The following is a 111,269-nucleotide window of genomic DNA, read 5'->3' as shown; positions in this document are numbered from 1 at the left end:
AACCACGCAGATATGCTTTAGGACTCACCTTGCTGGTGTCTGTCAAGCTGTTTTATAAAAGCCATTTTAGATGCAACTAAAGAAGAGGGGACATGTTGTGCCTCTGCTACTAACAAAGTGCCTGAATATACCATTTAAAATTGGCTCTTTGCTAAGTTGTCTGTTATGTGCAGACACAACACCAGTTCAGCTCTTGAGTTTGGTGCTTTCGCACTTGAATGCTTTGGTTAATGTGGAGTGGCTTTGGGGGGGAAAAAACACATTCCTCTGAAAATGCTCAGGTACAAGGACTGAACTGAAAATGGGTGAAACAGCAGCCAATGTCCAAAAGGAAAACATTGAAAGACCTTCAGAAAGCCTGTAGAACTGTTGCTGAAGACCACTTAAAGAGATCACAAAAAGTGGGTCTCCTTGAATGTAAAATATAAAGATAATGAGGAGTTGCTCCAAACTTTTTAAACACTGCTGTACGATTCCACCTTTCATTGAATATATTATTTTCAATTTCCATTTCAAACTCCGTTCCAATTCAGTTAATGGCTGTGCAGCTTCATGAAGGTGAGTTCAATCTGTATGGCAGTGCTGAATGTTACTTGGGAACGTAGAAAGAAGAGGTTCCATGTATCAGGCCTGCAACGTTTAAGTGAGAGAAAACAGATCTTTGTGTTATGCTAAAGTGTACAGGTGCTACATTTCACAGCACCCTCTTTTCTCCTCGCTTATTTCCATACTAAAGGCAAAAAGGTATAATTCAAGTGTGTTGAATATGAAGTGTTGCTATAAAGGGCTCCCACACAGGTTTGAAAAGCCTTGTGTAGGAATACTTTCAGGTTTCTGCACTGCGATATGTCAACGTGAGCGCATGTGTGTGAGGGGAAGATTTAACGGCAACATAAATCTAAATAGATTTTAACTCATTAGCCATTAAAGAGGTAATGATGTAAGTCTGCCACTAATGAGCTTAAGCTCTTAATTGAATAGGAGGGGGGGTGGAAGAACACGCACGCACACACACACACACACACGTACATATATTATTATATATCTGTATACAGTAGGCAGACGCAGCATGGGCAACCACGTAGGGCACAAAAAAAGGATGAACACATCTACAGATAAAGTCCCGCATCCTTTGTTGGATATTTTTTTTCCTCCTCTCTCTCTGTCTGGGGTCATTTCAGAAGGGTGGGGGGGTGGGGAAGAGGGGTGAGTCACATGACCAGCTAAATTTCAACCCCAACGCCTGCAGACTTCAGTGTCGGCCCTCTTCCATTCACCACTACTTTGTGTGTTTGCTTGTTCCCCCTCAATACAGATCTGAAAAACAATCCCCAAAAAAAGCAAAGAAATTAAATTTCCTATTTTCTGAAATCACCACTTCAAGTGTAGTACAAGGCATGCTCTTCAATACCAGGCAAACGTATGGCGCCTAATCCCTGAGCAGCACTAATCAAACCTCTACATACTCCATATGGGAGGGAAAACATGCGACGAAACCCATCACTTTGATGTCACCTCTTCTCATTTTGTATTTTCATTCATCTTTTCTATTCATCCTCCAAATAATTATCAGCACTTAACCTGCCATGTCTGCCAAGACGTAAAAATGCCAGACTCCATTTGGAAGAAGAGAAAAGCTTATAGGATAAAATGTGTATTCTCCACATTTCATTTGAAATAGACTGTGTTCCCTTGGTAATACAGGCAATGAAAATGATGATATCCAATTTCATAGTGTCTTCTATCAAATATACCCTGATGTAAACAAAGCCCCAGTGAATGGGAGACAATGGAGGAGGACTCTCAAAGCCAGGAAATCCATGGGGAGAAAAAAAAGGAGAGATTAGAAAAAGCCCAGACAGTGTTTCCAGTGGCTCAGATAAAGAGCAGAGAGGGAATAATGTAGGAAAATAGAAGAGGGGATGAGTCGTCTGTGCTCAGGGGCTCGAGTGTGGCCAATCCTCTTTTATGAGCCCAGACTAGCGCCCTGATGGGACACGGCGTAGATTTGAGCAGAGCCTATTGAGCATAAGCTGCTAAATTTGGCAATGAAGGGAATGTGATTTACTGTAAGCTCCAGCAGGCCAAGAGCAACGCAGCCGCCGGCGTCTATACACACACACACACCTTGAGAGCATAAAAACACACACTAACAATAATTCACTCACTCTGTTACTGTCTCCTGCTCTCTCCCTCATTCTCCCTGACACGCAGTGTGCACGGCTGGCCAGCTCGCCTCTCAGCCCCACACGCACTCACGCAGCCACTCATGCGGCTCAGCAGCACTGACTTTGACAAATAACCAGGAAGTCCTGGTGTTGGCTTAAAAACTCCAACTTGTTCAGTCGCAATTCTGCATTTGTCCTGCTTTAATGGCCGTGGAAGTGGCTTTGGAGGTAATCTGTCAGTGATTGATTAGGGTCTGGACAAATCCCTCCTCACTGAATGCATTGGTAGGCTGCGGGCCCGCCCGCCTCTGCTGCTGCTGCTGTGCAAAGCAGGAAGAGACACAGAGAGATGGGAAAAGACGGAGCGGCAGCCACAGACAGTCATTTAGCATGTGAATATGTCTGTGTATCAACTGTGCAAAAGTTCGCTCTTGTCGATGAGAATTTCATAATTTACACTTGAAATTCCGCTTTGAAAGGTGACAAAACGAAGGCAAATAAGGAAATATTGTTTTTTTTATTGGTATCTACTTGCCGAAAAAGAAAGAAATGATCAGTATGTTATCAGAAATATTCCAATGAAATATCCACACAAAAGACTCGAAAGCAGATGTGATGTGTTGCAGCTATGAAGGATGAAGCTGATATAATAGTGTTTTAAGAGGGCCATACATCCTCAGTGATGAACTATTTTTCAGCCCTTTTTGGAGAATGAAAAATACTTTACATAATACAGAATATTTGAAAATTAAAATAAACAAATGAAATCAAGCCGAGCTTAGTGATATTCAAGCTTATACTTGTCTTATTTTCAGCCGAGATTTTCTAAATTCCTTAAAGAAAATAGAAAGTGCTCTCCTGTTTAAAGGTCATTTTCTGTGGCTTAGAAATAAAAAGAAGAAGACTCTAAGACTTCCGAGGATGTCCTCGGAGCTAAATGTTTGCTTGAAACATTCGGGCAAGTTTTTGCGCCATTCATTTAGGAACAAAGGACTGACTAATGACACTTGATGCGCTGATGAAATGCACTGTCACCAGACTGTGACATGAGTAAGGACCGTGAGTGGTAAAGCTAACATCATGTGTTCATAAATAATCCTTTCCCACAGGATTCTTCTGACAGATCCTCCAAGTCTCTTTGCCGCTAAAAGGCCATATCGTCTTCTTTTATGGCTGCACAGATTTAATCAATTGTTATATTTCACTTGCTGTAAATTAATTAGTCCGCTGATGATTACATCCCCAGTGATGTAATCCTCAGCTTTGTTCAAAGTGAAATATTCAGACTGTGAATTTGTGTGTGATATTCACAAATTTAAAGTGATCTGCTGGCTTACTGCAAAAGTTCTAATCAGTGGCTACTCTTTTTGCCACCTTTTATAAAAAGCGAGTCTTTTTTGGCCACACGCTCGCAGGCTCCGTCTATGAAAATGTTCAGCATGAATCTTAATATCACTTAAGTGATAATTATTCCGCTCGCTACAAACCTGACTAACAAAATAGATTTCAATCAGAGCCTGTGCATAATGACAGTCATTATGAAAATAATGAACAAAAAAGTAATAATGACATCCCTGCCTGCATTCATACCTCTTTTTCTCACACATCTCCATGGTGATCTGGATTCTTCTTTTCTTTTTTTTTTGTCCAGCAACTCAACATTCTGGCTTGCCCGTGCTGCTTTAATCACATTGTTTATGGTAAACCAAGTGTAGTGTGCTAGCTCTGTGCGTGGACTCATTTAATTAACCACTTGAGAGGTGTAGCCAAGCCTACGGTAGCCCAGCGTTGTGTCCTGCAGTGGGGAGTGCAGGGTTATTCTTGCTGACCAGTCCATCTCTCAGCAGCTCTCTGCATCCCCCTGTTAGCTCTTTGAAATGAGACAAATCTCTCTCGGAGCAGGAGTACGCCTTTCCAAGACTAATGCCAATCAACATCTGACAATCAAGAAGAATCTAATTATCATAAACGCATCTCGCCAGGTTTGTGGAGGAACAGATTATGCATGCTGGGATTAAATGAGGAATCACTTGTTGTCTTGCTCCATTATGACTTTAAGGTAAAAAAAGTTGTATTTTGAGATGTAGAATGTGCATATTTAACTTTCTGTTCAAAAGATTCAGAACTCAAATAACATGACTGCCTGGGTTTTTGACCAGTTTAATGCAGGTACTGACTTGTAGCACATCTTTAATCTTTGTTAGAATCTACAATGTGCTTTAAAAACGTGAAAATGGGAGAAAGTTTAGGTTCCTCAAAAGGAGGGGATGGGAACTCAGCTGATCACCCTCCAATTAGTTGCCTAACAATCTATTACTTAAGGAAGAGCCAATGTAACAGATCGACTTTTAAGTGTATGTATGTGTAGCTATACCCATAACACAGGGTCTTTTTGGGGGTCTCATTTGCATGAGTGAGAATTTTCCCCAGCTTGCAGTGCTCTCAGTGAATGTGTGGGTGTGTGTGTGTGTGTGTGTGTTTGTGTGCTGGACCATGTCCTTGAGGTTTACTCTTTTGATTCAATAGTGCTCCACATGGACGGACTCAATCAGATACCTCAAATTCAGTGAAGGGTGATGTTCAGTGGAGCTGAAGTTACACTACAGCAGCTCCTCGGAGAAAAGACGGCCTGGTTCTCAGACAATGTTTACATGTAAAGACACAGCAGGAACCTGACTTTTAAGCGCATAAGAAAAGCTATTTTTATTTGACATGAAACAGCACCTCTAATTTTGCTTCATTGTTGTGTCGGCACTGAAAAGTGTTTTATGTCCGTGAGCGTTCGAAGAAAAAAAAAAAAAAAAACTGCATCTAACCAAAAAACATGGAAATTGATCTTTTTGTTACAGAAAGATTACATCATTTGGCCCTTAAATCACATGAACAGCCCAAAAGAATCTCAGGGTTGTTGGCTGATACAGATGCAGTTAGCCTCACCGTCCCAGCTCTCCAAACACTTGGAGTAGTGAACAATAACTTTGAACGTCTGGCCAAAGAACTTGAAATGGCCCATAGGTCTGTACCCCCTTGAAGCCATTACTCCTTGAATACCTTGAGGATAATGAAAGTGGGCCAGAGGAGAGCGGAGATGGAAAATTGTGCTGTTGGAGTGCACTGAGCCATTGCAAATTTCTGTTTGAACCCATAACACTGTGCCCATGTGACAAATGATGGCAAACACAGAGCTTGAGCCATTCGAGGAAGATTGTATTCAGCTGGACTCAAACTGAACCCCCTATAAATGTGCCTTTTTCCCAGTTTGAGGTTTTCACTGTTCATGTTTGCAATTACTTTCAAGCCTCTGTTCAGTTGACCAGAGCCCATTTGTATCTCTGAAACAACCTATCAAGTCAGACAACCTTCAAGGATAATTTCAGTTTATCTTAACCTGATGTATTTTCCATCAGTAGGCATGAATGATGTTTCTGTGATGGGTTTAAATGAGGATTTTCTCTGAATGAAGTATAGCCTAGAGGTTTGAACCATTTGTCTCTGAGAGTAAACGCAAAGTATCTTCACGCTGTTAAAGAAAAAATTACTTGAAAATGTCCTTGTGATATTTTGTCTATCATAGCTTTTTGTGTTTTGAGAAAAACCGATAAATAGTTAAACTGATACTTAGTGTGAAATAGACACTAGTTTCTAAACCAAAGAGCTATTTAATAAGTCTGACAGACTCAACTGATCAGCGGCAATTACGGTGCGCAAGACGAACGTTTATCAGAAAATGGTGACACAGTTATTAATTATCTGATGCAAAAGTGACACTGTGTTAAAAAGCCTTTGCTTGAATGACTATTTGAGCTGTTTTAAAAGGCAAAAGTGTATTATTGAAGGCCTTGTTCTGAGGAACTGTTAGCTTAGCTTCCCCATCAGAATGCCTTTCTGCTTCTCGTAACAAAGGCAGCACCGATTGCAGCTTCCTGCCGGTAATTCACCAACTACTACAATAGAATCAGATATATATTACAATTTGTGATATACATTTTACAAATCTGTTAGACAGATTTGACCGAGAAGATAATCTTTCACTAAATCTAGTTTTAAAAGTTTCTGCCATACCATGCCACAGTAAAATCCTAGTATCGATTTCCTGGGTTAAGAGGAATACATTCTGTTGCACTAATAGCTTGAAGAACTGCCCAGTCTATATCTGCTGTGAGTCACATGTCAATTTGTACCAGTTCTTTCTGAGATATAAACATTGTCTGGGAGCACACTTCCTGATTGGTCATTTTGAAGCAGGGAAGTACGTCTGCATGTCCTGACCTCTGCCCGTTGTTTCTTCATGCTCTGCTGTATAACAAGACCATCACACAGCACCGACGGGAGACAGGTCTCAGCTGCTCACATTCTTATCAGAATGGGCTGCGCAGAGTGAAACGCCTCAAGGAAGTATCGGAAAACAACGCTATAGGGTTCCAGTTGCTATATGCTCAGACGCTCATGCAAAATTCAGCACCTTCATATGTACACTGAGAGGGAGCCAAGGCAGAAGGCAGGGGTTATGCTTGAACTAGTAAACCCTCAGAATTCAACAATTTCCCATCTAAGTCTGACAGAAATGTTGGCAAAGTTGACCTGAGAGCGAGAAACAGAAATATTAATTGCTGCACTTAAACATGAAGACATTTCAAACATCTGCTTTTGTTGCTGAGCCCCAGCTCTAACCAGTTATCTCTGTCTGTCTTCCTCCCTGGTCCTTTAATGGTGTGATCGCCCTTAACTCCACTGTAAATCTCTCCCCAATGGCTTATGGTTCAAATTAATGGCCCTGCCATAAGTGTTTGAATTTCATGAATTGTAATAATACTTACATCACAAGACACATGAAGTCATGTCTCCCTCTCCACAGTGGAGATATGATACATTTTAGAGGGATGCACAAAGTGGTCCCCTGGTAGTGTAGTGATGTATTCTAATAGACTGTGCTGGCCAACCTCCGGGTGCAGATATTCATGATTCATTTTTGAAGGCTGCAGAACGTTTAAATGGGACATTAAGTGGCAAAGAAGATTAAAACACTGTTGGCTTTGTGGAATAACTTGGACATTCACTGGTGGAGTTATCTCTCTTTCCCCCCCTTTTTCTGCCTGTTCTGAGCAATCAAAATATATTAAAGTCAACCTGGAACTGTAATTTTCCACCCTTTTTATGTAAGGAGATATAAGCTATGATAATGCTATTCAGCTATTGTGTTTTTTTTCTCTCCAGTTTTTAAGCTTTGAAGCACTGGGGAATGCTCAGCTGTCAACAAGCTGTCAACCCACATGCTAAAGAACTGGAGGACATCATAACACTTTGCCTACAGATATTGATACATGGGTCCTTATAGTAGGTTTAAGTAACTGAAGTCATCCATCTCTTCAAAATGTTCATGATTTCGAAAAATATATCATTGCTAATTTTGACTAAAAAAATTACCTTGCACGCTATGCTAAAAGGCTCATTTCCACTAGCCCTCAATTTTCCATTTATGTTATCCTCCAAATAAATCAAAAGAAAGGGGTGTAGTAGTGAAATGAAGTGACTACATTTTCACAGGATAGTTCTGAAAGAAAGCACCTACTATGTGACTGAAAGCATGACAGGAAAACAAACTTTCACAGAGTAACGCAGAAAGTACTGAGCTGATAAATAAGATTAAGTCGTGTCAAAGAACCCACATGATGTTCATTTGTGGGTTCGTGAATTTCTTTTGAGGGCAATGTGCAAGAAGAAAAACAACAACTTTTCCTTTCCTCATTCTTTTGATTGATGCAGCACCTCCTGTCACTTTCTCTCCGAGCAGACTCCCCTTCCCATCAGGTCAGTCTGCTCCTAGTGGCCCAGGCAGAGCAGCCACAGCGAAGAGAATAAATCCGATAATATGGATTGTGGGGTTTTGTTTCTGCACACCTTTTTAAACACACAAAGAGCTCTGAAACACACTGAAGGTACAAAGTACTTGACTTCCAAACATACCTTCATGATTTACTAGTTGTAAAAGTCCCTCAGTGAGGTATCCAAATGTTTGACTCACTTGTACTAATTTAGGCCCTTAGTTCTTCTAGACCTTCCAAATATTGCTGGATTAGATGAATCAGCTTCTTATTATGAAGTCATTTAGAAAACGTAGCAATATTTAGACTAATGTCTTCAATCTTTTTAGGGTTGCTCCTTTTCAGTTCAGGGTGTTTGGGGCTACCCATTGGACCACTGGGATAAACAAAAGTTACTCTAACATGATTTGGCCAGCATGCTTAAACCTATGCATTGTTCCTGTGAGGTTGATTTAGTGGCACAAGGGCCATCCATCCCGTAATGCGGATGTCAGGTACGTGCAAATGGGGCGCAATTATGCGCCAGTGTCACTGGTGCAAGGTGGAGCAAGGACCCCAAACTATTGCACCAAGTCAATTCAGTAAGTTTGAGGGTCGAGGAGATTAAGGAGGTCTCGAGCCTGTCAGCTATGTTATGGCTAAAATTGCTCTGTTTTGCTTTCCAAGCACATATAATTTTCATTGCAGTTCAAATTCAAGCTTTTAGAGTCAGCATGGAATTATGGCAACTGAAGGCTCAAATAGGGATATAACATAAGCCTATAGACTAGAGATACTCATTGCACAGCTCGCGAGCCACGTGCGGCTCCTCAAGCTTTAATTGGTGGCTCGCACTCGCATAGTAGCTTATAACAATATGGTAACAATAACAGTAGATTTTTTCAAATAACCTACAGCGAATATTGCACAGTATTAAGTATTCCTATTAAGTTTGCGTTTTTGTAGTATTATGTATTTTTATTAAGTATTAATTAAGGCTTAATGGTGTTTCCTAAAGGGGGCATTGTTAAACCTGGCAACGCAGCCCGCTTAAACCACCGTCACACTGGACCCCAGAGCACGCTAGCTCCTTTAGCCCGCGCAAGATGCAGGCACAATGGATCGGTTTTTAATTAAAAAAAGGGCAAAAACCAGCACAAAAACCATGCTCATCTTGAATGTCTCACTATGATTAAAACGACAAACTACAAATACAACATGAAGAAATTCAAGGACATGCATGCCAGCTTCCGCTCATCCCAGTATTAAGGTAAATATGGTCTTAATTGAAAATGTAGTGGCTGTGTTGTTTCTTTTTTTGTGGGATGTTTTATATGTAGAAATGCATATTTGCAAAAGGGGACTTCGTATGTTGTCGTAAAAGTGGCTCTTCCCTTGATTTTGCTCTGCCAATGTGGCTCTTGTGAAAAAAATAGTGAGTATCACTGCTATAGATGCTTGTCCGTCATAATGATCTTGCAACTTTATCTAGACATCGTTATTATAGGTGCATGTTGTGTGTTTGTGACAGCGAATGCATGAACACGGATGTGTATGAGTGTGGCAGAGCAGGAGGACAGATTTGATGATCTGCTGTCTCCTGGTGACTGTGGAGCCAGCCAGCCGTGGTGAAGCTGCCATAACTACCAGTTGAGCTCTGTCAGGGAGATGACCCACTCTCTTTTCAACAAGACCTGCCACGCTGACAGACAGACAGACAGACAGACAGTGAGACAGGCAGGAGGGAAGACAAAAGATACAGCATGTGAATATTTTAACTCTCGCTGAATCCGAGGAATCAGCGTCTCGCTCCAAACAGCTAAATACAAGAAAAAGCCGTAGGTGTAATTGGACTGCTGCAGCACAGGTCAAAAGTTAATGCTCTTATTTGAGGGCTTACACCATTTAAGACTAATTTGAGACTATGTGTTATTGCGCCTTTAACTAAGTTTCTAACCTGATCTGTACAGAGGTTCATTGTGCTTTTAAAAGAGACCTGCTGCCCTGCAAAAGGCCATCTAATGGTTTTTCAAACCATCAGTATTACTTTAATGTACTGTGGATCAAAGGATAAAACATCCACTTCTGCAGATGAGGAGAAAAAAACTGAAGTGCAGCAAAGATTTTAGATGTTCTTTATGAGAAGTCCATTTGGGTTCTTACCGTTACGAATGATTACAGTCTCACAAACTATTAAAAGGCACTTAAGCAGAAATCAAAGATCATTCCTGATGTATCGTAGCTCTAACATTTCCACAATTAAAAACACAACATATTCCTCACGAATATAATGTGAAATAGTTTGATTATCGATATGTGTGGAGCTCTTTGTTTATATTAATGTAAAAAAAAAGAAATGGGGAGACAACAGTTGGATGGGCTTACGTATGTAGTGGTATTTCACCCATTTCCACTCCCAACTTATTACATATCAGAAGCAATGCATCACCAATGCATCGGTTTCAAATGCATAGGGTACAACCAACATGTTCCTTTTGGACGGGCAGGGTTTTCTGAGGTGATGGGTCACGCATCACTATGGCACCATGGAAAATGTTGGCAAAGCTTTCTGCGGTAAAATGTTTTTTTCATTGTTTATTTTGTCATGAGGTTTTACCAACTGTAACCAAGTATTTACAGTGCTTAACCTTGACCTCAAGAAACATCCCTTTCTGAAAAAAAATGATTGTTTCAAGAAAGCTTAAAATCTTCCTAAATTGTCAGATTGGATTGGGCTTCTCGTTATAAATGGGAAAACACCCAGGTACGGTACATACAAATAGTTGTATTTATGTGTATTAAGGCGCTGCTTCAGAATTTATGCGAGAGGCTGTGTGAATTAGTGCGTTCGTGTCATCATTGTTGTTTGTGTGTGAGTAGCGAGGTCAGGACCCGGGCTCGAGGCTCGTCCCCAGAGAGCTCGCCTCCAGCGTGGCCAACTAACACTACAAACAATTAAAACCCGCGGCTGCCTCCCCCAAGGGCTTTTGGCTTTATCCCGCTCAGGTCGGAGAAATTGCTGCTCTGTGCTGCACAAGATTCCAAACTAAAGCCTCAGTATCTGGTCTATAACGATGCCGGGCAATGCTGAAGATGGAGAGGCAGAATCGATATGGCTACAGCCTGTGGACCAGTGTGAAGACAGGGGGCTATTATTAGGACGTCCTTTCTTAACCACCTGAGCCACTTACAGACTTAGGAAAGTCACTCTCTCACCCATACAAACACACAGCCACACACACACATCAATCTTTTCTTCAGTAAAAAAAGGGTTTTCATTTGAGAGCAAATTCTACTTTTAGTAGTATTTTTGTCCAAATAAACAGCAAGCTGCCTGTGTGTTGCTCTGAATTCACTTGAGTAGAAGTGAAACTGTTGCAAAATTAATCTCAACTTTAAGATCAACCAAATAATTCAGACTTGTGTCTTTGCCTGGCCTGGCCTTGTATCAAGGAATAAGTCTGTCTGAATCAAATGATTTGGATTTATTGGTGGGCACAGTTAGCGTAGCAGCCAGTCTGTAACATAACCAGTCAGCCAACCAGTTATCTCCTTGGACATATGCTGTGTCCACTGCTCCAGAGCACTGCTGTCAAAGCCATTGTGAATCCTAATGATCACAGTGCATTTCAACTCAGCAACACTCGCACGCAAATGCACATAGACACACACGCGCACACACACTCCCCAGTCTTCGCTCCAGGGGTCCTGACAAAATAGGAGACGGCGGGGACTCGTCAGAAGACAGCACTGCCAGTCCGCTCCACCTGCTCACTGATTCTTACGCCTGGAGGAGCCTGAAGGCACTGCCATCACACAGCCTCCCTGCCCATGGCACACACTCAAATACACGAATCAATAGAAGCACACAGATGCCCACACACTCACACATACATCCACAATGCACATATACAACCCTCATCTCCAGCTCACCTCCCACCTCATTTCTTCCTAGTATCCTTTCCCTCTCGCCCCCTCGGATTCGACCCTATCCATATCCTGATGTGTGTCCTCCCTTCCTCCCTCAACCCCAGCCCTCCTCATTCATGCCCTCAACTGCAGAATGCATGAAACATCCACACACAAACACACCTCCACACACATCCTAACCTGTCAGGTAACATCAGAGAAAGGAAGAGCTGAGGAGATGTGACAGTGTGCTGAAGGAATCATGTGCCAGGAACACAGACCTCTCTCCGTTCGTCTCTGCTGTGCTGGAACACAACAAGCTCTCGTCCCTCACCTTTGTTAAGGATCAGACCTCTTTGGAGAGTGCTGGAGAACCTCCAACAGTCAAAGCGGGGAGGACATGCTGTGAAGAGGAGGAATTAGAGAGGAAGTTGTTTAGAGGAAGTTCTGATAATCAATAGGCGCATAGGGTGAGTCGCAGAGCGAGAAACAAATGCAGAGAGGAGGAAAGAAAGCATGATGTAGGGAGGGCCAAAACATGCTGCCCAAAGGCCTTTTCACTATCCATCAAATTCAACAAGTTGGCCCAAAAACTTGCAGCTGCCATATGTGGTGAACCATTTCCACATTGAAGTCCACCAAGTCAGCAACAGCCCCTGGAGATGATTTTTTTTTTTTGTTTTTAGAGAGAACACACAACACAAAATGAAACTAGCGGAGCCACGTTTTTCATTTTTGGACTGAGGTTATGTCATGTTGCTTTGTTTCCGGCCACTGAGATTCCCTTTTTTCAAGACATTACTCACGAGGAATCAAAAAGCAATCTGGATTCTTAAGCTCTTATTGAAACAATAATCGCCGTCACACTAAAATCTATTTCGGAGCTGTTTTGTATCATTCAGTATTAACCTTGTAGCACCCACAGTTGCAGATATGCAACAAGCTTTTTATTTATTTACATTATTTATTTAAATTATATTTGTATTTATATTTTTATTTACATTACATTATTACATTTATTTATTTACATTACATTATTTAAATTCATGTGTTCGTTTTTATTTACATTAAATTTTTTGCATTTTATATGTGCTTCACTTTTTCACAACAAAGATCTGTGAAATCTGTTTGATTTGTTGTTGAATGGAAAGTTTATGATGATTGTGTTCTGCACTTTGTATTAAGAATGTTCAATAAAGGTCTATTATATACATTTTATTGTGGTAGCAGCAGTTACTGGTGAACTTTCACTATACCTTTTTTGCCAAACGATCTGCAGAGAATGACTTGGTTTTGTGAACAAAATTAATCAGGTAAGCCCACAGTTGCAAATACAGGTATGCAACATTGCCTAAAATGATCAAAAATAGCCCAATTCCAAAAATTCCAAAAATATTGGTTTATTCCCACCCAAAAAGATGCAAGAAGAGCCAAAATGATTTTTTTCAATGATTATTCATATGCTTGGGTGCCACAATTTAAACAGTCTGAAGCTAAAGCTACAACACTGTAAACAGTTCAAATCAATGTCCCAGCAATGCTAGCACTATTGCAGCTGGCTGTCTTTAACAGTAACCTTTTTTTAGCAAGAGGAATACAGTATAGACAGAGCAACACACATAAAGTGTGAGTTTACACACGTGCACAAGGTGTGAACTGGCCTTAAGGCACCCTCTTTGCAAAGTCGGCTAACTTACGGTGAGGAACTTGCCTGCACTGCTATTAAGACGGTTCTGTTTCTTCATCGAGCCTTTTCTCTATAATTCCAGTGTTTATCATAAAGGACTTTTAATCGTGTCTTAAAACTGAATGTGCAATTCATTATGTAGGCATTCTTAATAGTTTTATGGGGGGGGGGCAATTAGTTATCAGCTAACATCAGTGGTTAGCAGTTTGGATCGGTAATCAGTGTTAATTGAGCTCTTTATTCACTTGGCAAAAGAAAAAGAAAAACATTCCTGAGAAATCCATCATATGTTTGGTTAAGTTAGACCCTTTTCTGCAACCAAAGATCAAACCTGGAATTTACATTCTATGTGTATTTCTTGTGTATTTCTTCTTTTGCTACCAGATATGTTTTAGTCAAAAGTGTTTTAAAACACTGCAGAAACAAACATCATTACAGTGAATCATTTAATGTATGTACATATGAACACACAAAACATATTCGTGAACCTGCCTTTCTCACTCCAAAGACAAGCTTTCCATTCGAATTTACGAGTGAACAAATTTATTGGGCCTGTCTCCCGCAAAGGGATTGTCAAGCAGTCCCATTGGCTGCCAGGCACATTCATCAAGCCATACATCCAAACACCAAATTTTGAGGACTAATATTTATCATTAGCGATTCCAAAAGCAGACACTGATCTGAATGAAACTTTCTAATGACACCATAATGGCTGACTTCATATGTCTTGTGAGGTTTCAGCTTTTGAGTGGGGATCTGCGGGTGCCAAAACTTATGGAGTCTGCTTGTAGCTGCCATCTGCCATCAGGCACTTGCATCTGCTTCACCTTTTAGATGACCACATCCATCTTCTATATGTTGCCTATGGTTTTTACAGGAACCACTTAAATATGTGACCAAAACCATATAAACATAAAGGAATAAACTCAGTGACTTTTCTGTCAGTTTTAATAACAGATTTATAGAGCAGAATCAGGGCGGAGATGTAACCTGGTGAATCAGAATGTTTTCATTCCCTCTATTACACTGGCTTGCTACTGATGTATCATTTTTCTTTTTCATGTTCCTATTAGAATGCAGGTTTTAGGTTATTTAATGTCTTGTTTGGGTTTTCATGGTGGCTATGTTTGGCTTTTGTTGCCAATGGTATCTTTAAGGTTGAGGTTAGGTAATAATGTCTTGACTCTGTGGGTCAGAATTGTTTTGAACATTAAGTCGAGTTGTCATATGACTGAGCCTTCAGTGATTTGGATCTTGTGGCAGGCACTCACAAGAACTACACTGTGTGCACATGGGCTCCTTCACACATGCCTTTCAAGCTGGGACTGACACGCCTTCATTGCGCATTGGTCATATGTGAAATGTGTTGTATGTGAAAGTACAGAGGTGGCATGGGGGTCAAAGTTGGTCCACCACGGATGCACCTCTGAGCCTGCAACGAAGGGAGTAATAGAGGCGAAACAGACTGTTTGAGTAGAGGCAAACCAGCATCACAGAATAAGTCACTTTTAAACTGTTGTCTGCGTTGTGTGTGCGTGAGCACACACAGATCTCCCTCTGTTTAATATGTGTGAATTACCAAGGAGGAACAGGGTTATCAAGGACTTTTTTTTTTTTTAACTGATGAGCCTTGACCAATATGTGAAAAGGGCTGCACATTCTACACAGTCAGTCTGTTACAATAGCCAGCAGTTGCTACTGACAAAACCACACCCTTATATCCCTAAAATTAATAAAATGAAATCCCAAACTAGATCTTTGGATTCATTCCATGGACTTTCGGGCAGCAAATACTCAAATTATGCTCACAGTTCATGGTAGCACATGGGAACAGCATGCAGCGTAAAGACTTGTTAATATCAACGGGGTTGGCTCGGGTTATTTTCAAAATCATTTGAACCACTTGCAAAAGATCACTGGAATAAATAGACTTTCTATTGACCCCTTGACTGATCGGTGACCTGCCTTGTGGACAAAGGATGCCAGTGAGTACCACAGCCTTCGATCAGCCAAGAGACCGATGAATAGAAAAAGTACAAATATTAAAGCCAGAGTCTATCAATTTTTTTCCCCAATGTTAAATATTTTTTTCTTGTCTGGTCATCAGTACGAAAAAGTGCAGCTACACATGCATGTAAACCACATTGGATGCGGAACTTAATGAATTCATGGTGTGAAAATGAATTAGTAATATGTCTGCATGCGTTGGCCTTGGGAAAACATCCCCTCTTTATAATTAAGCCTATGGCAGACTCAAGGAAGCCTTAACGCAAACCTCTGGGTCTCATTCTGATTAGGGGGAAATGTTAAAAGCCATCGCAGCTAATTGGTTCCCTTGCCTCCTGTTTGTCATGGGAGCAACACAACAATCAACGCCCTCCATCAACTTGCTGAGGGAAACAACGGGGTGGTTGTGTCAAGTCACACCACACAGACTGACTGTCAGCCAGGCATTAGTGAAGACTGATGTTGTGTGTCAGTCTCTTATAGAGGGAGGTCCACTTCTGTCTGTTGCCTTGACTCCCTCTTCTTCTTTGTTTGGGTTTTAGCCATGGCCTCAGATATTACAGAACAAAATAAAAAATCTGACATTTACCTGTTGTTTCTGCCTCCTGCAAGTGTTGGATTAACTTCTCACACTCACAAATGCTTCTATGGTCTAATGTTGCTTCAAAATTCTTTTATTAATTTATTTTGAGGTAGCACTTCTGGGTTTATATTCAAGAAACAGCCCTCCACACAGATTCAAGGGTTTTTTTGCAAGTTAGTGAATGCCACTTGAACAATTACTACCCATCTCTAGTGTTAGTTATCCTCTGTATTCACAAGAGCCATTTTCACTGAAGGGGAAGAATGATTTTGCTTCATCAAGAAGAAGTGGATCTTCTAAAAACAGTCATTTTGTTTCCCTGCGTCTTCCCCCACCCTGAAGCCCTTACACCTCGTGAGATGGTGCAGGCTCATTCACTCCATGAAGTGCCACTCGACGCTCTCAAAACTTACATCATGCATTGTTTCGCCGGCTGGCATGGTTTACGGGTGCCGGATTGAGTGTGTGCAGGTTAGTGGGTGGGCAGCAGGAGTGGGTTCTCTGCGAGGGGCAGTAAATGCTGGAATTTCTAATAGAAGGTAATTGAAAATGACCACTTAGAAGCCGTTGGCTGGTGTTTTCCTCATGCACAATGAAGAGCTGCAGTAATCATGTGCTCTGTTGTACTCAACATGCAATGGCAGAGCTCATTAGTGGTTGCTAAGTATTGCATAGGTGTACATTCACATAGCAGTAAAAAGAAACTGAACGTGTGCTCACTCAGATAACTTTCTCAAAACTTCTTTTAGATATTGCACTCAACTTTTTGTTGCTGCAGGACAGAAAGCAACAACCTTGAAAAGTTTCGCTGGAATGTGTCAAATTGTGACAACTAGGCTGCTTAAGCACTTGAAGTGGATGACTTACAAAAAGAACCTCCACTTCAGCTCTTCCACTCTTTCTGTCTGTCCCGCTTACCTTTTACTTTAGCCATTTTTGCCAAGACAGACTTGAGCAGTACAGACTTTCATCAGACCCTTCACATGAGACGAGGCCTTGTTCCATTTGTTCACGGTCAAAAGATGGATAATAAACATGTTTTAGCATTGAGTATAAGGTATTGTTACTACACTACATGTTGTCAGGAGGCTTGAAGATAGTGAAAAAAATTGTGATCAATTTGAAAAATTATTCTTCCGTTGTGTTGTGCAAGGGCGTGTGGACACTGGGGTAACCTTGGGATGAGAACAGCTTCATTTAAGAAAGAGAGCCAGATAAAGGAGCTGCCTGAGAAGCAGACTGTGTAGACAGAGGTTACATGATCCACATCTGATAATCCACACACTGAAATGGCTAGACAGCGACGAACCTGGAATTCTATAACCACGCACCTCACTCAATCAGTCACAATATCTTGCTCCAGCAAACAGAAGCTGTGGTGCTGCTGCTTAGCACCAGGATAATGATCAGATTAAAAGCTTTGACTGGTGAGAGTTGAACTAATGCCAGGTCACGGGAGCAATTTGCCGCCCAATCAACAGCGAACGAAGGAGGGAAAAGTGCACCATTGGCTACTGATGGCAGCGGGAAGGGGCAGAGGGAGGTTTGGAGAGAGGGTTGGAAGCATCCCAGCCACAGAAACCAGCTGGTGATTCAACAGTTCCTATTGTTAAATTCCATTACACCCCCACTCCTCCCTGTCTTTGTCTTTGTCTTTGCCTGCCTGTTCCTCTGTCCTCCATTCCTTCTAATCAAGTGCTCTTTCTATCTTCCTCATTATCACTGAAAATAAATATATGGTCAACAAAAGACTTTCGTGCTCAAGAAAATTGCTGTTTGGCCTTCAATATAAAATGCACACACACTAGCACAAATACACACACCAAAGCCAATGCAATCAAGAAAGAAATAAACAGAGTGAAGTGAGGATTAAGAAAAAAGAAAAAAAAAAACTAGCAGAGACTCAGGAGATGTCTTTGTCAGCGGGAGGAAGACATGAGTGGGCCGGCGCGCTAATCATCGATCGGATGATTAAGGCAGATGAGGAGGGCTTTTTCCCCCAGTGAAAGATCTGATTGTCGGTCTTCTCCTGCCTGGTGTCCAGGGAGCACGCCGGCGGCAGCAGCTCAGGATCAATATACTCAATCACTGCTGAGAGGGGCAGCGTCAGTCACGCTGTGCCAGACTATTAGAACCAAGTAGGCAGACAGTGAATAACTCCATGCTTCCCTGGTCCCACCTCACACCACAGGGGAAGCGATGAACTAACTGGCTGGTTGGCTGGCTGGAATGTGTGTGTGTAAGAATGTCACACATGCTTTTGTAAAGGGAATGGTACAACATTTTAAACAATATGCCCCGAAGAATTAGATGAGAAGATTGATACCACATTTAGCTACCTCTCGGTTTCATGGGGAGATAGACAGTTATCAACCTCAAGTTTATAGTCTGTCAGTGTTAAAGGTTGCAAATTTTACATTACAGCACCCCTGAAGCTCCAATTAACACATTAAATCTTCTTTTTAATCCTGAGATATAGAAAAAACAGCTCGAACACATGATATGAATATTAAGCAAACAAAATCCTAGTAATAGCTTCAAATTTGATCAACCTTTGTCATAATTTCATATGAATTTATGTCTGTTCTGCCTGTGCCATGCCAGTGATGAGTGTGCTGATCAGTCTCCAAGGTATCAAGTACATTCCAATGTGTCAATACTGATAAACCTGGGCTGGTAACACATCGGAATCTGATTTAGTTAAACTGCCACCCCGGTGCCGTGAATGCATATTCCAATTCTGTATTTGATTTGGACGTCTCCTCATCAACTCACTGAGAAATGCTGTGGTTGTGTGGAAAGGACCATTTTAAATCATTTGACATCTCATTGATATTTCAACTGGACAGGTACACTCTTCTTGATATGCTATATTCAGACTTCATTCGGTCATCTTTTTCTAACACTTGTGTCTGACAACCTCAGTCTGTATTTCCCTGAATAAGCAATTCATGCCAACCTTTGCTGAATGGTCAATAGTCTGAGCTCCCAAGCTAGCTGGCAAGCATGGATATCACTCATTTATCCAGGAGCAGAAAGAAGCATTTATTATTTCTGTTGTACTGTAGCATGGCTTACTTGAACTAACTTTAATACATTTTGATTTCTTTGTATAATTAGAAATTAAGAAGCTCAGTCTCTGTCTTGGCTAAGAAGACTGCCATCTGATTTTCCAAATGGTGATTCAAACACCACGTTCTGAGCATGGCTGCCCTCAGGGTTGTAGCACTGTATTATGGTTCAAATAAACACAATCTAGGACAAGCCTTTTATCTAACCCCAAAATTACCTGCAAACTAAGCTTAGAGGACAATTATTGCAATCCAACTGTCTAGGAATGACAAGCATGGCTACTTGCTTTTTCTGCAGCGATCACCAACTTTGCACATGTAAGGAAATCAATGTTTAGCTAATTTCATTAGCTGGCCAGTTGCTTTGTAATTTGATTACTATGCAGCCCAGCTAACACCAAAAAATGCTTTGTCTATCCAACTTAGATATAAGCATTTGATATGATTTATGCAGAAATTTGTTAAATAGTTTTTAGCAATACAGACAGTTGTGAGAAAGAGGCTCAAGCTAAAATAATCTACACAGGCATCCTGTAGAAAAGGACACTCGCACATCAACTTGAAGTAAACACGTACCTGCACTTGTACTCATATGTAGATCATGAATTCAAACAATTGTCATTTTTATTATCGTTATCTACACCTCATCCCTGCCCTTGTATGATAAAAGTACATCCGTCAACATCTTGCCAGTTTCACTGACTTTGGAAGTTAACATCTCTAATATCAATTTATTTTTCACAATATTCCTTTTTAAACCGTCAACACCTATACAGCACATAGTTTTCCTCTTTGCAGACAAAAAAAGAAATGAAATACCGCAGATTTTTCTGCTCTGACAGGATGTCAGAAACCTAAAAGGGCACATCTTCATTTCGAAAAACCTTGTACACTGACAGAAAAAGCTGCCTGCCCCTATGGCTTCATCATATGTAGCGAGTGAAAGACTCGTTAGCGCCATAAGAAAGGAGAAGAGGGGAGGAAAACACTTCTCAGACAGCTGTGTCCCTGACAGACAATAGATGGCCCAGGTCCATCTGGATGCAGCAGCCCTGGACCAACATGATGTATACATCTTCACTAGGCAATGGCTGCCATCAATCCCCTCCTCACCATGGTGACCGACAGTGACAGCTAACCAAGGACCATAGCCTCAATCTATCCACTAAAGACTGAAAAAAATAGAAATGCATTATTCTGGATAAGAGCAGATAATAGGATCTGAAATGATTCAATTTTTGTCCAGTGATATTTGCTTTTACCTGAACACTGATTTCTTCTCCCATCACTCTAATATGTTAAATAGAAATGCACCCTGACACACATGGGTGAATGAGGATGAATTGAAAGAGAATATAAAGAAAATGAGCTCATGTCCCTTAATTCGAGAGCTGAAGTAAGGGACGCATAATCATATTGCCACAGTATCATTTAAATACATCAGAACTTTTTCTATAAACAAAGCCTCAAGCCTCTAAAGAAAAATCATGCGAAATGAACAAATGAATCAAAAAAAATGTTTTAAATATTTGCAACGATCAATGTGCAATATAGAATGTATCTGACGTGTTACTTTTACTTCACTCACTATAATACAACACAGCATTTTCTTCACTCCATTACCTCGTAGTGAATGTATAGTAGCAGGATCTATCAGGATCTATCCACAATCAAAATCATCAGAACTTGCTGAATTTTCAAGCTGTTTGGTTTGTAACAAATGCCTGATGTTTATTTATGATACACAGCACTTGGGTAAATTGAAGTTGTTTTCTTATTCCAAAAATACTTGTGTTGATAGTAAATTAGAGCATTGTTTCTACCAGTGTTCAACGTAGGTCTGTACCTGACCTGAATCAGCATATATCTGCATATGTCTTGTACAGTACATAACAATTCACTGCATATTATGATAAATATTCATTATGTATGCTTGTAAATGGGCGTACGTGAACACTACTTATTGGATACTATTGATATAGCAATTTGACACTCAGATCATGATAAACTTGAAACCAATGTACATAGTCTTCTTATCCCACTAACCCATATTTCATGTTTAATCATGTTTTAACTTGAGAACTCTTAAAAAGGCTCTTGGTTTTCAGTGCGTTCTTGAATCCTTCTTTCAATGTCCACAGAAGTATATTTTCCACTCCTTTAGAAATTACATATTGACTTTACATTCATCCATTTGAGCAATTTATAATCAACTATATATAATTGTGTGTGTGTGCGTGTACTAGATAGAGGGTTTTTAATACATACATTTTTTCACTCTGCTTTCGTTCACAGTTGATTGCAAAACTGAGGAAATGCTGAAATTTTTGTCACTATTTCCTCTTTTTTTCTTTCATTCTCAGTCTTTGTCGTAAAGTTCACATTCACATAATCCCTTTAATTATCGCTGGTTTTAAGCAAATCTGTAAAAATATACAAAACTTCACACTTTATCTACCTATTCACCTCAGTATTATCCTTTCACTGGACCCTGCTTTTAAGTTGAGGGTTTGAAGCATTCCTCTCTAATCTTCTTTTAAAAAAAATATATCACAGGCAACCTTGTCAGTGGAGAAGTGGAGATGCAAAGAGGAATTGGAGGAACGGCCTTGCTGCAGCGCCATTCTGAATATGTTAACGGCGCCGCTTCCCTTGAACTGTCACAACTTGAAAATCCACTGTGTTAAGAGCTTCACATGCAGGCAGCCATGAATATCTGCCGTTGCCACAGACTTGGGCACAGAGGCTCTTAAAAAGCACTTGTTGTAATACATGACCAATTTCCCAGCAGCGAGTGCAGGGGAGTATTAACATCTCCTCAGCCTGGTCCGGCTTTAATGTGATGGAGATGTTATTAGAGCCATCACAGGCCCAAATGAATGGCCAGTGGAAGCACCACAGCAGGAGAGAGAGGAGGGAACACATCGACCTTCGCCTTACCAAGGACAAGGACACTCGTGCTCATAAAAAGGGGTGGTCCAATTGTTCACACCAGCCATGGCTGCTGAACCAAGCCTTGAAGTCAGACTTACATGTCTGTATTACGCCCAGTTAGTTAGCCCATATTTCACAGCTTCTACTTTCCGCCGCCAGGTTTAAGATGCCACTGAAGACACTCATAATTTAGACTTTTATTCCTTAGTCCAGTATTTGTGATGTTATCTTTCTCGTATAAAAGCATTATTAAACATCATCAATCGGCAAAAACTCTGGGATGAAATCAAAAGTTTATCTGATAATGATTGAAGATAACAAAGAATCTCTCTGTGCTAAACTTCAGTCATGATGTAAGATCATGATCGTTGTGCCGTATAGTTTACTTGAACATCTCTGTGGTCTCGCAGTTTGCTTTGTGTAATAAATAGCCTTTAAAATCTCTGGCAACCCATGTGATTAATTTTGCTGTCCTGCGCGGTTGTGGCAAGCAATTCTCCCCATGACGAGGTGCTCTCGTCTTTGAACAGTTATCCTGTCTCCCCGCTCCTTTGAAGTATAATTATTTCACTTTAATTAGAAGCGAATCATGCTTAGTAAACACAAAAACACGGTCTCTTCAGATTAATAAGCCAGGGTAATGCGTTAGGCACGGGGAGTTGCTTTGAATGGGCTTTGGCTCCGCTCCAATTCGGGCATAATTCTCATTGTGCAGCAGCTCCCAGCCTTGACGGAACTGACCGGAGAGTAGCAGTTACAGAAGGGGGAGGGGGGGGGATACAGCAGAAAAGCAGCTCAGGCCTGTGTACAACACCAAATTCTGCTATTGTTTCAGCACAAAACATGTTGTTCTTTGTTGTCCGTTCGGATTAATAATACATAGGCCAAATTCTGCAAGTCAAATATCACATGACTGGAGACACTTTTCTACCATCCAACTGAGGGATCTTTAATTAAAATTGCATGCAAATTTGAAAATGTCAACCTTTTACCGCCAGTATAAAATCGAATTAGAATACAAAATAGCACCTCCTCGATGCAGTTTGGTTAATTTCTTAAGAATACTTTCTAGTTTGAATAAACCTGGTAACTTTAGCCAAGACATTTACTGAAATGTACTTTTATCAAACGATCTTAAGACGAATTTTGATTACAAGAAGTCCAACAACCTTTCCTTAATGCATTCAATTATATTATCAAACTGAAAAGATAAAATACTCCAATATTTACTTGCCAGATTCAGCTGTTAAGCATAGGGAGGGGAGAGGAATTGGGAAGGTGGTGGTGGTGGTGGGGTGTCTCACTCTCCCAGCAACTAATTACTTAAGCAGTTGTCAAAGGTTTGAAGCTCGCTCTTGAATTCCAATGAACACTGTCCATGGACGGCGGTGGTTTTGCATATATTATGAATATTTCAGCTTCTCCCAGTAACCTTGGTGTCGTTTGGCAGATAGGGGCTGGCAGAGAGCCATTTAAAAGCTTCTCTGTTGCAGAAGGGAGGAGACGGGGTATTAAGCTTTATCTATACTTGACATTTCCGAGCATTTGTAATTAATTCATATAGAAAATCTTTCTCTAAATGACTGGCCACGAACTGTCCCTATCAAAAAGGTAACTATTTATTCCCTGTTGGCTATTGTTGCGGCAAAAGGACACCTGGCACAAACCTGACTGGTGCATGTCAAAATTTCACCTCACATTGAGCATAAAATCAAGTCAAAGAGTTTTTCTTTATTTCCGAAGGCAGCATATATTCTAATGAAAGTCTTAGAGCTTTCTCTGTCTTCTTGTGTTGTTCAAGGTTCAAGGTACAAGCTCATGCAGGTAGCCTCGTTATAAATGCAATCATAGACGTATACGGCTCTGGAATGGAATAAAGATGCAGATGTAAAGTCATATGTGAGAGCACAGCCAGATGGACCAAACTTTACTGTCTCTGCATGTCACCGCCTCTGGCAGGGGGCCAAAAACACAGGTGTGTGTTGGTGTTTGTCAGACATCCTATCCATTTTAATTCAGAAAACACTCCCTAAATGTATCTTGAAATATAGGCCTGAATATATGATCCAATGTGTGGTTTATTTATAAATCCTGAAGCGTGCTGCTTCCCTTTTTTTTTTCCTTTTCCCATTAAATTCTCGCAGGTATCACACGAAGAAAAGACAGTCATTACATCTTCTGTGCACTCGCTGCTTTTTGTTTTGAAATACTGAGGCGAAAGTCATGGTCTGAACTATCTGGCCTTGTGTACCATTTCTTCAGCTCTTCCTCAAATCCACAAAGAAGGGCCACCAGCGACCACTCGCATCCCTTAAAAGAATGTTACAGCCACCAGGATGGAGATGATGTATACCAACAGCTTTCTGTTACTGGTTCTGTTACTGTTTGAATAGATTTAGATAGAAAATTTGACCAGTTTATTGATCTTTTTCATCCACTGTGCCGGAAGTCCATCGATTCCTTTGGGAATTACATTGTATTTATTTCTAAACACGCAACAATATCAGACAAAAAAATACATTGAGGTTGAACAAGAGCTATTAGAACAATGTGAATTTTACCTCACTTCATCAAGTGGACATAAACTCTGTTGCTCCACGGTTGGATGTACTGGGGAAAATAACATATTCTAGGCTTCTGTGGCTTCTGAGGGGATGGCAATCAGTGTGAGTCACAGGAAGGGTCAGAAAGCAACTCAAAATGAGGCAGAGCTTCTGAGGAAACTGACATGAAAAGTTGCTTTCCAGCCCAAAACTCCACAAATCACCGAAAGTTATGACTGGAAAATGTTCATTACTTCAAAGAAGGCAAACATCCCGTTAGTCCAAAGGGCAGAAATGGCTATTAGCTCCTGTGATCTCACCAGAACTATGGATTTTTGAGGCATATGAATGATGGACTAAAACTGCTGGGATAAATGGCTGTTGCTGTGTTCGTGGCAGCTGGGCAGTTATCATTGACATTTATAGGGCTCAGCAGTTTTGGAGCTGGTGACAGTTGATAGAGGATCAAACTCATGACTTGCAACCTGAAATGCATCACTTCATTATAATACGGGGATGACGGTGTGAGTGATCAATGATATTGATTAAACGGTGCCTGTTTACACTGCATTCCTTTGAGTTTTCCACTAACTTAGCATATCTGGCATATGGATGCGACATCACCTGTTTCCTTGTAATTGTTACTGTAACTTAAGTTAAAATTATATGAGCTGAATGGGCACTGAGATTTATTATTATGATATCTCCACTAAATGCTGATGTCAAATCATTTCAAGGCAAGGTAAGGCAATTTTATTTACAGAGCACAATTCGTACACAAGGTAATTCAAAGTGCTTTACAGCTACATAAAATCACAAGAAGGCAATAAAATCATTAAAAAGAAATAAAAAATAAAAAAAACCATTAAAAATAATCATTGATTAATTAATTTAAAAGTGAAGAGTGCAGATAAAATACTTTCAGGTGTCATATGCACAGCTAAATAGAACTGTTTTCAGCCTGGATTTAAACATTGTCAGAGTTGAGGCCTGTCTCACATCTTCTGGAAGGCTGTTCCAGATTTTAGGAGCATAAAACTGAAACGCAGCCTCACCTTGTTTAGTCCTGACTCTGGGCCCCAGCAGGAGACCCCTCCCTGAGGTTCTCAGAGCCCGAGTTGGTTCATATGGCTCTAACATGTCAGAGATGTACTTTGGTGCTTGACCATGAAGAGACTTGTACACAAGCAGAGCTGTTTTAAAGTCCATTCTCTGAGCGACAGGAAGCCAGTGCAGAGACCTGAGCACTGGACTAATATGGTCGTATTTCCTGGTTCTAGTCAGGACTCAAGCAGCAGCGTTCTGGATGTACTGCAGCTGTCTTACAGCCCGTTTAGAGAGCCCAGTGAGCAGGCCGTTACAGCAGTCTAACCTGCTGGAGACAAACGCATGGATCAGTCTTTCTAAGTCTGGTTTAGACACTATTCCTTTGATTCTGGCAATGTTTTTTAGATGGTAAAAAGCTGCTGATGTTATTGATTTAATGTGGCTGTTAAAGTTCAGGTCTGAGTCCAATATTACCCCAAGATTTCTAACTTGATAATTAGGTTTTAGAGTGAGAGTCTCAAGGTGACTGATAACACTTTCTCTTTGTTTCTGTGGGCCACAGACAATGATTTAAGTTTTGTCTGAGTTTAGCTGGAGAAAATTGTTTGGCATCCACACACTGATCTGTTCGATGCAGTGACACAATGTAACTACAGGCCCATGTTCTCCTGCCGTCAGTGACACGTAGATCTGAATGTCATCTGCATAGTTGTGGTAGGACACATTATAGCTGCGTATTAGCTGGCCTAATGGAAGCATGTACTGATTGAACAATACGGGTCCCAGGATTGACCCCTGGGGAACCCCACAGGTCATAGCCATTTGGTCTGAGACACAGTTACCAATTTCAACAAAATATTTCCTGTCCTCCAGATAGGACTTGAATCAGTTTAAAGCACGACCAGAGATTCCCACCCAGTCTTCTAAGCTCTGTAATAAGATCGCATGGTCAACTGTGTCAAAGGCAGCACTCAGGTCCAGCAGAACTAAGAGTGTGACTTTACTTGCATCTGTGTTCAGGCGGATGTCATTTGTCACCTTGATCAGAGCTGTCTCAGTGCTGTGGTGGGGCCTAAAGCCTGATTGAAAAGTATTAAAAGCATTGTTAGACAGGAGAAAGTCACTAAGCTGTTGATATACAACTTTTTCTAGGACTTTGCCTAAGAATGGCAAGTTTGATATGGGCCGGTAGTTGTTCAGTACTGTGGCATCAAGATTGCTCTTCTTTAAGGGCGGTTTATGGTCAGAAACCAGGTCGTCTGCGTGTGTGTCGCAGTTAACGCAGACATGCCCCCCCCCCACCTTACGCAGACACTCACTGCAGACAGTGCCGCAGATATCGTCGCAGGGAGGAGAGAAAGGAGGCCTCTGATTGGTCAACTCTACATCCGCTCTACACTATGCGTATTTCCGGTTTGCTAACCAGCTAATGGTGACGCTAACCATGCTAACCGTGACGATTCTTTCGCCTCTCTGCCAGCTCCAGTAGTAGCAATATTTCTTCTATTTCTAGATCGATCAGCTGCATCTCAATCAAAGTGTGCATTCGTCCAGTCGCCATTGTTGTTGAATGACCTCCGTAACCGGAAGAGAAACACGCCACCCACCACACCCACAATCCTAGCTTGTTCGTGATTGTCCCTCTTGCGTTGTGGCGTGGAATTAACATAGCGCAGACCGTGTTTCAAAATTGGGCATAAATAAAAAATAACTGCGTCATGTCTGCGACAAGCTCACTGCGACACACTGCTGCGAGAGTATACACGGCCCCTTAGGGGGTTCTTAATGACAGCGGTTTTTAAGGCCTTTGGAAATGTTCCAGTCTGGAGTGAGATGTTGACTAGATGAGCGATTTGTGGTAACAAACTGCTCAGCACAGACTTTAGGAATCTAGTGGGCAACTCATCAAGGCAGCACGTTGATGAACTCAGACTGCAGATGATCTCTTCGACTGTTTTTTCAGTAACAGGTGTGAAATGTGTCAGCTCTAGGTGTCTAGCTGGCTGCAGAGTAGTTATTTGTGTTGTTGGAAATTATTTTATTATATTTTATTTTATTATAAATTTATTTATTTAATTATTATCATTTTAAATGCCTTGAACTTTGTCATTAAAGAATGTTGCAAACTCATTACACTTGGATGTAGACATGAGTTCTAAAGGCAGTGAAACTGGAGGGTTTGTTAATCAGTTTACTGTAGCAAACAGGACACGAGAGTTGTTACTGCAGTTTTTGATGATTTCAGAAAAATAACTCTCCCTTGTTCTACGCAAAGTCTGATTGAACACACATAGCTTTTCTTTGTAAGTCTCATAATGAACCTGGAGCTTTGACTTGAGACATTTCCGTTCGGCTCTCCGGCACTCCCTTTTCTGTGCCCTGACCGACTCTTCTTTCCTCCATGGCGCCCTTTGCCTACTTTTAACCATTCTAACCTTGACAGGAGCAATGGTATCCGAAACATTTAAGAGACTTGATGTGTAAGAGTTCAACAGATCATCAACATTAGAACACAGGGTGTTCTCAAACCTAATCATTTCCATAAACTGTGTCCCTGTTCTGTCATTTATGAGTCTTCCCCGAACAACTGCAGACCCAGCTGCTGGTTTAGGTATAACAGACAGGTCGAAGAAAACACAGAAATGATCAGATAAAGCAACATCGACGACATCCACGTTTGAAATAACAACACCCCTTGAAATGAGCACATCTAGAGTGTGCCCTCTGCTGTGGGTGGGCTCAGTCACATGCTGAGTTAGACCAAACATTTCAAGGACAGCAGTGAGCTCTTTAGCTTGCTTGTAATGGGCTACATCCACATGCACATTCAAGTCCCCTGTTATGACTAAACAGTCAAAAGCAGTGCACACAATCGAAAGTAGTTCAGTAAAATCATCAATAAAACAATTCTGTGGTGGTTTGTAAATGGTGATATAAAGTATGGAAGATTGTTTTATCTCCATTTTGAATGACACATTCTCAAATGTTGAAAAAACCCCAAATGACAACTTGTGGGTGGGTATATTGTCCCTGAACATGGCACAAACACCCCCACCCTTCTGGTTTTCTGGTTTCAGACACAAAATTGAAGTGAGGTGGACTAGACTCAATCAGGACTGCATTTGCTGTGTTTTTGTTCAGCCATGTCTCAGTTAAAAACATAAAATCAAGATTGTGAGAGGAAATAAAACTATTTATCAGGAATGATTTGTTACTTAAAGATCTGACATTGAGAACTGCGTGGCCCCGGCCCCGGCCCCGGCCCCTTCTGATGCCTCAGAGCGTGGAGGAGATTATCTGTCAGTCGTCTCACTCCACCTCTGTTCAGGTGTGGGATTTTTCTGTGAAACAGATCATCTCTTTGGCAGAAAAGATTAAAGTTCTCAATGAAATGCAGTCCTCTGGACTCACAGACTTTGGACAGCCATGTGTTCAACTGAAGCAACCGGCTGAATTTGTTGATCCTCCTGTCGATGTTTGGGAGAGGTCCACTTATGAATGTTGGTATCGTCACTTTATCAAGACTCAAATAGTTTCTCAAAGTCTTTTTTTAAGATTTCAGACTGATTTTCTCTGATGTCCACTGCACCAACGTGCACAATCAGCTGTTTCACCCCTTGGTGTTTTGCCAGTACCTCAGGTAGTAATCTTGTGATGTCAGAGACAGTGGCACTTGGATAGCTGCATGTAACCATTCTGTTTATGTTTATATGAGATATGGCTCCGTCTCCAAGCACAAAAGTATCTTTGACCTTGACACTTGGCACAGTTTCTCTGTCCATGTGCTGTTTTGTACCGTCTCTCTGTCCACACTCAGTCACATTTGGCTCTGACAGTGGTACAAATCTGTTTGTTAACTTTATTCCGGGTGATGTTACATATCCTCTGTTGATACCAACAGTTTGACGATTCTTCGGCTTAGCACCAAGTCCATTATAAGTGTCTTTACAGAGTCTTGGAAAAGACACAGTATCATTTAGCTTTAAGTTGGAGGTAGCAGTTTTTTCACCCTTTCCTTTGGAAGTAAATGTGGACTTCTTACCACTGGATTCCATTGGGAGCGTTTCATGAAGTCCCATTTCAGTTTCTAAGGCAAAAATCCTTTCTTGTAGCACCCAAATGTCTTGTTGATGTATCCGACAGCTTTCACAGGGCATGTTGAAAGGATTGTAGTCGCTGGCTCGTCAGATAAGTTGTTAAAAGAATAAAAATGATTAAAAAAAAGTCTTGGTTCACTTAGAAGAAAAAGAAGAAAATTACATCCAAGACTTGTGGAAAGAAGTAAAATGATTTAAAAGCAAATAAAGCGATAAGCAGCAGGAGGAAGCAGAGACACGTCTGCACTCTTCAGAAGCAGGAAGCAATAAGAAGCAGGAAGCAATCATCTCAGAACAAATGCTAATCGAATTAAAAACATTTTCAAGGTTGTAAAGAAATCCTTTTTTTCATCCAAACTAAAACAGAGCTTCAGAAATAGGACTTATTACGAGCAAGAACGAAAATATAGAGAACACAAGGTCGTCGCCTCTCTCAGTTTTAAAGGCCCTGTTTAGAGCTGGTGTTAACCTGCATCCTGGGTGTTCGATCACCAGACAGTGCTAAATACATGCATGAACGGACTCTGATCCAGTTGCTCAGGCCACATTCGAAGGTGGTCTGGTACACTTGTGGCAACATTCTCGTAACAGTGAGAATTTAAATATGTCTTAAGCCACATTTGAGGGACAACTTACTCACCTGCCGTGGCTACATGCCAGCTGTGGAGTCTCAAACAAACTGAATATATCATTCACAGAAAAAAAAAAAACCTCCTGATTGTCTTTAATATCAATTTCTGCAGCAACAGTGAGCAATGCCGGTCCAGAGCTCCAAACTATATTGTTGGTCCTGGGGATTTTCTGCCCTGAAAACAGGTGTCTTAATGAAACAGAGTGCGGGGAATTTGCTTTTGATCATTAAACACAGCCTATGGATGTATTTCAAGCTGTGAAATTGTTGTTTATTGTGAGCAGATGTCATTTTTCAGGATTTCTTCACGTACTAGTTAAGGGCAAAACCTGTTTCAAAGCTTCAGTCTGTGTAGCTTCAGTCAGCTGAGGTGTGCTGACACTGAGCTCTGTGACATCACAAATCAGTTATTTTGGTCTCCTTTTTCTTATCACATATAATATTTGATCTTATTGAAAAAGAAATCCACAATACAAACCCCAATTAGGACCCATTTAATCTCATAGAGTTCAGATCACTGAGGGTGTCTGTTTTCAGATGACTGTGTGACGCGGGACACGTGCTTATTTCCATTATGAGCAGGAAACCGAGATTTGATCACAAGTGGGCACTCAAGGATGTGTTTTAATGTCAGTGATCAGCATCTGTGAATTCTTCTTTGTCTCACATATAATCTTTCTGCAAAGTGTTATGAAGTCCAGCCGGCTAGTTTTTGAGTAATTTCTCTGAAAGACAAACACAAAAAAAAAAAAAAACGACAAAGGAGTGAAAACATGCTTCCACCTTGGGAAAAGAGGGACCCCTGAATGAATTCTTTGTATGGAAATCAGAAAGCCACAAAATAAAATGTTTAATTCATTTTAGTTTTGGGAATTCTTGCTCTGGTGACAGCACATCCAGTGTTCCTTGGTTGAGGGTTAGCTCCTCGGCAGCTCGCATACTTGCTGAAGCTCAGCCTCTTCCCTGGAGGTGATGTCAATCTGGCGAGATTATTACACAAGAGTAAAGGCTTCAGTCTGCAGCTTTGCCTCATTTTAAACCATCCACACCATTGTGTCCACATTCTGAAAGAGTGAGTGATTTAGAGCAGGGTGGGGGTGGCGAGTGTGTTTGTGAGTGTGTCTCGCAAAGGTGCCTGTCCAAGAGGTTGCCAACCGAGATTAGGGGAATGTGAATCAGTGTGGGGACCACCAGGGTGGTATCCAGTGGCGCTGAGAGTGCGTCACCCCCCTCCCCAACCACCTTCACCACCTCCACCCCTCTGTTCTCTTTCACAGCCCTCCTCACCCCCACATCTTTGTCCCTTGTTTCTGCCTGCAGCTTTAGCACTTCCGTGTTTAGTTCTGCCTGAGTACAGAGCGGTTCTCTCTCCAGTTTAGTGAGTGGCAGGGAAGATGCGGACTGACACTGTACTGAATCGGTGGAGTCAGTGTGTGTATGTGTGTGTGTGTGTGTGTGTGTGTGTGAGAGATAGAGACAGAGAGACAAAGAGGAGGCATGGGGTGTTAATTTAGCAGGGGATGAACTTCAGAGAGAGAAAGAGGTTCAAGAAGCGAACAGTTAAAGGTGTGTACAGGATGGGTGTGAGGATGAGAGAAACAAGCAAGTTAGGAGGGTTGAAATATTTCAATTCAAGTCATTTCTAATTAGTCATCAATTCATGTAAGAGGATAAAGGGGACAAAGAGGGGCTTTAGAAAAAGAAGAAACCATATCTTTTATCAGCTGCAAAGCCATCTCTCTAAATCCTCTCTTTTCATAGTGGAGACTGGTGTTTGCACAAGAGCAGATTCCATGGGAAGCCTCTATGTGTAGAAAGCTATAGCTCTCTATGAGAAGGCCAGCTCTCAGTCTTCAGGGTGCCATCCCGTGGCAACATCAGAAGAAATGTCAAAGATTTTGAAGGCTTGGTTAAATACGACTGGATTTCTTTGCCTTAAACCTTCAATGACATTTTTGGCTGTTGGAAAGGTCAGCATGCAGCTCCTGTGAAATGCTAGCTCTTTTGGGGTGAACTTCAATACAGGATAATAAATCCCTCTCTATTTTTCCCTCCATACTTCCAGCTCTGTCTGTGCCACAATAGAGCCTCAACAAGTAGAAAAACGTACACAATCTGGATACTTCTGTGTGTTCTGGAATCAGTTTGATTAATCTTTTAATCCTACAGGAAGTGCTACATTTGACTGAAATTCCTCCACCTGATAGTGAAGTGCAGAGTGCTCTGCCTTTGAATTTTTTTTTTCAACAGGGAACAATGATTTTTTTTTAAATGAATAACATGCTGAATAATGAGTGGTTTCCAATTTTTTAAGTGTATGGGCAGTGTCTATTCAACACAGCCAAGACGTGGAACGAGCTTGAGTTGTACTGACCATTTTCCTTTCAATTATCAGACTAAAGGAAAAAAATGTGTCAGTATTGATTGAAGGCTGGATATTTTTTGTCAACACTTTCAACTCAACAGGTCTCTATTGAGAAAGAGACCTTGTGTCTCAATGGGATTACCTGTATATATCTGTGTACATAAAATAGTGTTCACCACTGACTTTGGAAACAACTGTTTCTGTAGCTATTAACCCCATTTCCTGGACTGCCTCAACAAAAGAAGGGCCTCATTTGTCGTTTAGTTTACTGTATTTTCATCTTCAGAAGAAAATTATATAAAATACAAGTTTTGAGAATCCCCAACCAAAGAAACTATCTTTAAGATGCAGCAAATGTTGACAGACGGGACTAGAGCTTAAAAATGTTCCTTCAGTTATTACATTATTATCATTATTACTAATAGTAATGCCTTCATTAATTGAGTAAAGACGGCTAGCTTTAAAAGAACAGCTTACTCTGTGATCTCTTTTTGTTCAGTGGCTGCAATGCTAAACATCAGCAAGCTGGTCCTTCACTAACTTATGGTTGTATTTTACTGAAGATATATTCTTACGCATTACATCAGATTACAAAATGACACCTTGTTGTCAATTAATATCTAGGTTATTTCGTTTAATTGTAGCGTAGTCTTAGTGACAGAAACCTAGTCAGGGGGTGCACAGGTAGCTGTATGCAGGCGATCTTGTATCTGACAATTGTTTGTGAGCTCATGGACTCATCTGCTGACTTGATTCTTTGTTTGCTGTCAAACCCAGTTTATAGTCCTCCTTTCAGTCACCATAACAGGAAAAACTAACGGTCCAAGTTGTGCTCGGTTGTCTGTGTGTGTATGTCTGCGACTGAGTATAAAGGTGAGCTCACACTTGACAGGTTTAGCTTGATTAATAGCAACGCTGGTGTGATTGTTCTGTTCAGTTCAGATGATTTGAAGAAGTGTGAGTGCTGTCATCCCAATTTGGCGCGCAAATACACCAGAAAAAACGGATCCCCTTCAAACAAAGTTCTCTGCCTCCAAACATAATCTGATGGGGTTCAGCTGAATATGAGTGCAGTTAGGGCCTGAGACTTTAGTTCATTATTCTTTGATTTCAAGCTTACCGAGTTCCTCTAAGCATTTTGTTGCTAAGTACAATTTGGGGTCAGAACCACCATTTTTCTAGCAGCGTATGCAACACAGGAGCTTCTGCTGTTGTATTTACCTCTCTATAAATTTGAAGAAGTTCTTCGTGACATCTCCACTGGTTAAAAACACAATTATATAAGCTGTGGCTTAGTCAAGCTGTCCAATCATGGTGTGACCAATATCCATCAGTCTTATCGTGCGTGTGTTGGTTCAACACCTAATAAGTCAGTCTGAACAGCTAAGTAAACCAGGACTAAGCTTCTGCTTTGGTCTGGTGCAGAAAACTAAAGTGCAAGTGTAAACACACCTTAAACAAGACCTTAGCTGGGCTGACCTTGGCTAGTGGGCTGAATATGTAGGAGGTTGGTTTATTGTGAGCAAACAGTTATCAAGCCAGTCCCTCTGTGATATAATTCACCTACATGTAGTTCACTGTGTGCAATATGTACTTCAGCTTTTTGAAACTCACAGTGTTCTGTATAGTAGGCTTCTTGTCTGTGTGGGGGTGCAACATGTTGGTTTCAAGGCTAAAGAGTTGTTGGACTCGAGGGAGCTTGTGTGTAATGAGTTTTGTCAGAAGGGTAAATCAAATAATTCAAGTGACTTTCTCCAAACTTCAATCATGTGACAAAATTCCATATCTAAATGATTTGACAACAAGTAACTAATTTCAGTCACAATGGAGCAAAATGTTTCTTCTGCGGAAGGCCATGGAATGTCGTATTGATGTCCCATCCACTTCTGTGTGAAAAAAACATGCCGTTGGTAAAGGGGGAACATTCCACTAGGAAATAATTAAATTATCGATTATATAGCCAGGTATCGCTTTACTGTCACATTTCATTAGTTGCACTTGTTTTCACTGCTCTGACTGCTGTCAATGAGTCCCTTTTCCTGAAAAAGAAAATAATCAGAATATTGTAAAGGGTAATACAGCGCTTAGAAATGTCTCATTTAACAAGGACTCATCCGCAACAGTACTGCATCATCAGGCTACATTTACCCTAAAATACTTTCTTTTTGTAGCGTTCAACTGCCCAGTTGTAATCTTTCCCCTGGCTTTACCAGAGGATGTTGCACTCCTCCATCCACAGTGATGCACAATTACTCCTTCAATATGATGCCACAGAAAGACGATTTAGAAAGATGGAGAATCTGATGAAAAGCATTGAACAGGAATTAAATCATGTTTTCCACACCATAGGTTCAGAAAATGGTGCTTGAGACACTGGAGAGCCCAGTGGCAGATTCCAATCTACGGGCTGAAATTGGAAATGAACAGCGGTGCCGTCTCCATTCTGACAGCCTCGTGTCAATAAAAGTCAGTTTCCCTCCACTGCTTCCCATCGCTGACCACAAAAGGGACTTTTGTCAGCCTCCAGTCAGATCACTGCACGGCTATCATTGTGCTCACATGCAGAAAAGGATGATTGCATTATGAGCGGTGAGGTTTCAGCAATTAATCTGAACGCACAGGTAGGCAGTAAGTGGCCCAAAGAAGAAAACAAAGTCTTTAAAATCTCCACTTGAGCCGGTAAGAACCATAATTCACATCAGTGAGTCAGTTGTTTTCTGCATTCATGAGCAGCACATGTAAGCTCATTGTTGCAGAGGAGAGATCATATAATGTGATTTATGGTTCTGGGGAAAATTATGGAAACACTGACCTTCCACTTACATCCCATCAAACAGATAACTGGGCAGTAAGTTGCTGTTATGATAGGAGGAGGGGGTGAGAACACTGTCATCCCTGTTTGCATGTTGTACTGCAGGCGAATGGCAAACACGACAAGATCTATATCGAATGCTGCCTTTGATACATGAGCAGGAGTCAGACGTTTGGCTGTGGCTTTTCAGGGTATGGTATTCTCTATCATGCCCACGCATTTGCAATAATGCTATGAGCACTGGCCTTGGTCGCACAAAATGCCATTAGAGGTGGTATCTCACACTTTTCTGCTCCAGCAAGATGTCATGACAATACCATCTCTGAGATTTTTTTTTTCTTCTTCTTTTTATTGCAAAAAAAAAAAGAAGAAGAAAACCTTCATCTCCTCCACCTTTGTTTGCACTTTCAATTTGCATATCAAAGAAATCCCATCGGGACCTGCTTTGCATATTTACATCTGATTAGTAACTTTAAATGAACATGTCAAAAATGGTCGAGCTTTCTTTTTTGAATGTGCGAGGACTACCTAGCTTGTATAATTAGTGCCAGCACATGTAACATAGCCAAAAAACAAAACAAGCTGATTTCAAACAACACAAGAGGCACCTTTTATATTGCCTTTCATTAGGCATACTCAAATAATCCTGTCTCACCTTGGACCCTGAAGCTTGCTAAATGATAACTCCCTTCGAATGATAAAGACAAAAATATGTACTGTATGTTTGTGGTAATATTTCTTTGCAATGACATTAGGTCTTGTAAATTTTATCAGTTTGCTTCTGATGGGAATATTTTTAGATGTACGGCGGATGAGTTTGAAAAGAGAACAGTTGGGTTCAAGGTCAGTTAGTTCTGTGACAAAAACAATCTGTCTGCTTACCGTCATATAGTTCAAAGTCACAATAGGGTAAAGTGATTTTCTGTCTTCTTACTTGACAGCAGAGTATGTCTCAATGCTGACATGTTATTCCTCTCATTCTAGAGACCAGAAGTGAGATCTAAAACCAAATTTAAACATTTTATTTTGCCTGTGTTTTTGTCACATGTGGGGATGGGAAGGACAGACTCGGGGGCCTGTGCCTTCTTTTTTGCACCAAGTGTAAATTTGACATGTTTGACGCTTTATGCGTGCACACGTGTGTGTGTGTGTGTGTGTTTGTTGCAGCACACTGAGAAACTGGAACTAAACTTTTTCTTTGCTGAAACTTCCGGAAAGATGAGCTCTTGTACGGGCCCCAGTATGCATACAGGGAGCTTTAAAATGAACTAACTATGTGATTATTAATTGGGAGTCTATTTTGATTCAGTATTCCACGCTGCATATCGTCACGGGTCCTCAGTGGGATTGTGTCTGCGTAGTTAGTGTGTTGAATTGTAGGCGGCGGGGGTGGGGGGGCAGCAGTCTGGAAGGATCTGCCGTTTGGAGCACGGCTCGCTACCCGCACATCGGCATACCAATGAGTGGGGTTAAGAAGGCACGGCTCCTCGTGGAGACACCGTTCCTTCAGCAGACCCAATCCGCCAACTCTCCACGGACCCATTTCCAAAAGCTGCTCCTAATGTGGGCCTGTGTCAATCACCCCCACAGACAGCTCCCCCCTCAACCACCCCCACCCCCCTCCTGTCCATATGAAATAGTCATACATTGGGAACCAGGGGAGAGCACCTCGCTGTCTAGGAGTCCTCATGTATTCTAATGCAATTCAAAAGCTATGGGTAGTTAAGTGGAAGACAGCTGCTGGTTGTTACACCCGCTCACTCGGAAGCTCTTCCTTCTTTTTCGGCTTTTCAAAGAGTCGGATTTCGACATGTAAGAATTGGGCTCGCTTTTGTCTCTGTTTGTTTGTTTGTGAAGAGTCGTACTGTGCCGGCAAGAAGAGGATTTAACAGAGGAGGCGTCGTACTGTCAGCGAGTGGACGGGGGGCTAGATATTGGATCTCACAGTGACATGTTTATGTGACAACATCATTTGACAGCTTTGACACTCCATAGACAAACACCTTCAAAAGAGTCGGCAGTGTAACCCTCTCAAAAAATATAGGGATACCTTTCTGCTGCCAAATGTACACAAAGTTGACGGGCTAATTTTATGGGTTTTTTTTAGTTTTTTTTTAAGAGAGTAGGGCTGGAAGTACATTTCAAACATCATCGTGACTACATTTGCCTCAATTTATAACACTGCTTGACTGACTTTGACAGTAAAATCTTTTAACCAGTTGTAGCCGGTTAAAGCGAAGTTGAAATACTGGCAAAGAATGATTACTTAAATCTTTGCATTTGTTGTTAGAGCACATTAAAAGGCCTGGGCTTTTTTTTTTCCATGATTAACCAATCCCATTGTCAGATTGAAAGGGTTCAAATACGAAAAGCAAAGGGAAAGTAAGGGAAATTAAAGGAGCATAGATTTCTGGCCAAAGTACACACCTATATGGCACGGTTAAGGAGCTCGGCACGCGTGCAAATAAAACTTTTGTGCTTTAATAAAATCTCTGACATCCTGCGATGAGAACAGGCTGATTGATGCAGAAGGTTAATTCAGCGGTGGTGCGCTGAAGCCATGCATCACCTCCTGATACCTGTCATATCGCAGCATGACCAAGTTATGTGCGACTCTTTAAATCTGGCTCTCAGATCTGCTTGTGCCCCCAAAAGATATAGATTGTCACTTTTTTTCAGTGACTTTACTAAATGGCTGGAGCATTATGCAGCAACAGCAGGATCAATATCGTCTCCAAGGCTCGGTGCGCAATTTACACACAAAGCACAGCAGCAATGTTGTATTATTTATGTCTTTTGTCTTGTGATTTCATGCTGCCAAACTAAATGCTGTTCTGCACGGAAAACAACGGAGCTGCCGCACGTTCAGTTCACAAAATTTGCAAATCAGTATCATGTTAAACATTGAATTAGACAGCATTAGAACTCTGTATAATTGGTATATGCTTTTGTAAATTACTTTTTATAAAAGGACTGGCCTGCTATCCTTTGCAGTTACTATTTGCTGTTATCAACTTCATCTTCTGTGTCCTGGCATATTCCATTACTTCAGGACCTAATTCTGAAGAAATGGAAGAAGGAAGCATGCGCAGAGAGCGCTGGCTAGTTTAAATCCAACTGAAAGTATATGCACGCAGGCGTAATTTAACTTCCAAAAGCATTACCTGGTTGTGTTAGTTCCACCTCGAAAGGTTCAGTTGAGTACGATTTCAGTGAGTCTGGCTCACTGATGTCTTTTTATAGTTCTCTGGTTCTCTTTTTGGCTTTGAGTCCACACAGAGCTCATCGTTGGTTACAGAAAAACGTATGGACTCATTCTTTCCTTTGAATGGTGGCAATTCTGGTCTATGACTGATAAATCCACAACACTAAAGCCAGAAAAAAAAGTTGAAAAAGTTAAGAGGATCATCTTCTCTATCCTGTATTGAGTCCTGATTCATCCTGTAGTTTTACACCTCTACAACTAACATATTATCCCACTGTATGGAGTCATACCGTGGTGCCCGAAAGCAACCACCGCTAAGTTCCGCGGCTACCGAGGATCCAATCTCCTCTGGGGTCAAAGTACATATGGCTTCAGTGGCCGGTCCAATAGCACCATGCTTGGCTGAGTGTGGCCCACGCTGGGCCAGAGGTATAGTGGCAAGTCCATGGGCCGTGAGGTAGGATGAGTAAACCACAGGGATCTGAGTGGATTTACTCTCCTGCCAGCTCTCTTTTTGGTCAACAGTGGACCTATTGTACAGGCTCAATATGTTACAAGCAACAATGTGACAAAGAGGAACTACGGGACACAACAAATAAAGACAGGTGGAAGGTGGTGCTTAGAGATAGAATGTAAAAAAGGATTCTCTAACTCCATCAAATCACAAAAAAAAAAAAGAAATCACACAGGACAAATAACACTGTGATCCATCGAGATGATATAATCAAAACTTAAAGAATAGTTTTTGGTTCCTGCTCAATGTTGAACAACTTTGAATAAGAAATTCAGGAAGTGTGCTGTGAAGAGAACGTGGAGTTATTTTAGAAACACTCATTTAATAAAACATTGTAAAGGCCGTTCCTTACAGAAAAAATCATTCTACCCCCGAAATATGCGACCGTAAAAATGTATTGACCTGTTCATGCTTTCTGTCGCCATGAAATTAAGCTTCAGTGCGCTGGCAACAAAGTGAAGCATTGCATTGGTGCTACTTTATTTATGAGAGAGCATGACAAACCCACCTTTCCAACAGGGTATTTAGAACGTTTGCCAAAATAAAAAAAAATTTAAAAAAAAGGGGCACTGAGAGTTTATAAAGAAATGGGATGAAATTAATTTGGAAAGTTGCCTCTTTAAGATGGCAAAACATTAAATGCCACCTAAAAGAGTCAGAATAAACTGAGCTGCAGCTCTTAAGACAGATTTTGTGCCTGCTACTCTTGTCCACACAGCTTTATGGAAAAGTATTCTTTATCGACTCATTTAACAGTAATGCAAGTTATATTCAATTTACCTTATATAACTGTAAATACGTTGCTTGTGTGTGACTTTGTAAGACTCCCCATATAACGGTAGATAAACTTTAGAATAGACTCTTGCAACTTTAGTAGCCCGTCTTCTGCTTTTTCTCCTTTTATAGACCAGTTCTAAGTCAAATACAATGCACTATTCTGCCAGGAGATAAAAAAAAAAAAAAACACACGATTTTATCCCAGATTTCAGTTCTAATTCAGCAGCGTTTTTGGGGGGGACAATTGATGGAAAGCCCACAATTTTTATAATTGTATGAGTCAAGATTCCTAATAAACCCTAAAAAACTAAGTATTAGTACCAGCTGCCTCCACAACCTCAAATAATTATCTTAAGGTCTCTGATCTTTCTTTCAACTAAATCATTTTTCAAATATTCACATATTCCGGAAGTTCATTTCCCTTAATAAGGCCCTCAATTTGTGTGTGTGTGCGTGTGTGTGCATTGGTCACAGTTAGCATATAGGATGAAGACCATTGGAGGAATTTATCATTACTGTGCAAAGCCTGGTGGTATGTGAGCTTTTAAAATTAATGACAGAAGCACTCTGACTTTTAGTCCATCTAAAATTTTCATTAAATTTCATTATTCAGCTGTCTCTGTGGCCCTGAATTAATAAACTCCAGGTATCATACCATGAATTCATATTACATTTGAGACGGATAGAGTCAGGTATGCAGCTTTTTTTTGCTTCTTTACAATATCCTTAAAAACATACAATTAAAAGTAAGTTCAAAGCACTTTATTCAATGCAGAACTTTGATTATTACCTTGAAAATAGATTGTGAGGACAAAGTAAAGACAGCGCTGCTGCTTTGTAACCGCCTCACACACACACGTGCACACACCCACAGTCGGGTGCTATTTTTGTAGAAGCCGAAATCAATGGTTCAAACATATATCACTCAATTGGCTGGGAAAACATCTCTTTTTACTGACACTGACAAATGAAGGGCGCATGAGACAGATTTTCCCTCAGCAGCTGAAATGCTCTAATCTCTAAATGGCACCGTTGTTAGCTATTTTCTTTCTTTTAACATGATTTAGTTTTCTGTTTTCCCGAATCGTACCACACAAAGAGAAAACGTGGCAGTGTACAGAGATGTACAGATGCCAGTAACGCAGCCATTAAATGACACCCGCTGAATTTAAGAGGAAGAAAACAATGCTTTTCTAACATTTAAAAAAGCGTTTTCTGAAAGGAAACATTTCGGGTCAGTAAACTCCTCCTGGAGAAAACAGAGTAATTGGCAGGAGTCACACTCATAAATACGTATTTAACTCCCACCAAACTATTTCTGAGAGACGCGTGGAGCCACTCATTGCTTATTTTGCCACGTTTATGGCCTTTTCGTTCACTTGCTTTTTTTATGTCTTACACAAAACGTGTTTTGTTTGGAAGCTTTTTCCATACTGTGTCATTGCCAGAATCCTAAAAGCATCCTTAGATAATAAAGGACAAATTGCACTGAAGTCCATTTGACTGTGAATAGCAGACGCCTGCTGTGCGTAGGGTTCATGTTTGCTTAGCCTAAGTGTGATGGCACAGAGGTTAAAGCTCCCTTTAGGCTCAATAAAGAGCCGGAGTTGGAAGGCGGCGTGAACACCTGTTAATAGCACTAACCCCCCCCCATAACAGTTTTTCCTTCAACAAACTCTTTAAGAGATTTTTACGTCGCAACATATCTGTGAAGAACAAAAGCAGCCGAGCATTTCAGGCCGTGTCTCTCAGGCACCGAACCTTCAACCTTAAACTCGCGGCAGAGATGAATGTAAAGTTTGAGCATGTGTGTTTCGACTGAAAGGGGATGTTTGTTTTCTGTGGAGGAGGAGGAGAAGGAGGGATGGGAAACAATGCTACGGTTGGGTTTGGGGAGTCAATGAGGTAAACTCAAAGAACAGTTGTCGACACAGACTTTCAGGTGGGAGATGTCAGTGGCTGCATTCAACGAGTCTTTTTATCTTTTTTTCCTGTGGAGGTGCAATAAGCCACCTCTGTGCTCCTGCCGCTTCGGATGGATCCCAGTATTCCTCTCTCATTTGCTTATTCTCTCCCCCCGGGTTTTAATCAAGTAAAATAATTCATTTATGTCACACTGGAAAACAATCCTCTCGCAGATGACACTAAAGAAAAATAATCAGAGCACCAAAAGACGGAAAGTTTTCGTTTTCAGTGGGGTTTTCTGTTAAGAAAGAGGAACAACTTCACCAGTTACATGGCTTATATGCTAAGCAACTTCATTTGCAAGCTGCTGCAACTAACTTCTGAGAATTGTCCTTGATGTACAACCTGCCGCAGTTGCAATTAACTACTGGTTTTGATTTAAGACAATAATTTAATTTTCTATTGCGGTATTTCTCTGTATAAAAGACCGTGGGTTATAATCGCTGCAATAAGAAAATTCCTTTCTGCAGATATACTGCAAAATATCAAAATCCAGCTCGAGAGGCTGTTACAGACAACATGACGGCTAAGATGACATCCGAGACAAATGTAACCAATTGTCGTGTAACCTCAAATTGGAGCCCTGAAAGTGTCTAAATAATGGCAGTTAATTTGCCTTGTATTGTGCTTTCCTGATGGCTTTAAATTGAATGAGTCAGGATCCATTCTGGCGTAATGTGAAAGCCGGGGCGCTGGTTCACACTGGAGACATTCAAGGTCGAGCCACTCCAAATGAAGGGGTGACGGGGGAGTGACGAGATGTAAAGCAAGGCAGCTGAGTCAATGGACAGCCCGGGTGTGGATTTAGCACCGCATACATGTAACCTTGAATTATTAGGGGAGGGGGGTTCCTGGTTTGAAAGCTTTCCTACAAGCCCTTTTAAAAAATAAACTCTTTTTTTTGTCACCCGCATCGATGGCACAATCAACTTGAAAAAACTGCAGTCACAAATTATTCACTGTAATCCTTCTTTTGAGGACTTTAATGCCTCTAATTGGGCTTTTATGACTTACAAACTGTATCTTCCACTCTCTTTTTCCTTTATTTTTTTCCTTTTTTCATCCTTTTTTATTTTTTTCCCCCTCTGGCGTTTGTTTTTCTTCCTTCCCGCCATGCTGCGGAGTGACATTGAGCCTCTCCCTGTCGGGGTGCTCTCTTGTCTCACTCCAGTGCACATTTTTCGCTGTCCCTTCTCCTCCTCCTCCCCCAGACACGGAGCTTTTGACTGAATACATTATCCAAGCTGTTGTTCTGTTTGTTGTTGTTTTAGTATCCAAGAAAAGAGATGAATTATTAATGATGACAGACAAAAAAAAGAAAGAAGAAAAACAAAGAATTACAGTATTTCTTTTCTTTTTTTTTTTAGGAATGCTGCAGAGTGCTGCAGTTGCAGGCTTTCAAACAAGCCGATGAAGGCTCATAACACAGCTTGCGATTTGCAATTGTTGTACAGCACGTGGAGGAGAGGAAAAATTAAGTATTGTATAAAAAAAATACTAATAAATAGATAAAGGCTCATTGCTCCATTAAAGATAGGTCTGAGCTGTTTTTTTTTTTTTTTTTTTTTGAAAGGAAAAAGTTGAGGTCTCAAATATATCTTCCAGTCATGTTCTAGGATTTGAAAATGAAGGAGCAAAAACTGCTAAAACAAATATAACACAAACACAAGTTGCGCCCAGGTAAAAAAAAAAAAATAATAATTTAAAGACCGTCCCGGGCTTGTAGCTCAACAGCATCATTAGAGTCAGTGTGTCTCACCTCCGTCCCAATGTGACTCATCTGAAGCAGGGACTGCTGTGCCCCCTTTTGGTTATAAATCAGCACTGCATTGTCTCTGACAGTTCCATTACAGGCTTCACAGCAAGTTCTCTGGGAAATTAATGATCACACCAGTTGGCCGCAGAGTGATTAGAATCAAAGATACACCGCACTGGGGGCACATCTGAGGAAGAAAATGTATTGTTTTGCATTAAAGCGCTCATTTGTTTCATTGTACTGAATAAGAGGGCAGGGGCTTGTGTTTCGATCAAAGGAACAGCTGTCGGTGACAAATTAACTGCCGTGATTGTGTCAGTTTATCACAGAGGAAAAGCTGTATTTTTTTTTTTTTTGGCCCCCCTCTCTCTCTCTCTCAGGATTCAAGAATAAGGGACGTATGAAGAGAAATTACTGAGAGATGGGGCTCATCCACTTTTCTGTTACAGAGCAACAGGGGCCGAACGCTGCATGCTCAGCCGTCAAAGTCCGGTGCAGCTTTGGTTCCTGATACTTCATTCTTTTTTCTTTTTTTTTTTTACTCTATTTAGCGCTGCCAAGCATCCAGAATCAAGCTGTCTTGACTCTGTGGTATGCGTTAAAAATTGTTGCGTATTACACGCAACATTGCATCATGATTTGAAAGACTTCAGCTCAAGCACAGGACTTCAGATATTTGATTGATTTTAACACCATGCGGCTCTGTTTCGGCTACTACTTTTCTCTGTTTTTTTTGTATTTATAGAACCTTCTTAAGTCCTTCTTGCCTCAACTGGAGGGGAGGGGGGGGGAATAAAGCCCTGCCTGTTTGGAGTTTACAGGATCAAAGAAGAGGTAAATATCATTTCCATAACATTTGAACCAGTTAACCACCAGCACAATACAGAGAAACACTACTGTAAGCGCCTGACAATGCCAATGAGGCAGGAACTCTGTGATTTGCCGCTCTGCCAAAGAGGAGGGAAGCAAGCGAAAACATGGAGGAGGTGAGAGGTCAACTGCGCTCTCTCTGCATCACTTTCCAAGCAGCCCCTCAAGCACTGGTGATGTTTTAGGCAACCGTGCCTCAATTTGGGGGGAGGCCTGCTGGATGCCATTCCCAAGGTGAATGAAAAGAATAGCATTAAGCTGCACCACACTGCCTGGAGAGAGCTCCACTGCTTTGGGTGATTCATCTATTGATTATTTCTACCCAAGCACGGAGGTGCCATGTAAACACACATATATTAGTAGTCTACAATGCACATGTGCGCCCCTCACACACACATCAGACGTAGAGGATCCAGCGCAGCACGCCTCGGGCCCACTCGCCGTTTTATAATCGGATTCCGACTTCTACCAGCTCGTGGGCATCTTCAAACCACCAGGCAGATACTTCAGATGGACAACTAAATAGAGATGAATGAAGAGATGAAGGAATAAATAAATGCTAAATGTGCATTACCTCTATTTGTGTGGGCCAGCCATTATTGTATTGATTTAAGCTGGAGTTTTTAGGGTGTACTCGCAGTAAAGTGTGTGGGCTAAGTCAGAATTTCATACTGATTCCAAATGTGTGGAACTGGAAAAAAAATAATAAACACCCTGAATGACTACTACACTGCTTACAGGGGTTAAGTGCGAGCCACACAATAAATCTTTGGGCTTGGCAGTTCATGAAGTTTGCTTGTCCGTTCCTTCAGACCAACTCAAGCCGCGTCTTCAACCAGCATCCGATGACAAGGGCAACAATTGGAAGAAAAACAGGAACATTTGTTCCATGGTTTGTTTTCAGAGGGCAAATCAGCCCTCATGGTTTCCACTGTGGGCACAAACTCAACACAGCGGACTTGCACAGAGTGCTGCAGCTGGGAGGCGTGTCCTTTAAAACACGAGACAGAGGGAGAGATGTTCTGTTTGTTGTGTGGACAAACCGATTATCCACAGGGACAATAATCCGATTATGAAATTAAGAGTCAGACATCTGCGGAAATATGGACATGTAAACTTTCCCCTTGTCAGATGCACATAATCAGAATTAGAAGCCCAGCTGAAATCTTACTCACTTAAATCAAATCATTTGTCATAATGTGAAACCAGCTCCCGGTGTCTCAACTGTATTTTTTTTTTTTAACTATACTTGCTCCCCTCCAGACTCCAATATGAAATATAAAAACCTCAAGAATAATCTCCCAATTCAGTCAGCCACATGCACTGGATGTTTCACTTTGATATTTGATATGCTCTACTGTAATATTACCCAAGATCGCTCCAAGAAAAAATTCTAGCAGTGCGATGCCTAATGTTAGTGCATTTATGTGAAAACCTGAAATCTACTGTAAAAAAGTTGTGCCATCTTTGTCTTTCTATTAGTTTGTTGCATTTTTCCAAGTTATTCTTCATTTTTCTGTTCGTCTCTTACACTTTTCATTATATTTTGAGGCTATATCATCGAATCTTTCCTCACAGCATCTCTTGAGAATGCGATCGACAAAAACATCCTACTTGGTCACCCTGTGGAATTGTTGCCACGTGTTTAACCGTGAATGTTTGTGGCAGGGTAGAGTTTCATGTTACGCCGCATTAAGAATCAACGTTTTCATTTGTCTGTATAATCACGGACGCTGGCGCTCAGGTTGAGATTCAACCTTTCCCTGCAAAAGAAGGATAATGCCAAAGTTGTCAAATACATTGGATATCACTGCTGTGGTCAGGAAAAGAGCTTCTCTCCAGCATGTGTGTTTCTTTTCCTGAAGACATATATATTTATATATATATATATATATAAAATGTTGGACGTGGCTCTCCCTTAGGGGCGGTAATGGCATTCTCCATGACAACGGCAGTGTGACACGACTGTGCCCTTGAGGGCCAAGCGCCCCCTCTGGGGGGAGCGCCACGGAAACACGACAGGGTCAACGGTCACCTCCCATCATCCACCACCAACCCATCCTCCTCTCTCTCCCCCTCCATCTTCAGGTAGAGCGAGGAGCGTTGCAAAGAGGGAGCGTTGAAGCGAGCCCACTCAGTCCAGGCCTGGCAGACAGGGAGCTTTAGCCACAGGCGGTTCTGGCTAGGTCTCTACCTCACATAGCTCCTTGCTGTTCCTCCAAGGCCAGGGCTGGATCGATACATATAGTAGTGCGGATTCTTTTGGCACCCAAGTATAGCTATGCAGCATCGCCCCGAGGTACGGGTCCGTTAAAGACACAACAGTGTGTGCATGTGAGCAGAGTGGACTGAGTTTATTCGGGAGGGTGATGAGATACTTGGCATAAAAATGATGCTTCCAACAACTTTATTTATTCATGTTTTTATTTTTCCCATTTTTCTTACTGGAAATGGAAGACTGGGGAAAAAAATAAAAGTCAAACCTTCATTAAAGAATACAAATAGTTTAGTTTTCTTTTGTCTTTTAATTCTGAGAGACTGCTCATAGAAAGTATCCTCAGACACTTGAAGAGAACTGACAGCAAGAATAATGTTTCATTTATTTACTAGCATATATACTCGTATATTACTAGCACTGACATATAAAAGAAATGTTTCACTTGTGATACATCCATCAGAATGGATTTTGTGAAAATGACTTGACAAATAAAAGCCGTCTTCGTTTTCAGAAGAAACGCTCTTCTGCCACCTGCTGACTGAAAACCAAACTATCCGAGTTTAACTGGACTGTTAAAGAGTCTCAAATGATTCAAATGTCCATCTGAGATGGACATAAATTCCAGCATAAATGTGTATCATAAATACTTAACTTCTATTGTTTTAAACACACATACACACACAGAAAAAGCTCTCACGTCAGTGTTCTGTCGGTGTTGGCACACATTGAATGAAGATGTATAAGGAAGCAAAGCAAAAACAGGATATCGTCCGTTCAACAAAATGGGTCCTGTACATTTGGCAGTCTCCACAACAGAGAATGTTTGTTCCAACCCATGATCATAAAGTCAAACATAAAACAAAGTACGTTTTTACACAAAACATGTAAAAAAAAATAAATAAAAAGAAGAAAAGAAGTGAAGTCAGAACCAAGTCGTCATCCTTAAAAGGAATGTCCATTTTTAGATGAGTGTGTAGCAGGTCAGGCACCTATGGGAAAAAAAAACAAAAAAAAAAACAGAAATGTTTTAAAATCACTTCCTGTATAGACAAGAGGGCCCAGAGCAAAGATAGATGTGGACATCCTGATATCAAATGTCCACAAATATCATGGATGCCTGCTTATGGTTCAAACAAACATCTTAGAAAGTTAGAGGTCAGGGGGTCCACCTCCAGTTAAAAAGAAAACTGGGTGGCGGGGGGGGATGATTACAGAATAAAAGCCTACAATACCACCAGTTGATTTACAGCTAAAGGACTATAATTCTACGAGATAACATTGGCATCTTATAATACAAATACATCGTTTTATAACGTATAGCTGTAGCCTTACACAGGAATGAATACTCTTAATTTCAAATGAAAAAACACCACCTTAAATTTGTGCACTTTAAGAGCGAGTGAAGACAAATTTAGCACGTGCTAACAAATCGGTTCTGTAAACAGGGATGGTGCCGTTTACAAAGACCCAGCCTTGGAACTTAGAACATAGCAGAACAGAACTCACCATACTGGTATGTGGATCTGGGCGGTGATGGAAGTGGACCATGTGGCCTGCTGGAGACTTGAGGGCTCAGAGCCTTACCAAAGCTGAGGAGGCGAGATCTCTGGATGGCCATGGCCACTGCCTGTGCAAATCTGGATGGGGCCCCATTTGTACTGTCCACAGAATGTTTCGACACAGCTGAGGTCGAGTCATCATTATGAGCTTCACTGAAGGCATTGGTATGCCCATTTGAGGCTGGACTCGCTGGCTGAAAATATGGCAGAGAGGAAGCTGGAGGATCGTCTCTGTCTTTCTCCGGGTCTTCTTTAAAATAGACAGGTGGAGGAGGGGGAGGAAAGCTGACTTCCTCCTCCTCTTCAACAACATCCTCCTCAACTTTCTTCTCATCAGCACATGAACTGCACTGGTCCGTGTCTGCGCTGGGACTTGGGGTAAATTCCTTTTCGGATTCTGCGTTTAAGTGACCCTCAGTGCTAGTTTCTTCATTTCTGCAGTCCGACGGGGCAGCTGGCGTCAACTCCGATGTGACTTCTAGTTCTCCCTCTTCCTTCGGTTTCATTGTGATATCTCCAACTTCAGATAGAGGCGTTTCTGGACAGCTGTGATGGTCTGAATCATGTAAAGGTGGAGGGGAAGTGGGAGCATTGTCCACCTCAATCTGCTGAGAAGCTGGTTCTGGGCTGTGAAAGCTTTTTTCACTCTCTGATCGGTCGGGGGACCTTGGGTCTTCCTCAGTCTCTTGATTATTCCCAGAAGCTTCGCTCACAGCGTTCTCTTCTCCCGATATCTGGTACTGTTCTGGAAAGTCCGTCAGCTCTACATCACAGGAGATGAGTTTATTTGGGGGAACCACTTTGAACGTAATTAGCCCCTTATTTTCTACTGGATCCTCCCACTCATTCTCTGTTGGAAGGTTAGCTTTGAGAACAGACTCAAGCTCTGTACAGAAATCCTCAATATCCGGACACTCGGGATTCACAGACACACAAGAGGGGACGTGAAATTTAGTGAAGGCAGCAGAATTCCTGAAACGCTTGGCCAGCGTTCCTTTGGAAACTGAAGATGTCAGGACTTTGGCAAGAGCAGTGCGGGCGTCGCATAAGTCTTTCCCTCGAAAATGAGGCAGATGGGAATCGGCAGCGCCGTACCGATGAGCCAGTGATGGGCCCGAAAATGACAAGGAAGGCTGTGACTGAGAAGGGTGTGGTGATGAACATGAGGAGTGTGATAGGTTCACAGAGTTTGAGTCATCACTTTCTCTCAGTTCCTCCAGCGTATTCAAGTAGTCTATAGTTCATGGAGATGAAAAGAAAAAAAAAAAAAAGAGCAATGATTCGATTTTGAGTAGATCTTAAGACTTAAAATTACCAAAACTTACAACTCAGCTACAGTACCTACACTTTTTCACAATGAATGCACTCTTGATAACGCAAAACCAGAAGACTAGTGGAAAACCAACATAAGTATTCAGACCCTTCAATGTGTTTGGTAGAGAGGAAGCTGGCCATGTCAGTGTAAAAAAGATCACCAGGATAAAGTTGTTGCACGGCACCGAGCAGGGCAAGGGTTTAAAACCATTTCCAAAGATTTCACAGCAAAAGATGCTTTGGTCAAGGAGGTGATCAAGAACCCAACCACCAGTCCAACTGCCCTTGGTCGGATGAGACGCAAATTCCAATCTCTTGGTTGACCTTAAATCACTGTGTGTATAGAACACCAAGCACTGCTCATCACCTTTTAATACCATCCCTACAGCGAAGCATGGTGGGGGCACCATTATGCTATGGGGGTGCTTCTCAGTGGCATGGACAAAGTTAACAGCCAAGACAACACTAGACTGGCATCAGGGCTGGTTTTAGTCTTGGGTGGCTTAGCTAAAAAAAAAAAAAACCTTTATGAGGTGTGGTTAAATATATTCTCAAATTAAAAAAAAAATAATTATATCAATTAAAGAATTAAAATTCCAGTTTTTATTTTGAATGAGACAAACCCCAATCAGAAACTCAGAAACACTGCACATACATCTAACAGTTAAAAATATAAGGAAATAAATTAATAATAAGAATCAAGATCAAATGATCTCACAAATATATTAAAAACAAGGACGGAAATAATATGCCGTAAAGAGAACAAAGTGAATAAATCTTATTGCTCCTATTGATTTGGCTTTTTGAATAAGAAGGCACCATCATTAGTTTGTAAAACCCAAACCACCAATAGAACGAAAACATAGAAAAGAATACAAATTTGGACAAAAAGGGAAAGATACAGAATTTTCACAAAAAAAAAAAAGACAAAATGTGTGAGCAGAAAACTCAAACAGAACTGGTATGTGGCATGTAATTGCAGAAGGAAAAAAAAAAAGAGACATCCACAAAAGCCACGAAGATGGGAAATAAGGAAGAAAAAGCCATCGCAGGAGGAGGACGGACAGGAGGAATAGGGATGGTGGAGGGAGGAGAGGAAAAGCAGCAGCAGCAGCCCTCAGTCACCCCCTTCAGGTAAGACAGAGTCTGGAAGCAGGAAGGAGAAAAAGCTCAGTCTGTAGGTTCCCAAACTTAAACTTAAAGACTCCTCTCTTACTTAACACAGACAGTTTGGCCAATGAAACTCAGTGAAAAAATGCAGACAACTGAATTTTTTTTAACCTTCACAGAGTGGGAGACCAGGAGTATATTTAGTGACCATCAAGTCTTGGCTGGGAGTTGTTGTTTTTAGTGTCACACCGACGCCGAGTCAGCAGTGTGTCATGTAATGCGTCGCAGAGAAAACAATGGGGGAGTGGAAGGAAAAAACAGACACGAAGCAAACTCCAACGGGCCTCGGAGCTCCACACATGCTCCAAAGTGAAATTTCTTTTGGGTACATTAACACACTCGAATTCCAATGAAGCTGCTCTTCTTCACATATTTTTTTTTTATTTCCTTTTGTTAGACAGCTTAATGCATCAGGAAAAAGTGACGGAAAGGTAGCCCATTCAGACTACATGTTAAGTGGCTTAAATCCTTTCCACACTGTGGCTCAGCTCTAATAAAATCCTGAATTCATAACCGCAATGTCATCTGACAAAACTGCCATTCGAGTTACGATAGAGGCAATGTCTGCGCGGTGAATTCGGCTGTACTTACATGTGCAATGACCTTCGCCAGAGAAAGTTTGAAGAGGCAGAAGGTCTCGAAGGTTTTCACACACATACTTCAGTAAATAACTTGATTTTCGCTCTGGTGCATGCAAACTTTGAGGATGCTGATCGAATGAAAGGCCGAGTCAGGTTGCAACCATAGGTGGACTCAAACGTACATGTAGCCCTGCTGACTGACTGCTTAGGGAACTGCTTTGGTCAGTAATTGGATCACTTACAGAAATCTTCTTAAAATATCTCTAATCAAAATTCTTTCCCATAATATCAGATCCCGAATATCGTGTGTCGAACAACAAAATGCTCACCGTCTGTGAAAGCAATCAATAAAAAAAAGGGCCATGCACACTGAGAAGCTGAACACAGGAGGGAGACGCAACAGACAGCCTAATACAGGGGAAGAAAAGCATGGACAACGGAGGGATTTATCACAGCGCAGGTTGAAGCCAATATGTTTTATGAACAAGGCCGTAGGATCATTGTAATAGCTCTGAATGGAGTTAAAATGTTCGGACTGATAAAAGCTGCATTTTGTACTGTATTTAACAGCTAAATCTCCTATTGGATTCCCTCTGCTGGGGCATTCTAATCTTGATTTAACTTAAATCTCTCTTGACCTCATGTGGCACCAACGGAGGTTGTGAGGATTTGGCAGATAGAAGGATTCAGCTCACTCTAAACCCATTTGATTTCCACCGGAATGCTTTAAAAGGTCAATTGGGATTATCGTGGCGCATTTCATCTGCTCTGCCATTTCTGACAATAACCACTAGATGGCAAAAAAAAAAGAAAAAAGAAAAAAAAGACTATGAAATAAGGCAATACTGATTACCATGTGATGGAACATACCTTAGTCTCACCTTAAAATGGCAATAATGGTTGTTATTTTGATGATTTATGATTTAATCCTTTTAATATCCATGTGAAGGAGATTTAGTATTCATATACGATGATTTTAGTCCAATCTCTATCACAAAGCACAACTGTCGATAAAGATTTTACCTCCAACATTGGTGTTCGCACAGGGAGGAGGTGGGGCCCTCCTCTTGGTACTCGTTAAGGTCGATCCCGCTGACCTCTGCAGACAAAAGACGTTATTTGGGGATGTCGAGTTTCACCCCATTATAAATATATATATGTGGGGAAACAAGACAGACAAGGACACGGGCCTCCTCGCCTTGGCGGGAACAGTAAAAACAGGAAGCCGCTCACCTGTGCTCCTGATACGTGGCAGGTGTCGAGGTTGTTAGGGACACTCTGCGATGCGCACATAGGCGGCTGAGGGGCTCGCCTCTTTTTGGGCATATCTGTAGGCAGGGTGTTCGTAGTGGGAATGTTCTCGGAATTCCCACCGACTCCCAATTGTTTGCGAGGAGAAGGTGGAGGGCTCACTGCCCCGTGCTGACAAAAGCAAAATGTAAATCTGGGTCATCAGCATCCCAAAAAACAAACAAAAAAACAAACAAGTAAACTCAACTTCGTCTTTCCACACATACCGTCTCGTGTTTCTTCGTCTTTCTTCTAAACAAGCTGAAAAATCCTCTGTTATTTTGCTTCTTTTCATTCTTGGGCAGCTCTACAAAATGTAAATAACTCTCATCAGTGAATGTCATTTTGCAGAAACAACACGGTGGACTTGCATCTGTTTGTGTGCGTTACCTCGCAGTGGGGGTGTTGAAACAGCCTCCGTTCGTGTGTCAGCTGCTGCGGAAAGAAATCATTCATTCCCAACTCATATGAACCTCGTCAAAACAAAAGCATACTGTTCTTATACTGCTCATTGATTTTTTTTAAATTTTTTTTATTCGTAAACCAAGCTGTTATGGCTGCAGGGTTTCACGAGGGGACGATAACTATAAGTGTATAAAAAGCGTACGCAGAGAGATCCCAGAGGTCTCATTAAAACAAGAAATTGTGCTCAGACCCCCGAGGTCATCGGCGGTTAGATCCAGCTCATTTTCTTAGAACGCGCCCCAAGAATTCATTAAAACTAAATTCAAAGCAGGTTAAGCATTTCGCAGGATGCGCGAGACGCAGGTCAACGAACTGCAAATTTAGAAAACAGATCGCACACAGTGTCTACAGCATTTAGAAAACACTCAAAGAGGATACAAATTAAACTCACATTCACCACTTCGGATAACATATGCAGCACTTCGTATAATCCCCAGTATCCACCAGCAACGTTGGCTGTTTTCTATGCTTGTTGGCTAATGAATGCCGTCTAATCGGTGACTTGCATAAGACTTATGTATAGAGTGCTTTACTCTCAGAACCCTCGCAGAGAAGCTGCAACCTCAACAACAAAATGCCTGGATAGATTATCTAAAAAGATATTTTGCTCTCAAACAGCACTCTTAGGAATCTAAATAGATTCCGCTAAATATCGGAAGCCTCTCTATGAGACGTTCACCGATTCGTCGACTGCAAACTCATGCTGCCAACAGCACATTCCGCCCCGTCCCGAAGGTTTTCTGCTCTGTTGAAATCTGGGGAATGCTGGAGGCCACCAAGTCCACTGAACTCAGCGACTTTGTGTTGATTCTTGCCATGTGACAAAGTACAACACCCATGATGGTGCTGGAAGAAGCCATTACACGATTGTTAACTTCGGGGAGGGTCATTGATTGGTATTATAGACGAAAGAGTGTAAAGATAGCAGTCCCAACACCATTGCAGCAGTGAGAAATGTTGACACAAGGCCGACGAACTCGATGGATTTATGCTAATCAACATTAGACTGCAAGACTGCAATGTGCAGCCCAGGCAGAGAGGCGATAGCTGCCATTTTACAGAAATCAAGTGTTCAGTTTTGGTGTATCTGAGCTGAGCATCGACTGATTTCAGACGTTACCCCGTCTGACGCGCCGTACATTGTAAAAAAAATAATAAATCCACTAGAGTAAAATGGAGCGAGCGCTTCTTCAGATAGAAAATCTCAGCGATATCACAAGTTCTAAGACATGTACACACAGGCCAGTGGAGCACATTCTTCGGCATCCACGAGTCCTTTAACGTACCTTCTTCAGCTGTCTTGAGCTGGTGGTCCGTGGGGTCCTTAGCTGCTGTGTCTTTGGCGAACACTTCCCGCAGTCCATGATCATTTAAGGTCATCGTCAAGTCGAGAGGCCCTTTGGACTGAGAGTCCCTCAGTAAGATGGTCGTCTCCACGTTAAACCCACACTTGTCGCACACGGCTGGCAGCAGCATCTCAAGAGGCAGTCTGGGATTCACTCGCACCACAGTCTTATTGGACTTATTGTAGCTGATCAACAGACGTACTGTAGCCTGCAAAGAGAAATAACATTTTCTACTAATTTAATGCTACCTTTCTTCTATCCCTTTTCTACTTTTTTTTTTATTTTTATTTTTTTATTACCTCAGGCATGTACGGCCTCTTGAGTTTTTCCTCAGCGCCTTTGGCCTTTAACACCATCTTCTCAGCTTCGAGTAAGCCAATAGGGGAGTTTGGTTTGAAGCTGATGTTGTTCTTGTTTGGCGAGAGAAACTCAACTGTGTAGTCAGAGGGATTCAGGTGGTAACTCGCACACAGCGTCACCAGTAAGTCCATCACGGGTTTGCTAAAAAAAAAAAAAAAAAAAAGAAGAAGAAGAGTAGAAAATTTCATTAAAACAAAATGAAAATATTTAGGATTTTTAGCCGTCAGCAGGCATGTTAAAGTACCTTCCATGCACTGTGGCATTATTCTCTTGTCCCCCTGGGAGAACGACACATAGGGAGTGATCTCTCTCCAGTGGATTCACTTGCTCTTCCATCTCTGGGGACATCAAGGACACTCAGGGGGCCACCGGAGGTCTGGCACCAATGTCAGGTAAGTTTCCTGAGGGATATGGCGCACGCATTCTCCACTATCAAAACTGCTTCATGTTAGTACAAACAGACTTCACATAGCTGAACATAAGGTTAGGAATGAAAGGATTTCAGCATCGATTGAACACCATCCTGCATGGCCGCTGACGTCGGTGTGAAATGTCTTACAACTGCTCTAAAACTCCACAAGAATGAGGATCTCAGTCTCTTTCTACCACACCAGCCAAAACGGGCCTTTATTCACTGTAGGAATGCAGTTAATAACTGCTTTCAATCATTTGAAATGATTTCAGCAGTTTGCAAGATTTATATGTGATCTTCAGAATATCAGAAAGACTGCCTAAAAAGGCTCACCAGACCTTAAATTCACTGTTCACACATCCATACAAATAATCAAAGCCATAAAAGTCTTAATCCCTGGTGTTTATATTTACCCAGAAATGAGCCGTTTTGACGAAGAAAACTTTCGCTTTTGGTGTGTGAAGATACACAGAAGATACCCACCCCCCTCAAAAAAAGTGCTATTTGTTGTATTTTACCTTATAGTGTTCCTCAAACGTTAAAAAAAAGACAGTCCAAACTTTTCCCTGCACACCACAGACGCCAACTTTGATGTGTTCTCCTGGAAATTACGAAGCAACGTCCGACACCAACCGACGGATATTTAAGGAAATTGGAGTCACTCCTCGCCCCTTTTCAGGGTTGTAAAAACTCTCTGTCTTCACCTTTGACCTTGTGTGGTCGCTTGCTCAGGTGCAGCCTCGTCAAACGGTCCGATTAAAGTCGACGCCCTCGTTGTATTTTGAGATAGGAGTTAGCGGAGCGTGTCAACTAAACAGCTGTGCCTCTTTTTCGTCAACACTCGCGTGCCACCGCTCCCTCAGAGCGCGGTCACGGACGCGCGCGCACTCGAACTGGTGCGATGCCAAACTAATCTCAATATTTACCCTCGCTTACACGGGATTTCGTCGGTCTTTTGCAAATTTACATTTATATAAACAAATGTAGCACCGTATTGCTGACCTAGGTTTTGAAATGAACTGATAACATGTCCGACATAGATAAAGTTATTATCGATCAGTTTTTTGTGTGTTTACACTGAAAAATTACTTATATTTCTTTGAGCATTCCTCTCTGCCACATTTATTCTTGTAAAATGTGATAAATAAGTCAATAATCTATTCCAAAAGTACATAATAATAAAAAAACAACAACATATGGATTTAAACGACATATGGACTTAAAGTGAGAGCACATCCACAACAAATGGGCCTTAGCATGTACTGTACAGCATAGGACTACTGAGCCTGACTGTCCTCAGCCATATTGTTCAAGGAGTAATGCTATGTTCCAAATAAGCTTACTCTGTTTCTTCATTAAAGGGGATTAGGGATTGTAGATGGCTGAGTCTCTCCATGCTGCCACACTCGGAAACAGATGATTCATTATACAGACATCAGTAGCCTTTTGCACTTACCTGTGTCCATAGATTGTTCCCATTCTCTTTCAGCTTTGTCTTCTGTATGACCAAGTCGCAGAATAAGAGAAGTAAAGGCAGGGAGAGAGGATGGGAAGTGTGTTCCCGTGTAATCCCAGTTTAGCAGAGAAGCCAGACACACCTATAGGCCCTGCCCAATCATGTGACCACACTTTGCACTGTGCTTCGGCATGTGTGTGTGTGTCTGTCTGTGCCGTATGAGTGCCGTTTAGGGGTGTCTGCTTGGACATGCACCTAGTAATCTGGCAAACCAGTCTGCTAGGTTAAAGCTCTTTCCTATAACTACGTCAACGCTACAAGCATACACCAATCAATTTGCACAGGCCTATAATCCACATAAACTACTGATCCTCTCTATAGGGTCTATAGGATCAATTATCGCTGATCAGCTACAGTACATCGCACTGTAAAGCATGCAAACTCAAAACTAATCTCCACTCACTTAAAAAGATTCAAACTATTATAACTTGAGGGCATTTCCTCTGAGAACACTGGACAAAGACAAATGTTTGAAAATTGAATTTAAGTCATTTCAGCGACAGCAGTGGATCAAGTATAAGAGAGAAAAAGAACGTCAAAAAGGTTGAGATGGCAGTAGCTCAATCTTTTTAACATTACAAGTCCTTCACTATTGTATAAGACAGCTTCAGACAGGAAATTCACACTCTCTTGCTGCTATTGTTTGTGTCTCCACCTTATTGTGTGAAGAGGCAAGTTTATGTTAGTCTTCCTATAGCTGTCTTCTTTTGTCACGTAGCCTATTCATACAGCCGGCTAACTTTGTGAGAACACGCAAAAACAAACCAAGGAATACATTAAACCACTGATTTCTGACCTGTGGGTCAGGATCTTTCAAGGGTTCACGTGGTCACAAGATTAACCAGCAGACTTTGCTCTTGTCTTTGCTTATTGTGTGACCTACTAGATAGACAAGTCCCACGGCAGCAGTAATGAATCCCCTAAAATCTCATCTGTGTTCCTTCCCAAATTGCGAATTTTCAAGTTAGTGCCATGAAAAAAACGTGTTGGTCCCAGCTAACCAGCTCTTGCTTATTCGGCCAGGCAGAGTGGCCGCTTGCCTCCAGCTAATCTCTACTTGTAGCTTGCACTAGTTTCTAATTTCATTGATTCCACACAGAGCAAGCAAACTAGCTATAAATCTCCATCATGTAGGCATGGCTGGCTGCTCCCATGCCTTCGACGTAGAGCATATACAAGCTGTCTAAACTTGCCTTTCCGAGACAATGATGCACAGCAGAAATCCCAAGCTGTCGTGTTGATGGCTGACTTTGAGATGGGTAACACATGAAACCCACTTTATGGACATGAGAACTTTACATCACATGTGTTCATTGTGTCAAGGTTCTTTGATTTCATCATGTTTGTGTCTTTTAGTCTGACCTTGTCCTTTGTATTCCCAGGATCTGTGTCCTGGTCCTCCTCGCTGATGCTACTGTAACATTCATAGTAAACATTGTGCCTGGTAAGCAACGCCTGCATGTTACACTCCAAAAGCAGTGCCTCTCTTAGGTCAGAGGTGAGGTTGGCTGAATAAAGGGGATGCATTTTTATTCAATTATTTTGTACCTTTATAGCGCAGTTTGACTACTTGTGTTACCACATCTTACCTTTCAAACTATACAAGCTGAATAAAGTTTTAACAGTCCCACCCTTGACTGGCTGTGGAAAGCGCTGTGGTCTTGCTACAATAACGCTCGATATAACAAACTCTTTCCATCAAGTATCTTATTTCCCCTAATTAAGAGTATCTCTGGTTATTATAATGGTTCATTTTACTACAGGCTCAAAATGAGTGCTGCTATGAAGCAGGCTCCTGTAGCATAACACAAAGCTCCTAATTCATCTGCTTACAGTATGGGAGCTTTCGAGTGGGAGGTTAAATCAAATCAAGCGCACAGAACACATGTCCACACCTTCCGCAATCTTGTAATCTCATTTTGAAGTCTCTAAGTGGGCCTCTGCAGGATCTGGTGCAGTGAACAGATCGCTGTGTGACGAGTTTGATGAATTTCTTTCGATGACTAAGAGATAAACAGTGAGCTTGTTTAGTCACACCATCCAGTCTGTTGCTCTGTATCATCAGCAAACAGGTTGTGAAATGGTTCTCGGACATTACTCATGCACTGCACAGCAGATCTTTAAAGCCCCTTTGAGATACAAGAAACATGTAAAATATGTCGGCCATCCCTTTTGTTTCCGCCTTGCCGCCTTATAGAAAAGTTAGCGCAGCCTCCCCCTGTATCAGGTGTGTGTTTAGATGAGTAGAACGCCACCGACAAGCTTTATTCTTCCCGTCAAAGGAAATTAAAATGACAACAATGAGCTCATTTCCTTGTGTTTCCTTGGGTTCATGCAAACTCTATTTTTGAACAGCTCCGTGGAAACTAAGGAAGTTTTTTTTCCAGCTGTGCACAGAAAAAGTGCCCCTCAACATGTTCTCATTTTCAATATGAACCTTTACAGAAAGTATTAGTGTATGCACGCATACAAGTCCATGAAACTGTAAGCTCACAGTCTTATGTGAGCTGTCGGCGTGGGTCCAGATTTACTGCAACACAGGCATCTCACAGGGGCATATGAGGCAGCAGGCTCATTTGGAGAGTCACACAGAGTGACATACTCAAATGGAAGACTCTCCTTAAAGCCAAGTGGCATGCTACAACCCAATTCTGACATCTCATAGTCTGAGCAAGGCTCCAAAATGTATCACCCTGCCTCTAATGAAGCATGCAGTAAAGTCACAGAGGGCTACCAAAAAAAGGCATCCTTTGAACTAAGCTTTGGAGACACTGTCGGGACAATCACAAGGGATAAAGTATAGCTGATCCAAGTTGTTATTGTTGCATAATGAGAAATTCCCATTGAGGCTGTATTTCCAAATTTCATTTCCACTTGTGCTTTTGTCAATATATGTTTATAAGAGGGAGCTTATTCGTGAAAAGCCAATGCTGCCAGGACAATGTTTAAAATGTGTTTTAGCTTTTAGAAGAACTACCTCTTTTTCAAAGCCTGCTAATAAGCATGTATTTATAGGAGTTGTCAGTTATGTTCTCATGGTGAAGTGAAACTCCTTGCACCCATGAGAGACTGACATGGTACACTGAGCTCATGGGTTTGTCCACTTCTGCTGCCTGTGACGGTGGGGGACAGAGCCTCTTTCTTATTTCCTAAACAGCATCATCCCTCTCAGTTCAAATAACACAACTCTGAAACGTACATCACCGTGGGCACAATAATTGTTTATTTTTGTGACTATTGTGGTGGTGACAGCATATATATTATTGATGAGCTGCATCATTTGCTTCACAAAGGCTCCATTTTACTCCCAGCTTTATGGAAAATGAACTTTCCATGTGAGTTACATAATAGAGAACCATTGTAGTTACACACTTTGCCCAGCAGGTGGCACGAATTCACAAGATAAGCCAAAGGGAGGAAAGTGCCGTCTTGTGTACACTTATGTGGGGGCAACGTGAGCATGCACGTGTCTGGAAACCTTTTCCCTATCTCCATTTAAACAAAAATGTTAATAATCTATATGTCAATATTTATGTAAGGAAATGGGCATATCTGTCTGCACCCCCTAACCATGCATTCATTATGTCTGATATTAACGGATGTAAGGATCATCTATGCCACCTGTTACTTAAGCCTCTGAATATCGTACAGATCGGGAAAAACAAAACAAGGAAAAAATATATATGCATATATCATTATGGGGATTTATGTGCTGCCAACTCAACAATTCAGCCAACAAAAATGAAAAAGAAAGCAATAGCACGTTGCCAGTTGTGAAAAAGCTAAAAATAAGTCGGTGTGAAAGTGAAAAATCCTTTCATCTTCAGTAATCAGGGGACAAAGTAAAAGCCACGATGTTAACTGGGAAAACAGCTATCGACATAGACTAAATAAATAATATAAAATATTAGATCAATCAATCAAACAACATTCGACCAAAATATGCGGTTTTATACCTACTTGTAGACTCATTTGCACTTAAAATACGAAGAGGTCATTCTGAACGTTTTGTGGTTGTCTTTAACTGGCTGTTAACACGTTGTTCCTAACCGCTGCTCTCCTTCACTTATTCTGACTTTGATCATTTCTGGAGCTGCTGGACATACAGGCCATCTTGTGACACTCAGCTTTAAGGACATTCACTCCCAGACTGCGATGCCTCACTAACCGGAAGCGCGGATTGATTTCTCCGTGGCAGGCAAAGGTGGCCAAAAAAAAAAAAGAAAAGAAAGAAAAAATCAAAGGAGCGCTTATTAAATTAAAACCTATTAACTCTTGAACTGGGTTTTTTCAAAAGGAGGTCCACAGGCGTTTAAATCTGGAACTGGCTGGACATCTTTTTAAATCAAGGATAATCTCTTTTCGGATATGGGATCAGCCTTCAGGATCCCCACCTGCTGGGCACCGTAATGGTGGTAGGTATGAAGATCTTTGGAGAAGAGTGTCTCAATCTTTCTCATAGGATAGTTTAGCTTCACTGTCATATCTGAGATTCTCTCTTTTTTTCCTCCTACCAAATATCATGAGTCTTTTGCAAGAAACGAAAGCAACGTATCATAAATATTGCTTTGTGTATTCAGTTGGCTCTTTTATTTTTATTGTCTATATTTGATATTCCTCCGCTGTTTGATACGCGTATGCAACCGGAGGACAATTATTATACGTATACCAATTTTTAAATGCTTTCCTCTTCTTCGAAAATGCTTTAAAACGTATAAATGTGGACGTGGGAATTGTAGCCCAGTCAACACGCGGTCTTATAAGCATTTATCTTACTTGGTCAAATGAACGAAATTAACCTCCACGTCGTGACAAACAAGACAAGCTGCTAAAACTAGCATCCTCCTCGGCGTGCTGGGAGGGGGTTTGCCTTCATTGCTCCGGGCTCCTTTGCTGTTGAAATGTTTATTCCTAAAAAATGTGACGTGTGAAAGAGGCATCATTGTTAAGCTTTAAAACAGGTTGGCAAAGGCACTGGCTGAGGTGACGGGAGGGGGGGCTCTACTTCTATTTTTGGAATACTTCTCTTTGAGGGGGATTGATTACAAGCAGTGGGCACACATCTGGAAAGGACACGCCCCAGACTCCTTCAAGGGGTTATTATTAACAATTTACATCAGCTTTTACATACCAACCCATTTCTGTTTTGTCTGCTTTTTTTTTTTAAGCATTATATCAGGGCTCTTAAGATTTTGGTTCATGGTAGTTTAAGGACCTCCGGGTGGCGCGCGGACCTCAGTTTGGTAGCAACCGGTTACCAGGAGGGTGTGATGAAGGGTGGCTGCTGCCTGTGATGAAGCCAATAAAAACCCTCAGCCTCGGTTAGTCGCTCACCGGTGTGTAGGTTACACATTTCTATCAATGCACAGACGTGCCTTTCTTGCCATGGCTGTTGGCTCCTGAGGGTGGTCGTGCTGCTGCTATCTGGAGGGGTCGAAGTCAGACGGCGGCTCATTCTCGGGGCTCGCGTTTGCGGGAGCTCCGTTGCTTCAAGTGTCGCTTCTCGGAGTAAAACACGGATACTCCATCAACATGGCGACAGCTGCTGTGGCCCCGCTGGCTCGTTTTGAAACCACGACAACTAAGGTACCGTTTGACACCCGTCGTCGCCTTTTTTTCTGATTTTTCGAATTGGCCTCTCAACTAAGCGGTAAAAAAAAAAACCTTACACGGTATCTGCTACCTAGCCTGCATGGTCCCATGGAGTGTGGAAAACGTCCTCAAGAGTGCTCTAAGGTCACCATAAGCACCCCGCAGAGACGCCACTGTAGTTGAACGTTAAATACATGCTCGTGCAATATGCAAAGCTTGGGTTGTTGTTGTTGTTTTTTTTTTTTTTTTTTGCAGCCTCAACAGGCGCCGTGTAGGTTTCTTTCAAAATGTCTGATTCATTAAGGGAGGCTGCCACTTGTTTGCTTTTGAGGCAGCTGCGTTCCCTCTTCAGCACCATGGACAGTGAACCATCTGTCCGTGGAAAAAACAGCGCAAGCGTTTTGCTTAAGGGCATTTAACAAAGGCTTGACTGTTGTGCAGATGATGAGTGTATGCATACGAGTTTCAGCTCTGTCCTAAAGCAATAGATGTGTCTTAAGTACATAAAGGCCATATTTAATGGAAAGTCTGCTAATCTTCTGCCTTTGTTTCACCACGTTTCACACACCGTAAGGGCTGTGGAGAGTTGTTTGAGGAACAGCCGGATAAAGGTGAGTCTGTCCCCTAAGTGTGAGGCCTGAGAAGGCTTTGAGAAGCTTTGTATCAAGGCCTCTTGAGTCATTTAGAATAGTGCGAGTGTTCTATGAAATTAGTTTGAAACACTTTATAACACTGTATGTGAATCAGATTGGCTCTTCTCTCACAGATTCTGTAATCATTCTGAATGCCAGGATGCATGGACGCAGGAATCTCTCCCGTCGCTGTTTCCTGTCAGACGCTTGCTATATTTGACTTCAGGGGTGACCGCTCTGAAAGCTGAGCTGAGAGGCGGGTGTAGATGTTGGGCTTACGGGGTAGATGATGCTTTAATAACTGACGCCAACACCTCTGAACAGCCCATGCTGGTCCAGCTGTCTGGCCACGCATCAAAATACAAAGTCCTCGGGCAGGTCGTAGGACACAAATAGATGTGTGCCTTCAGACCCCTCAATAGGGGAAGCCAGAATTTATGGACTAAGAATTTCAACACATTTCACTTCAACTGATGCTTGTAATGTACCACTGAGTTAATTTCCTGACTTATTATCCTTGTTCCTCGCCTTGGCCCCACCACTGGCCCTACCCGACTCCTCAAGCTTTCTTTTTTTTCCTGCAGCCTGGATAGTTACCTCTTTATTTTTGGAGATCAAGGATGATCGCCTGGCCATTCGAATTTTTGCTAATGACCCAGTAGAAGGGATAGATGACCATTTGCCATCGACGATTAAAAGAAAAGGGGCACCTTACATCTTAAATCTGGGAATGAAGTTTGGAATCAGTGAGGGTTATTTTCACCTGAGTATGCAGCCAACAATATCACAAGCAAATCTAATCTCTGTTTTCCGAGTCAGTACAATGTCCCTCAAGGATCAGTACCCACCTGTGAGACTGCACAAGAAAGCACCAAGGAGCTGCTGATAATGGCCCACCAGGGTTTTTTTTAGGAAGGTCTTGTTTGTTCCTTCTCACTATTTCCTGAGGGAACAAGATGGGTCTCTGGTTGTAAAGGGTGGTACAGTAGACAGCTGACAGGGGAATCTGGTGTGAGTGCTGATTGAGGCCAAAGAACCAAAAGGAAACAAACAAGACAATAATTACTGTCTACAGCATTTATTTATACTGAAAGCTGTTGTTAAAACGTTACATATTTCCAAAATTGAGGCAATCCACCAGCTAATTAACTGTAAAAAGACAGTCCTTCCTCTGACTCCACAGAGGTCTCTTTCTCCACGAGGCTAAATGCAGAAATAAATAGATTAAGACAGAGCAGTTCATGGGGAAAACGGGCCAAGATTGTGCTCGCTACAGATCAAGTTTAGCCTGTCCTTTTTCAAACTATCCACCTGAGTTACTGCTGGCAACTGACCCCCATTCCCTGCCTCTTTACAGCCTCCATCCTATGTCTCACTGCTTTGGTTAAAGTGATCAAAGAAATTTGACCTTATGCAGATTTTCCGCGTATGTTCTCCTCTGAACTATCTTCAACCAAAATGTTGGCATATATGTGTGAAATTTATGTGTATTCCATGTGATGATTCTCTCGTGGACCTCAGTTGTCGGCTTTTAATTATAAAACCACAAACGTCAGACTATTGTGTTATCCAGAAAGGCACTCAAATTGGTATTAGTCACTCAGAACCATTAGCATGTGAAAAGTGCTCCTTTCAAAGCTTTCTCTCTTCCATCCTTTCAATTGGTCCGTATCTTTATAAATTATATGTCTACCAAAGTTCACATCTGCCAAAATGTAATGGCAAATTAACACGTCAGAATATGAGGTTTTCGGGGTTTTTTTAGTTGTTTTTTTTTTTTAAATGGAAAAGTCATGACAACATATCAACATATGTGATATTTAAAGCTGCCGTCGGCAGGTTTTCAAAATTCCGAGTCTAAAGTCGGAAAATTCGAACTGATACAACTTTCAGGTCCCTCCCCCAACCTCTACCAAGCTCCAAACCCCTCCCCCTCTGTGGACGAGGTTGTGCACGTGAGTTCACACCAGTCTGCGTGCACACAAGCTGGGGGCAGACTCACGCTCAGCATGGAAGGTGGAATGGGAAGATTTGGGTTTTTCGGCTGCTGCCCCATTTTCGCTAAGAAGCCGATATCAATCTGGTCTCTGACCGGGAGAACTTTCGTGCGCGTGAATGGGGGGAGGGGGGCGGGCTCGATAGCAGCGTGTGCACAAGCTGTGATTGACAGGTAGCGATTCCTCCCCCCTAACGTGATTGGTTAAAAACAGCCGGGAGCGCTCGGTTTTTGCAAGCACGATTACAGGCTTCAGAGGGAGCTACAGAATTCGGGATTTTTCCTAAACAGCCTATTTAATATTCTACTTCCAGAATCCCATGACAGTTCAAGCAAATATGACTAAAAAAAAGTTGCCGACGGCACCTTTAACCTGTGATATTTGCTTAATACTTCCAACGCAGCACAAATCTGAAGTGAATCAGATCAACATGAAGGCTGGAGTAGCAGAAGGATTGAATAGATTTAAAATATTGAGTTCACACAATATCTCCTGTGCCAAAAATAAATAAATAAATAAACCTTCTTACTTTTGGTTAAACTTTGAAATCGTTCCTGTGCAGCAAGATACGATTTACAGATGCTCCTTAAAAGCCTCTTGTACTGGCAAAATGGTAGCTGTCAGATGGTACAGGCGGCAGTTTTTCAGCCAACTGTGAAAAGCATTGCTATGAACCTTAGTATTCTCCGCTGCGCTGTCCACCAGCAATGAACCTGCCAAAGTTGAAGTGGGTTGGGTAAACATTTGTTGGGGAAAAAAGCAACAAGTGGTCTGCTCTAGCCTCAGTTTGTTTTTACTTCTTTTCTCGAAGGGAACGAAGGGAAGGATTCTACCATTTTATGTAATGATATAGCATGATCCAGGTAGATGGGTTGACCCCCCCAAGGTGCAGACTATTTTCTGGCCATGACTCCTCATTTCCCCCTCATTGTCTTCCTGCTGCAGCTCCCATCCCAAGCTGAGCCCCTCGCTGCCCTCTGAAGGAACAGGATGACAAGATGGCACAGCTGCTTGTACCGCCCGGACCTGACAGCTTCCGCCCCTTCGTCCCCGAGTCGCTGGCCACCATCGAGAGGCGCATCGCCGAGGAGGAGGCCCGGAGACCGCGGGCGGAGCGCCGCAATGACAGCGACGATGAAAACGGGCCCAAGCCCAACAGCGACCTGGAGGCAGGGAAATCCCTTCCCTTCATCTACGGGGACACCCCTCCACCGCTGGTCTCAACCCCTCTGGAGGACCTCGACCCCTACTACAGTGATCAGAAAGTCCGTTTCACATTTATTCGTGTAATCATTCCGAATCCCTCTGACGAAGAACATGCATGAATACCTCTGAGATAAGTTTTCCGACGGTGCTGGCCTCAAAGTATAATTATGTGGACTGATTTAGCTTTCAATTACAGTGTGACTCATGCACTGAATGTTGATACATTACAGGTCTGCACCATCCAGTGCAAGCCTTCTTGCACATTAAAGAAGGACATGGGTAGATGTGGAAGTTTCCTCCCATGTTCACTGTGTTACAGTTTTCCTCTGGCAAAGTCCTTAAAGCCTGCTTTTCCAGAATCTGCTATTCATAGTGATAAGCTTAAGGTTGATGTGTTTTCAGACTTTAGATTTTTATTGGCTCTTCTACTCTCTAAGTAAAGTACATTTAGGAACTTTGAGAAGGGTTGGCTAGCTTTTTACGATAATTTTGACCAAAAGTAGCGTGTTTGAACAGGTTTTGTGATGAACATGGGCATGACTGCTCAAACAAGCCTGTTAAATTATTTCCCAGTGCCAGTAGTAGTGTGTGTACCCTCAGTGCTCTGGGGGGGGGACTCAGTGTATTTCAACATTAATGTGCTCAGCCAAGTCAGAGCCTTTAAAGTCCAGGCCAACAGAGGTGTTAAATGCTAATCTGAGATGTTGTGCCAGTTGAACCAAGGTGTCAGAAACATGTCTCGCCTGAAGGTGGACTCAACCAGCGTCGTCAGAATGATAACAGCCACAGGCCTTGGGCAGTGGCTGAGCAGGGACCAGCTCAGTGATTGCTGCTGTTACGGCCGATCGCGCACGCACTAAAGCAGACATGATGACAGGATACCATACACACACGTTACTCATGCATCTGTGTTGTTATGTCACCGTTTCAGCCGGAGATGAGCGAGACATGCTGCCGACTTTAACTCTTGTTGTATCTGTTTGTCTTTCAGACCTTCATAGTTTTGAATCGTGGGAAGGCGATCTTCCGTTTCAATGCCACCTCTGCCTTGTACATCCTAAGCCCCTTCAACCCTCTAAGGAGGATAGCTATTAGAATTTTAGTGCACGCATATCCTTTCAGAGTTTGCTATGGAGGCAGCTTGATTTAGATCAAACATAGTACTAAATTAAATGAGCTGCTGTCAGCTTGTCACCTTGAACTGTTGTATTGTTGGAGTTGATTGGAGGGTTCACAACAACAGGGACTTTCTGATGAAAGTGTTTTATTGTGGACCTTGACTTTGTTTCTACGATGTTCAGCATGTTGATCATGTTCACCATCCTGACCAACTGTGCTTTCATGACCCTGAGTAATCCCCCGGACTGGGCCAAGAATGTAGAGTAAGTCCCCAGATCTTTCCCTCTTTCGATATAACTCAAATGTTATAGAAGTGACTATCTTGAATAAGCATGATTTTTCCAGTTGTGAATAAAAAAGAATGACGTAGAATTTCAAAAGGGTCATTCACAGACTCGGTTATGAGGCTAAACTGTTTGAAATGGTTTCAAACTGTATTTTACTGTTGAGGGAGCATATTTTAACATCACAGCCGTAAGTAGGTGCAGTCAGAAAAGATGGCAATTCTCATGAAAGCTCCCTGAAGATGAGCAGTTTCGAAGGTTGCGAATATTTCCGAGACAAAAGGCTGCTCTGCCAAAAGCCTGTAAATAAAGCTTTCAAATTATTTGATAATAATAACTTATGCACAAAGCCCAGACAACAGGAGGTAAAACCCTAGATGAGACATTAAAGCGTCGTGAACTGATGCAACAACAGAAGCTGGAGTTCGACCTGAAATGTAATGTTGACTTCTCATGAGTACTCGACTGCAAACTGAACTACGGCTCCCACCCTTTCTCAAAGCAGATCAGGTCACAGTTTAGCACATTTGGGGTCATAAATTAATAATCCTGTCTAGAAATAGTATAACTAATGAAATGTAAGGGTGCATTAATGCAGGAAAAGAAGGGATTCAGTGGCTCCGTCATATTGTCTGTGAAACTAAAATCAATATTTCTCCCTGCGTGTCTTCTTATTTCCTGTCTCCCTCACCTTGTTGACCAGGTACACATTCACAGGGATTTATACCTTTGAGTCCCTTATAAAGATCCTGGCCCGGGGCTTTTGTGTGGGGAAGTTCACTTTCCTGCGGGACCCGTGGAACTGGCTGGATTTCAGTGTTATACTCATGGCGTAAGTATTATGACAAGCAGGGTTAGGATCAGCTTAACACGATCTGGCATAGATTAAACGGCCAAATGCTTTTAATGCTAATCATCCCAGCAGCCTAAGTCCCGCTGATTGTGAGAAGAAGACCAGAAAGAGAGAAAAGTAATCTGCAGCTTATTGGTGTATGTTTTGAAAGCATGGATCTTAAATCTGCTGTCATAATGGATGTGAGCCCTTAAAGCAAGGAGCCCATATTTCCTTCAATGACCAGCTATTTCTCCTTATTAAAACTACAACATGAAGTCTTAAGTATTACAGCACATTTTCTTCTGTCGTTTAAGTATTTGTTGACGATTATACACTGTCATGATTTCAGAAGTCTTATTATCTTGTTTTGTGTAATGGAAACCCATATGAGACTCTCAGATGTGTGTGACTGAGCAGTGGGTTTGCCTGTGCAATGCTTTGTAGTAACTGTGCATTTAATCCTGCAGGTATATAACAGAGTTTGTAAACCTAGGCAATGTTTCAGCTCTGCGCACATTCAGAGTTTTGCGAGCTTTGAAAACTATCTCAGTAATACCAGGTAAGGCTGCCGGCGCCTGCTGCCAGCACTCCTGCCATTTGTCCTCTGTGTGTGACCGTTTGCCGTTCCCTCCTCTCCCCTTTCCCCTTCCCACGACCCTACTTTTGTCTCGTGATGCCTTGTGTGGGTGCCTGACTTGTGTATGCGTGTGTGCGCGTTCCACACCTTTCCCCAAAATGCCCTCCTACCCACCCCTCCCTTCCCTTACAGATATGTCACAGAGTTTGTGGACCTGGGCAATGTCTCAGCACTGCGAACCTTCAGGGTTCTGCGAGCCCTGAAAACAATATCAGTCATCCCAGGTGAGAGAGCCATCAAGGCTCGTAGGGTAAATGAAATGCTAATGGCTAACTGGCGTTTCGCTAACATCCAAACACACTCCCCATGCCCCGCCCCCTCTCAGCTCATCTCACTGTAGCTAAGCCTGACGACCCTCGTCGTCACCCCTCATGCTGCCTTCGTCCCAAGGCCAGTAAAAGCTGGAATCTGGATCCAATCTCCACAGATTGACAGGATTCTTGGCTTTTAGATACATCCTTTAAGGCCAAATTCTTTTTGGTTGAAATCTATTCTTGCCTTGGGAGTCTTACAAGTAGATTTTGTGCACTATTTGTTTTTTTTCCTTTTTGCATGAGACATTGCAAAAGCCGATTTTCTTGTGGCAAGCTCTTGTGTGTGTAGGGTACCTCCTTACCTCGTTTCCTGTGCATGTCTTGTTCAGTGTTGTGTGTTTTTGTGGAAAGGTTTTATGGTGAGTGGTGGATGGGTAATCATAATCCAGACACAAACATAATTTGCATCGCAAACTAACAGAAATGTAGTATGTAAATCATCCAGGAAACTGTCATTGGAATCCTCTCACACCACAGCATAATGCATAGTACTGATTCTAGCTGTGACAGCTTTACATGGATCTGTTATATTATGGCAGCGCAAAGCCTAGTGCAAGCAATGCTAGCACGTGCTGGTGTTTCCCTAATGGGATGCGGTTGGGACACAGCACAATGGACAATGGAGGTGCAACAACAGGTGTTTTAGTGACAGTCAGGTTACATATCATGCAGATAATCGATGTGTAAGTTCCAGATCTGTTGTCAGAGTAAAGCTACTGTGTTTAAGGAATAGTTTTGCATCTTTCTTGTATCTCTGAGAGTTGAAGGAGGAGATATGATGTAAGAACCACCCGGTAGTTAGCTTATCTTAGCATTAAGATTGGAATTAGTTAGCTTGGCTATGTATAAAGATGCACTTCCTACCACCTTTAAAGTTAACTAATTAACACTCATCCATCCATTTTCTATACCAGCTTAATCCAATTTGGGGTCGGGGTGGGGGGGCTGGAGCCTATATCCCAGCTGTCATTGGCCGATAGGCAGGGTATAGTCCCCCCCAGTTATTTGTTTACCTCAAAATCAAAAATGTTAGAATAACAAGTGTCGTTTTCCTTTTCAGAAAACAGCAATTTGACGTGTCAATCCTTTTCCCTCCGTGTTCATTTATTAGCTTTAGATGACAGGGCTTGGCTAGCTGTTTACTCCTTGAAGTTAAAGCTATGTTACTTTTTTTTTTTTTCTTCTCATGAAGTGCTTAAGAGTAGTTAGTGTCTTTCCTGCAGCCTGAGCTCATGAGTCAGGGCACTCTCAGTTTAGAGAGGCAAGGAAGGGGGGAACTGAGTAATTATCCAAGCGAACAGTTACTCAAAATAGTCACATTAAACTCCTCATAGGTACTTCACACTACCCCACGTACAAAAAAACCAAAACAAATAACCCTTCGAGCTAAACCAAACTACGGTAATTCACCGCTGGCATCAATCTTCTCCAACTCTCAGAAAGAGTAGTGCCCAAACCTTGCTTTAATAAGTCATTTGCTTCATCAACAAAGCCCGGGCTCAAAGATAAACGAAACACACAGCCAAACCTGGCTATTATATGCTAAGGTAGTGGGGACTTTAGTCTGTTTGTGACCACGTTCCTAACGCTCCACTAACCTTCTGCACGTCAAATGCAGAGGCGTCAATCCCAGTTCAACTCATTGTCCACGTCGCTCAGTGATCTTGTACATTGTGCTGTGTCTATGCAAACAAATACTTTGCACTTGACTTTTGCGGCTGCACAAAAAAGAGCTTGTGTAAACTGTCTGTGTAAAGGGATATTCTAACCAGGAAAAAGACGGCATACTGATCATTTCTCTGGTAGTTTATCCACAATTAGCAGTGATCTGTGTCAGCCTGATTCCTGTATGACAGCAAACAGTTCATACAGGAATGTTCACTGCATTCCCCCTGGCTACCTGCTACTGTAAGCTCATATTAGCAGCTTCTACTTTGTACAAGATGGTGGCTATAATCAGCAGATGGTAATCGCTGTGCGATGTTCATCTCCCACCCCCATTTCCCTCTGTCCCGTTTAGGCTTGAAGACCATTGTTGGCGCTCTGATTCAGTCGGTGAAGAAGCTTTCGGACGTGATGATTCTCACCGTGTTCTGCCTCAGCGTCTTCGCCCTCATCGGCCTGCAGCTCTTCATGGGCAACCTGAGGCATAAGTGTGTGCGTATGGCGACTGCGAGCAACGGCACAAACGGCAGCGACATCGCCGCCAACGGCACGATGTATTTCAACGGCGGACCCCTGGAAATCAACTCCACGTTTGTGCAGAACAACACCGGAAGCTCCCTCAACTGGACGGAGTACCTCAGCGACGAGAGTAAGCGGAGAAAAAGGAAATGCAGTCACATGTCTGCCAGGCCCACAGAAGGGTTAACCAGGGTCAAGTTTGCACCCACCCCAGATGGTCTGAGTCAGATTTTAGCTGCTTTATATGCAGACGTGCGTCAGGGTAGTAGCAGTGGCTGTTATGTTTGGGGGCCGGGGGGGGTTGGGTCAGACACTGGTGTGCTGCCATGACAGAGAGTGACAGAAATGGCTGGAAGCAGGGGCCGCGCTCTCTAACGAGCCCTGGTGGAAGAATGGGGCACATGTGGCGGGTAATTGACACAATAATAAACCCTTCACCCCCATCACCCCCTCGTCATCCCCCCCGTAGCCCATCTGTGTGGCACGAGACGCCTGAAGTGCTAGCAAAGCATGAGTCGAGGTGACGTGCACCAGCTCCATGATGAGCTGAAGCTGAGCCAGACGGATGGAGAGGACGATGCTGACAAAAAAATGTCGTTTTACTCTTAAATGGCAACAGGGACTTTGTTTGCCCTGATAGGAATTGGAAAAAGAACGCATATACATCATCTGCTCCCATCACCCCTGTCTGTTTGTTCATATCTGCTGCCTCACCACTGTGATGTGGCTCTCACCAACCGTCCCTCTCTCTCCTTTCCTTTAGGTAATTACTATTACCTCCCTGGCCGCAGGGATGCTTTGCTCTGTGGGAATGGCAGTGGCGCTGGGTAAGGCTTGACATGTTTTATTTATATGGCCAATTAGATGCACTGCAGAGCTGGGCATACACAATTAGTGTCGACACTCGCCACCGCACTGAGGCATCACAGGAACCTAAATGGCTGGTTAACTATGGCTGCATTTCATGGGATGTGTTTTGTTAAAAGTAGAGAGCTTTTTTTTTTTAAATGTTGCATTTTATTGATATTGAAGCTACTTCTCAGTTGGTCTTGTTAAACACTCGGATATTAAGTTGTTACAGTGACACTTTATTTTTGAGTATTTCTCCCCGATTGCAGACATATCCGTCCTGATCTGTCAGTTATGCACAAACAAAGTAGCGTAGATTGTGCAGAGAATAGTGTGTCTTGTTCTGATGTCCAGTAATCATGCAGATTTCTCAATCTTGGTGGTTTATATGTGGAGGTACTTTGCACGTTCATAACACCACTGTGTCTTTATAAGGCTCTGTCCAGAGGGCTTTTTATGTTTCAAAGCGGGGCGCAATCCAGACTACGGCTACACAAGCTTCGACACCTTCAGCTGGGCCTTCCTCTCCCTGTTCCGACTCATGACCCAGGACTACTGGGAAAACCTCTATCAGCAGGTTGGCCAAACTACGCAACTATCGCCGTCACTTATCACTTGCCATTATTTATCTTTGCGACATTCTCATGAGTCAAATATTTTGTTACTATAAACTAGGTCTGTGATGAAATGTCTTCATCCCTCAAGATGGCTCCCCCTCACTCTGTTCTTCATTTGTTTTGTCCTGGACGGGACAGACGCTGCGTGCGGCGGGGAAGCCCTACATGATCTTCTTTGTGCTGGTGATATTCTTGGGCTCCTTTTACCTCGTCAACCTCATCTTGGCTGTGGTGGCCATGGCGTACGACGAGCAGAACCAGGCCACCATCGAGGAGGCGCAGCAGAAGGAGGAGGAGTTCCAGGCCATGCTGGAGCAGCTGAAGAGACAACAAGAGGAGGCACAGGCAGGATATGAACCTTTTTGTTTTTACACATTCAAGCGACGTACTGCTTAATTAAGTGATTATCTCGTACATTTAGTTTGAATGAGATGTGGAAACAAAAAGGCTGTTAACATGAAGTCAGTATAAAAGGTTTGAAAATGCTGAGTGTTTTCGAAGCTCTGACTTATTTGTTGAATTATTGATAATGATTCCTTGGCTGAGAGCCGGCGTTGCCAGGGAGACACAGATTTATTGTCATGGATTACTGACACCACCTCTGCTTCTCCCTTGGTGGTTAGGAGTCCTTGTTTGACCTAAAGAGAGAAGAAGATTTGCAGACGAACGTGGAGTTGGATAGTGGAAAAACAATTAGTCCCCTGGCCGGCTTATTGTATCTGTAAAACAGGCTCATAATCAAAACAAAGCAACCGCACTTTCTGTCCCTGATCAGCCAATCGCGCATATTCACAAACCCAGACAACGGTAGTAATAACAAACAGGGATTCCCTGTGTGTGAGTAATATGTTTTCTGTACGTGTGAGTATATATGTTTAAGGAAAAAACGTGATTCAAATGTAAGATTACAGAGTGGTGCAAGACTGATTGATTTAGATTTTCCAGCATCAATAGGCTGTGTGATTAATCTCTTAGATCTGCATTTTGCTGTTAAAGTATCAGACCTATTTTACCGATGTCTAAAAGGAATGTAGAAAACAATCAAATAAAGCGACCGATTGGGGGGGAAGAAAAAAAAAAGATAGTTAAAGAATAGATTAATCAATTACCTAAAGTGAATGGATAACAGTTGAGCCCAGCTTGGGTCACTCTTAAGTTTCATGATAGGTGAAAACGTCTGGAAATAAAACCGTAAATGGAACAAATCGGGTCAGTGAAAGTGGGCTTGTGACGTCCCTCCAGTCTCCTCCTCCCTGGTGGAGCATCAAAGCCTTTTTTTCTTCTCTATTGCTGCACTCTTCTTTTATTTAATTTTAGACTCCCTTCGTTGTCCCTGCTCCTTCCTTCATTGGTTTAACCTCGTCTCATCAGGCTTGTGCACATTCAGATACGGATGACTCTTAAATCCTCAAACTATCATGCTTTGAGGCTCACAGAAACAATTCTACAGCAAAAGAGGAGGTGCACCTTCCTACAATACGTGATATACTGTGTTCTGTGACTGCCTATTTATTTGAAATAGTGACTTGATGTTTTTAATAATCACTCTTATTCTACGGGAGCGCATTAATGCAAGAAATGATTTGTTTTGGATGAGAACATGCAGACATCCATTTTTAGAAGGTGTCTGAGGCTTTTTTGGCTGCGCGTGTTATCGCTGCTTCTCTCAGCTGCCAGGCTCCTCTCCTCTGCTCAAATCCACAAGAGCCTGTGAGACAGGCACCGCGTCGCCATGACAACCGTGTTTGTGCTCTGATTGGGTGGCAGGTTGCCGCGGCAGCAGCCACAGAAAGCGGAGAATATAGCGGGAGAGGGGGCCCAACCTCGGAGTCCTCCTCGGGGACGTCGAAGCTCAGCTCCAAAAGCGCCAAGGAGCGACGCAACAGGCGGAAGAAGAGGAAGCAGCGGGAGGAGGAGGAGGAAAGGGGGGTGCGGGACAAGTTCCACAAGTCTGAGTCTGAGGATAGCATCAAGAGGTCCACCTTCCGCTTCTCCATAGATGCCAACCGGCTTTCTTATGAGAAAAGATGCTCCTCACCCAACCAGGTAATTTTTCACATCAGATTCATCCCAGCTGGTGTTTTTGGACCTTTTTGGTTTTTTTGTTGTTTTACACATGTTGAAAGAAACAAAAATGTGGAATAAACAATCAAATCGAACTATCTGCACCGTATTACAATTGTGTTCATTGAAATGTTTAGTTTTTGTTAACCATCCCGTCACTTTTTATAAATGAGAATTAAAAGAAAACCTCAAAAACGTTTTTTTTTTTTGTTGTTTTTTTTAGCTGCCCACAAACACTGGAAGTTAGTTTTTAGTAGTTACGATCATCAACGACACATGAAATTTAACACCACAACATTATTTACTTGACAAAACCGAAGCAAAGCAGTCGAAGCCGTGTCTGCCCTTACAGAGGTTCACCGCCTCTTTAAAAGCGATGCACTGATCTTCGGCATTCAAGTGTGTGTTAAGACAATGCCAAGGAGGAAAGACATCAGCGATGATGTCAAAGGCCAGACCTCAGCCTGATTTGAAATGCTGTGATGGGATGAGACGAATGTTGCAGACTTCAGGGAACTGAAGCAATGTTGTAAACAAGAGCGGGCAATTCAAAAGCGAGGTGAAATTGTTGGCTTCTGATTTTCTGATTGATCTACTGTAGAAAGCAGCATCTTTGCAATCACCTGACTCTTACTTTGACACTTGCCACCTACCTAAACGCTGTTGCTTAACCGTCATACCGCATCCCCTTTCTAGAAACAAGACTCTTGTGGCGTTTTTGTTCATGTAGCCAAAATTACATTGAAACAAAATGCTACCTCTAGGGGTTGTGAGGTCTGCTGGGATGTGGAAATGATCAAATGAGTCGTTTTTCCCTTCTTGGCAGCGCTTTATGTATGCGTTGTAAAAACGGCTTACGACAGGCTCATAAAAACACTACAAAGAGTCTGAGGTGTTCACCCAGCTTCCAAACGACACTGGTCCTTGTCCCCCTGACTGGTCAGAGTGTTGATTTTGCTGATCGGTGTGTACTCGACCAGGAAGAAGGGTAGTTTTGTCAAGGAGGCTTTTTTTTAGTAGAGTAGAGCAGTTCTCAGTAATCAGATGAGATTTCAGACGCCACTTGCCATTATTCTTAGAAACTGTAACTCTGCAACCACTTCTCGAGTGTAAGATGTAGTTTTCCTTTGAACCGTGCTCTGATTTTACACCCTGTACATCATAAAAAAGGAAGTTTGATACAGACATAATACGTTCATTATTTACAAACATTGTACATTAGCCTATACGTTAGCCTCGGTTAGTTGTACCTCCCTCGACACTCTAAACTTCTTTTCTCTTTCTCTGTCAGTCCCTTCTGAGTGTTCGGGGATCCCTCTTCTCACCCCGGAGGAACAGCCGCGCCAGCCTGTTCAGTTTCCGCGGCCGAGCACGCGACATGGGCTCGGAGAACGACTTCGCCGACGACGAGCACAGCACCTTCGAGGAGAGCGACAGTCGTCGGGGCTCCCTGTTCTTGCCGCGCCGCCTTGAGCGCCGCTGCAGCGCCGTCAGCCAGACGAGCCTCGGGGCGCCGCGGATCATGCTGCCCACCAACGGCAAGATGCACTGCGCCGTGGACTGCAACGGTGTGGTGTCTCTGGTCGGTGGAACTTCTGTAACAGCCTCTCCTGTAGGTCTCCTGCTGCCTGAGGTGACTTAACTGTTTCATGGTTTATTTTCCCCATTGACCTGCATCAACTTTATACTCACCAGCTCCCTTTGTCCTCATTTCTTGGTTCTGGTTCATTCTTACATGAGAAGTATGTCCAGTTCAGACATTATTGTTCTCCACAAGTAGTTTGGTCCTAATCAGTCCAAGCTGACACCCCCCACCCCACCCCCACCCTTTTTTGTTCAAATGTTCTGTGTGGGTGAAGCATGAAACAGAGCTTTAAGAAGTTGCATTATATGAGTGTATACTTTATCTAGGGGACGACAACGGATACTGAGCTGAAGAAGCGCCGGCCAGGTTTCCTCCAGCCATCCATGGACTATTTAGATGAACCCGGGGGCCGGCAGAGAGCCATGAGTGTTGCCAGTATCCTCACCAACACCATGGAAGGTCAGGATCTGTCCATATTTCCTTTTCGCCTTGAAAGTCATTCCACATAAGTTTGTAAATCTAAAGAAGATTGCATGTCATGATTCATGATTTTGCACTAATGAATACGACCATATTCAGAGAGAATCAAAAGGTATGTGAAAGGCGTTTCTCCTTCTCCAGAACTTGAAGAATCGAGACAGAAGTGCCCACCCTGCTGGTATAGATTTGCCAACACTTGTCTGATCTGGGATTGTAATCCCGCGTGGCTGAAGATCAAAGACGTTGTCAGCATGGTGGTCATGGACCCATTTGTAGACCTGACCATCACAATATGCATCGTCCTCAACACTCTCTTCATGGCCATGGAGCATTACCCCATGACCAAAGAGTTTGACAATGTCCTTACAGTTGGCAACCTGGCAAGTATTGACTGTGCTTCCATAAAACTGAGCAAAACCAGAAGGAATCTTGATTGTAAACGCATTCCTGCATGAAGCAGATGTGGGTAAAGCTTTTTCTCTTCCTCCTCTGCAGGTGTTCACAGGCATCTTCACAGCGGAGATGTGCTTCAAGATTATTGCCCTGGATCCTTACTATTACTTCCAGGAGGGCTGGAACATCTTTGATGGCATTATTGTCAGTCTCAGTCTGATGGAGCTCGGATTGGCCAATGTCGAAGGCCTTTCTGTGCTCAGGTCTTTTAGATTGGTAAGCTCATCGAAATATATGTATCTTATTTAAGTCTAAATATAAGAATTACTTGATCTGACCACGAGTAAGGTCATATCTTAATCTCAATAACATGTCAAAGCTTGAGTAAAAGTGAGATGTTGTTTTGGCTTTTGGAAAACAGTAAATGATCATTCTACGCTGAGACCGATCATGTTCCCAAACAGCAAGTGTTCGGTTTGTTAACAACCAAAAGGAGACAAACTGTGGTTGTAGTTACCTCATTTTAAGACCTGACAAAGACCAGGCGATTTATTGTTATCCCCGATACCTTAAATCGTAGAACCGAAGATGCTTTAATCTCTCTTTGACATGGCTACGTAACATAATAATGAGGGACTTTGAATGCCTTATTTCCTTTTCCAAACAGCTGAGGGTCTTCAAACTAGCCAAGTCGTGGCCCACCCTGAACATGCTGATCAAGATCATCGGGAACTCAGTTGGTGCTCTGGGCAACTTGACTCTTGTGCTGGCCATCATCGTGTTCATCTTCGCTGTGGTGGGCATGCAGCTCTTTGGCAAGAGCTACAAGGAGTGCGTCTGTAAGATTTCTGAGGATTGTGAGCTGCCTCGCTGGCACATGCACGACTTTTTCCACTCCTTCCTCATTGTGTTCCGGGTGCTGTGCGGAGAGTGGATCGAGACCATGTGGGACTGCATGGAGGTGGCAGGACAGAGTATGTGTCTGATCGTCTTCATGATGGTCATGGTCATTGGGAACCTTGTGGTATGGACATTCTCCTTTTTGTAATTCCATAATCGAGAGCACCGCTTCACATTTTTGCGTTTCTGTTGCTTTGTTTACGAGCTTTCCTTCCTCCCCCAATATTTCTTCCCCTTAGGTTCTGAATCTTTTCCTGGCTCTACTTCTAAGCTCGTTCAGCGCCGACAACCTGGCAGCGACCGACGAAGACAGCGAGATGAACAACCTGCAGATCGCTGTGGGCCGCATTCAGCGGGGCATCGCGTTTGTCAAAACCACAGTGCGGCAGTTCCTCCGAAGCCTCTGCTTCGGCGGAGGCGGTAAGGCCTCCGGTCTGGCAGAGGAGAGCAAACCCCTGGATGAGCTGCACAGCAACGGCAAGGGCAACTGCATTTCTAACCACACTCTGGAGATTACAAAAGACTCCACTGGGGTGTACATGATGGAGGGCAATGGAAGGCCAGGCGGAGGGTTGGTGGTTGGGGTAGGTGGGGACACTGTGGTGAAGTTACCGGTGGAGGAATGTGACTATATGTCATTTATTCACAATCCCAGCCTCACAGTCACGGTGCCCATTGCCGTGGGTGAGTCAGACTTTGAGAACCTAAACACAGAAGATTTCAGCAGTGACTCATCAGATGTGGAGGGCAGTAAAGAGGTAAGATGAATGAATCTGTGACTAATGTCTCCGCCAGCTTGTAAGAAATCTTTTGAGTCACGCAGATGTTTATATTTATTGTTTGTTTTTTTTTAACTTGACCACCTCTGTTAGATTCATGTTAATTAACATCTTCTGTCGATCAGTGTGAATTTAACGAGATTAGCTTAGAGATGGCCTTTGGAAAAAAAAAATCCTGACATTCAGACAGTTTGAGTTAAAACACCTACTGATGACTTTGTACAGGCATCACGCTGTGCTGTTGAGGGAACCTTCTGGAGTTCACCGTTAAACACACTACCATACTGCAGTGTATCAGTCTTTACTGCTCCATGTTTATGCTCGTATGTGTTCTGATAAATGTAATGAAGCCGGTCTTTTAAAGTGTTGAGAGGCTGCTTTACACCACAGTGGAAAAAGTCTCGAGCCACCCCTCATCAATTAAGATATTGCTGGGCAAATGGGAAATGGGGGCAGCGATTTGGTGAAACTTGTGCAAACAATAATGTAAACACAGCAAAAAAAGAGTTTGTGCAATTCTGACAAGTTTTCAGATCAAGATTAGGCACAATCATTTGTTTTTCAAGACAGCTGGAACACTCTTAGACAAGTTTTCTTGTCATTTCTTTAGGGAATAGTGCATGCCTCCATAAGACCCATTTTTATATGTATATATATATATATATATATATAAATTTATATCTTCGATGCAACTAGCAATACAAAGTATCTCAAGGTACAACTTAGAATTGGTTCTATGCTAAGTTGTCTGCTATTTGTATACAACACTGGTTTATCTCCTTAGTTAGGTGCCTTTTTAATGTTTGAACGATTCAGAGGTCAGTTTCAAGTGGCTCAAGAAATTAAAAATATATGGACATTCCTCTGAAAATGGTCAGGAGCACTATTGCTCAAGACCAGAAGAAAGTCTTGCTCCTCGAAAGCAAAGTATAAAGAAATGAGGGCTGACTCGAAACTTTTCTCGGAATTGTACTTCAGGGTATGACAGGATTTTAAAAGGAATCAAATGATTTGCCATCACATAATTGGAGCGATTCTGACAGAGCGAGCGCTACGTTTTGCTGTTTAGTGTCGTCGGGCAGGCAGGCAGGCAGGCAGAGCGTTGAGTCTGTGCTCCCTGGTGATGGCAACCTGTCACTGTGGGTGTGGCGCCTGTCCCCCATGTTTCAAAGCAACCGTTTCTAGCCGTGACTCCTCAAAGCCTGCAGTGCTTCTCTCACTTCGCTGCTGATCTTTACACCCTTTAGCCAGGGTTTGGTGAATTGAAACTATAATAATTGATCAAATAATTCTCGTGTCATCAAGTCAGATGTCATATACTCAAAGTTAGAGATGGTAAACATCATTTTATGTATTTTACATTTATACACTGACTATTAGGTGTGTGCTGTTTTGTGTGCATGTTGTGTGAGATAATCTATTACGAAACATTTCGTAAGGGAAATCAAAATCTAAGAGGAGGCTAACTGTGTCCCAGCTGAGTCTGTTGGGCTGACCAGTGAAAGCAGATTTGTGGTTGTGTGCTGGCTTTTGGTGTGTATGACTTTGTTTAACCCCCCGTTTGTTATTGCAGCTGTTTCACAGGCGCTCTCAAGGTTTTCAGTGAGAAGAGACTTGTAAGATCACTTTATTGTACCATAGCACTAACCATGAGGACTGCCTATGCCATTTACAGACAAACAACATATTTTTTCTCATACCTTCAATGGATTGCCCATTTTCGTTCTTTGCCTGGTCTGCCCTCCGCCCCCCCACCCCCATCCCCTTTGCTTTATGCCCTTCCCCTGCCCCATACAGCAGCACTGTCAAAGCTGTAAAGTTTTCCCTTACCCCCCCTTTCCCCTCTCATGATTTCCCTCTAAGCATCAGGCTGTATCGCAGTTACAAACCATTAGGAATGAACAGCACCACCCTTTTTGTTGCCATTGAAAGACAAGCTCATCCAACATGACCTTTGCTTTTGATTTCATTGCTTGGTTTTGACTTGGTTTTGGGACTTGATTGGCATCCAACGCCGAGCTTGAGAATGAAGGAAGAGAGGAGGTGGAGGAGAACGTAAAGAAAAAAGAACGAATGGAGGAATGAATTTTGCTGTAGCTGGACAAAATTCATTTTGGGTTCATAGCCCATGCACACACACACGTGGAAAAACTCGTACATACTTTTCTGTGTAACTCGAACGAAAGATTCGTTACGGAATTATTTCGAACGGGATCCTTTTGACAGAATAATGCTGATTTTTGCAGGGTCACAAAATAAATAACACATACTAGATTATACTAAATCAGCTGAGTAGGAGGACAAGCCTTTATTTTTGCACCTCTTTAGATATTTAGTTTATTTTTAGAATTAGAACAAAAAAAATCCATCCTAACTTAAGTGAAATGCTACCAGATATGGTAGATGTACAAAATGATTGTGAATTGGCCTCAATGCAGATGTTATCCACTTTTGGTTCACTGCAATGATCTCATGTCGTTAGAATAAAGTAAAACTTGCCTCTTACACTATAGGACGCATTAAAAGCCTAACACATTCCACATCCAGAGGAGGTAAAATGGGTCTGTCTCTGCTGATGAAGAGAAGGAGAGTGGGAGGGAAAACACCCTTCCAAAAAAAAGGATGCACTAGCGAGCAGCATGCTTCCATCATTCCCATGCCGTATTAGCTGGGTCCCACGGCAATCAGGGCTGCTGCACTGTCTAGGATGACATGTACCAACACTTCAAACCTCAGACGGATCAGACATGAGGCCAAATGCAAACATGTTGGCCCAAAGAAAAACAGAGAGGAGGCCTCACGTCGCCAGAAAATTCTCGCTATATGCAGACGATGTTGCAATTTTAAATCACCGCAAAAATCTAGCCTTTTTCAGGGTTTCAGAGAAGTGCTGGCAGGGTTCCAAATGAAACCAAAACAGTGTCGACTGAATTTAACAGCAGCAACACTTGTCCGTTTTATGTGTTTTGCATATCACTGAGAAGAGGGACAAAATTCATTGAGCCCTCTATTTAGTCCTTTATGTTCTCTGGGTATGCATGGGTGCTAATTGAGTATGTTTGGCGATATAAAGACACCAGATCACATGCTGTCTAATAAACAGTGCACAGTACTGGTTTTTGCTGGTAAGCTAATGTGGTTATCCGTCTACTTCAACACCAACAGAAGAAGCTTGTACACCGCTTTCAAGGAATGGAAATACCGTGTTTTCATGTCACTGATGGAAATGCTCTGCAGCCTTTTCTAGGGCGGGGTTCTACGTTTGAGGGTGGGAAAAGAATTACAAGAGAAAGTAAATTTTGGCAAAGGGGATAAATGATAGAGAAATTGCTTTGTGGTCAGTGGACATGAAAATACTCGAGCACACGTTCTGCTTGGTACTATTTCAGGCTTGGATTGATAATGCACTGGAATACTGCATGCACTCCTCGAACCGAGGCCACATCAAACGTACCCACAGTGCATTTCCGTAACGCCAACCTCCCTTTGCCACATAATCTGATTTGAGCCATCAGATATAACTCATACCGAAGCCTGTAGGTACATTTGATCGATTCTGCATGTGATGATGATGATGATACAATCATAATGACTTTAAAGAGCCCAACTCTGTGAGCTATTTCAGTGCCTACTCTCCTCACTAAGGTATACAGCTGTGGCACTGGAGTACATGTGAATGGAGAATCACAATGATAACCAGCTCAGACGGTTGGCTCCTGTAACTACTGGTCCACTGTATACCTTTGCATTGCCATGTAAAGGCGCTCTCTTATCTTTCTTCCTCGTTCATGCAGAAGCTCGACGTAGAGCCCCAGCATCTGAGCTCATCGGAGGGGAGCACAGTTGATATTCGACCCCCGGGCGATGGGGTTGATTCAGTGGAGCTGGAGCCAGAGGAGTCACTGGACCCGGAGGCCTGCTTCACAGACGGTGAGTATGATATGTGGTTGGCTGGACGGATTGTGGGCTGTTGGACAGTGGGCCAGAGCGAAAAAATGTGGAGGTGAAACGTTTCCAGGCCACGTTTCTCACCAAGGAGAAGATTGGCTGTTTGTGCCGTAATTGGATCACTTCTCGTGATGCAAAGCTATAAACTTATCGTAGATTCCGTGGGAGAGTGATAGTGGGGGCCAGTACAAAAACGTCATGTGTGCCCCTTTACATCTGGTATTTGCATGTGTATTGGGTGATGTTATTACAGTGGACGGCTTTTAAGTGCGTCAGTGTGCATCTTGTATTAAAATAGGTTTCCACGTGCTCTAAACACAGCCTGTGTCACAGTTTCAGGTCTGCCTGAGTCATGTTTATTACAGTGCGTTGACATTTCAGTGCCTTTTATTATGGAACATGAGATGGCAAATGAAAGGAAAATGTTTTGTTTTGTTACAGTAAATCAGACAAATGTCTTTTTGTGGCCACATGACTCCCACCCCACCTCCAAATGCAGTCTGAGCGACTGGATCTAAATGCGTTTGCACCTGCGCTTAGAGCTGCCCACTAGTAATAGGATCACCCATTACACATGGAAGATCACAAGATCCTCTTTGAACAACGAGGGGACTTTAACCTTCCTCCGGTATTACATGAGGCATTTTGCATCATTGCAGTTTTGATGTGTCGGCAACCTTTCATCTTGACGCGTTTAACAAAAGTGGATCAGACAGATTTCAGTTTTTGTAAATCTGTTAAAATTGACACGGCACTATAAATGAGCAGCTTATGAACTTGATGTTTGTTTTTTTCCTCTCTCCACGCCATGCCTGCAGGCTGTGTGCGCAGGTTCCAGTGCTGTCAGATCAACGAGGAGGGAGGCAAGTATAAGAGCTGGTGGACACTCAGAAAAACCTGCTTTATCATAGTGGAGCACAACTGGTTTGAATCTTTCATCATATTCATGATCCTGCTCAGCAGTGGAGCTCTGGTAAGTGGGCGTTTACACTTATCATTCAGCCATGTTGATTATCAAGTACACCCTCTTTCAGTTCTGAGGTACTATGTAACAGGATGTAATAAAAATAAAAAGATTCTTACCAGTTCTTAAACATCAACACACGGCACGTTACACTGTCACCATTCACAATCCTCATGTTTGGGAGAACTTCCTTGCAGTCACGTGTAGAACAAAGAAGATGTTAACTTTAAGTAGTCTTGCGTGGATGTTTTACCAATCCTTCTTTTTTAAATGAATCTGTTGTGGACAGGCGTTCGAGGATGTTTACATCGAGCAGCGGCGGACCATCAAGACGGTGCTGGAGTACGCAGACAAGGTCTTCACCTATATCTTCATCCTGGAAATGCTTTTGAAATGGGTTGCATATGGCTTCGTCAAGTACTTCACCAACGCTTGGTGCTGGCTCGACTTCCTCATTGTGGATGTATGTATTTTAAGTCGGTGGAATAAAGCTTGTATAGCCTACAATTTGATGAGACCAGTGAATGTCTAAGCATTTTGTCAAAACACTGATGCAGACTGCTACAATGCAGATGCTCTCCTTTAATTTTTTTATCACCCCCTGACCCTGCTTCTCTCTTGACATTATCGTCTCTCAGGTGTCTTTGGTCAGCCTCGTAGCAAATGCTCTGGGCTACTCGGAGCTCACCGCCATCAAATCTCTGAGGACACTTCGAGCCCTCAGGCCCCTGAGGGCCTTGTCTCGGTTTGAGGGCATGAGGGTAAGGACACAAGGAACAATGGCGAACTAGATTCACTATGATATGATTATCTTTGGGCCAATCTCTGGTTCTCAATTTAAAACACCAACTGCATTTGCATGCTTAAAAAACAAACAAAAAACAGCAGTTCTTGAATCAAATGTTTTTGTTTAGTTTTTTTTTCCAAAAGGAGAAGTTGTGTATTACACAATTTTGATCCGTTAACCTTTCATCTTTCACACTACAGCTTTTTCAATGACCTGTTTGACCGGCATGGAACAATAAAACTAGTCTTTGTGCTTTTCAAATGCCGGTCAAACAGGTCATTGAAAAAGCTGTAGTGTGAAAGATGAAAGGTTAACGGATCAAACTTGTGTAATACACAATTTCTCCTGTTGAATAAAATGTAAAGCTAAAGCTTCGCCATGCCCCGTACAAACAAGGCGTGTTAAATCGTGTTTTTTGCTAGCTAGGCTAACTGTTTCACTTTAGGCTAAGCTAAAGCTAAGCTATTTCTAGCTTAGTTTAAAAAGAAAGCCTTTATATTTCCGTATGTGCAGGAGAGTGGTATGACTATTTTCAGCAATAATTCAGCTTTATTGACAAACCTGTTTGTCACATGACAAAGAAAAGTTTCGGGTATCAGTCTGTTAAAGCTGCGCTACTAGCTGCTTTCAGTTAGCCATTGAGTTTTCTTATTTAACACGTCATTTCTGCTCTACGTATGAAAGCCACAAAAATGATTTCTCAGTGTTTAATTGTCCTCTGCTTAGGTGTGCCAAAGGGAACATGTCACCGTATAATTTAGATAGTTTGGCATCGTTCTTGTAGATAGAAAAGTTGTTAAATAGCTTTAGCTGGCTAGGGGCTCTGCCTGTAAGACTGCATGCTTTTTTCGACTTCTGTGAAAATATCTTTTCCTTGCAATTCAACACTGTTCTTCTATCTGCATGACATTCTTCACATTGTGTCAATTGATTACTGTATATAGCTGTTCTCAGGCTTTGTTTTCTGATATTGCTTGTGTGGTGCCTTTGACCTGTAATTTTTTTCTTTGTTGTGTGTCTTTTTCATTTACAGTCAAACAAAATGTTGTGACTTCATCCCGCCTCTCTAAGGTTTTTTTCTGTTTTGCTTTTTTACCTATCAAATGTTAACTTTTTCACCTATCCGCCTTCTTCTTTCCAACTGTCACGTTGTTAAATTGTCTCTGTAGATCCGTATGGTGTTAAGGGCTTTATGTCTGCATATGACATCTAACAAATACAGCTTAGAATAATATGGGATTACTTTAATGTGTAATTTAGCCTTGTTTTTTTTTTTTTTTTTTGGGGGGGGGGGGTTTGCCCTGAAAGCATAGACCTTATGGCTCAGTCAAATCAGATGTCCACATTTCCTGTTTTAGAGCAGTAGAGTAATGGTAGAACCATGTTTTAGCTAAAGGAAAGTGCTGAATACATCCGTTTGCTTCAAACTCGCCAGGTTGTAGTGAACGCACTGCTGGGGGCCATCCCCTCCATCATGAATGTACTGCTGGTGTGCCTCATCTTCTGGCTCATCTTCAGCATCATGGGCGTCAACCTGTTCGCGGGGAAGTACTACTATTGCGTCAACACCACCACAGAGGAGGTCTTTCCCATCAGCATAGTCAACAACAAGACCGATTGCCTGAACATGATCAACGACAGCGCTCGCTGGAAGAATGTCAAAATCAACTTTGACAACGTCGGTGCCGGTTATCTGGCTCTTTTACAAGTGGTAAGCTTAGTTCAAGCGTCGCGTGGCATTATGTAGCCAAGTATGCAGAAGTATTGGTCTTATCCATTATCTATCTATTCCCCTTGGCTTAAATCTTACGTGTTAACATGAGCAAGACCTGCTTTATCCTGTGCTGGACCCTGAGCAAGAGGCAGGGTGCAGCATGGACAGACTGCCAGGCCATCACAGGATGGCCAGACTAGGGCTTTGATTTAGAGTTGGGACATGTATGACGTCGGGGTAAAATGTAGGAACCGCATCACTTAGAACAGTGAAATAGATGGGATGTTTCCATGTTTTTTTTGACGGGGTAAAATTCAAAATGCAGAGCAAACAGTAGCATCTACATAGGGGCAATTGATTCATAACAAAGTATTATTTATAAAACAGGATTGTGCCAATAATCACACTGTAGCTTGAATCACACTGTTGTTGAATAAGGATAGTTTGTATAGGCGCTACCCAATTAAATCCTTTCAGAATGTATATAATATGGAATAGTCGGAATGAATTGACATAAATTGATGTAATTGATTGTTGTGCTGCTTCTTGGCAAAGTCACATGCTGCAATTATTGTAATAAAAGCACTGCTGGCTGTGGCTTACCAAATTAATTATATATATATATATATAAATATATAAATATATATATCTCAAAGATGCGCATTGTTTCTTATTATCATGGGCCGTGTCAGACTGTCTGATTATTCCGTCTTGTAGATTTAAACTCTGACTCTTCTGATTATTATCTGCACTCAGGCAACATTTAAAGGTTGGATGGACATCATGTATGCAGCTGTGGACTCTCGAAATGTAAGTGTTTCGATGGCGAACAGAGTAAAGTTTCAGAATGGCTTTCACACAGTGGAAAAGCCTCCAATGCCTGGAGCTTTTTCTGTTTGAGGGGATTGACATGAAAGTCAGTAAATTTTCATTAAAGCTTTGTCTTGCTTCTAGTTGGAGGACCAGCCTGAGTATGAAGTGAACCTGTACATGTACCTCTACTTCGTCATCTTCATCATCTTTGGTTCCTTCTTCACACTCAATCTGTTCATTGGTGTCATCATCGACAACTTCAACCAGCAGAAGAAAAAGATAAGTTGCAACTTTGACGTGAATGTGGTTTATGGACTGTACGGTGGAAATAGCGCTATTTTAAATTAACACTAGATTTGAAAAAGGTTCTCAGTTTTCTCAACCTGGAACTGTCACAGTTTGTTATTCTGTAAACAATCAATATGAAAGCGGGCTTATCACAAATGATAAACTTACGTCTTACTTGTTTATGAAGGAAGGACGTTCCACTTCTGAGGTTACAAAAGTTGCTGTTGTAGTGAAGCTTTGAGTTTTCCATTTGGATTTTCGTTGGCTTGGTTTTTAAAGGGGTGTTTACATTGTTTAAAGTTAGGGTTTTGTGAAGTACATATGAGCAGGTCATATCAGTGCACTCTCAATTTGGAGAATCTAACTCGCCGCTGCTCAGAAGAAGGACAATAAAAAAGAACTTCCACTATTTAGAACAACTCATTATCTCATTATCTGTCTTTGTGTTGTTTCAGATCGCTAACACAGCTACACGTGTATGACTTGCATTGTGCAATTAGCTCGTTTTTTTTTGTTTTGTTTTTTTTGCACAAACATGGTAGCAAACATATTACCAGCGCAGCTCTTTCACTTATTGTTGCTCTTTGGTAGATCACACACACCAAACTGAGGCTGTTCAGCACTTTATGCTGGTGGGTCGGTGGCTAAGCCAATGTTTGCTTTTCTGTTATGGTTTAATTATTACATCTTTAAAAGCCTGGGGTACATTAACTGTTAATATGCATATACTGATCAGATCCAATATGGTAAAATTAAATGGAAAAACCTCCTTGAATGGTCTGATTGAGATGAGGTCTGAAAGACAAGTTGATAGCTTTGCAAAGGGATTTCCTTATGTTATTAGACCATCTTTCCAGTCTTAAGTGAAATTTCTCTTGATTAGTGGAACGCAACTTCCTTTAGTGCCTTTTTTTTTAAGAATGTACCCATGAATTACCCCAAGAAGCAAACCTCTGACTGATTCCCTTCTTCTTCAGAGGGGAATATATTAATCTTTAGAATTTCCTAATAACAGAGTATCACCCATGACAGACAGAATACCTCTAATCTAAAAAAGCTATGAGTGATGCACCATTGTTTTTAAAATCTTGGTAGGCGTGCATGTTTGACTCCAGAGAGATGATCTGTGAACTTTCTCCATTCCTGTGGGATTCAGTCGATTTCATAGATCTGTCGAGACTCAAGATGCCCATACATTGTTTTTAGGCATGCTCAATATTTAGATCTTTTCTAGACTCATTAAACACTGTGCTATGATGGAAGCCATACATTTTAGACACTCCAGCTCCTGCGAATGAAATCATATTTCAAAGAACAAATCCCTAAAAATATATGAAAGTTTGTTGTTGCGCCACAGTGGTGTTGCTGTTATCAACGTTGACATGCATAGCTTTGATTCTGCGCTGCAGTGTTGGTACACTTGACATAGTACCCAGCAGGTATTAGTGCTGCGTCACACTGTGACAATCACAAACAAAAGCCGGGAACAAAGCAACTGAAGCACAGATTCGGCCAAAGCAGGCCTGCAACTACGTTAAAGAAAAAGCCGGAACGACTGCACGGTGAGGACCTGCTGCTGCCGAGGATTACTGAGGGAGCATGAGTCACTGCGAAACATCCTGCCCGCACGTACACACGCAGTGTCACAGTGAATGTCGTCGGGAAATGCACCCTCCGCTCATCCAAGAGCTAACAAGTAGAGACCGGCAACGCCCAAGAGATGAAGGGGGAGGAGGGAAAGAGAAAGAAAGACAGAGACGGGGTGTGTGTGTGTGTGTTGGAGGGGTGGTTTGCATTGTGTTTGCTGCATGTTGGCCGTCTGTCTCGACTGATTTAGACCCTGTATCAGTCTGTGTTGTGCATCAACCCCGCAGCCAAAGCATCACACAGATGGTTGTTCGGTGTTGACACCAGTCCTGCCTCCAGACACACATGATACACTCACTGAACAGCGCTGAGGCTATGATACTGAGGAGCGAATTAGTGGCAGCATAGTGACTTCGTTGGCTGAAATGTATACCAATTTAGAAATGGACTGTCTGCATTGATTGTTATTGTTTTCACAATACAAACGCAGATATTTGTGAAGGTTATCGTAGCACATCACACATGTGCTGTAAATCAACAACTTAAAAACATAATAGACTTATACCTTCCTAAATTGCCCTGAAAATGGTCAGGTACAAGAATTGAGCTGTGGAAAAAAAAAAGAATCCTCAAAAAAGCTTGAAGAATGGTAAATAGATTGTTTACCATTCTTCAACTAAATCATGTTGTAACACGCAGACGCAGAATGTTCACGACCACTCTTCCCCCTGAGCTAAAGCCCCCCAATTGCTCCCTGTACCCCGTCATACCTCCATAATGTCTCCCGGATCTTAAAGCCTCATTTCCACTATGCAGTCCGGTACGGGTCGGGTCGCTTTGGGGTCAGCTTGCGTTCCCACTGTACATAGGGGACCCTCAGGGGTGGGCGGAGTGCGTACCAAAGCGTAAATAGCAAATAGCAGCAAATAACAAATAACATCCATAATTTCGAGCCACCTCCAAGCGTCCTCAGCTTAATGCGACACTGGCTCGCGGTCCGGTCGAAACCACTCTCTGCCATTTTTGCGGCAATCAGCTGGAAAACTTTTTCGTTTCGCACAGCACCATCGAGCTCCCGCTGCACAGCCTCCTCACCAACAACGGAGAGCAGAGCCTGGAACCGGTCCTGTGTGCTTGGTACCCCAAACAGAAGGGTTACAAAAACGGTAACGGGTACCATGGGACCGGTACGCTTTCGTGGTAGTGGAAACACTGAAATAAGCGAACCGTTCTGAACCGACCCGTACCAGACTGCATAGTGGAAATGGGGCTTAACACACCGTCACCAACATCTTCACCCTCATCAGGATACACTGAGACCTCCTCTGCCTCCCCCACCGGCCCATCTGACTCCCACAGTCGGGTGAAGAAGCAACAACTCTGAGTCTGACTTCAAGAAGAGACAAAGCAGACTCGACTTTTTGAGGAACCTTGGGTTCTTCGGTATTTTTTAGCAAGGTGTTGAATACCTTGAACAAGTTTGTGGTGGAGACTGCATCTGCTTTGCAGCCATTTGTCGGGGTAGCAGGGTCAGAGCCAGTGATTCAAAGGAACTGATAAAGAAATTGGCCTGTTTTCTGGGGGCTGCTCTGGAGCCCCTGGAGCCGATTGTTGTTGTGTGCAGTATTGTCCGTTATGTTCGGACATTACGTTTTTCTTTGCGCCAAGTGTGTGTTCAGTCAAGAGGCTTCTTCCGCTGTGGTTCAACAAATAACGGTACGAGAATGTGTGTTGTAACCAAGTTTTCCTGTTTTCCCCTTTACTTGGGAGGTCAAGACATCTTCATGACAGAAGAACAGAAGAAATATTACAATGCCATGAAGAAGCTGGGTTCCAAGAAACCACAAAAACCTATCCCACGGCCAGCGGTGAGGTTCTGCCGTGCTTGGCCATTGCCTATGAATATGCAAAAAGAAAATCAAATGAAATACAGGTGTGACACTACTAATGCTCTCGTATTCTTTTCTTCCCCACCCTGCTTTCAGAATGCATTTCAAGGTTGTGTGTTTGACTTCATAACAAAGCAGGCCTTTGACATTGTGATCATGATCCTCATCTGCCTTAACATGGTGACCATGATGGTAGAAACGGACGATCAGACGCCAGAAATGGACACCATCCTCTACCGGATCAACCTGGTCTTCATCGTGCTCTTCACTGGGGAGTGCGTGCTCAAGATGATATCTCTCCGTCACTATTACTTCACCATAGGTTGGAACATATTTGATTTTGTGGTGGTGATCCTGTCGATCGTAGGTAAGGAGATCTTTTCCAGCGTCTCAGATTTCCTTTTTGTATTGTCCGAAATATCGTATGGCTGAATCTGATGTGTTTTGCTTTCGCAGGTATGTTTTTGTCTGAAGTTATCGAGAAGTACTTTGTGTCCCCAACACTGTTCAGAGTGATTCGACTGGCCCGGATCGGCCGCATCCTCCGCCTTATCAAAGGTGCCAAGGGCATCCGGACGCTCCTCTTTGCCTTGATGATGTCTCTCCCCGCTCTCTTCAACATTGGCCTTCTCCTCTTCCTGGTTATGTTCATCTATGCCATCTTTGGCATGTCCAACTTTGCTTATGTCAAGAGGGAAGCAGGAATCGATGACATGTTCAATTTCGAGACCTTTGGGAACAGCATGATCTGTTTGTTTCAGATTACAACCTCAGCCGGGTGGGACGGCCTGCTGGCGCCCATTCTGAACAAGAGGGAGCCCGACTGTGACGGCCAGATGGAACACCCAGGCAACTCCTACAAAGGCAACTGCGGCAATCCATCAGTGGCCATCTTCTTCTTCGTCAGCTACATCATCATCTGCTTTCTCATTGTGGTCAACATGTACATCGCTGTCATCCTGGAGAACTTCAGTGTAGCTACGGAGGAGAGCGCTGAGCCGCTGAGCGAGGACGATTTTGAGATGTTCTACGAGGTATGGGAGCGCTTCGATCCCGACGCCACTCAGTTCATGGAGTACAGCAAGCTCTCGGACTTTGCAGATGCTTTAGATCCACCACTGCGCATGGCCAAGCCTAATATGATCCAGCTCATTTCCATGGACCTGCCGATGGTGAGCGGCGAGCGTATCCACTGCCTCGACATCCTGTTTGCTTTCACCAAGCGAGTATTGGGTGAAGGCGGCGAGATGGACGTGTTACGAGGGCAGATGGAGGACCGCTTCATGGCCTCCAACCCCTCTAAGGTGTCTTACGAGCCCATCACCACCACCTTGCGCCGCAAGCAGGAGGAAATGTCGGCCACGGTTATACAGAGAGCCTTCCGCCGCTACCTGATCCGCCTGGCCATGAAAAAGGCCTCTGCCCTCTACAAGGAGAAGCTGAAGGAGGGCATCCGCGACCCGGATAAGGACGTGATGGTCATCTGCAAGTTCAACGAGAACTCCACCTCAGACAAAACAGACATGACTCCTTCCACGGCGTCACCGCCCTCCTACAACAGTGTGACCAAGTCGGACAAAGACAAGTACGAAAAAGAAAACAAAGGGAAAGACTTGAGAGACCGAAAGAAATAGACCTCTTAAAAAAAAAATAAGGGGGGGGGGGGCAAAAAAATTACATTTGTTTACAGCTTCTAGAGGGGTTAGACAGGTGTGTTTGTCTGTTGATTGTTAGGAGATGAGGAATGCTGTGCAGGAGGGCCTAAAACATGGCAAATACAGACATGTGGGATCTTCCCTGAGGGGAATGGGGAGGCAAGTTATCCAGCAGACACTGCCAGAGGATGAGTGGAACATAGACCTGCCTCTCTGCAAAACGCTTGTGATTTTCCTTTTGGTTGTTGTTCTTATCTGACACACTTGAGTGTACTGTTAAGTTGTCTGTAGCTAGTGCTGCTGCTACTACTATAAATCCAGTGTCTTGAATTTAACAATGGCTGTATCACTTAACAAGTTCTCTGCATACTTTTGATTCGTTCTCCTTTTTTTTGAGGGGGGGGTGTCTTTTTGTTTGTTTTTTTTAATGAGAAAGAATGTTTTCTACTTTTTAGTGTCTTTACTTTAAGAATGTGGCCACAGCTTGCACTGTTGTAAAATCATCAAGGGCAGGCAAAGTCGATGCTGGAAGCTACGACCATCGGAGAGCAGCGCAGTGCAGGACCGGTGTGGGACTGCTTGTGGTTCATACAGTATACTAAGCTGGAGCATACCGCTGAAGTGCAATGAACAAATACTCTGTCTCCACTGGTGGCGAATCGGTGGTTTTTGAAAACCGTAATTGTGCTTCTATCTGAACTGAAAGGCTCCCGTTTCAGTGAAAAAAGTATGTCTCTAGACACAGAGAAACTGAATGTATGCAAGCAGGAGGAAGGAGACTCATTTTAAGTGACTCCAGGAAACATTCCTGGTTGCTTTTTTTTTTTTTTGCCAAGATTTCGATGACACAGTTTGCTCTCATGTCATGTTCATGGCTCGAATTCCTACAAATAACAGCACTTTCCCGGGGGGTAACGTGCGGGGGTTCCAACACCTGAAAACAGACTGTTGATTTGATCAGAGTGCCTCTTTTTAAACATAAATGAGCTGACAGGACGCCGTAACTGCACGTCACTCCTTCTCAATAGGTGGAGATATTCATAAAGCAGCGACCTTTTATTTATTTATTTTTCTCGTAAAAGTCGAGTGTAGGTTGTCGTACGCTTCTTTGCCTCAGTGGTTGCCATCTTGGATACGAAAAAAAAAAAAGAGATCCGCCAACCGACTGGAAGACGGCCGAAGGATACTAGCGCAGAACTGCTGCTGATGCTAATTCCAGCTTGTTAGCCGGCCAGCTGCAGCGGATTTGTATCGGCCGCTGAAGTTAAACGTGTTGTGTACCTTTTTTTGTTTTGTAAGTGCGTTTTGAATTCACCAAAAAAATAAAAGAGTGCTGCTCAGTTTGTGATCAGAGACTGAACAGTGGCTGATCTGTGCAACTTTTGTCGCTTACCGGCAGAGTGTGACGTGGGTCCGACTCGGCCCCAAGGTCATGACCTTTGCCTCACTTGGGTTATGGGATGTGTTGTATGAGCCTCAAGTCTGAAATGAACAAATCCGTTTGTTTGAATCTACAGTACAGAGACGGTTGCAACAGGTTCGGTGATTAATAGACAAACTCTCCGACTGTTGGTCTACTATATTTCTATGGAAAAAACTGGTGGTAATGACCATTTAGATGTGCCATCACTGCCCTCTCTGATGAGCTGAAGTGCAATCTGTCGTGCGTTTCCTTATGCAGAAGGAAGATGTCCTCTTCACTTCGCCACATGCGCATCTGAGTGGTTTTGACAGAGATTTGGCACTTCTATCAGCGATATAAGGTCAGGGTGGCGGGACTTTTAATTAAGAATGAGAACCAAGTATGCTCCCCACATACTGACAGTGTGTTCAACTTTTTTTCCCCAGTTCAGGACACATCCTCTATGTACATCAAAATTTATTGCCCGCCATTGCAATAGCGGTATTAATCTTCTCGTCGAACTCTTGGCAGCAAAGTTAAGAAGCCAGTATCCCCCCCCCCCCCAAAAAAAAAAAAACTCCTGCTGAGGTGACGCTCCAACCTGCCACAGTGTTGCAATGTCTCTTGCATTGGCTGCCCCCCCCCCCCCCCCCATCTCGCCTCCTCGCCACATCTCCATCGCCTCCTGTAAAGAAAATGTCTTCAGTGATGAGCTATAAAAAAGAAAAAAGACAGCGTCTGTCTTTCAAACTGCTTTCAACCTTGAACATGACAATATATCACATATAAAGGTTATAATATCACAGATGTTTGTATGCCGTTCATGTTGTTTAAATTGAGAAGCGAGTGGTTTTAAACGTAGTCGTTCGGTTTGTAAATAATCCAGCTGTTTTCGGGGGCCCACAGTATGCATCACACTTACATTTGACGTAAGAGCACTTTTTATCCCCACTGCTATGTAATCCCACGTGTGGTGGTCGTATATATGTAAGTGTGCGTTTGAGAGAGGGAGTGGTTTGAGTGTCTGTGCTTCTGTGTGTGTTGTACATGTGAGGAAAGGAGACTGCGAGAATGTCCGGGCATCCGTTCTCTCACGTGAGCAGAAACTGGGCTCTGCGGCTCGCTTACGTTCCACTGATTATAAATAACATTTTTACTGTAGATATGAGTGCATTTTTCCAGTCTTCAGATTTGATTTCACATTTTTTCTAAACGACCTCTTCTTCTTTTTTTTTCTTTTTTCTTTTTATTTCGTCCCCCCAGCACTGTAACACGCGATGAAACACATGTATGGTCCCCATATCTATAGATACGAACCATGAAGCAATCAGTAGCCATCTCTCATTGCGCTTGTAGTGTTTTAGTGAACTGCATGCAGGAAGTGACTACTGTCCGCTCATATGGTATATCATTTTAAAACCAAAAGAATAAAGGACATATTTTTTGTAAACGCTCGTTTATTTTCTCCTTTTTCCTTTTTGTTCAATTCTAGGTTGTTGTTTTTTTTTTTGTTTTGTTTTTTGTCCTGTGACGTCAACTCTTCATCCAGCGATATATTTTTGGGGGGAAGGGGGGGTGATTGCTTTACAGGTCGAAAAGGATCATTCATGTGATTCAAGTTCATGTTGCACTTGCCTATGTATCAATTTTATTTATTTATTTTTTTTTGTTATGACCAAAGATGTGGCAACAAAACAAAATCTAGATTTCCAAAATAAACCTACTTTGGGAAGCATATTTTTGCATGCAAGATGCATTCATTTGGAGGCGAAGGAAGAAGAAGAACTGGCACATGCAATGAGATTTAAAGAGATGTTTAGCTAATGAGATGCTGGGTTGTTTTCAGCCCGAGGATAATTGGAATATAGACAGCTGGGACTCAGGAACTGGGTCAGTGACCCTCCCTGCCAGAGGGTGAAACCGGTAGAAGTTTGAGTTTGTGTGTACCCTGAAAGAAATGGTAGAAACAATTATATGTGAACCCCAGAAGGAAGCAGTCGGTGCACAGCTTTATGACATCTTAATGTTCATAGGCTATTCCATGGCAGTGTAACAGTTTTTCGTTTTCTCCCCGAATTACAATTGAAGCACTTACTTATATAGTCTCTGACTCAGTTTTGGACGCCTGTTTCACCTAGAACAAAGAAAGGGAATCAATTCGGAGCAGGAGCCCCCGGTTGAGTTGACACGGAGTGACCGGCATCAACTACAATTCCTCCTTTTGAAGCGTGCCCGAGTGGTGTGAAACAACGGAACCTTCATGGGCAGCTTACAAATTCATGACCCCGAGATGATTAGATGAAAATTAGAAAAACAAAGAAAAGAATTTCCCTCACGTTTCTGTCCACACACCAGCATGCATGCCTCCGGTTGTGTTGCTTTACGAGCACCTGTATCTGGGACTCGCTGGTTTATTGTTCGGTCTCCTGTGTTTGCCCAACTGTATGCAGACTCGAGCGCCACTAATTGCAGGATCCACACAGATGTGTGCGAGGAGGAGAAGAAGAATTAGAAGAAGAAGAAGAAGAGGAAACCGGTGCTGTGATTGACAGGAAGGAGACGGAGGTGAAAAGCCGAGACAACCCCCACCCTTAAACCCCTTTGCTACTCAAGCTTCTCCCTTCCTGTTGCCTGGCAACCAAACATCACAGCTCCGCTGCCTGTGATTGATCAGCAGCTTTTCTGGGCTTGCTTACCCACAATACCTTGCAGACAAAAAGGCAAACAGGCACCCGCCCCCCTCCTCCAACCCCTAGCACACCTTATCAGTTTATATTATATAAGGAAGGGTTGAGGCCATGTAATGACCTTGTGTTCCTAATGAAAGCCATTGTACAGCCTGTACTGAACATGTCATTGTTGGAGGATCATAAATGGCCATAAGGTCTGGCTTTAGCCCCTGCCGTTTGTTCTGTGGTCATCCAATGAGCCATGAAGAGATTCATCTATACATAAAGAGGTTGGTCAATGACAAAAAAAAAAAAAAAAAAAGCTTCCTCTTAATTGCTCTGCCTCAGACTCACCCAGACAGCCATCATCCTTTGGCTGGCACAGCAGTGCTCTCTATAGGTTGAAAGGAGCAACGGCGTTCACACTAAAACTCTGGTGGGGTGTGTAAACGACAGCTGTACAGCAGGAGGGAACGTCAGTGAAACAGATCTTCATGTCACTGAAAAACCAAAGGTGTGCGTTGCCAAAGTGCTGCTGCGGGCAGGTGGTTTGCATTATTTTAGTTGTCGGAGAGGAAAAACAGTTTTAGATCTCGTTTGTCGGTTGATGGAGGACAGATGTTCTGAGCAAACTAATGTCACAGATTGCCCTAAGGCACAAACAATGAAACCAACAAAACCACTTACGTCAGAAAAGATGATTTAACGCCCCTCACGTTGGATGATGTCAGTGGCAACCAAGGTGAAGTCAGGAAACGAGGGGCCATCTGCTGGCAAGAAAAAAGAAGACTGCCATGTGGCGGGTGTTGCCAAGTTTGTTTCCCTTTCTATCTTGTAAAGTACGTTTATTAAATGGTTTCAAGATTACCAAGAGCTCAAATTTGAGTCACATGTATAATTACTAGTGCAAATAATTCACAACCTTTAATACGAGGTGGGAAGTTGAAATTGCTTTTCTTCAGTGTTTCTCAGAACATAAAATCCCCATTATTGGCAGTAAAGACAAAAACAATTGTTTTTTTTCTTCAGTAGTTGTAGTTTTATTTTTCATTTGATCATTTATTCATCGAAAGGGCTGTAAAACGATAGCTAATGTGCACAGACGAAACGCTGTAATGTTGATAAAAGGCTTATTTTCAAGTCTCAAATTCACTCTAAGACACAGTGCTGATGTTGTTTTAAAGGTTAAATTTAGACCATATGATGTAGAAGTTAAGTATGCCTATGGTTTTAAACATGATAAACCCTGTCGCATCGTACAGTTAGAGGCTAACATCAAAATGCTAACAAATGTTAATGTTTCACCTTTTTTTAGCTCGATTTTGGGTTTGTGTGTGTGGGGACCAGACTTTTGGCCAGACACACACCTGGTTCAGGTTCAGCTACCAAACTCAGGCTAATTCTGGGCGTTTGCCGATGGGCCATTATGGGGCCAAACCTCTTTGGTTACCTAATTGTTAAATGAATGATAATTGTCATTAGTACTAAATGAAAAACTGACTGCACAGAATTTGGCCTGGTTAGCAGAAATGGAAAAAGCTTTTAGAACTGACAACTATCAAAGTTATTTTTTTTTTACATCCTGGCTTTTATTAAAGTCTACTTGATGAATATGGAAACTTCGATATGAACTGTAATTAAATGGATTTTAACTGAGCATGCAGTGGGTTTATCAATCTTGAAATGAGAACTGTGAGGGTGAAAAAACACGTTAGCTAGAGTCTCAAAAACCATCGGTCGGAATGCATTACAAAGGTCCAGAGAAGGGCATATAAACATGGGCTCAACACCGAAATATTTATTATGGCTGAACCAAAGCAATTCATAATCAAAGCAATTCATCACTCAAGAGTTACTCATACTGCCAGAACTTTGCCAGAAAAGGAAACAAAAACAACCCTTGAATACTAATAGTAGGTCATAAAAGTGAAAGTGTTTTACCAGTGACATTTACCATCTACAGTTTTATGGGCTGTGCAAGCCATGATACATCTTCAGTAAACTGAACACATGCCATACAGATAAGCAATTTAGAATCATTAACAGCAACAATAAGACAGCAGCACAACAGAAATAAACGTCCGTTTAACACAAGCACCTCGAAATTCTTCTTTTTAATTCATTACAGATGCCAGCCACGACCAGAAAACATGCGGCAATGATCAAGGACTTTTTACAACGGGGCAAAAATATTGTAACCTATAGCAGTGTCGTTACAAGGTAACTCACAGAAACACAGTTTTATTTTTTCATAACATCGTTTTACAGTCTTTTGTCTTTTGAAACAAACTCAGCTGAACTGTGATCATCTCCTTGGAAGTGCACTTATCAAGAATGTATCATGTAGTAACTCGTACGGGTTCATTCTTGAATTCAGATTTCCAAATAATAACTAATCCCTCAAGTCATTTCAGTCATCAGACACCCTCTGATGATGCTGTTTGATTGGCGTCTCCTTGTGTCTGCGGTCCCGGTTGCTCGTGTATGGGCTCTCTTATTTCCTCTGTCTGCTTCTCAGCCGAAGCTTCAGTCTGTGAGTCATTACAGTCTGGATTGTTCTGAAGGTCTGGCGAGCGAGGCGGTTTGTCGGACACACCAGTGGGGGCAGTGTTCATCTCACGGGTGTCTGCGTGTGAGCAAGTTTGGAGTGTCATAGGCTCTGGGAAGTGAGAGGGAGTGCTCTGCTGCCCTGTTTGGCCGTGGAAGTCTGTGTTTATATCAGACTCCAATGCAGACTCTACAGAGGGGAGCATGGGAGTGATGTTCACATTTTCAGTGAGGAAAGGAGTGTCATTCACAGAGCTTTCCATTTGATAGTGCTGCATGGGAGGGGTGCTGTGGAAGGGGTTGCTGAGGTTCACAAGTGTGCTGTTAGAGTAGCTGAGCACAGAGGGAAGTGGAACAGAGTAAGGTGGAGGATTCAGTCCCTGTAACGAACAGTCCCAGTCTTCCTCATCTTCCTCTTCCTCCTCTTCCTCGTCGTCTTCTTCATCTTCCTCGTCGTCTTCTCCCTCCTCTGGGTCGTACGTTTCCAGGCTGTGTGTGCTGCAGTCCGACAGCCCGCTGCATACACTGCTGCCATCCTCATCATAAGCTTCATCCTCCTCATCATCGTCTTCTTCGTCCTCATCCTCATCCTCATCGTCTTCTTCCTCTTCCTCCTCCTCGCCTAGATGTGAATCTGTGCCGCCTGTGTTCTGGAGATGCATGATGGGATTGTGCGGTGTGCTGCTCATCAGTGGAGACTGCAGGTTCGGCTGCTGCTGCTGCTGGATCAAGGAGGAGTCGCTATGGTAACGGTTGCCACTGGTTACAAGCTGGTGCTGCTGCTGCTGCTGCTGCTGCTGCTGCTGCTGCTGCTCTGGGTGCTGATGCTGATACTGCTCCTCGTGGCTCTTCTCCAGCTCCAGCTCCATGATGGTGTGCAGAAAGTGGGTGCGGACCCGGATCGGGTTGAACTCCAGGCGTCCTGTGCCGTTATTGCAGCCTTCCTTGGTGCAGCCACAAGGGAAGGACATGCGGTCCACCTGAGGGCAAAAATCTGAATTACATACACAAGTGTGGAGAGGGAACATTAGCTGAAGTAAACCAAGGTGTCAGTCAAAATGAATCGTGCCTGAAGAAGAAACTACACAACCTATTCCGGGTGTCAATGTTCTAAATGCAGAAGAACTGCATGTGGCCAAAGCCATGAACATGTTAGACGCTGAAATTCCTCTGAACTTCTAGGTTTAAGAGGGAAAAAATGAACCACTTGGCTCCAAATATTCAGGATGTTTTCAATATTGCATTAGGTAATGTACGATGGTTACCTTTTTGTCTTTTTTAAAACATTTAAAAAGGGTAAGTGCACGCTCAGAGGGTTACTACTTGGTAAGTAAACTCATTGTGATGAAAATGTTTACTATACTAAGGTAGCTTGCTCAAAAAAAGTGTGCTTGCTAAGCTAACTGCAAGCATGTTCACATTAACACTGCTTCCCACACGAGTTGACTATTTATGCCTATTGAACACTTCAAGTTATTAGCAGCTTCCACATAATGAGTTTGAAATAAATACTAAATGTAAAAATGGTTTATGGTTTATCCTTTACATAGTCAACTAGACTGGAGGGAGAACTTGGCAGCTAAGGATATTTTCAGTTGGTATTGAGCAGGTGCGTGAATGTGAGAAAGTGGAACATCACTTAATGTGGGACACTTAGCCTCTACTGCAATTCATTCTTAATCTAAAACAATCAAAGACTTTTATGATAGTTTTATCATGGATGTCGTGTGACTTAAAAAACACTTCAACTATATTAACTAATCTTTATTTGAATTAACACTGTAAAAAAAAAAGTCTACTAATATTAATCGGGGATAGACACAATTATCTCTGATGTTTTTTATATTTAAATCTAAATCAAATGTTCTATTTCTATGCTTTCAATGTTTCCATTAATACCAATTGGTGTCATAGATTGAATATGTCGTGATTTGTAGATTTTTGAAAATTTGCGATTGAATTTGGCATGCTTTTTCCAAGTCTGACACAAGTGTCCCATAAATGAAGGCATACAGCCCCCCCCCCCCCCCCCCCCCCTATTTTTATGCAAAGAAAACAAAAACGTGTGGCATTTGTTCTCTGGGTGTATGATGTATAATTTCTTCATGATAAGCGAGAAAACATCTCAGGGATATTAAGATGTAAGCGAGATCAAAAAATTTAAAAAAATGTAGTTTTCAGTTTGCTTGAAATTCTGTTTCCTTCCAGATTCTTACTTGGAAATAAAAGCCTTGTTTATAAGAGGCAATAAAATTGACTGTATGTGCAACATAACTTTAGTGTAGGGCCACACTTACAACAGAAAAACCCACTTGTTTCTTTAACCGTGTTTTTACAGTATAGTGTACATGAATGAATATATGAATATGAAAATCAAACCTTCTGTTTTTACTGCACAGACAGACATTAACAACACTTGAGTATTATAGATGGGCCTCACCACAGTTCCATTTACCTGGCACTTAATGCCGGCCAGGCTGCAAGCACAGGTCTCCGGGTCACATATCCCCCGGCAGCGACACCCACACTCCTCCCTTGACATGCGTAGGGCACGCAGCTCATGCTTCTCCTCCACTTCAATGCGCCGGACCCCAGAGGCCCGCAGGAGCGCCCGGCGCCTCCTGGTGGTCAAAGGCTGGAGGAAGAAGTACTCATCCACCTCTGTGTTGTCCACATCTAGGTCGTCTTCTGAGATGTCATCGAGCGTTAGTGTATCTGCCTCCATAGATGACACGGTGCCATTCTTGGTGAGCTGGAAAAGACAGAAAACGTCAGACTATGCTTGGATTCCACATTTATAGTTTATGCAGGCACAAGTCTTTTCCACTGACTTTGAGTTTGATGGCATTGAGTTTCTCCTCTTTGAGATGATCCCTCAGCATGTTCCGATGACTCCTTTTCTGCTCCATGGCAAACTCTCTCAGAGTAAAACGCTTTACTCCGCTGTGACGTGGCGACATCCCCAGGGTACTGCCTCCCTGAGTGGGCACAGTGGTGAAGCCCTGCCGCCGGGCGAAGTAGTAGACTGTCACACTCTCAAAATGTACATTCCGGCCCCGCAGTCGCTTAGACTGCCGCTGGAGAGAGGCTGAGATTGAGAAAGAGAGGTGGCAAGCAATTTTTGCAAGATTAAACAGTGCTTTTTTCTGCTTAACTCGCCAAAGAATATCCTTGATGGCCATTCTGGAAGCTGCCCTCAAATCTAAAAACATGTGCACATCTCATAAATGTTATCAGGAAGGTCATGAATACCACAAAATGATGCTGTTCATGAGACTTCTGTTCATGAACACAGTGAACAACTTTTTATTAGAAAATAAAGATGAATAATGTAAGAACATCTATTTGATAGAATCTGAAAAGACAGTGGAAAAGCTCCAAGTAAAAATGCTCACGGACATCGTAAGTAAGTTCGGGCACATAGGTTGTATCGGCTCTTTTAGGGAGGATGTACTGAAGTGCATCATCAGCATATGGTTGGAATTTTGACTGTGTGGCGACCTGTTAACAAAAGTTGTCCCAAAATAGATCTTTGAGGAACACCACAGATGTGAGGTTAGGACAGTCCCTTGACTTTAATTATAAATGAGACCGAAACTAGATGATAACCATGCCTTTAATGGGTTTTCGTTCAATCCTAATAACATCCTCGTCAAATAGTTTCAAAGACATTGATAAAGATATGTAAGATTAAGATTAAAGTGAACCCTTGATATCCATTGGATTTCCATTGCTTCTGAATTAGGGCGACCACCTTGTGGAAAATTTTGTGTGCTTTATGTTCCTTATTCAGTGGAACTGCAAGAGGGGTACGTTAATGCGTTCTTACAGTCCAGAATCCCAGAGGGGACAGAATGGTTGAGACTATCGCTGCTGTTCCCGCTGTCACTGCAGGAAACCTCATCATCATCGGAGCCTTGCAGGGACAAAAAAGGGGACGGTCCCTCCTCAAGCTTCCTCTTCAGGATTCCACTCATTGTGTGGCACTTCCCACTGGTAAAACCTGCACAACAGACACATTTAAAGTTTACGGGCCACCATGAATAAAGCTTTGTGGCATCTTAATAAGTGTGATTATGTACCCATAATTAACAGCTTTGCATGACTGATGATTGCGTGGCTACAAGTCACAAACCAACGCAAAATCAGTGCTATTTCTGAAAAAGAACTTCTGTCTTATGAACTTGTGGCCTATTTGCATTAAATCCCATATCTATGATATATGTGAACACGTCGGTGAAGCATCCAGCTGTGATGCGATAATTTGGCTCAGAATATTCAAAACACCATATCCCTTTGCATTATAAAACTCTGTATAGTGGAGGCAGAAAACCTAAGACAAAGAGATTCAGCTTGTTCATGAATTTCAAATTTCATTAAAGTAGTATGCTGCAATGATATGCCTTCATAAGAAATACATCAGTGAATGCAGCAGCAACAGAATGTATTCAAGTATATACAGAAGAGTTCATACATATAGTTTAGTGAATCATCAAAAGATTTTAATAAAAAAGATTGTAAACCTCCATTTAATGTGGTAAAGGTAGAGCTACTTGTCTTTAATATGTATATTATCGCAATTATTATCATCAATATTGTAAGATTTAGTTGAATTTGTGACAATGAATACATTTTAGTGTTGATATATTTGTAATTTAATATCAAATGTCTTAATGAACATAAACGTTTTTGTGTTTGACTTCAGTTACGCCATAAACTGTTGAACTGATTGAGTTATACAGAATTAAGTATCAATTTTTGCAATTAACTCACAGTATTACCATAAAATTGTATTTGCGCTGTTATGAGTGGAAGATCACACATAATGGATTCCAATCTTTCTCAGTTGAGTTCTCTTAGATATCATACTTTATTCTTTTTTTAAAATATACTTTTTTGTTGTTTCTTTTCTTTGCGTACCGGTATCTTTTCTTTATATGCTCCACATGTCTGGAACAAACTCCCAGAAAGCCTCAGATCAGCTGAAACACTCAGTGTATTTAGGTCCAGGTTGAAGACACACCTATTTTCAGCTGTGTTTGACTAAAGCTCCAAATCTGAAGCTTGAATTTCAAAACTTAATCTTATTCTAACTACTGATTTTATCTATTGCTCTCATATCATTCTTTTTTTTGTTTAAATTTAAATCATGCTTTTTATTTCTACTGTTTTAATGTCTCTGTAAATCACTTTGAATCTCCTTGTTGTTGAATTGTGCTATACAAATAAACTTGCCTTGTCTTGCCTATATTTCTATTTTACATCCAAAGCTGTAGCTCATGGCAACATTCGAAGGAAACATGTTTTCTAACCAGTCGGGTCTCTTATTCGATGGTTTACGTTCAAACTGGCGCCCCAACGTCAGATGTTTCTGGATGACCTTGCCAGGTTTTGTAATGCCTAAACAAGAGAATAAATAATTGCTGAGTGGCGTGTGGCAGCTCATGGACATTTCTGTGACCTGATGTTTTTCTTCTCCTATTGGTTGCTTTTGTGCAACATTGAAAGAAAGCTACCACCTCTGACTAGAGGTGACTAGAACGCACAGTGAGTTCTTTACATTGTTCAGAAAGACAGTTGTTGTAAGTAAGCGTGTTTTGAGCCAGCTCTTTGAACTTTGCAGACAATTCAGTTTGAAATGAGAATAATATGTTGAGCTTACTGTTTGGACTGGTCAAGGATTACATCATATGCAGCAGAGCTGAATGTTGGGGCAAGGTTTTCCTCACTTACAGGCTTTGTCTCTTTTCTTATAAGCCTTTTGCCAATTAGTTCCCTTTTAAATTACCTTCTATTGGACGTGTATCTGACCATCTTTTAGATAAATCTCTCGTAATGTCTCCTGAACTGTTTTTACCTCGAGCCCCCCTGGTTTTCAGACCCACTCTCCTGTACACTGTCTTTTAGAAAAAGACTAATCTGTGGACAGATTTCAGACTAACACTGAACACAGCGGACAACATTAAATCTTTGAAAGTAATTATTTCTTTCAGATTGTTTTTTTTTTTCCGTGTTACAAACATCCCTTGCTGAGCACTAATGACCAGTTCCATATAAGGCAACAACCTGCACACTCACACACACACACACACACACACACACACACACACACATGCAGAAGCCTGCTCATATGTCTGTTCACATCCCTGCATGCATGCGCAGCCTCCCGATCCCCATACATGTCCACATCCCATACCCCAGAATGGGGAATTCTTATTGACAAATGGAAGTCAGCAGCGCCATGTGACGTAATTAAACCTCTCGGTGCCCTGGGCTGCTGAATGCATTAAAGACTCTCCATGAGTCTGTCCCATCGTCACTGACCTGTTTCCTTGGCTTGCTTTTGGTTTCCAGGAGGTCCTCTTGACTCTCTCCTCTGCATCCACAGTGCTCACCAGCAGCAGCCAAACATCCCCATGTGTCGTGATGATGCAGTGAGCGCTGCCATGATGCCTGCTCTCTCTTTCTCTCTTTCCAGCAGCCTCTGGCACTATTGTGCAGCGCCGAGCACCTCTGCCTCTGCCTCTGTCACAGTCTTATGCCTTCTTCCTCTGCACCCTCATTCTGTGCTCATACTGTCAGCTCTCTCACTGTCTGATTCTCTCCTGCTCCGCAACCCCCCCTTTTTCCTCTCCCTCTCCCCCTCTCCTCACAAAGACTTGTTAGCTCGGTGCTGCTGCCGGCTGGAAGCGCTGGAGCTTGACTGAGGTGAAGCAAGCCCTACGAGATCATAGAAAGAAGGGGTGTGTTGGAGTGGTGGTGGTGGTGTTGAGGAGGGAGAAGTGCAGATTCTGCCGTGTGAAATATCTCGGTCCTGTTGTCTTCAGGAGAATTTTTCATTCAGATGAACAGGATCACAAGTTTTTATCAACCTTATCTTAAGTTGGAAGTGATACTGGGTTACATCTGACTTGAAATGAATACATCAAGAGGCATTTGGAATGTAAATGTATTTGGCGCTCGGGTTTGTGATTTCTTTCTTGCCGTTTCTGTAAAGCTTTTTTGAATTTCAGATATAGGGCATAAACAAACAGATGAGAGGAAAGGGGAAGAAACAGAGAGAATGACTCAGAAAACCAATTATGGCCACCATGCCTCAATGAAGAAAAATAATCTGAATCCAGGATCACGGACATCCATTTGGATAAGAAAAATGGGAGTCTGTCACTACAGAACCAGACAGGAAACCGGATGGTAATCTTAACCTTAAAAAAATGCAGATATTGCTCTCTGTTTCCAAAGATTGAAGCGCCACCAAAAGTACTAAGTACGTACCGGTTGTCACTCCAAATGTCATCCCTTCAAATAAAATAAAAAATTGCTCTTCAGTTTTAGTTTTTCCAGTGGATAGAGCAAGGTTACCTAAAGTGCTAGTTTTTTTTAGCTTGAGCCTTTGTGGGCTTTTGCCAACATCCATCCATTTGCTGCAGCTCATTCTGAGAAAGGTCGTGAGAGCAACGGTCTGAGCAAATATCCCGAGACACCCACTCTCCCCACCCATGTTCTCTCCCGCTCTTCTGTTGGGACTCACCAGCTAACCCTGGATCTGCCCTGAGGTCTCCACCCAGTAGGACACGTCCTAAAACCTCCCTTGTGGAGGAGCAGCCACTCCTTGATGACTTGGCTCCTCGGTTTTGCATTTTGGCTCCACTCTCTCTTCTCCGAGACAGACCAGGATAATTCAGACCTCTGCAGACGCTACACCAATCCACCTGTCCATCCCCGGCTCATTTCATTGCCACTCATGACCACGTAAACTCCTCCACTTGAGGCAGAGATTTACTCCCAGCCTGGAATGGGCAGTCCACCCCTTTCTGACTAAGAACTATGGCCTCAGACTTGGAGGTGCTTGTTCTCATCCCAGCTGTTTCCCACTTGGCTTAACTCACATGCACCCTCCAATATCCTTGCAAGGGTAAAGAGCGGATCCAGTGTTCCATGACCAGGATGAATTCTGCAGTGTTCCTCCTGAATCTGAGGTTCAACGACATGCCAGACTCTTCTCTCCAGCACCCAGGCATAGACTTTTTGAGGTCAGCTGAGAAGTGTCATCCCCCTTTAGTTGTGCTACAACCACATAGCCCCACTTTTTACATTGAGAGACCGCCACTACCAATCCTCTGTGACAGGTCACCCCTACCTCTAGGCAGTGCTTTACAGGTGTTTCGATCAAGGCTGTCAAACACATTCCAGGCCGTTTACCTCTAAAATCTAATTTGAAATTGACTTACTCCATTTTGGCTTTGTGGCTCATTATAGTATTTTAATGGCAAGAGAAGGATTGTAGAAGCTTAGAGAAGATTTGCTTCAGGAAGAAAACAACTTCCATATTGTCAAAATATTAATAAGATATAATGAAATGTTGCTAACTGACTTTGTTGAGCTTTGTCTACTTCATTTGCGTTGATGAGCAATAGGAAGACTTTTTATAGAGAGAAAGGTAAACTCGTAGCTGGATGGATTGCAGCATGGTCTTCACACCTCCCTGTGCTGTTCGAACCTTCTCATCCAAAAAAAAGAGAAAATGCCGCCAAGCAGTAATTCATAAATCAGGTAAATTTCACAAATATCTTTAATAGACCTTATCCTCTAAGACCTTTGTTGCCTGTTAATGGTTAATGAACAAGCTTGTTAACCAGAAGAAGAGTGATGCCTACAGCATGTTCCCTGGCTTTGTACAGGGACAGACAAGAAATTATCAAAGGATTTAAGCTTGGTGCTCTAACCAGAAATAAAGTACAGTTTCATTCACCATTAGCTTCATATAATAGACATAAAAGATGGATCCAGCCTTCAGGCTGCAAACATGAAGCCAAACGGTGACTTAAAGTTTGATTTCATGTTGATTTCATAGCGATCTTTCATTTTTCTTTTCTTGGCGGAAAAATTAGATTCAATTCAAACACGAAAAAAAAGACTTTTAGGTAGGCTTTCCTAAGATTGTTGTTTATTTAATATCTTCTGACAGAAGCGGTCATGAATATAGAGGCGATGTAAATGTTTTATAAATAAAGCAGTGGAAATGAATGTAAACCGAAAAGAAAGAGAATGCTTGCAGACTAATATTGGGAGTAATGCTTTTTTCCTCTATATCTCTATAGAGAAAAAAAAAGATAAATATACACTATCTATATATATATATATATATATATATATATATATATATATATATACATATTTATATGAACATCAATACAGACAGTCTGCTTGAAAAATTTGTGATTAGCCATTCAACGCCTACCTAGTCCCTAAACATAGTTGCTATAGCAATGCTAGACCCTGAATGTTCTGTCCTCTCATTATAGTAGTGCAGCCTTGAGTGTGTATGTTCTGAACACACAGATTGTGTGTTGAAGTCTTTCAGCTTCGACTCTCAGATTTTCTTTTCTGAATATAGCACGGAGAAATTCCATATGGAAAAACTGGTTTCCTGAGCTGGTCAAAAGAAATACTTATCTGCACAGGACCGTTGACATGAACTTAATAATTATCATAGATAGATAGATAGATAGATAGATAGATAGATAGATGTTCTGCTGTATGTTCGGAGTAAAATGTCCTTGACCAAAAGGGCAACTCATACAACTCAAACTAAAAATGAGCAACATCCATGAATGAATAGAGGAAGGCACATTAGAGCAAGAACACAGAAAGTTACACTGAATAGATAAACCCTCAATAGCAACATGTACTGTATGGTTTTAACTATTATAATCAGAGCTCAATGGGAACCCTCTTCTGGCTGTTCCAGAAGGACTTTATCTTTTTGGGCTTTGTGCTCCTTATTGCCTCGTTTCTCCTGGCAAGGATGTGGTTGCAATGTGCAGGAGAGACAGACAGATCCTTCCAATCAGCTTCCATGGCAACGAGCCATGATGGGAAGGGAGAGAGGTTGGGGGAATAGTGGAGTGAGGAGGAGGAGGAGGAGGTGGTAGCTAGAGGGGTTGTGTGGAGAGGTGGGGGCAGGGATGTGGCTCAATCGTGAGGGAAAGGCTGGAGGAGAACTAGTTTTTCAGAGCAAGCGAAATAACTCGATGAGTGTGCTTAGAAATCTGAACAATAGGTACAGTTAAGGGAAATCTCTACCTGTAGAACTTACTTCAGTATGTTTTGTTCGGTTTATTAGAGGACACATCCCATGTCTTTATCACTGAAAGGTGTGAAACGTATTAAGATGCATTAACGTTATTGGATATTTCATGTCTGCAGGACTAACAGACATAAATAACAGTAATTATCTGGCATTATTCCCAAAAATGGACCCGCATTGTGCTAATGTTAGCAGTGATTGAGTTTGTGGTGACCTTGCTGACCATCTGCTGTGTGAGGACTACTTTCCTACACAGTAGCAAAGCTGAGAGACATGCATTCAGCTGCCCAACAGCCAGGTTTACTCCATTATGTTTAGTTGTGTGCTTTCTCACTATTTGAATTTTGCATCGCTAAACTATAAAATGAACAATGTTGTCTCCTCCTTTTTTAAAAAGAGCAAATCTTTTCGTTTGTGGTATTTATCTCTAAAGGTGTCTTTCTTTTTGTGATTCTTTTTGTGACCTCATAAAGAGACTGTATATACCGCTTCAGGGGTGCAACAAACATTTTAATCGCCAACAGATTTAGTCAGAAAAGGTCATAAAATTCTAAAGAAGACAACGGATGAATGTTTTCGAGCTGTTTTCTTTCCTCTAATCAAGTGTAACAAACCAAAATATAGAGAATATGGTAATTGTCATGCCATGGACTCATGCCATGTGTTTTGTTTTAGATCATGTTTGGTTTTTAGATAGTGTCTTTAGTTCATGTTTTAGGTTCAGGTCTTTAGTTTTCATGTCATGCCATCAGCCTCACGTCCCTCACCTGTGTTTTCCCCTTCAGCTGCACTCAATCCCAAATCACCCTCCACAGTATTTAGTTTCCAGGTTTCTTTTCAGTTCTTGTGAGATCCTTGCACCTTTTTTCCCCGTCACCACGCCACGCCACGCCACATAAGTTTCCATGCTTTTGTTTTGTTTCGTTATATATTTTTCCACAGTTTAGGTTTTTGTATCCGGCTCAGCCGCGCCTTTTGTTTACCATCTTTTTGTGAAATAAACTCACAGTTTTGCTTTTCATCCTCAATTCTGCATCCGCGTCCTCCCTTCAAACCCAACCTTTCTGACAGTAATATTTTTTCCAATTTCATATAATATAAAGTACTTCTGATCCAAAGTGTGTGGGATGGAGGGGTGGCATCCTTCCATCCTACGGGACGGGTGAGCAAGGTACAGAAAGCCAGAAAGCCTCAGTGGGGATAGTTCAAACTGTAAACAATGGGCAATTTTCATTCCATTATTTTTATCTTTAATAAATACATCATATATTACCAAACATATGGATCATTTGCTTTCTTAAAGACATTCGCACATTGGAGCTTACATCACTGTCAAGTCTTTCTTGTACAGTTTTTTTTATGATTGTTTGAGCACTTTGTCAGCATAGCATATATTCTCATTGACAAAACACCATGGGAATCATCTGCTTCAATGTCAAATATATCCTAGTACTGATCTTAAAAGTTCCTCAATGG

The 111,269-nt window shown here is 42.3% G+C and overlaps 4 protein-coding genes across 10 annotated transcripts; 1 reads left to right on the top strand and 3 right to left on the bottom strand.

Annotated features, from left to right (window-relative positions):
• Nucleotides 1-47,264: 47,264 nt before the first annotated feature.
• LOC142391205 (uncharacterized) lies at nt 47,265-49,974 on the bottom strand. Its single transcript, XM_075476980.1, has 3 exons — nt 49,926-49,974; nt 48,467-49,753; nt 47,265-47,949 (listed from the first exon to the last, which is right to left on the bottom strand). Exons 1-3 carry the CDS (start codon nt 49,972-49,974, stop codon nt 47,942-47,944), a joined length of 1,344 nt encoding a protein of 447 aa, XP_075333095.1. The 3' UTR covers nt 47,265-47,941.
• A 920-nt stretch (nt 49,975-50,894) lies between these two features.
• On the bottom strand, nt 50,895-55,176 carry cobll1a (cordon-bleu WH2 repeat protein-like 1a). The gene is made up of 7 exons (XM_075476979.1): nt 54,985-55,176; nt 54,626-54,893; nt 53,265-53,306; nt 53,102-53,181; nt 52,818-53,006; nt 52,608-52,683; nt 50,895-50,979 (listed from the first exon to the last, which is right to left on the bottom strand). Exons 1-7 carry the CDS (start codon nt 55,174-55,176, stop codon nt 50,951-50,953), a joined length of 876 nt encoding a protein of 291 aa, XP_075333094.1. The 3' UTR covers nt 50,895-50,950.
• Nucleotides 55,177-61,070: 5,894 nt separating this feature from the next.
• LOC142391695 (sodium channel protein type 2 subunit alpha-like) lies at nt 61,071-95,937 on the top strand. 5 transcript variants are annotated; one of them, XM_075477679.1, is made up of 28 exons: nt 61,071-61,177; nt 61,271-61,388; nt 66,140-66,459; nt 67,392-67,510; nt 67,693-67,782; nt 68,507-68,635; nt 69,408-69,499; nt 71,610-71,903; nt 72,537-72,600; nt 73,058-73,199; nt 73,378-73,584; nt 75,007-75,285; nt 76,595-76,936; nt 77,215-77,347; nt 77,510-77,748; nt 77,864-78,037; nt 78,429-78,785; nt 78,901-79,419; nt 83,235-83,370; nt 84,207-84,361; nt 84,642-84,815; nt 84,991-85,113; nt 86,575-86,850; nt 87,610-87,663; nt 87,808-87,945; nt 91,305-91,409; nt 91,527-91,797; nt 91,887-95,937. In XM_075477679.1, exons 3-28 carry the CDS (start codon nt 66,193-66,195, stop codon nt 93,062-93,064), a joined length of 6,057 nt encoding a protein of 2,018 aa, XP_075333794.1. In that variant the 5' UTR covers nt 61,071-61,177; nt 61,271-61,388; nt 66,140-66,192; the 3' UTR covers nt 93,065-95,937. The 5 variants fall into 5 exon arrangements, with proteins under 5 accessions (XP_075333794.1, XP_075333796.1, XP_075333792.1 ...); XM_075477681.1 differs by having other exon boundaries at nt 61,106-61,388; nt 76,595-76,915; XM_075477677.1 differs by having other exon boundaries at nt 61,106-61,388.
• Nucleotides 95,938-98,184: 2,247 nt separating this feature from the next.
• Nucleotides 98,185-106,384, bottom strand: LOC142391693 (uncharacterized). Of its 3 annotated transcripts, XM_075477673.1 has the most exons (6): nt 106,028-106,384; nt 105,016-105,103; nt 103,533-103,706; nt 102,535-102,791; nt 102,144-102,455; nt 98,185-100,683 (listed from the first exon to the last, which is right to left on the bottom strand). In XM_075477673.1, the coding sequence occupies exons 3-6, from the start codon at nt 103,678-103,680 to the stop codon at nt 99,574-99,576; spliced, it is 1,827 nt and encodes a 608-aa protein (XP_075333788.1). In that variant the 5' UTR covers nt 103,681-103,706; nt 105,016-105,103; nt 106,028-106,384; the 3' UTR covers nt 98,185-99,573. The 3 variants fall into 3 exon arrangements, with proteins under 3 accessions (XP_075333788.1, XP_075333786.1, XP_075333787.1); XM_075477671.1 differs by lacking the exon at nt 105,016-105,103; XM_075477672.1 differs by lacking the exon at nt 105,016-105,103 and having other exon boundaries at nt 102,159-102,455.
• Between the last annotated feature and the right edge of the window lie 4,885 nt (nt 106,385-111,269).

This window comes from Odontesthes bonariensis, chromosome 11 (assembly GCF_027942865.1).
Source record: "Odontesthes bonariensis isolate fOdoBon6 chromosome 11, fOdoBon6.hap1, whole genome shotgun sequence".
Taxonomy (NCBI): Eukaryota; Metazoa; Chordata; class Actinopteri; order Atheriniformes; family Atherinopsidae; genus Odontesthes; species Odontesthes bonariensis.
The sequence above is the reverse complement of the archived record's forward strand: the minus strand, read 5'-3'. Positions and strand labels throughout refer to the sequence as shown.

Coding starts and splice junctions, on each gene's coding strand:
- LOC142391205 (XM_075476980.1), bottom strand. CDS start 49,974: ATGGCCAGCTTCCTCTCTACCAAACACATTGAAGGGTCTGAATACTTA. Junction 49,754..49,925: donor TGAAGGGTCTGAATACTTAT/GTTGGTTTTCCA, acceptor CATGAACTATAG/ACTACTTGAATACGCTGGAG.
- cobll1a (XM_075476979.1), bottom strand. CDS start 55,176: ATGGACTTACTGGTGACGCTGTGTGCGAGTTACCACCTGAATCCCTCT. Junction 53,307..54,625: donor GCTCAAGACAGCTGAAGAAG/GTACGTTAAAGG, acceptor TTTCCGCAGCAG/CTGACACACGAACGGAGGCT. Junction 50,980..52,607: donor TGCGAACACCAATGTTGGAG/GTAAAATCTTTA, acceptor TCCTGCTTCCAG/ACTCTGTCTTACCTGAAGGG.
- LOC142391695 (XM_075477679.1), top strand. CDS start 66,193: ATGGCACAGCTGCTTGTACCGCCCGGACCTGACAGCTTCCGCCCCTTC. Junction 67,511..67,692: donor ATTAGAATTTTAGTGCACGC/ATATCCTTTCAG, acceptor CTTTGTTTCTAC/GATGTTCAGCATGTTGATCA. Junction 73,585..75,006: donor GACAACAAGAGGAGGCACAG/GCAGGATATGAA, acceptor ATTGGGTGGCAG/GTTGCCGCGGCAGCAGCCAC.
- LOC142391693 (XM_075477671.1), bottom strand. CDS start 106,085: ATGCAGAGGAGAGAGTCAAGAGGACCTCCTGGAAACCAAAAGCAAGCC. Junction 103,707..106,027: donor AAAGCAAGCCAAGGAAACAG/GTCAGTGACGAT, acceptor TCTGTTGTGCAG/GTTTTACCAGTGGGAAGTGC. Junction 102,792..103,532: donor CCCCTCTGGGATTCTGGACT/GTAAGAACGCAT, acceptor TCTCAATCTCAG/CCTCTCTCCAGCGGCAGTCT.